Raw genomic sequence first — 144,179 nt, forward strand, 5'->3', positions numbered from 1 at the left:
CAGATAATTATACAAATATGTTTATTTTCCTCAATTAGGTCGATTAGGCGACGATGTTTCGGGTACGAGTGCTACGTCCAGACTCTCATAAGGGCAGGCGGACCGAATTGCCCGTGCCATAATGCAAGCGAGAGAAAGATAGATGAAGAGAGCGATAGCGAAGGCAAAATAACGAAGAAAGCTATATACATATATAAACCGCGACTCGTGTTTATTTATGCGACGAAAGAAAAGTGCGAGAGATTGCAAAGGCATGAAGAGTTAGACCAGATCATGACCATTGCGAAGGCATGTTAGGGCAGATGGACCGAATTGCCCGTGCCCTACGCGCTACGAAACAGAGAGCGAGAGAGTGTTCGAGAGAACGAGAGAGCTAAAATGATCGATAGAACGAAAGAGCGACAGAGCGAGAATGATAGAAAGGAGAAAGGCGCGAGACGAAGAGACGAAAGAACGGTTGAAACGGCTATTACAGTGTGGGCGCGGGTGTAGATACATGTCGATTACAATTAGGTACAGTGGGCAGTGCAAATAACGAACAAATAAAAGCATTTACATTAAGGCTGCACCACTGACTAAAAATACTAAATAATAATCGGCTAGGAGACCAACAAAATTGTTTTGATATGATAAAGTCAATAAAACTGCAAAATGAACCCTATTCGAATTGAATCTTAAAAGGTGTCAACCCTAGCATTAGTTCGAATTTGGTTAGTGACAATGCTAAAATGAAATCGCTCGGAATTCGGTGGCACGGCGGAAATTTTTAAGCGGAAATCCTCTGCGCTGTTTCCCATTTCACTAGTGATTTCTGTGGCACCCCTGAATGACTCCATTTTCGCCTTCCTACAGGTGTTCTTATCGGTATTTAAGTTGCGGCGATACTCGTCCCAGCTTTCCTGTGTGTTTGTCACTTTTGCTTTGTTAAAGAGTTTCCTGGATTCGTTTCTGACTTCGGTCAGCTCCCGTGTCCACAACGGGTTGTGATTGGACTTTGGGGGTCGGATGATCGGGAAGGATTTGATAAACGCCTTCTGTTAAGCATTATTAACGTTCTGCGTAGCTTCCTCTAGTGCTCCGGTGGGAAGGTGAGGGTGAACAGCGACTCTCCTCTAGAATTTGTGCCCGTACTTCCGCAGAGGGAGTGATGGGCATTCGCGTCACAGCCTAACACAATGCCGAGTTCCTCCCTCCGTGCTTGGTGGATCATGGCCCGGACATTTTTCGAGTGTGTGTCTTCTCCACCGTTCTTCCTCTCACATAGTGCCACCGTTAGGTCCGGAGTGCTGTACCTGGACGAAAACAGAACATTAAGCTCGTTCCTTACAATAATACAAGTTCTTAGCTAACCCGCGGGGTGTGGCGTGAGAAGGCTGTATCCGCAACCTTTAAGTCCCCAAACCCTTTCATTTACGATCCAGGGCTCTTGGATGAGGGCCACGTCCACCGCCTTCTCCTCCATAAACCGCAGCAGGTCCACCGATGGTACCCAACTCTGCCTCCGACACTGAGAGACCAGTGAAGACGAAGCTTCCGTCAGTGTTTCCAGATCTTCTAACGTCCTTTTCTCCCTGTGGATCCTTCTGTTGCTTGTGGCATTACGTGATTTGGCAGCCAAGCACTCCAGTGCCATTTCGGATTTCCTGCAGCCACAGGATATCGACGCCGGGGGGGCCTGCGCTCGCACACCAGTCACCGCCGGTAGTGGGTCTCCGACTCCCTTCACCTTAACTGTATGTTCGTTATCGGACATTCCCCACAACGGATGCGTTTAATGGGCTACCGTCAGGGTGAACTACTTTTGGCTTCGACGCTCCCCCATGATCTGACCGGCTTGGGTGGCCCTTCTGGCAGCTCTTGGGCTCCTTACGCTTACTAAGCCCCCTCATCACGGCAAGATGGTAGTTCTTCCAGGGGGTACTTTGGGATAAAAAAACCATAATTCGACAGAAACCACATCACAGTTGGAAGAAAGTTCACCTTAAAAATCCACATTTAGACGACCAAATTGCAGGAAGAACACCTCAAAGATCATTCCCTATACCCCAATATGGATATTGAGTTGCCAACGCCCAAGGAAGTGGATTCATTCAACGACAAGGTAACAATGCTAACAAAGATTGACATTGCAAAGTTAAGCTTACGCTCAGACGCTGTTAAAACTCTCCCAGTATGTTCGATCGGCTCCCTTCTGGAGTGGGGCGAATGTTGGCAACGCTGGCTGCGACAAGTGGAATAAATGAATTAGAATCGAGAGGCTGTGTTTTCCCTGCGTACGGAATATTTTCGCTCAAGTCAAAACCAAACGGAGCTGCTTAATCGGAGTGCCATAACCACTTTCGTTACGGGAAAAAACTTCTGGGAAAAAACAAGTGCGCCAGAGCAGGGACATCGGTTTTCAGCATTTTCGTAAAAATTCGCAAGACAAAACAGTTAACAGTGCATTTTCGTCCTATCGGCACAAGTTACTCATTTTTAGTCTTGGTACGAATAAAGCTTCAACTGGATAGTCTGCGACATCTGGTTTCATCAGCTTAATAATGAAAGTTCTTCGGAAAATGCCGAATTTAAAATGAGTTCAATCAAGCCACCATTTTTGCGTTGATTGTGTGCCTCTTATAGCATCATAGCTGGTAGCCTCATTTTCTGGAACTGCATGAATTGGAATACCAATTCAATAAAACATAACCCAAATAAAATCAACCGAAGTGAACAGCAGGAAATACTAAATAATTATTTTTATGTGGAAACTAGGTGGAAAAGGGAAAAATTAACTTACACTATAAAGTGAAGGGCATATTTCGACTGCGCCTTAAGAATACATGTGCGCACATACAGTCGTCGCGACGACTCGGCATGGTCGCCGCAGCGGCAGAGAACCAACTTCGTGTGCCTTCGTAGGCTGTATGCATACAAGAAAGCGGCTGGCTCTAGAGCGCTCTCTCTGGCTTTTGAACAAAATTTCAAGAGAGCCTGGAGCCAGCTCTAGAGCCAAAAAATTTGCTGCATATCTTTGCAACCAGATATAAGATACTAATAGGCCGTTTACACTGGGGCTGCGTCATGCTTCTTTGCGTCTTGGCGAAGACGCAGTTTTTTTTACATAGGTTAAGCATAGGGCCCTAGTGGTGGCAAAAAGTTGCGTCAGTGTCTGATTCATGTGCGTCTATTCGGTATATTCAATTGATTTTGCTCATTTTTGGTATTTTCTGCCTATCAGCGCAACTATCACCACTAATAACAACAAAAAATTGTAGATCAAAAATCAAATTTTGGCGCTAAAAATGTATGATTGTGCAAAAAGGTGAAAATATACATAAAGTCATTAAATAAAATACTTGAAACTGATTGTATTATTATCATATGAAATTTTTCTGACCCCCTGATGCCATTAAGACACTGCTGGAGACGAACTTCGGTGGTTTTCATAATTTGAAGAAGAACTCCCACAAACTCTACAATGAAATGTCTGAAAATAATATTTAAATATGAGAATCAATTCTTTTTCGTCCATTTTCCTGACGTCTTGCTTAATTCTGTTGATTTTCAAAAATTTGTGTATCTTTCCTTGTCATCAAACACCCAAATCCAAATTCAAGACGCACGTCTTCCAATGTAAACGCCTTTTCTGCTTCATTGCGTCTATGCCGATATCGATAGCAGACGCGCCCAGTGTAAAAAGGCTATTAGGGTATGTGAAAAATAGAAGCGCTGCTTCTGAAAAAAAACATGAAAAAAATACCAGATTTTTTAAAATTCTTAAAAAAAAAATAAACTGTAATGTTCACTATTAATTGGAAAGACATCCGTCTTTGATGGTTTGCATTTAATGAATAATTTCCAAGTCACATTCTTAGAGTCTACTTAGCTTAGGACCTGTAACGCCGACAGCGGAGCGGTGGCATTTATATATAAGTTTTATATATGCCCAGCGTTGATAGCGGGGGGTGCGAGGGGGATCGTATGCGCGTGGACTGTATGTGTCGTCAAGCTATGGGAATATGCTGACGATACATTTATGTCGCTCGAGGCACAACTTGGGTGAACATATTATGTTTCACTAAACTGTGTCTGGGACTTTGTTTAAGTAACTCCAACAAAGTGTTACAGTGTATATTCTTTAAGTACCGTTGGTACAGTGGGTACTAACTATATGAGTATCTACAAAACCATAAAAAAACGAGAAGGAACGTGCGAGTCGCTTCTGGGGACGCGACTCTACTTATACCCGTACTGAGTCAGTATATACATTTTTGAGCTTATGATTTTTTAGAATTTTAGAATTTAAAAAAAAATTTACATTTTACATTTTTTTGCTACATCTGTTATCTACATCTACATATATTATGTATATTCTACATCTAAAATGTAGATTATACATGTACCATTTAGATTCTACATCTCCTCCGCTAGGGGTTGCTCGCGCACTGAACGCGGCAGAGTGTGCGAGCGAGAAGGAAAATGAGTTGCGTTGTGCCGGTCAGGAGGGGGCAGGGGAAGCGACTGAAAAGTAATTTCTTCATTCTGGCTATAATTATGATCCGATCTGATTCAGATTCGGCAGTCTGGTAGATATGGGCATTCTCTACGGTAATGCGTTTTTAGTTTTATCGTATCTTTAAAAATGTGCCTGCCACAGATTTTCGTTCTTTGTGTGGGCGGAAGGGGGCGGGGCGAAATTTTGAAATACACTTGTAGCAGTGGAATATCACATGAGTCTGGAAACCAAATTTGGTTGCCCTAGCTTTTATAGTCTCTGAGATCTAGGCGCTCAACAAGACGGACAGACAGACAGACAGACGGACAGACAGACAGACGGACAGACAGACATGGCTATATCGACTCGGCTATTGATGCTGATCAAGAATATATATACTTTATGGGGTCGGAAACGTTTCCTTCTCTGCGTTACACAAATCCACTTTTACCACAAATCTAATATACCCCTTAACTATTTTTTGAGTACGGGTATAAAAAAACCATAATTCGGTAAAAAATTTTAAATCCCCAAATCTATCAGAAAAAGTCATTTTGGGCCACAGCGGAAATGTCGTGTCGACTATTGTTATTGGTGTTCTTTTGGCTTCGGTAACGATATCGTTGCGCCAAATTGTTTTTTTATTACACAAGGGAACAAGGGTTTTGTTGATAAAGAACTGAATGTTGTTTTTAATGTAATCGGGGACGCTGAATCCAACCCTGTACTTGGTTTTTTTTTCTATCAGATCGAGTTTTATCGATATACCGTTATATCCAAAATTAAGGAACTTCCCTTACATATATGTAGTGGACTAATTTAAAAACGGTTAACCGTATTCAGCTAAAAATCCAAAACGCTCCAACAAATCTGTCTTTAGGCCGTGCCTAGATTGGTTTTGAATTTGCCCAACAGATTTAGTGTAAAGTTTTGGAAAAACAAATCAAAAAACGAGAAGGAACGTGCGAGTCGCTTCTAAAGACCCAACTCTACTTATACCCGTCCTCAGTAAGTATTTACATTTTTGAGCATATAATTTTTTAGAATTTTAGAATAAAAAAAATTTAACATTTTACATTTTTTTGCTACATCTGCTATCTACATCTACATCTACATATATTATGTATATTCTACATCTAACATGTAGATTCTACATGTACCATTTAGATTTTACATCAACTCTGCTAGGGGTGGCTCGCGCACTGAACGCGGCAGAGTGTGCGAGCGAGAAGGAAAATGAATTGCGATGTCGTTGGCAGCAGAGGCCAGGGGAAGCAACTGAAAATTAATTTCTTCATTCTGGCTATAATTATGATCCGAGCTGATTCAGATTCGGCAGTCTGGTAGACATGGTCATTCTCTACGATACTGCGTTTTTAGTTTTGTCGTATCTTTAAAAATGTGCCTGCCACAGATTTTTCGTCTTTTGTGTGGGTGGAAGGGGGCGGGGCGAAATTTTGAAATACACTTGTAGCAGTGTGATATCACATGAGTCTGGAAACCAAATTTGATTTCTCTAGCTCTTATAGTCTCTCAGATCTAGGCGCTCATCAAGACGGACAGTCGGACAGACGGACAGACGGACGGACGGACGGACAGACGGACATGGCTATATCGACTCGGCTATTGATGCTGATATATATACTTTATGGGGTCGGAAACGTTTCCTTCTCTGTGTTACACACATCCACTTTTACCACAAATCTAATATACCCCTTAACTCTTTTTTGAGTACGGGTATCAAAAGGGGTCTAAATCGGATGTTTCAAATTACCGGGCAATTTCGAAACTATCTGCTATTCCTAAACTCTTTGAAAAAATTATTACTTCCCAGCTCCAACACAGTTGTAGTGCTGATTCTCAGCACGGATTTTTTAGGCGTGATCTTCCTCAAGTGTTTGTAGGAGGGTGGGTGTGGTCGGGTTGGCTTCGGTTCCCCATAAAGTTTATATATTATTGATCAGCATCAATAGCCGAGTCGATATAGCCATGTCTGTCTGTCTGTCTGTCTATCTCGATGAGCGCCTAGATCTCAAAGACTTTAAGAGCTAGGGCAACCAAATTTGGTTTCCAGACTCATGTGATATCCCACTGCTATAAGTGTATTTTAAAATTTCGCCCCGCCCCCTTTCGCCACCACAAAGGACGAAAATCTGTGGCAGGTACATTTTGAAAGATACGAATAAATTAAAAACGCAGTATCGTAGAGAATGCCCATATCTACCAGACTGCTGAATCTGAATCAGATTGGATCATAATTATAGCCAGAATGACGAAATTAATTTTCAGTTGCTTCCCCTGCCCCCTCCTGCCAACGACAACACATCTCATTTTCCATCTCGCCCGCACACTCTGCCGCGTTCAGTGCGCGAGCAACCCCTAGCGGAGGAGATGTAGAATCTAAATGGTACATGTACAATCTACATGTTAGATGTATAGTATACATATAATTTTTTTCGAATTTTAGAATTAAAAAAAAAAATTTTACATTTTATATTTTTTTTCTACATCTGTTATCTACATCTGATGTAGATGACGTTCTTTCTCGTTTCGGATGGAAACGATATACGATTCCTTCCAGACCGAGGGAAAATCACCTAGCTCGAGAGACAAGTTAAGCAGTTTTAAGAAAGGCAAACAAAGAAAATCAGCACAAAGTTTAAGGACAGCACTGGGAACCAAGTCTGGGCCAGTAGTAAGCGAAGATTAAGAGGATTTTAAACTAGTTAAAAGGCCGTAATAATCGATGAAGGGGGATAAATACAATTGGAGCTATTAAGAAAATCAGCACAAAGTTTAAGGACAGCACTGGGAACCAAGTCTGGGCCAGTAGCCAGCGAAGATTAAGAGGATTTTAAACTAGTTAAAAGGCCATAATAATCGCTGAAGGGGGATAGATACAATTGGAGCTATTAAGGGGGATAGTAGGAACCGAGTAGCAAAGGAAAAATGAAGCAAATCGTTTAAAAATCTCGCAATCATTATCAGCGTACCTGGCATCATAGGAAAAAGAAGAAAGAAGTTTGGAGGAGCTACGTTTAGAGTTGACAAACCTAAAGAATTGCTTAGGTTGAGCTTGCTTGAGCAAAGTAAATATTATAGCTGTTGAGAAATTAGTTGCTTAGCTTAAGTCAATATTCCTACATATAATAGTTGCCCTAATCATATGCTCGTTATTGTTTCGCCCGCTGTGCTTATTGCTTATGTCAAAAAACTTAACTGTAACGTTCTCACACGTATAGCTAAAACGCGCAGCTGCACGCGAATACATCGATGAGCATCGATGTAATTCCTTTTTGGGCTCGACTACATTTGTGGAGTTGAGTCAGTACAAAAATATATGTGAGACTAACCGCACGCGTATTCATTACCACCGCTATTGTCACACCCGCTATTTTGTCACCCCCGCTTTGTCTATAACACGCTGTACAAATAACCTATAAACCACCAATATTATATATAAATAAAATCAAAATACATAAAAGATTAATACAGTCCACTCATCGCAACTACAACAAATTTTTGGTCCTTCGAGCCGGATCTTCGTCATGAAGACTCACATACATCGCACAATTCAGCTGCGTGGTGCTTGCAAATCGCAACTAACTCGCGCATCTACGGAGGCTCAGGTGTTTGTACAGTCGTGGAGCTCTCTGAGGACCTAGTTCAATATAATGACGACGGATTTGTGGATCCGAATTTGGATGTCGCCGAATATAAGGGACAGTTTTATAGTGCCCATGCCGTTCTCACTGGAGCCATAAGTGAGCTGAGCAGTCACGATAATGGACACGACTCTTCAAATCTACTGCTATCTAAAACTGTGGAACGCCTATTTGAGGACAAACACAACTTCTGGAGAAAATTCGGGATTCAGCGCGACCCGCTGAGCTGCAGTTTGAGAAAATACGCCTTCCTACATTTTCTGGAAGATACGATGATGGGTGTCAGTTTAGTGATCTGTTCTAAGGCTCAGTTGACAAGAAGAGTAGTCTGTCCAAATGTCAAAAGTTCCATTATTTAAAGTCCTATCTAGATGGTGAAGCGGTGGTGAACATATTCCCATTACTGACGATAATTACCAGGACGCATGGGAGAGGCTCCAAAATCGTTATAATAAAAAATCACTCATTGCTCGTTCATTCAAAACTTTCTTTCGCTGCCAACTGCTAAAGGTTCAAAGGTTGCATAAAATAGTCGACACCGCGGGAGTATACGTGGTCTACACGCGCTGAAATGCGACAGCAGCGATGTATGGCTTATCCATATCTTGCTCTCAAAACTAGACCTTGAATGCAAGGAAGCTTGGGCTACTTTTAGTGAATCGTGCAAAGAAAATGTGACCATAAATGACCTGTTCGCTTTTCTTTTCTCCCGGTTTGATGCGCTTGAGTCCTGTCAAGATCCAACAGTAATTCATGATTCTCCCAAACGTTGTGCAGTTTCTCATCATGTGGATGTGCCAACTACGTCTGTTCGGGGTTGTGTATATTGTCACGGGCCACACAGTCTTTATGTGTGCACTCACTTTAAAGCTATGAACGTTGTGGATCGTCGCACGTTTGCAATGGAGGGTAACTTGTGCTTCAACTGCCAAAGTCGATCTAATCAATTAAAAGAATTGCAATTCCACAAATACGTTCCGTCTGTGCAAGGCGAGGCACCACGCTCTTGTCCATCCAGAAGAGATCCGCACCACCCCGAGTGTTGCTGTCAATACATCTGCTGACCCAAACTTGCGCTCACCCATGCATTCTGCTGAGGTTGATCCTGAAGTATTGGCCTCTAGTCAAGCCGTATTGCCAACAATTTTAGCCACTATAGTCGACTCCTGGGCCAACGAGACAACCTGCAGGATATTGATGGATACTGGTTCGACGATAACGATGGTCGCCGAGTCGTTTATTCAACGGACAGGATTGTCGCGCACGCATGCTCGTATTCCAGTGGTTGGTTTATGTGCAAACCCTGCTGGGGTTAATCGAGGTCGCGCCACGTTCACGCTGCTCTCGTGCACAGGCACATCCTCATAGGCGGTAACAGGAGTAAACCGCGATACTTTCGAGAGCGGACGTGCCACAAAGCTGCTCTGCAAAGCCGGTTCCGAATCACGGAAGATACCTTCGAAAAACAACACAAATTAGCGCAGGAGTACCTAAACACTGCAAGATCACCCGGGATAGCAAGGTCACACACAGGAAACGGCCCCAGATCCAGACTGCTCCTCAAACATCCAAAGGGCAAGGGAAGGCAGGGGACCACCCTGACTGCGCTCAGGCTTTTCCACTCAGCGCCTTGCAGCTCCCGCCGTTTTTATTTTTTCTATTTTCCTTCGGCAAGTTCTTTCTTGTTTTTCCACTCGCGGCAGCACAGCTGATCGACTGGTGTACCAGGGCTGGACAGTGCAGGCCACAAACCAGCTGATGGACGGAAGTGTTGCAAAGGGTTTCCAGGTCGCAGAGCAGCTAGCTTTTGACAGCGACCGACTACCGATCGATAAAAAGATTCAAATTAATTCAAATTTTTGTCCACAAGCACCTGCAAAGCAGAAAGACCGGCTATCTATCTGGTTACCGAATCGGAGCGGTATAATTCCCACCGGGGATCGCCGCAGGGATCCCAGAGGCCGCTCCTTCTCTGAAGGTACAATGCAAGGTCTTCCTCTGGAGTTGCACCCGCGAGTGCCCCGATGATGGACGGCGATACGCCGAAAAGAGGCAGAGAGCTAAGTAGCCCTGCCAGCTTAGAAAAAGAGACGGATTGGTATCCTTAACGCTCGAGAAGAGGCCGGGTAACCGTCACGGCAACCAGCTAAAAGAAGGAGTTGAAGGAGTTACACTCGGACATCTGCGTGAGAATTCAGGAGGAGAAACTAGAGGACCACAAACCGGAGACGATGGACCAGCAGACATCCCCGATCCCATGCAGGCTGACGGAGTCATCGTCACAAACCACGGAAGCCCCGCATGGAGAGGCTTAGTCCACCGCGAACCAAAGGCCCAGACGCCGACCATTAAACGCGTTGGAAGGTCCAGAAAGGAGACCCATTGCGACAACGACCCACCCACCCAGGCGAAAAAGGCATGACGCAATCATAATTGCCACAAAAGGTCACCTCTCCTACTCCGACATCCTGAGGATGGTGACGAGGAGAGACGACGGGATGCTTAAGGATGTTGGTAAAAATGTTGACAGAGTCCGTCGCACAGCAAAGGGATACCTCCTGCTTGAGCTAAACGGCGCGCAGAAGGAGAATACTGCCCAGCTGAAGGAGGAGATAGGCCAAGTGGCAGGAGTCAGGGCGCTTGTAAGCGAGTTTTACATCGAGATCCGCGGAATGTTATTTTTATTTGAACGTTGTGTCGAACGAGTCTATGAGACATGGTGTGGTCCTTGGCAGAAATTTTATGAATGCATGCGAGTTAAACTTGGACTTTAGTACTTTAAACATGGTTACATTAGACGCTGTGAATTCGAAAGCCAGTGATCATTTAAGTACAAATTCAACAACGCCGATCGAAAATGATAAAATACAAATTAAAACGGTTGGAAAACATACTAGTATAATACTCTCTGCACACTGGTCCATCCTGGGGGACGGTGGGAAGAAGATGTGAACACCGTTCCTTGACCCATCCACCATCCACCATCCATGGAAACAGCTGTTGCTCACAATTGCGTGAGGTGAAAATTTGTTTACAATAAAATGATATAAATAACTTTCAATGGTCGTGGTGTGTTCAGCAGCAAAACATATCGCACAAGCTAATCATGTTGTTGGACATGGACGATGTGATGGGATAACTTTGACGGGGGAGATAATAGAATGGATATCTGTTTGAAACACTGAGCCCGGAAGGTTGTGGTCATTTGTGAGTGCTTCAATAATGCAACCAATGTTTAAAGTACAAATTATTGTTATGTTAGAGCGGCTCGGTACATTTGGGGAGGGTACCCGAAACAACGGGCGTTTTTTAAGGAAAGTTTTAGGATGGGAGTCCTCTTCGTTGGTTACTCGCTTGGGTGCTACGAAGAGGACACAAACTGCCGGCTGCAATTCCTCTGGAGAGCGTCGCCATATCATATACTTTGGGTCTTCTCGAAGGTGGGGTGTCAGCCAACGCGTCCAATTCCTGCTGGTTGAGGCATTCATCAACGCTCAGGGAATACTGTCCAAAAACTATCTCACTTCAGGAAATGACGGTGTGTCCAAGCATTTGAAGATTGGGTTTCCCAGTGCCTGGTGCATTGGTAATAATGCAATAAATCTCCATAAATAGTATATACTATATGTAAATAATCATCACACTTATGTAGTGGTGCCTCGAATAAACCCCTCAGCTTATATATTTGTATTTTTTATTTTTGCGTGCTTTGTGGTCTGTGGGGTTATTTGTTTTATTTTATATTTTCCTGTCTGTCATTGTTTACTTTTCGTAGTGTTCCGTTTTTGTTGTGATTGGTTGCATTTGACATTATCGAAAAATACCGCCTGAAACGTGAGATTAGGAACATCCCAGTGGTGGTGGAATAACTGGGATTTTCGGACGCCGGCCACCCAGATGGTGGTGGTGGTGGTGGTCCCCAGTGTGAAAAGGCTATAATGAGTAATGCAAACAATAGAGAAAATTTCGATAAAATAGTTAGAGATGAGGTAATTAAAATAGACAATAATAATGAAATTGTTAGTGATACCGTTAGTGAAGAAGTTAATGAAATTGTTAGTGATACCGTTAGTGAGGAAGTTAATGAAATTGTTATTAACACTGTTAGTGAGGAAGCTAGTGAAATTGTTAGTGATAATATTAGTAAAGAGGTAAACAAAATTGTTAATGAAACCATGAGTAAAGTTGTAGGAGTAACTAATGAAGTAATTGATGAAGATTTAAGCGATTCTACCAGACCAAAAATTTTTAAAAAGAAAACAGTTAGTTCGATAAATAACGATGCGATGGTTATGAATGAAATCCTTAGCAGCAAAGCTGATGACACATACAATGCAATTATCGTTCCAGACATCTTTAATATTAATTATATGGAAGATGAAAAAGTCGATTACATCTGCGGGGAGAATATAAGTCATAGGCTTAAGTATCAACTAAGGCAAACAATCGATGACTATTACGTAAAGACGGTTAAACCAAAAGAACCATTTGTCAAATGCGAGATAAAACTTAACTTAGAGAAATCAAAACCTTTTAGTTGTGCTCCAAGGCGACTGTCATACACCGAGAAAGATAAATTGCAGCAATTACTAGATGAATATTTAAGAAAAGGAATAATACGACCCAGCGATTCTGAATACGCTTCACCTATCGTACTAGTTAAAAAGAAAACGGGGGATTTAAGGTTATGTATAGATTTTAGAAAACTCAACAAGACTTTGATTAAGGACAACTATCCCATATCGATGATCTGCTGGACAAATTATCCAACAAAAAGGTCTTTACGAAACTCGATCTCAAAAATGGTTATTTTCTGTATTCGTTAATGAGGAATCGATTAGGTATACATCGTTCGTGACACCTTTAGGACAATTTGAATTCCTTAGAATGCCACAGGGCCTGAAAACAGCATCAGCAGTGTTTCAAAGGTTTGTTAATAAAATATTCGATGATTTAATTAGGGATGAAAAAGTTATTGTATATATGGACGACATCATGGTAGCCAGCAAAGATACACAGGAACACTTAGTAATGTGAGTTTTTACAATCTAATATCAAATATCTGGGGCAGATGAAAAAGGATTAGAAGCAATCAAAAACTTTCCAATCCCAGATAAGGTACAGGTTGTACAAAGTTTTCTTGGCTTATGCTCCTATTTCAGGAGATTTATAAAAGATTTCTCAACCGTTGCCAAACCTCTCTACGATCTTCTGAGAAAGATACAGAGTTTAAATTTGGTGAAAACTAATTAAATATATATAATATATATATATATATAATATATATATGTATATACATATGTATGTATAAGCTATAGGTATGACAAAAAAAACTACGAAATTCCAATCAAAACGTAAAAGAAATGACGCAAAATGCAAACACTGCTTAAAAGAATACCTTAGATAAACTAACGGGTCAGAAAATTCGAAAACGACCGATCGCAGGCTCTTTTCTAGTCTTCCTTGGTCTCATTCTTGCTAAAAATTTCTTTGGTTTATGTCGTTTTTTTTATTGATGATTTTTGCAATGCCTGGCAAAAGCACTGAAGATAATCTGCCCATTCCTCATTTATGTTGCGGCAGATCAACTCAGGTCGCTACATCAGCCCTCGAAACAAAACGAAAAAGCAATTCAAGCGGCCAAAAATTGTAGAACCCACACAAACAGTATGGGAGAATAAATGGCACACACACAAATATTATTCTATGCATACAATTATATATTTTGGTGTGTTACACGTACACACATATATGCTTACTGTCCGTCGGCTCGTGTCACGTCATGAGCCGAACGCGGTCATTCCCAGAGCCGAACGCAATCGGCCCCACAGCCGAATACCTGGGAACGTACGCTTAAAACTCAGCTGCACCACTTTCGTTGTATAAACTGGCACATCTATATACTGTATGGACTATTGCAGTTGGAGTTAGAATGGTATGAGAGAATGAGTTGCTAAAGGCTCATGCAATAAGTTGAAGAACAGTCACCACTCGTGTGAAACAGTGGTAATAGCAAGGCTAAAATGATTTGATGATGAAAATAGAAAATAAGTCTGCGATCACTACTTTGGAACTTGAAATGCGCCGTTTGAGAGGATCAAGTCCACCGATTTTGACCTATCAAGTTATTTTAGTATCTGTGAAAGATAAGTTTAATTTCGCAGCAAAACGATTACCCGAAAATGCTGCTACCTCTTATGTAGCAGAAGTGTCGGCCCTCCGGCTAAGTCACGTCTGGTCTGCATGGCGTCGAAGATCAAACTAATATTTAGTTTTTTGGTGTTAGAAGAGGAGAGAGAGAGAGAGACAGAAGTAACGAATAAATGGAAACAAAAAATATTTTAAAACTCTAATCAAATAGGTAACTTTATGGAAAGAGGATAAGCGAACTGCAAGAACTGTCTTGCAAAATTTAGAGAGATCGTAGAGAGACCCCCTCCCCGCATTAACCAACAAATCAAATTATCACTTTTGCGAACAGCTAGAGAGAACTAGGTGCCAAAAGACAGTGAGAGAGAGAGCATGTGGCGGTCATCGGCTCCGATACCAATTCCGGCGCTTCCGTAAAGCGCTGTATAAGACATAAGACACTCATTTCTAAGTAAAGCATAGTATCCAGCACTGCTGGACAGGAATGTTTCGTTTACGTATTCCTGGTGTGTGTATCCAGCAACACGAGCGGAATCCACAGATTTATATCGATAGTTGCCTATCGGGAACGTGTGTGGACTGAGAGAACAGCTGATACCCAGCTCAGGAATATATACTTTACAATTCTTCCTGAAGTGAATGGTGCAAGATGTAGGCAAAAACTGTGCGCAAAACCAAAAAGAGAGATGAAAATTATTCTTTTTTGTTTTGCAACAATATATGCCGCCACCAACAGAATCACTTCATCACCAGAGCGCATTTTTTTACTTTTTTAATTTTAGCAGAATTTTACAGTTGCCTCTGTTTACAAAACACAGCTGTTTCATCAACCCTGCTTTAGCTATGTTCCACACCCTCACGGAATAACTAGCAAATTCCTTGCCGCAATTTTCCGCGGTCCTGAAGGCAGGCCTTAAACCGAAAAAGGCAGAATCATGAAGAATATCTGCCATAATGCGGAATGTGGATGATATCGGATCATTATTATAGCCATAAGAAATAAGAAATCAATCAAAGATAGGAATATTTAGCGCACGGTGCATTATAGAAAATGTGATGCGTTATGTGGGAGTAATAGGAGCGTTCTATTACTTACGTAGGTCAACTGCAAATAAGCGAATCATGTGACCCATTTCACGCACCGTATCCACGCGGTATGAATCCTCTAATAAGCAGTCCGGACCAGCCAGGACTTGATCTAACCTATGGACTATCTATGACATAATCAAGAATTACAAAATATTTTTATTTTAATACAACACTGTTATACACATCTAAGAACACAAGCACGTATTTTCTAAGTTAGATTTAATCCATGGAATAAATTTGCTGACTCGTGTATAAACACCGGGATATCCGTCGCGACCACATCCGACACCCCAGGAAACTATTCCGACAATAAAAAACTTAACTCCATTAGACAACAGCAGTGGTCCTCCACTATCGCCTTGACAGGAGTCCATGCTTGGTCTTCCGGCGCACAACATTGTTGAGGTAATTCGGGTACTTTTATATTTTTGATTTCTGCATTCTGTAACAGACATTATCGGAACTTTTACTTGATTAACAATGGAAGGCAATTCTCCTCCTTCGGAAGTTCGTCCCCAACCAACAACAGTACCAATACGACCTAAAAGTAAAGAATAAATCCAATATTAATACGAGAAATGCTAGCTTCTGCGGGAAAATAATGATATGAGATAGTGAGTAAGCTGTTATTTTTGGCTTAGCTATACAAAAATAAAAGGGAGCCTCATTAACTTGCCTTAATTATATTTACTAAGGATTTATTTATCCACAAACCTCTATACAAAAAATCACAAAATTTATTATTTAAAAATTGTTTTGCATAAATACGCATATGCAAGTCTTCTGATATTCCAGGTAATCATTTCGTTGAGAATATTGAGAATGACCCATTTATTAAAGAAAAAAAACTGAGCAAATGGATTTAAATTCAAGTCTAGTAGCAACGATATAGGGTGGGTGGCTATCTCCATCACATCGGTTGGTTATTTCTGTGACGACAATTATCATGCGATCGGTTCTCGTACTTATTTGATTTGAATATTGGTCAATTTGAAGGACGCATATTTTGTTGTTGTGTTCTTTTACAAGTGAAGTGCGCACCAGACCATCTATCAAATTCTATATTGACCTGTTGATTTTTTTTTGCACCAAGATTGTGCAGCAGCATTCCTAACGGCACTCAACCGATTAATCGCCGGTATCATTCACGCACGACCGTTGCTTCAATTTTTAAAGCAACCTGACGACTTAGATAGATTTTAACCCCTGCCCGTTTTTTGGGTACTGCCAAAATCAGCAGGTTCGAATCAATCATTTTATTTATCTCTATTGCTGGCAGCGGGTCAACTTTCTTCAGCAGACTTTTGGTCCCGCTGAAGAGATTTAACTTGCCATTTTTCAGAAGATGGCGATATGGAGAAGAGAGCAACACAATGTTAGAGTCGGCGACTTTAACTTGTCTCTAATTAAATGGGTACGGGAAGAGAATGATGTACCCAAAATAATTCGTGGCTGAAGTGGAGTGGACAGTGTATCGAATCAAGTATATTTAAAATATTCGTGTCATCCCTAATTTTTTAAATACAAGAAAATCGTTGCAGCTCGCCAATATAAACTCTTTATGAGTGTCAATTCTTATAGTTCCTTCAATGCTCTGATTATATTATACGGTTAAATACGATCAAATGTTTAATATCGTAATTGAGTAAATGAGTAATAAATACCTGCAGGATCGTAATTGTATCGAGGAAGACAAACTGGCTTTATTATTTTTGAAAATGAAATTGGTTTCCTTAATCTTAATAGTGCAATATCATTATTGTACGTATCGGGATCAAAGCTCTTATGTTTTATTACAGATGTTACAGCACGTTGAATGGCCTGAGACTCAGAAGTAATTTCTTGATCGTGATCTCCAAATATTATTCTGATTTTTGATCTTTTCAATTTTTTAACGCAGTGAGCTGCTGATAAAACGTAATCCTTAGTTAATAACGATCCACCGCAATGAAATTTTCCATCGTAAATAATTCGTGCCATCCATGGATATTGGTTTACACCTGTTGGTTTTCCGCCAACAATTCTTATTTCTTCATTTGAAAAGCCACAATCTAAAACGGTAACATGTTTAGTTAAAAAAAAATATTTTGAAATTTTAATCTCGGGAGACTTAACAATATTTAATACTTAATGACGTTTAAATGGAATTCTAATGAAGATCATGTGGTTTTTACAAGTTTTAATACTTATACTTTTATTTTACATTTAAATCTGGAAAAAAACATTGACTTATTAAAAGTAAATTACTTCAAATCAGCTGAGAATTCCTTGTTACCATTGCGACAACGCACTGCATTACGTGTGCTCGGGTTTTAAGCATAAATAAGTACCGTGCGTTTAAAAATAAAATGAAATCATGTATGAGATAGACGAGAAGTGGGTTAACGATCTGCTCATGCATTCTGGAAGCAATACTCTTAGTTTAAACCACTAATTGAATCACCGAAGGAACGTCACTCATCTACTTAAGATATTTTTTTTTTCACGTATAGGCTTCTCAGGAATGAAATATTCAAGATCAACTCGAACAGGCGATCGGAGTAAACTATCACATTTAGAACGGCACGATTAATGCAGTCTTGGCTACCTTCAGAGCTTTAGAGACAAATTTCCGACCTGTCCGAAACCAGACCAGTGTTTTGGCCGAAGCACATCCAAGCCACTGCACGGGACGGCCTGGAACAAGTTGCACGGGGCTTCAAGTTCAAGAGGTAGCACAATGGCCTTTTAACAGGCCAAAGTCAGTTGGCCGAAAATTGCTCTCTCTTTCCAACGACCGCCAGGTTAAGTGAGATAAAGGCGGCTGTCAGGCTCTTTGGAAATCCGACACAACCTTTTCTTTAAACTTTTTAAACTTTTCTCAATGGATTAAAAAACGCAACCTTTTCAATAGAAAGGTATTCCAAGACAAACATTTACAAAATGATCGAAACAATATCTTCTAAATTTTTGTCACGGAACTATGTACATAATTTAACCAATTAATATATAATTTCATGAACTCTGATGTGAAAATCTATTAAAATCAGCAGAAATCCCATTTTTGGTATTTTTATACGATGTTTTATTTTATTATTACCTGCTATAACCTCCTCTATTCTTAAAAATACAAGTAGTTGTTTTGTTCCCATTATGATATTTTTCATACAGTTACTGAAGACTACTTACCACAGTCGCAATTTTTAAGGCTTGAATTTTCAGTATACTCAACATCATCTTCTGTGTCAAGTCCAAAAGCGTTTGATACCCCAGAACTTATTCGAAAAATAGTATCAAATAGAAATTTACTGGTTCTTTTATGAATTATGCTTTTAGTTGAAGATTCATTGAAAGCATTATACTTTTCCGAACAAATGATGTTGGCATAACTTAACATAGTCAACATCCAAAATAATAAAATATACTTTAAATTCATGTTCACGAATCAGTTGTCATTTTTATAAAGGGGTTTATATGGTTTTATAGTGATCTACATTTATACATAAAAAATCAATATTTACATATATATGTACCACTATATATGTACATATGTATACGTTATTATATGTATGTCTAGATGGACATGTGTATACATTAATTTTTTTCGTGTATACATATATGATTGTGTAATAACAATATATAGCTTATAAATATGTGTGTAACTAGTTCATGTAAAATAAAATATATACTAATTTTGTTCACCTACATATGCATATGTGTAAATGCTATTTGTATGTAGCGTACAAATTGTTTAGCTTCAATACAAAACTTGAGATTTATTAGAGAACTACATATATTAACATTTTTTGCGAATGTTACTTAAAATCAATTTAAAAATTGGTATAGATAGTAAAAGGTCAAATACTTGGTCATAATAATCCTAGAAAAGAAAAAGAACTTTCATAGTTGGCTACAGTATTTTCTAGTGAGACAACTTTTGTACACGCAATCTTCGGTTCCTGTCATACTTAAGATTCCATCCCGTCTTCCATTCCCACAGTTGCCGAATTCCCGTTCATGTTCAGTTTATCGCCTCCCGCTACGCCTCTATATTCTTACTATGTTCATCTCTCGTACGGATTACTGCCCTTTCATTATTGCCCACTGGATGAAAAAGAAAAAATAAATATTCACAAAAAAAAAGGTTATTTACTTTTCAAAACGATGAGCCTGGCGCTCCCGCATTCGTAAACCGCAAGACTTTTCCGTTTTCAAAACGTCGAAAAATTCCTCGCCGAAATGAAATGTTAACGGCTTTTTATACAACTAAACTAATCTTAATTGCAAAATCCATTGACATGGATTTTACACTATTTCTTTGGTAATTTAGCTTGTGACCTTCTTAGAAATAATTTATTTTTAAACCAACCTCAAATTTGTATCTGAAAAAATTGGTCAGGGCAACAACAAATAGTGAATTGCTCCTAAAAACTGTGGCAGCCCGATTTGGCTATCGATAAATCTCTATTAAACATAACAGAGACCTTGTTGTATGAGCTGTCACTAATGCGTGGGTGTAACAGATCTAAAATTTGCGCTTAACAGTACAGGGAGTAAACAAAATGACGTTTGTGGATTCCAGAGCGCCTTGAAATGAAAATTATGACTTTTTGCTGAAAAGTAAAACGCAAAGTGAATGTGAAAACCGGAGCCTGCCTGATTATAACGAATGGGAGACCAATTATGTCGATGAATAAGGTTGTCACGGCGTATTGACGTAAGTTTCCTGACATACGGTTTTGCCAGCTATAAAAACAGAGATAGACTTGTGGGACAAGCATGCAGTAAGAGCGAGAGAAATATAGACGTCATAGATATGTACAGACTAGTTTTGCATTTTGTCTCTCAAGCTGTCTCTGTCTATGCAGTCAAGTTAGCACTCTAATGCCATAACACCATTGGAATTGGCTCAGAGTTCATTTAGAAAAACACAAATTTGTATCTAAACTAAAGTCTCCTATACTAAATACTCAGTAGAAACGTAACAATTAGTGTCCAGAGGTTGGTTTGTCCGCAAAAAAACTGGACATAATGGACAGTTAATGCAACGATCGACAAAACGGTACCAGATTCTTGGAGCAGAAGTCATCCCCAGAGAAACTCGTGTCGTAATGGATGGAAGCGAATGTTGACTTTGAATCAGAGGTCGGCAGTGTCATATGCACTATGAATAGCAACAAATCTCGGGAAGCGCAGTCGGCACACGTACAGCGTACAAGCTCCGTGTAGATCGGCTCGGCTGCCGCAGCGGCAGAGAACCAACTTCGTGTTCCCTATGCACAATTGCTCAGCTGCCGCAGCAGCAGAGAAATAAGTGCAGTATTTGCCTTCGTTTCTGTTGTCTTCGCACACAAACGCACTAAAACATGAGAGTGTCTGCGAGCCGACCCCTGCTTTGGATACATGTGTTTCTCATTTGATAATTAGAAAGGGCTCAGTTACATGAAATATGTAATTGGTTAGAGGCTCCAACCAAAATTCACAGTTGTTTCCCCGCCTAGTCATTTTGGAAAGAAGGAAGCCGTCCAGCCTAAGAAGGCAGAAGAATCCGATGTCAGTCTTACCGATAAAAGGATCTGTAAGGTAATATTTAGGTTAGGTTGGGTTAAGGCTGGTTATATGTAAGTCCACTGTGATGCCGCATGCGATTAAGACCCTTCTCTCTGTCTAGACCGTGGTGGTCCACCGTCCGGTGTCTTGGATTAAATTATATTATTATTATTATAGATTGTCATTATTATAGCCAGAATAAAGAAATAAATTGTCAGTAGCTTCCCCCATTCCCCCAATCGATATTGTAGATGTAGATACATAAGTAGCAAAAAATTTAAAATATTTTAAAATTGTACACAAATCATAAGCTCACATGTTAATATACTGAATGAGTACGGGTATAAAAGTAGTCCAAAGAAGCGACTCACACGTTCCTTTGGTTTTTTTTTCGGATAGTTCCAAAATATCAGTGTGGAATAGGGCCCTGAGCAACCGAAGTGTACTGTTTACAAGGGCCTGGCAGTGGCAGGAGAAATGGCGAACCGACAGAAATCAAGATGCCTAAGGGGCCATACGTGGATAGTTGGGTTTCTATCAGTTGGAGAGCGAAAAGTGTTGCCACCATTTTTCCCATGAAGTCTACGGGAAGGTGCAGCATGGTGCTCAATGCGTCACCTGGGCTAGTAATACAGGCAATAGAAGGAGGCACTTTGTAGTTTGATCTGATTACATAGATTACCTGAGAAGTGAGTGTTGAGAAGAAGGTTTAGTGACTCATTACTGGTCGTAGTTTTTTTTATAGGTTGACATTTATAGCTTTAGTTCTGTTGAATAGCATCCCCGAGGTTTTTCTGAGCGCCTAACTGCAGGTGTCAGTAAATATCTTCACAAGACGGCTCCTGGCCTCCAATGAAATCTTTTCATTAGGTGGGGACTCAGGGAGGATACCACCGACGGTACGTCTGACACCGCGAGATTGCTATCTGGCTTCGGGACCTTCTGTAGCTTCAGTTCTGATTCGACCTCTGCTTTGTTTCCCTTGGAGTGGGACTTTTAAGGAGCTATGGTGGCCTTTTTGTAACCGTAGTCCACTACACCGTCTGCTCTGACGAAAAGTTATAGCGACTTCTCAGTTAGGACGAGGATTACCTCTTCCCTGTGAAATCCCCCCCCCTTGGCCACCTCGGTCCTACAGCCGAGGTAGGGTTAAGATTGCACACCTGATACCAATGTTCTGTCCCTCCCCAGTTTGCCTCTTTTTTTGAATTTTTTTAATTGTCTCTATTAGAGACTGACGACAAGTATGCAAATCTTAACCTAATACATTTATTTAATTAATTACACTTAATTATTTTGAGTCCCTAACTAATTATTATTGTTGGGTACGGTGGTCTCTTCTACTCCATCTCCACCCTCATCTTCCCGCTCTACTTCCACCCACCCAAAAAACCAACTTTCTCTCTTTTAGTTACCTACCAATTAGAGGCTTGTGTAGTATGCTCAGCACACTCTTTCTGGAGAGTCTCACATTTTCGTCCCACGTTTTTGTATTAACCAAGACACGGTTAACGCCGGACAGAAGACCAGAAGTTTTGGCAGGTCAGTCACAATCTGTATAAATGACCGTTCGTCTCGACGTGGAGGTCCTCAATGGACTCAAACTTCACGTCGCTACATTTCATAGTACAGGTTCAACAGGATCTAAAATTCCTGTGCGTAAAACTGATTCTTCCAGGCTTTTCCATTTTTATTACTTGCTTCCACTTTCTTCGGTTATGTACGCTCTGAACACTGTTTCTTTCTCGCTATCAGATAATGATCATATGATAGTTCTTGGCGATTTCAATTTGCCAAGTGCCGTCTTCGGTCTTCGGTAAACAAGTCGAATTCCCTAATTTCCATGCCACGACATGACTTTATTGACGGTTTGCTGTCCTTGTTCTAAGTCAACCATCTGGAAAATTCCTTGGGTCGATTGCTTGATCCGTGCTTTGTCTCGGATCCGACCATAGCGTTGCTAATCCGAGCCCTTTCGCTCACTATACCTAAAGACTCCTACCATCCTAAATTCGAAGTGTTGGTCGATATTGGGCCTACTGTATTGTCCGTTGATTTCGTAAAGCCGAGTTTATTAAGCTTAACAACCTTATTAGGGATTTTGATTGGTCCGCTTTATACTTGTGCACTGACGTTATGAAAGGCACAAACATTTCTTACAATGTACTTGACACACTTTTTGATTCTTGTGTCCCTCTTTCTTTTCCGGTTAGATCTGGGAAGCTTCCTTGGTTTACCAAAGAGTTATCCAGTATAAAAAACATAAAATCAAGACTTTATACAAAATTTCGAAAAGTTGGTTCTCCTTCTTTTTCCTCTCGCAATGTGATAGCTCGGTCAAATTTCTCCGTTCCTAATGCTCAATGCTATACAATTTACCTATCTCGATGCAGGATAAGATTTTCACAGGATCCTAAACAGTTTTGTAGCTTCGTAAATAGTAAGCGTAGAACGTCCGCACATCCATTCTCGCTATCATTTTTCAATATGTCAATAAGCAATGATCAGGCAATTGCCGATCTTTTTGCCAACAACCTATTCTTTTGAAAGCTGCTCTGGTCAGCCGTATCCATACAGTTTACCAAGGTCGAACGGCATTTTGAGCCCCTTGTTAAATGAAAGCTCACTGCTTCATGATCATCGACTAGTTAAGCCGGTGTTTTCACCAGGTCCTGACAAAGCTCCCGGCAGGTTTTCTCGTAAGCCCGTTTTATTCTAGATAAGAAAAGATGGTCACATAACCTCTTAGAAGTCCCACAATATTCTTACCGCAGTATTTCCTTCTGCTGTAACCACGCGACAATACAAAAGTGCAGCTTAAAATATGGCGGCAATTCATCGTGGCCGAAAATATGCCCGTTCATTCCAGGGCTCAAAATCCATACATTTCAATATACTAGATGTACTAAAAATACCTATCGATACAAATTATCGTCCCGCGACATCCCCGACCCCATGAAGAACCGCTTCACTCAAATCCAAAACCGCCAGTTTGAAGACGGGACGCATCATAATCCTGGATAGGCCGCAGTCGTTCACGCGCACACTAGCGCGTCTAATGACTCCATCAACTCCTTTGTAGACCTCCTCCACGATGCCCTTACGCCACTCTCTTCGCGGCAAGGCTGGATCGCAGATGAAGACCACGTCACCCTGGCGAATCGGCTCCGTCCTTTGGCACCTTTTCTTTCGGCGCACGAGTGTAGGCAGGTACTCCAAGACCCACCTCTTCCAGAAACGTTCCCTCATTAGTCGCGCTATACGCCACTGCTTGCGTGTAGCGCACTCCTTGGGCAGCTCCACATCTTCGCCAGGCGTGTCCGGCAAGTTAGCTACTCCTCTGAGCAGATCATTTGGCGTTAGCGGGGCTTCCTGGTCCGCCTCCACCGGCAAGTGGGTAAGCGGACGCGAATTCACGATGTTCTCCGCCTCGATCAGGAAACTCACCAGTACATGATCCCTCGGTGCCACCTCTTTTAATGTGTGGCGCAGGACCCTCTTGACGCACTGCACCATGCGTTCCCAGACTCCTCCTTCAGATGGATTCATTGGGCAATTGAATACCCATTCGATACCTCTGCTCGACAGCTCATCCTGGACTTTCTCCATTTCGAAAACGTCTCCAAATCGTCTGGCCTCCCTATCAGCTCCCACGAAGTTCTTGCCGTTGTCGCTGCGTAGTCTATGTACTGGCCCTCGATGACAGACGAAATTCCGTATCGCAATTATACAGGAATCCGTCGACAGGTCATACGCCAGTTCCAGATGAATCGCCCTGGTCGTCAATCAAGTGAACAGGGCGACCCATCGCTTCTCCTTGTGACGCGCCACATTCACGAACAGTGGTCCGAAGTAATCCAGTCCTGTATTCTTGAACGGCCAACCATGGGCCTCCAAGCGATCTTCCGGCAGGGGTCCTATTATTGGCGGCGTCGGCCGCGCCCCATGCAACTTGCACACGTTGCATGCTGAGATCACCCTTTGTAGTACACGTCTCAGCTTCGTAATCCAGAACCTCGTCCGGATCTCCGTAATCGTAGCATCCACATTTTGGTGCTTCATCTTGGCGTGGAAATTATGCACAATCATCTCCGTGAGACTGTGCCTGTGTGACAGAATTATCGGCCTCCTCGCACTGTACGGCATGCAAAATGCGGCATCAACTCTGCCATAGGCTCGCAGAACTCCAAGGTCATCTATGTAGGGTGACAGTCCTCGAGTGTCGCTCCCGCCGGCAACCATCTTGCCGTCTTCTGCCGACCGCATCTCGTTTGGAAACGCTTCACGTTGAGCCTGTCTGACCAACAGGTTCTCCGCGGCCTCACACTCTGATGCAGTAAGGCCGTACTTCTCGAGCTCGCTCCTTTGTCCACGGCACCAGCGCGTGAACCTTAAGACCCAGGCTGTAGTCCTGGGTAGACTACTGTAGCTCGAGAATCTCTGAAAGGAAATACAAAAGTCGTTCGCACCAACAAGCGAAAACTCACTTGGCATCTCCTCTTCGTCATTACCATTCGGACCTGGTTCAGTTCCAGATTCAGGCTGTGGCCAGCTACCCGCTTGGAACTCGATGATACTTCACATTGAACCTGAAGTCATCAAGTTCGCTCTCGGTAGCAAAGCTGTCCACATAGTCATCCACATAATGACAATCGATGATGGCCTTGACTGCTCTTGGATCCAAATGACGAAACCGTTCAGCATTTACAGTTTTCTCGTAATGCGCAGCGCTTGGCGAGCAGGCTGCTCCAAAGGTCATTACAATCATCTCGTAGATGTCAGGATCCCTTCTGTCATCTCCATCTCTCCACAGAAAGCGATGGGAGCATCTATGTTCGGGTCGGATCAAAACTTGGTGGAACATCTCCTTGATGTCGCCACAGACTCCGATGGCACCTTCTCTAAAATGAAAGAGCACAGCTGGCTAGGGTTTATAATGTTGCGGCCCTTTGGCCAGTGCCGAATTTAGTGATGTTCCACCAACTCTTGCCGCAGCGTTGAAAAGCAGCCTAATCTTTCCCGGCTTGTTTGGGTTTTCTACTCCAAAGTGTGGCAGATACCATAGCCTGCCACTGCCACTAGTGTATTCCTGCGCGAACTGCCCGTTGCGCTTCATCTTCTTCTCGACGTTGACCAACCGCTTGTACGCCATGTCATAGCTTTGTGGAAGCACAATGTAGTCATCCTTCCATAATAAACCTGTCTGGTAACGTTGCCCCACTCTCACCGTGGTATCTTCCAATGTCTTCTGCGCCCGCACGTCGTCGCTGCCGGCGACTGGTGGCGCAAGCTTCACACCAAAGTTCTCAACATCAAAATAGTCTTCCACCATTCTCTGAATAGTGTCATCCAATGAAACAGCTAGGAAGCAGTACCTCGGCGTAGTTGATTGTCCACTTGTCGGCCCAAAGACAACCCAGCCCAGCTCGGTTGTGGCCGCATATGGTCCCTGTCTGGCAAACCGTCTCGTTCGAAGTGGAAGTCCCAAGTGTCCGTGATCCAGTCCAATGAGCAGTTTCGGCACCACATTGCTGTAGGGCCTCATTGGCAGGCGGGCATCCTTGTGCACGCCCTGGACATCTCGTCGGTGTAGAGTCTTCATCGGCAGGCTCAGGTTCGAAACGGAATACACGTTTCGCAATGCATGGCGAATTGGCTTGCCTGCTCCACTGATTTGCAGACTTACCACGTTGGAAGGCTCCCTGGTGGATCTACCGCCAAACCACTGGATATTAAGATGTCGACGCTCACCTTGCACGCTCAGCTCCTTCCTGAGTTCGTTGTCGATCATCGTGATAGATGAACCTTCATCCAGGAGTGCGTATGTATCCACCCGTCGACCAGCTCCATACAGCGTTACTGGCAGTATACGGAACAGCAGGCGATCCCGTTCTGCGTCGACACAACTTAAAATCCTCTGTACGGTCCCTTCCGCTGCCTGCGGCGCCCCTCTGTCCAGGCTACGTCTAGAAATAGGTAACTGCTGGTTCCGCTCGCTGTAGCTTCTGTCACTGCTTCGTTGCGGCGACCTTCTTCGCTGGTCGTCCACACCATGCAGCAGACGGTGTTGCCTCTTCCGGCATACGTTTAGTTGACACTCACCATGCTTGTTGCAAGCTTGCATGTGCTTGCTTTCATGTTGCATGTGACCACTTCGTAGGCATGAAAAACATAGTCGATGCCTCCTCACATGCCTCCACCTGTCTGGTGGCGAAGCTCCGTTGAAATCACTGCAGCCATTAACTGCATGTTGTCCTCCACATATTGGACAACGTCTGAAGGCGACTGTCTTGATGCTCCCCTCGGTCTTGGTCGATGCTTGCATGCAGCAATCGACGCCTTGGTTCTTTCCCTTCGACATCCATGATAGTACATAACACGTTGGCGTACTCCGTCAACCACGAACTAAAATGGACAATGGTTGGAAAGGGTAATATTAAAGCGGCATGCCTTGCCCACTCCGCTCGTTTGCTTGTAAGGAGCTTGGCTACAAGGTCTTCCATAAGGGTTGGGTTCCCCAAATGCTGATCTGCCTTCGCTGACTGCAAAAAGGCAGTGAGATTGCTCACACGGGTTTCGAAGGGTACAATCCTCGCCAGGTTGTGCTCCGAAATAGAAGGCACGTCTCGAATTCCATTTATCTGGCTGCGTATAAGTTGCTCCGGTCGGCCATACCTAAAGCGCAGCTGCTCGATCACAGCGCTGACGTTACTTGGATGAATCAGGAGCGACTTGACGGTCTCACGAGCTTCATCCTTCAGCGCCTTCAATAAGCGTTGGTTATTCTCCAGATCAGTACAATTATACGCGTGAGTGGTTTCCGTAAACGCACAAAGAAAGATCGGCCAATCTTCTGGCTGACCTCCAAATACTGGCAGATCGGGAAGCTTGCGTGGCATATAGTTTCCACTGCTTCCATTCGGTGCCGTCCAGGCGTAGGACCCCGCTAGTGAAGTCGGCGTTATGACGTTATAAATCCCTATACCCGGCGGCACAACTCCACGCGCTGTCTGGGCGGTGCTGGCTGCACAAAATTGCGTAAAATAGCTGCTACTCATAAGCAGCGATGGTCCGCTACATGATGGTGGTTCCATACATGCTGCACTGCTCGCACCGACTCCGTTATATGGGATCGGATCGCTACCAATCGAAAATGGCGTATCGCTCCAAGATGGCGTCAGCAGTGACACCGCACTACTCACCCCGACATCGCTCGATATTACGGTATCGGTGGCAGTGTTCACGTTGTTTCGGGCTCTTTCCCTTTCCAGCTCCTTCCCCAACGCTGCAATTTTCTCCAAGAGATCTTGGGTTGGAGGTGGCTGGGCCTGTCCTGGCACTGAAGCTCCAGCTGTGGTCGTAATACTTCCAGGTTGGGAAGCTACTACGGTAACAGCAGTGGTCGGGTTAGGAATCAGCTGCGCCGATGTTACTTTCGGCTTTGGCGGCTTATTTCCTGCACCACTACTTATAGGTTGGGAAGCCGCGCTCATTGTTGTTGTAGTCGCTTGCTCCTCGTTCAACCGGCTACTTCGTCTGGGGAATGCTGCATCCTTCTATTCTGCCCAGTACTCCAGCTAATCTGCGCTGTCTGCGTCTACTCTGGGTCGCTGTCTGCGGACCGTCCAATCTACGCTGTCCGCGTCTCTGACAACTCTCTTACTTGAGGTGGCTGAATGCCTGTACTCAAGCGCAAGTTGCCCTTGCAGTCGACTTGCCTAGGACTGCGAATAAAATATCATGTCGGTGGTCCCACGGAGTTGCGTTCAACGGCCGATATACCCCCAGAGAAGCAGGTTTTCTCGTAAGCCCGTTCTATTCTAGATAAGAAAAGATGGTCACATAACCTCTTAGAAGTCCCACAATGTTCTTACCGCAGTATTTCCTCCTGCTCTAACCACGCGACAATACAAAAGTGCAGCTTAAAATATGGCGGCAATTCATCGTGGCCGAATATATGCCCGTGCATTCCAGGGCTCAAAATCCATACATTTCAATATACTAGATGTACTAAAAATACCTATCGATACAAATTATCGTCCCGCCACACCTACTATTCACACTCTTTATTAATGACCTGCCTTCAGTATTAACAAACTCTCGAGTAGTCATGTATGCGGATGATATTAAACTCTGTGTCCAGTATAAGTACATTTCATTTCACTCTCGCATACAATCCGATCTCAATAACTTTCAGTCATGGTGTTGTGCAAATATGTTACACCTAAATGCCTCGAAATGCAAAGTAATGACATTTCATCGCTCTAGCCCTTTGTTTGCTCCTTACACACTCTGCGGTGGTTCTCTTGAGAGAATTACCTTTCTAAAGTTTTCTGAACACATTTCTAGCATGGTAAATGGGGGATGGCTGCGTTTCTGCCTGGGTTCCGCGCGTAACAGGCTTCGGCTTTGTGTCGCAAAGGCCACTTAATGGTACTGTCATGCCATATCAAAATCCAGAACTAAAAAAAAAAACGTTAAGGAACGTATGAGTCGCTTTTGGGGACGCGACTCTACTTTTATACCCGTACTCAATCAGTATATACATTTTTGAGCTTATAATTTATGAAGAATTTTAAAAAATTTTACATATTAAATTTTGTTTCTACATCTGGTAACTACATCTACATCTACAATGTATATTCTACATCTAACATGTTGTTAGTTTTATTTTGCGGGCGGGGCAAAATTTTTAAATACACTTGTAGCAGTGTGATATCACATGAGCCTAGAAACAAAATTTGGTTGCTCTAGCTCTTATAGTCTCTGAGATCTACGCGCTCATCAAAATGGACAGACATCCGTCTGACAGAAGTACAGACGAACAGAGCTATATCGACTCGGCTATTGATGCTGATCAAGAATATATATACTTTATGAGGTCGAAAACGTTTCCTTCTCTGCGTTGCACACATCCACTTTTACCACAAATCTAATATAACCCTTAACTCTTTTTGAGTACGGGAACAAAAATGTCGAAGTTGTTGTTAGGCTGTTTGCCTCTGCCTCTGCCTCTTTGGATCTGTGGGATAATATGTAGACTAACTTGTTTCGTGGCGTTAATATAGCGTTATATAGTTCGGAAAATTCGGAAAATAGATACCCCTAATATAAGGAAATTTTTTTTGTTGAGCCTTGTGGCAACTCTGCACTTTTGGCGGCGTCACAAAGTCAAATAATCTATGGTAACCCTAGGATGTGAGAAATGGCGGCAATTTGTTGGCAATCTTTGCAGTTTTTTTATTCAGAGAAGATTTCATGGAAAATAAATGTTCAGAATGTATAATACACGTTAAAGTATGTAGAATCTATATTAGAAAGAGTTAGTGTCTTCGCTACACAAATTTGTTTCTTCTCCAGCTCAGTGTTCCGGAAAGCGTGTGCCGCGGTACACTGGTGTACCGTGGTCATCGGCTGGTTTGCCGCGGAAAAAAGTCAAAATATTAAATAGGAATACAGAGAATATAGTTAATTTATTATTCAACCAGTCAATCACAACTCTTGTACGAATAGTAACTAACAGTTTATTTTGAATTAAAATTATATTAAGAACATGACTTTAAATAAGAACAATTTTTATTAGGGTATTCATGTCAATAAGTAATGATATTTGAAATACATACGTATCCAAGCATGCATAAGTATGCATGTACAGTATGTCAACTAATTGCTTGCAAAGTGAAATTTGTCAGACAATTTCAACTTTAGCATTAAAAATATAAATACAGGCATTATTTGGGAAAATTTTGTTTATTAATTATATTATATATATGTATAAGTTATAGGTAGGAAAAAAAACGAGAAGGAACGTGTGAGTCGCTTCTGGGGACGCGACTCTACTTATACCCGTACTCAGTCAGTATATACATTTTTGAGCTTATGATTTTTTAGAATTTAAAAAAAATTTTACATTTTACATTTTTTTGCTACATCTGTTATCTACATCTACATCTACAATGTATATTCCACATCTAACAAGTAGATTTTCATGTACCATTTATATTCTACATCTCCTCCGCTAGGGGTTGCTCGCGCACTGAACGCGGCAGAGTGTGCGAGCGAGAAAGAGAATCAGTAGCGTCAGCAGCGCTGGAGAAGGAGAGGGAACCAACAGAAAATTAATTTCTTCATTCTGGCTATAATTATGATCCGATCTAGTTCAGATTCGGCAATCTGGTAGATATGGGCATTCTCTACGATACTGCGTGTTTAGTTTTATCGTATCTTTAAAAATGTGCCTGCCACAGATTTTCGTCCTTTGTGTGGGCGGAAGGGGGTGGGGCGTAATTTTGAAATACACTTGTAGCAGTGTGATATCACATGAGTCTGGAAACCAAATTTGGTTTCTCTAGCTCTTATAGTCTCTCAGATCTAGGCGCTCATCAAGACGGACAGACGGACAGACGGACAGACGGACGGACGGACAGACGGACATGGCTATATCGACTCGGCTATTGATACTGATCAAGAATATATATACTTTATGGGGTCGGAAACGTTTCCTTCTCTGCGTTGCACACATCCACTTTTACCACAAATCTAATATACCCCTTAACTCTTTTTTGAGTACGGGTATAAAAATTACGAAATTCCAAGCAAATCGTAAAAGAAATGAAGAAAACCAAAAAACGGCATTTTTGACGATGTCAATAAATTCTTTGCAAAATGCAAACACTGCTTGAAAGAATACCACAGAAAAACTAACGGGTCAGAAAATTCGAAAACGACCGATCGCGGGCTCTTTTCTAGTCTTCCTTGGTCTCATTCTTGCTAAAAATTTCTTTGGTTTAAGTCACGTTTTTTTTTATTGATGATTTTTGCAATGCCTGGCAAACGCACTGAAGATAATTTGATTTAATTAGTTTATTATAATTTTAGAAGTAAAAAAATAGCAAAAGAGTTAGCTGAAGCTTATAAAATTAGACTTAGAACAATTTATGATATAATTAACCGTCCGGACAAGGTAAAAAGGCTGGAATTACACCGCTCTGACGGCAGACCATCAAAGCCTTCTCGGCGGGATTGTGCAGAAGTTTTAAAAACAATTGAAATTAAACCTCAAAAAAGCCTCAGAAAATTGTCGAATGACATTAAAACAAACTGCAAGAAAACCTTGTTCCATGAGACAGTCAGAAAAATACTCATTTGTCACAAATACTTATCATATGTAGCAAGGAAGAAGCCATTGCTGCCCGATGTCAACATTGAGAAGAGCTTGAACTTCACAATTTTTAATTCTAGTAATTCACCGGAGTATTGGTACGATGTCATTTTTTGTGACGAGACAAAGATAATGATGTATTATAATGAAGGACCAAGAAAAGTTTTGCGGAAGCCAAACACAGCACTCCAGGCCAAAAACATTGTGCCAACCGTCAAATTTGGCAAGCGCTCAGTCATGGTGTGGGGCTGTATATCATCTAAAGGCGTTGAAGAGCTGCGAATTTTGTATGAAATAATGACCAAGGAGTTCTATTTGGACATTTAAAAAAATGAATTGACCAGAAGTGCGCAAAAGTTTGGCCTCGTTGATCCAGGAAACAGCAGCAAACTCAAATACAAGCTCTACCAAAACAATGATCCGAAGCACAAATCGTTGCTGAGTGGCACCTGTGTGCTTCATAATTGCAGTAAAGTTATTGACACGCCCGGCCAGAGTCCGGATCTCAATCCTATCAAAAATTTGTGGGCATTGCTCAAGAAAAGGATGGCCAAACGTCGCCCAAAGTTCAAAAGTTGATTTGATAAATCATAAATAATACATATATATAATATAATTAATAAACAAAATTTTCCCAAATAATGCCTGTATTTATATTTTTAATGCTAAAGTTGAAATTGTCTGACTTATTTCATTTTGCAAACAATTAGTTGACATACTGTATGTATGTGTGCTCAGCAAACGAGCTGCCTGATATTTTGATTACCGAAACTAAGGTTGGGGCACGAAAATACTTTTGGTATTTACACTGTTATTTAATATATAAATAAATACATACTACTAAGAAATTAAATATTAAGATTAATACAGAGAACATAATTATTGTATTATCCAACCAAGCAATCGCAAAAGCTTTTTCTCAAAAGAAAAGGCATTAACATATTATTTTTTCGGCTCGGAAAACTTCTGCTATGCACAAGTACACACACATATGCATGTACTTGCAGGTTCTTTGCGTGCTCAAACATGCAAGCGAATTCTAAATATTTTTCCAGATTTTTACTCAGTTTTGAACTCGTGCGAGCAAAAGGTCTCATATTAATCGTAATAGACTTTTTAATAACAAATAAATTGCCAATAATAATATTTTATAATGGAAAAATGTGTTAAACGTACCGCAAGTTTGTCAAGTGAAACTAATATATTGCCAGAAGAAGCAGAGTCAACGAAAAAAAAACCTAAGATTGTTTATCGCAAATATGATGAGAGCTATGTCAGCTATGGCTTTATTTATTGCGGAGACGATTCATGCCCAGTTCCAAAATGTTTGGGAGGTGGAAAAATGTACATTGTTTTTTGCACAGGTAAGCACTGATGACAAAGTCTTTGCCTGATGAATTGTTGTCTGTCCTACAAGAAGTTGTTAAAATTTTCAATTACATCAAGACGCGACCGCTGAACTCTCGTCTGTTTAATGCAGTCTGTCAGGAAATGGGAGCAGATCATCGGTGACTTCTATTTTATACAGAAGTACGATGGCTTTCTCGGGGAAAAGTTCTATCTCGGATTTACGAGCTTAAAAATGAGACCCAGGCGTTTTTAGAGGCCCAGGGTTCCGATTATGTTTCTGTGTTTAAAAAAGAAGAATGGGTGGCCGAACTTGCATATCTGTCGTTCATATTCACACATTTAAATGAGCTGAACAGAAAAATGCAAGGCAGAAACTCCAATATTTTAACGTCTTCGGACAAAATTGAAAGCTTTCGCGCTAAGTTGGTGCTATGGATCAGCCACGCTGTCAATGGAAATGTTTCCAAATGTCGTGGCTGCCGATTCAGAAAAAAAAAGTGCAGGCTTTGATAGTGAAGCACTTGGAGCTATTAGCTGAAAAAATGAATTGTTACTTTCCAAAGTGTGACCTGCAACCTATGGACTGGGTACGAAATCCATTCTCGGATATCATTAACCTTGGACACTTACCGATAAAGGAGCAGGAAGAATTCATGGAGTTAAAAAATGATCGGACATTAAAATTAAAATTTTCTGAAATTGACTCAGCACATTTCTGGCTGTATATAAAAAATGAATATCCACTGCTTTCAAAACGGGCTGTTGCGACTATGTTACCATTTGCCACAACGTACTTATGCGAACTTGGATTTTCAACTCTCACTACAATCAAATCGAAAAAAAGAGAACGCCTGAGAACGATAAATGAGGAGATGCGAGCAGCCCTATCTACGATTGCTCCAAATTTTGATCGCCTGTGCTCAGTTAAACAGGCTCACATTTCTCACTGAACATGTAAATTATATGTAAATTAAATATGTATTGGTATATTGATTCTAGAAATATATAAAAATTAAATAAACATTTCTTTTTTCTTTGGTGTACCTTCAAAATATCTAGATTTGATAGTTGTACCGTGAACACAAAAAGTTTGCGGAACACTGCTCTAGCGTATATGGCGTATATGTCTATTAAGTTGAAAAATCTAACAAAATTAGTTGTGTTGTCTTCATATGAGTTCCGTCGTAAGGCCCTGTAATAACGAAAATAGATAGATACTTTTCACATAGAGTTGTAGTTGATTTATCGATCTGAAAATTTATGAATTTAGAAAAACGAAAACCTTTGTTTGCAACTCTGCCACGTGCGTAAATAATTGTTTTCTCCCAAAAATTGATAATTCAATTATCTTTAGGAAATTCAATTTTCTTTATTTTCGGACAAAATACAGTTTCTAGGCTGCAGAACATCAGGCAAGGTCCTGAAAACTATACGGTGACAGCTGGGTCGAATATGAGCGGATGAGCTAGGCGTGGTCCGATTTGTCCGAAAATTTGCGTATTTAATATTATTCCTAATGTGACGACCAGCGACCAACACCAAGCGTCAAAAACTAATTATTTTTATATTATAAATTGATATTACTTACATTAATTCCATTACAATACTGCATTTAACCATCTATATTTACATATATAAGCGAACAAAAAAATGAAGAATTAGTTAATTAAAAAAAAACATAAACAAAAAAAATTCACGACTTTTTAAATCCACGCGCCAACGGTGGGCCCAGCGATCACTAAGGAACGGCCACACTCAAAATTTTAAACCCACGCGCCAACAATGTGACTAGCGATCAATAAGTAACGGCCACACTCAAACATTTATATCCACGCGCCAACAGTGTGCCCAGCCATCAGAACCCAACGTCCACACTAGCAGCTGATCATGGCAACGCGCTAGTGCCAAAGAAGGAAGCCAACAGCTGACTTTTTGTAATAAAAGAAGCCACGCCAGAGCCAATAACACCATTCCTGTCTTGGACTGCCAAGGGTGGATTCGCTCCCCGAGGATTTGGTAAGCATTGACTGCTGTGGTTTTTGGAGCGCACGATTCCTCTTGAACAAACAACTTGCCCTGCCAAATACCGTCCATTTGAAATGCATATATTACTGTGTTAGAGCGTACGATTCCTCTGCACTTTATTTTTTGCTGCTTTCCTTCCTACTCGGAGCGCATTTTGTCTGGACTTTGATATGCAATGACTGCACCATCAAGTGGCCCATGCGACACCAAGCCGAAGCCTGATACGCGCGGAACCCAGGCAGAAACCCAGCCCTCCTCCCACCCAACCGACCGAGGGGCGCTGCCGCATGACGCGCGACGCGTGTTACCGAACCGATCGCGAGCATGCAGGAAATATAGGTGTTAGACTAAAATTCGAGCAAAATTAGAGCTAAACACAACTCAAAGAGCTAAACATGCAAAGATAGCTAAGAAATATAACAAATTACGGGAAAGGTATGTTAGTATTAGTGATTTAAGAAGAGGAAGGGAATTAGTAGTTAATATTATGTGGTAGAGGGAATTGAAGTCCGAGCAAAGTACCCTAAATGGTTCGTGCAAGGAATAATTCGATCTACAAAGCGAAAGGAACAAAGGAATGAAGTTTCTAGTAGATCTAATAGGAATCGTAAAGTTTATGCGGCTCAACAAGTCAGGCCTATCTACGTCACCCTTGATCAGGTTGTGCATAAAAATCACACCAAGCATTTTTATACAACTAACTAAGGTTGGAAGGTTTATTAAAAGCAATCTACGAGGATAAGATGACAGTCTCACACCTGCATCCCAGTTAAGGCCACGCAGAGCAAAAAGTAAAAAGTTTTTCTGGACTGATTCTATACGGTCCTGGTGTACTTTGTACTGGGGGCACCATACACAAGAGCCGTACTCTAAAATCGGACGAAAAAAGCGAGATGTGGAGAGTCTTCGTTATATAGGGGTCGTCAAATTCCTTTGACCACCTCTTTATAAACCCAAGCACACCCGAAAACTTTAACTTTGGGTCTAATTTAACACCAAGATCATCAACCAAGGTAATTCTCTCAAGAGAACCACCGCAGAGGCTATAAGGAGCCAAAAGGGGGCTGGAGCGATGAAATGTCATTACTTTACATTTCGAGGCATTTAGGTGTAACATATTTGCACAACACCATGACTGAAAGTTATTGAGATCGGATTGCAAGCGAGAGTGAAATGAAATGTCCTTATACTGGACACAAAGTTTAACATCATCCGCATACATGAGTACTCGAGAGTTTGTTAATACTGAAGGCAGATCATTAATAAAGAGTGTGAATAGTAGGGGGACTAGATGGCTGCCCTTTGGTACTCCAGAAGTAACCTTAACAGGTGAAGAGAAGGAGTTTTTGAAGAGGACTCTTTGAGACCTAGAACGAAGGTAGCTAGTCATCCATCTCAAAAGATTAGGCAGAAACCCTAAAAGGTCAAGTTTTTGTGCTAAAAGGGAATGGTTTACAGAATCGAATGCATCCGTCTGCAAGTTACCTTGAAAGCCTTTAATGATAAAAGAGGTAAACTCTAATAAATTTGTGGTTGTTGATCGTCGCCTTATAAATCCGTGCTGGGACGGAGAGATATAAGTGATTTGCAGAGATGTTGCAAGTGCGGAGTTAAAATTTGTTCAAACATTTTAGGAATAGCGGATATCTTAGATATACCTCTATAATTATTTGCATCAGACTTGCTACCTTTCTTATGGAGCGGAATAATAAAAGATTCCTTCCAGATGGGGGGGAAGCATGAAGAGTTAATGGATAGGGTGAATAGTTTAAGCAAGGGTCCACACAGAGCGTCGACACAGTACTTGAGTACACAGCCGGGAACTCCGTCGGGACCTGGTGAAAACACTGGCTTAACTAGTCGAAGATCATGAAGCAGTGAGCTTTCATTTAACAAGGGGCTGAAGATGCCATTCGACCTTGGTAAACTGTATGGATACGGCTGACCAGAGTAGCTTTCATGAGAATAGGTTGTTTGAAAAAATTTGGCAAAAAGATCGGCAATTGCCTGATCATTGTTTGCTGACATATTGAGAAAAGATAACGAAATATTTACGAAGCTGTAAAACTGTTTAGGGTCCTGCGAAAATCGTATCCTGCATCGAGATAGGTAGTTTTTATAGCATTGAGCGTTAAGAACGGATAAATTTGACCGAGCTATTATATAGTGAGAAAGAGAAGAGGGAGAACCAACTTCTCGAAATTTTTTATAAAGTCTTGATTTTAAATTTTTTAGACTGGATAATTCGTTGGTAAACTAAGGAGGCTTACCAGATCTAACCGGACAAGAAAGTGGGACACAAGAATCAAAAAATGTGTCAAGTACATTGTAAACGAGAAGGAACGTGTGAGTCGCTTCTAAAGACGCGACTCTACTTATACCCGTACTCAGTCAGTATTTACATTTTTGAACATATGATTTTTTAGAATTTTAGAATTAAAAAAAAATTTTACACTTTACATTTTTTTTCTACATCTGTTATCTACATCTACATATACAATGTATATTATACATCTAATATTTAGATTGTACATGTACCATTTAGATTCTACATCTCCTCCGCTAGGGGTTGCTCGCGTACTGAACGCGGCTGAGTGTGCGAGCGAGATGGAAAATTAGATGTGTTGTCGTTGGCAGGAGGGGGCAGGGGCAGGGTTATGAATTTTGTCATTCTGGCTATAATTATGATCCGATCTGATTCAGATTCGGCAATCTGGTAGATATGGGCATTTTCTACGATACTGCGTTTTTAGTTTTATCATATCTTTAAAAATGTGCCTGCCACAGATTTTCGTCCTTTGTGGGGGCGGAAGGGGGCGGGGCGAAATTTTGAAATACACTTGTAGCAGTGGGATATCACATGAGTCTGGAAACCAAATTTGGTTGCCCTAGCTCTTATAGTCTCTGAGATCTAGGCGCTCATCGAGACAGACAGACAGACAGACAGACAGACAGACAGACAGACAGACGGACAGACAGACATGGCTATATCGACTCGGCTATTGATGCTGATCAAGAATATATATACTTTATGTGGTCGGAAACGTTTCCTTCTCTGCGTTACACACATCCACTTTTACCACAAATCTAATATACCCCTTAACTCTTTTTTGAGTACGGGTATAAAAATGTTTGTGCCTTTCATAACGTCAGTGCACAAGTACAGAGCGGACCAATGAAAATCCCTAATAAGGTTATTAAGCTTCGTAAACTCGGCTTTACGAAAGCAGCGGACACGTTCAGATAGCCTACCCATTCGATCCAATACAGTAGTTCCAATATCGACTGACACTTCGAATGTAGGATGGTAGGAGTCTTCAGGTATACTGAGCGGAAGGGCTCGGGTTAACAACGCTATGGTCGGATCCGAGACAAAGCACAGATCAAGCAATCGACCCAAGGAATTGTTCACATGGTTGACTTGAGACAGGGATAGGTCTAGCAAGCCGTCGATAAAGTCATGTCGTGACATGGGCACAAGGTTATTAGACTCGTTAACCGAAGACCAAACAGTACCTGGCAAATTGTAATCACCAAGAACTATCATATGGTCTTTATCTGATAGCGAGGAAGAAACTGTTTTTAAAGCGGACAGGTGATGCTCGTATATTAAGATATCCGAGGAAGGTGAAATATACGAGCAAGTAATGAAAACGGAAAAGCCTGGGAGAATCAGTTTTGCGCACAGGAATTTCAGGTCTTGTTGAACGTGGACCATGAAATGTTCCGACGTGAAGTTTGAGTCCACTGCAATAAGGACCCCACCTCCACGTCGAGACAAACGGTCATTTCTAAAAATTGTGTACCGACCTGCCAAAACTTCGGAACTAAGGATGTCCGGCTTTAACCAGGTCTCGGTGAACACAATAACGTGGGATGAGAATGCGAGACTCTCAAGGAAAAGAGTGCTGAGCTTACTACGCAAGCCTCTAGCATTCTGGTAGGTAACTACAAGAGAGGAAGTTAGTTTTTTGGATGGGTGGAAGTAGAGGTGGAAGATGAGGATGGAGATGGAGATGGAGCACTGGTCTGAATGCTAGGAAGAGTAATGGGGGGTCTATTCTTTTTCTTAGCCTTAAACTCTTTAACCACCAAATGCTCTAACCAAAACTTGGCGGAACAAATGATTTCAAATTGAGTTGGGGAGACGCTTATCTTGAAGAAAGATATCTCCCTGGCGTAAGAAAAGTTAAATTTTTCCACCTTTAAGCCGACGGCTTTTTTTTTGCTTTGTATAAAAGCGGTCACATCATTGGATGTGAGGTCAGGGGCTAGCCGCGAGACAAAAACTTGTCGCTTTGGTGGGAGTCCTACCAGTGGTTTTGGCACCACAGGCCTAGTACCTGTGATGGCAGTATCCGGTGGTCCTGGACATCTATTAGCTGGTGGGAGCGAAACTGAGGGGATAGTTAAGGATGCGGACTCGATGGACACGGACTCTACAGACATTTCTAACTGCATACTCTCCGAAGTGACGCATTCGGCTCCCGAATCTGCATCACCAGCAGCGATCGTTGCCCTTGGAGTAGCAAACGTAAACAACTGCTCCACTGAGGGAGTGGTCGGAGTAAGTTTTTCAGATGCCGGCGGACATGAGGCAGTCGGCACTTGCAAGTCCCGCGGAGTAGACTTCTTGCGCCTCGGAGACTCAGTCAGCAGCTGTAAACTGCTGAGCTGAGTGTTCATGGCCAAGAGCCGATCATATTGCTGTTTAAAGCCTACGATCAGCTCTTTGAAGCCACTCCGCGTCTGCCTCATGAACGAACGCATGTCGTTTTCCACAGCACGGCATTCCTCACAACTATAATGTAGGCCGTTGTTTTGGGAAATGGCGTCTCCTACACGGCCCGAGATCCCTACACATTTTACGTGCACTACGCTTTCGCAAAAATGTTCAAAACAAATAGCAATCAGACCACTGTGCAGAGAAAATGCTTAGAGCAATGCTTAAAGCGAAATCGGTAAAAGATGAGAGAGGAGAGTGGTTGCAGCAACAGCTTATAAGTGAGAGCGTTACTGCACAAAAAGTTACAAGAGCGAGAGCAAAAGAACAGTTATTAAGAGTTAGGTGATAGAGAGAGTGATAGACGGCAATAACTTCGACAAAGAGCGGCTAAATGTAATGAGAGGGCGTACTTACGAAAAGCAACAACACAAACACACGACTAACCGACGCACAAGATTTATTAAATAAGTTGTGTTTTTACACAATTATCAGGCATGCACCCGCGGTAAAAGTATGATTTTAATGTAAGTTAGTTATAGAGTTAAATTATAGATAAAAAACACCGGTTGTTTAAGTTAAGCAAAAGGAAAATGCGGAGCGCCAAACAAAAACACGTCTGGTCACTACGAAAGAGAACGAACGAACGTATGCAAAGTTTCAAGTCTGTATCTACACTTTAGACTTTATGCCAAAAAAATCGACTTTGGGACCATCTTACAATGGGTGTGATTGGCATTGTGGTCACCAGCTGCTATAGATCGGTCACCTTATTAGGTGACCTATTGGTCGAAGAATTTTACAAATTCTGCTTCGGAAATTTGAATCCCTTATCTATTATCTCATTGATTGGAACTGTTGGTTCGATTCCTTTGATAACCACTTGTACTCCTTTGCTACTTTTAAGTTGGTAGGAGTAGTAATTCATTTTTTTATTTTCGAGATATTTCGCCACTGATCGATAGTTTTGTTCGTCATTAACTTGTATTTTTGTTTCATTTATTTTACCCCTTTTTATGGACGTTAAATAGAATGTGTTGCGCCAATTTGATCAGTTATTTTATTTGACCAGCTCAGCACAATTTGCCTGACGAACATAAATAAGTGGTGGCTTGAATTTGCTAGTCTTGGGTGTTTGGGCGATATTTTATTCTTCATTTGGGATCTATTTGGTTGCTAGTGTCTTATGTTGCACAGTATTTCAGTTATTTTTCTTATTTTGGCTGCATTAGTATTCTTTGTAGTTTGTGGGCTAAATTTTCTTTTGATTTGCACATGGCGATTGAGCCCAGTCTGAATTAACGCTCCGTTAGCGTTTTCCGAACTTATTGGTTGGGAGAGGTGGGGCACGCCTTTGTACTCTCCGCACTCGAATGTCTCGAGCCGCTGCAGCGAGCCTCCTTTTATTCCCCCGCTGATGCACTGCCGCGGCTGTCGCTGCTTAGCAACAACGGGACTTTCCTCCACGCGGTGCCCGTACTTTTCCATCGGCTCGTCTGATGCTTTCCACCTGCTTCGCAACGGGACCAAGGTGTTGGCGTGATCGCATGGCCATATATGGTCATGCGCTGGACCACTGGAGCCCGATCCCATTATTACGCCTCTCTTCCGTGCTCCTCCATTCTCCTCTTGATCCTCTGATCGCGGCTCTCACTCCGTTGCGTCCGACAGAAAGAGAGCCCTCGGACAATCGCCGTCGGCCACAATTCACCAACCCCATACCAGCACGCACACCCAAAACCAGTGCCGCATTCATCAATTCGTGATACGGACGCGGGGTTGACTATCCCTTACCTTCTACTCCTTGGTAATCCTCCACCTAAAGTTTGGTCAATAAACTGCAACTGTGATAAAATGAAAATCAGCATCTAATAGAGAATTTCCCAGAGCTTTAAAAAATTTAATTATAAAGATCATTTTATTTTAGGATATGTACGCACTCAAAGTTGAAAATTTGTGAAAAAATTCATTGAAAACTTATTTACTTATTTGAGATGTCAAGCTTTTTTGGCACCTATATTTTTCCAAAATCAATTAAAAGTTAAGTTTAGGTTTTTAGATGCTCTTATACAAATAGGTACTGCTACATTTAATATTATAAAATCGACGCTTAAATAGCCCCTGGCCTGAACATACTCCCTCCCGTTGGAAGTTTCAACTGACATCACGAAATACATGAACCCCTACAGCTGAACTGGAATGATGAACAACGCGATGAAATGAAATGCGAGAGATGCTTGATAAACTGTTTCTCCAAGTTGAGTGTAGCGCTGTCGGTAGGCTTTCATCCCAGTCCAAATTTTCTCTCCAAAGCTGCTGAAGCAAGATCTTGTACCTCACAATAACAGGATTAATCAATCCTAGAGGGTCGTAAAAACGCGCTATCGTTGATAAAACCGACCGCTTGGAGGGCCTGGAATTAGTGTCCAGCGCAGACCAGGCAAACAGCAGCTGATCCGACGCAGGGTCCCAAGCTAAACTATGTTTTGGTTATGTCGCTTCCATCATGAAACCGTAGAAATTTCTCTACGAAGCGTCGTCTTTACCCCCTGGTTCCTGGAGCACCATTTTCTAAGCTTGAAGTTACCGCAAGACAGTAGACTTGAAGTTGCGGCCGAGTTGCCGCCAAAGATGAGATCATCAACATAGAACTCCTGTTGCAGAGCAGCTGAGCAAAGAGGGTAGGAATTACCCTCTTCGATGGCCAGCTGTTGCATTGCGCGGATAGCTAAAAACGATGCAGCCCTCGTACCGTATGTGACGGTGTCTAATGTGTAGACCTGAACCTCGGACTGGATGGAATCTTGCCATAGAATAGACTGGTGATAATTGTCAGCTGAATAACATGACCATTCATCCTTTAAGGAGAATGTTTAGAATGCTCTAAAACATGAAGTGTAATAATAACCAATTTAACGACCGCACTAGTACACCAATGTAAATTGATATTTAGACACAAACTCATAAATTGTCTAGTTCTTAAGTGCACAGCCGAGAAATCTCTTAAAAAGGTCCAACGCTGACAGATGTCTGCGATGCGTTGGTCGCCGATGTCACCCCAATTGTACACACATGGGTTATCTTATTTTGTTACCAGAGCTCCAGTGTGCTCACACACAAACACATACCACTGCGTTGGCACTAGACCTAAGCCTAGTTTTGCTTCACAGTAGAGCTACCTAATCTCATACAATTTTAATAAAGATCCAGTTTTAATATTGAACTCAACAAATGTAGATGTCTTTTCATCTTGCTTTGGTTAAGGCATTTACATTTTGGTCCTTCGACATCTTTGCAGTTGCACCCTTTATGGTAACGCAACTCAGAGAATAAACCAGCACCTTAAAGATTCTGTCAAGTACAAGTACTTACAGCTACAGGTTGCCAAATAAGTAACTCTTGTATCCCCCCTTGTGGGTAAGGTACGGAGTATATAAAAAAAAAAAAAGCAAAAAGATATACAAGATTCTTTTATGTTTTTGTGTAACAAAAAAAAAAAATATAGTAAAATTTTTTTTTTTGTGAAATTAAAAAAGTTAAATAATAATTTTGCCACCGTGAAAATATTGTTAAAGTGGCGTATTCGAGGCCGAAACATCGAAGAAAAATTGTGAAATTTTGATCGAGAAATCGAAAAATTTAAAAATAATATAATTTTGCTACCGTGCAAATATTGTTAAAGTGGCGTATTCGAGGCCGAAACATCGAAGAAAAATTGTGAAATTTTGATCGAGAAATCGACAAATTTAAAAATAATATAATTTTGCTACCGTGCAAATATTGTTCAAGTGGCGTATTCGAGGCCGAAACATCGTATAAAAATTGTGACATTGTGGTCGAGAAATCGGCAATTAAAATAAAAGTGAAGTTACAGAGAACCCCGTCAACAAAAGATTAAAAGAAAAAGTCATCATCATTCGTCTACAAAAATAAAATCATCTGTAACAGAAAAGAAATCAACCAACACCAAAATAACAAAGTTAAAAAGAAAAGAAAACAGTGTAACAATAAATTGCAGCCACAGCTACACCATCTGCAACACCGAAAAAAAAAAAAACTAAGATCTGCAGCCCCACAGCGACGACTTCAATCTGCAGCCACAGAAACTACAGCAACAACTACAAACTGCAGCCCCGTCGATTACAAACTGCAGTCAGCATCGACTTCCGACTACAACCTCAGATTCTTCAGCTAAGTTTCATTTAAGATAAAAAAAAATATATTTATACATATATAAAGTAAAATAAATTTTAGTTAACATTTAAATTTTTCACATATTTATACTTAACATTAAAAAAAAAAACATCATGATGTCCAAAGAGACAATAGCCTTAATAAAAAGGCAGGTAAGGGTATTAGAAGAATTTGAAACTTTAAGTAGTGAGCAGGTTAAAGAAGTTAAATTGTTGACAGCAGAATGTAACAACGATATGCTCTTAAAAATTGGTGTAGTCGATCACGACTATTTTAAGAAAAACCACTATGCAGCTATGATGGGTATAATAGGAAGAATACAAAGTACAGTGGATAGTCAGAATCAGATGAGTGAAAGTGTCGATATGGAACAAGAACAGAAAGCGTCATGTTCTGAGCAGAAGCAAAAGATTTCTGGTTCCGATATCGATGATACGAAAACTGTTAGCAAACTTTCAAAATCAATAGAGCAGTTAAAAAGGTATTTAGATGAAACTTTTAATGCTATAGATGACGGAAAAAAGGAAAATTTCGAATTCAGGATAGAAAAGTTAATGTTTTATTGGAGAAAGGTAGTTGGTATAAAAGAAGACGAAATGATTGAATCTATTGATATGTATGATGATGTTTTAAATGAATTAGAATTTGACGTGTTAACTGTAACTAAAATCATGAAGAAAAAACTTAAGGATAATGTGCCAAAAATGGAAGAAGTTACAAATCAAAAAATTGATGATTTTCCAACACTTCCAAAAATTAAGGTACCCACATTCTTTGGGGACTCCAAAGACTGGGACCTGTTTTATGAGTTATTTACCGAACTTATTCATTTAAGAGAGGATCTAAGTCCTACCTTAAAATTTAATTACCTTAAGATTTCACTTAAGGGAGAAGCGAGAAATGTAGTTTCTCACTTATTGTTAGGTTCAGGGGAAAATTATGTGACCGCTTGGGAATTGTTAACCAAGCGGTATGAAAATAAAAGGAAAATATTTTCCGATCAATTGAACCGCCTTCTTGAGCTACAAAATTTAAGTTTGGACTCAGTTAGGCAGTTAAGAATGTTTATTGACACTATAAATGAGTCAATTCACATGATAAAATTAAAGGCACAATTATCTGATGAGGTTGATGTAATCTTTGCACATATAATTATCAGAAAATTAAATAAAGAGGCTCTGCAATGATATGAGAGCCATGTTAAGAAAAACAAGGAAATTCAAAAATTATCCGACGTCATGGATTTTTGCGAGCAACGATTAAATTCGATAAGCTCGATTCAGGAGGAAAAACCTGCTAAAAAAATTTTTAGCAACAACATAAAAGAGTTGTCTGCTAATAGTTGTCCTATTTGCAAAGGTATGGGACACACAATATTTCAATGTCACAAATTTAAGGCTTTAAATCCATCTGAAAGAATGGATAAAGTTAAAAAAGCGTTTCTGTGTTTTAAATGCCTAAAACACACACATAGTAAAAAATGCACTAGCGAAACATCATGTTCGCTGTGCAAAAGAAATCACCATAGCTTGCTACATATTAATTATGTAAACAATCAAAAAAGTGAAAAAGTTAACACTTGCATGACGTCGGAACAAGCGTTGTTAGTTACAGCGCGTGTTCAAATAAAATCTTCGAATGGAGAATTTGAAACATTGAGGGCTTTGATTGACAGTGGGTCACAAAGTACAATTATTTCAGAAGAATCTGCGCAGATTCTGAAATTAAAAAAAATTCGATCTCAAACAGAGATCAGTGGCGTATCGTCCACGGGGAAGTGCATATCGAAGCACAAAGTAAATCTTCAAGTTAAAAGTGAAGATTTACAAAAAATTTTAAAGGTTGAAGCCATAATATTGCCAAAATTAATGAAGGCTCTTCCAGTCAACACCGTGAATGTTGACAAATCGAAATGGGAAAAATATAATTTAGCTGACCCCGATATTAATAAACCTTGCCGTGTTGACCTTATAATTGAGGCAGATTTATACGCTCATATTCTACAGAATGGAATTGTTAAAATCAATGGGCTCTTGGGTCAAAAAACGGATTTCGGGTGGATTGTCTCTGGGTGTAAAAAGTCGAAAGGAAAAGAGGCAATTGTTGCAACCACTATCGAATTAAAAGATATGGATCGATATTGGGAAATGGAGGAAGAAGACAAAAATGATATCGAATCTGAATTATGTGAAAACAACTTCATAAGAACAACAAAGAAAGATTCAGATGGGCGATACATTGTGTCAATTCCATTTAAAGAAGATGTCACCTTAGGAGATTCAAGGAAACAAGCAATAGCTCGTTTTATGAGTTTGGAGAGTAAGTTAGAAAGGAATCAAAAATTTAAGGTGGACTATACTAAATTCATGAATGAATATATGGATTTAGGACATATGGTGGAAGTAAATAATGAAGGTAAATATTTCTTACCACATCAGGCAGTTATTAGAGATTCAAGCCTAACGACCAAGCTAAGAGTAGTTTTTGACGCTTCAGCCAAAACTACTAATAATAAAAGCTTAAATGATATAATGTGGATTGGTCCACGAGTTCAAAAAGATATTTTTGATATCATTATTAAGTGGAGAAAATGGGAATATGTTGTATCTGCGGACATCGAAAAAATGTACCGTCAGATAAAAATAATTGAAAAAGATCAAAAATATCAATACATTTTATGGAGAAATTCTCCGGTGGAAAAAATTAAAAATTATAAATTGACAACCGTCACTTATGGTACTGCATCTGCTCCATATTTGGCCACCAGAGTTCTAGTGGATATAGCGGACAAATGCCAGAAAAAAAAAACGAGAAGGAACGTGTGAGTCGTTTCTGGGGACACGACTCTATTTATACCCGTACTCAGTCAGTATATACATTATTGAGCTTATGATTTTTTAGAATTTTAGAAAAAAAAAAAAATTTTACATATTACATTTTTTTGCTACATCTGCTATCTACATCTACATATACAATGTCTATTCTACATCTAACATGTAGATTGTACATGTTCCATTCATATTCTACATCTCCTCCGCTAGGGGCTGCTCGCGCACTGAACGCGGCAGAGTGTGCGAGCGAGAAGGAAAATGTTGCGTTGTCGTTCGCGGGAGGGGGAGGGGAAGCAACTGAAAATTAATTTCTTCATTCTGGCTATAATTATGATCCGATCTGATTCAGATTCGGCAGTCTGGTAGATATGCTCATTCTCTACGATACTGCGTTTTTAGTTTTATCGTATCTTTAAAAATGTGCCTGCTACAGATTTTCGTCTTTTGTGGGGGCGGAAGGGGGCGGGGCGAAATTTTGAAATACACTTGTAGCAGTGGGATATCACATAAGTCTGGAAACCAAATTTGGTTGCCCTAGCTCTTATAGTCTCTGAGATCTAGGCGCTCAACAAGACAGACAGACGGACAGACGGACAGACAGACATGGCTATATCGACTCGGCTATTGATGCTGATCAAGAATATATATACTTTATGGGGTCGGAAACGTTTCCTTCTCTGCGTTACACACATCCACTTTTACCACAAATCTAATATACCCCTTAACTCTTTTTGAGTACGGGTATAATTAGTGAAGTAATTAGGAATGATTTCTACATGGATGACCTAATGACTGGCTCGTATTCTATAAAAGACGCAAAAAATTTAATTAAATTAATTTCAAACGAACTACTAAAAGTTGGATTTAATTTAAGAAAATGGATTTCCAACAATTCAGAAATAATAGAAACGGTGGAAGACACTGGTGACAATAAAGTTCTTAGTATTATTGAGAATGAAAGTGTTAAGACCCTGGGGACTTAAATGGGAACCCCAAAAAGATTTATTTAAGTTCAATGTAAGCTGCGGGTCATCTAAAATAACAAATAAAAGGGTTGTGTTATCGACACTATCAAAAATCTATGATCCCTTAGGATGGCTGGCTCCCGTGACTATTATAGGAAAACTTTTCATTCAAAGGCTTTGGATAAATAAAAGTGAATGGGATAAGGAATTATCGAAAGAAGATAGGAAAGACTGGGAAACTTACAAAGAGAATTTAATAAATTTAGAAAATATTCGAATCCCAAGGTGGATAAAGTCCAAAGAATTGTCAATAATTCAACTTCATGGGTTTGCTTAAAGCGAAATCGGTAAAAGATGAGAGAGGAGAGTGGTTGCAGCAACAGCTTATAAGTGAGAGCGTTACTGCACAAAAAGTTACAAGAGCGAGAGCAAAAGAACAGTTATTAAGAGTTAGGTGATAGAGAGAGTGATAGACGGCAATAACTTCGACAAAGAGCGGCTAAATGTAATGAGAGGGCGTACTTACGAAAAGCAACAACACAAACACACGACTAACCGACGCACAAGATTTATTAAATAAGTTGTGTTTTTACACAATTATCAGGCATGCACCTGCGGTAAAAGTATGATTTTAATGTAAGTTAGTTATAGAGTTAAATTATAGATAAAAAACACCGGTTGTTTAAGTTAAGCAAAAGGAAAATGCGGAGCGCCAAACAAAAACACGTCTGGTCACTACGAAAGAGAACGAACGAACGTATGCAAAGTTGCAAGTCTGTATCTACACTTTAGACTTTATGCCAAAAAAATCGACTTTGGGACCATCTTACAATGGGTGTGATTGGCATTGTGGTCACCAGCTGCTATAGATCGGTCACCTTATTAGGTGACCTATTGGTTGAAGAATTTTACAAATTCTGCTTCGGAAATTTGAATCCCTTATCTATTATCTCATTGATTGGAACTGTTGGTTCGATTCCTTCGATAACCACTTGTACTCCTTTGCTACTTTTAAGTTGGTAGGAGTAGTAATTCATTTTTTTATTTTCGAGATATTTCGCCACTGATCGATAGTTTTGTTCGTCATTAACTTGTATTTTTGTTTCATTTATTTACCCCTTTTTATGGACGTTAAATAGAATGTGTTGCGCCAATTTGATCAGTTATTTTATTTGACCAGCTCAGCACAATTTGCCTGACGAACATAAATAAGTGGTGGCTTGAATTTGCTAGTCTTGGGTGTTTGGGCGATATTTTATTCTTCATTTGGGATCTATTTGGTTGCTAGTGTCTTATGTTGCACAGTATTTCAGTTATTTTTCTTATTTTGGCTGCATTAGTATTCTTTGTAGTTTGTGGGCTAAATTTTCTTTTGATTTGCACATGGCGATTGAGCCCAGTCTGAATTAACGCTCCGTTAGCGTTTTCCGAACTTATTGGTTGGGAGAGGTGGGGCACGCCTTTGTACTCTCCGCACTCGAATGTCTCGAGCCGCTGCAGCGAGCCTCCTTTTATACCCCCGCTGATGCACTGCCGCGGCTGTCGCTGCTTAGCAACAATGGGACTTTCCTCCACGCGGTGCCCGTACTTTTCCATCGGCTCGTCTGATGCTTTCCACCTGCTTCGCAACGGGACCAAGGGGTTGGCGTGATCGCATGGCCATATATGGTCATGCGCTGGACCACTGGAGCCCGATCCCATTATTACGCCTCTCTTCCGTGCTCCTCCATTCTCCTCTTGATCCTCTGATCGCGGCTCTCACTCCGTTGCTCCGACAGAAAGAGCGCCCTCGGACAATTCGCCGTCATCCGGATAACGCGGATAGCCCTTAACTCCTTAGGACTCCTCACAATTGTCATAAACTCATCACATCAGAGTCTCGCGTATACTCAATGCACATGCAGTAAGATCCCTTATAAATAGTTATTGCCTAATAATCAAACCAAGGACTATATAATACCAAGATGCTGCATTCTATTCAATTTTCGTTTGACGCTTCATGGTACAGGCACGCGGGGTTTGTACTTCAATTCTCTTTTAAGCTAGCCTTCTACTCGTCTTCGGTAATGCCTCGGCCAGCGCTAGAGAGTTTGGAGCGGCACAATGGGTACTAGCTAAAAAAAGGTGGCAAAAGTCAAACAATTTTATGAGCGCTTTGGATAAAATGAAAATCAGCATCTAATAGAGAATTTCCCAGAGCTTTAAAAAATTTAATTATAAAGATCATTTTATTTTAGGATATGTACGCACTCAAAGTTGAAAATTTGTGAAAAAATTCATTGAACACTTATTTACTTATTTGAGATGTCAAGCTTTTTTGGCACCTATATTTTTCCAAAATCAATTAAAAGTTAAGTTTAGGTTTTTAGATGCTCTTATACAAATAGGTACTGCTACATTTAATATTATAAAATCGACGCTTAAATAGCCCCTGGCCTGAACATACTCCCTCCCGTTGGAAGTTTCAACTGACATGAAATGAAATAGATGAACCCCTACAGCTGAACTGGAATGATGAACAACGCGATGAAATGAAATGCGAGAGATGCTTGATAAACTGTTTCTCCAAGTTGAGTGTAGCGCTGTCGGTAGGCTTTCATCCCAGTCCAAATTTTCTCTCCAAAGCTGCTGAAGCAAGATCTTGTACCTCACAATAACAGGATTAATCAATCCTAGAGGGTCGTAAAAACGCGCTATCGTTGATAAAACCGACCGCTTGGAGGGCCTGGAATTAGTGTCCAGCGCAGACCAGGCAAACAGCAGCTGATCCGACGCAGGGTCCCAAGCTAAACTATGTTTTGGTTATGTCGCTTCCATCATGAAACCGTAGAAATTTCTCTACGAAGCGTCGTCTTTACCCCCTGGTTCCTCGAGCACCATTTTCTAAGCTTGAAGTTACCGCAAGACAGTAGACTTGAAGTTGCGGCCGAGTTGCCGCCAAAGATGAGATCATCAACATAGAACTCCTGTTGCAGAGCAGCTGAGCAAAGAGGGTAGGAATTACCTCTTTTCGATGGCCAGCTGTTGCCTTGCGCGGATAGCTAAAAACGATGCAGCCTCTACCGTATGTGACGGTGTCTAATGTGTAGACCTGAACCTCGGGCTGGATGGAATCTTGCCATAGAATAGACTGGTGATAATTGTCAGCTGAATAACATGACCATTCATCCTTTAAGGAGAATGTTTAGAATGCTCTAAAACATGAAGTGTAATAATAACCAATTTAACGACCGCACTAGTACACCAATGTAAATTGATATTTAGACACAAACTCATAAATTGTCTAGTTCTTAAGTGCACAGCCGAGAAATCTCTTAAAAAGGTCCCACGCTGACAGATGTCTGCGATGCGTTGGTCGCCGATGTCACCCCAATTGTACACACATGGGTTATCTTATTTTGTTACCAGAGCTCCAGTGTGCTCACACACAAACACATACCACTGCGTTGGCACTAGACCTAAGCCTAGTTTTGCTTCACAGTAGAGCTACCTAATCTCATACAATTTTAATAAAGATCCAGTTTTAATATTGAACTCAACAAATGTAGATGTCTTTTCATCTTGCTTTGGTTAAGGCATTTACATTTTGGTCCTTCGACATCTTTGCAGTTGCACCCTTTATGGTAACGCAACTCAGAGAATAAACCAGCACCTTAAAGATTCTGTCAAGTACAAGTACTTACAGCTACAGGTTGCCAAATAAGTAACTCTTGTATCCCCCCCTTGTGGGTAAGGTACGGAGTATATAAAAAAAAAAAAGCAAAAAGATATACAAGATTCTTTTATGTTTTTGTGTAACAAAAAAAAAAAAATATAATAAAATTTTTTTTTTTGTGAAATCAAAAAAGTTAAATAATAATTTTGCCACCGTGAAAATATTGTTAAAGTGGCGTATTCGAGGCCGAAACATCGAAGAAAAATTGTGAAATTTTGATCGAGAAATCGACAAATTTAAAAATAATATAATTTTGCTACCGTGCAAATATTGTTAAAGTGGCGTATTCGAGGCCGAAACATCGAAGAAAAATTGTGAAATTTTGATCGAGAAATCGACAAATTTAAAAATAATATAATTTTGCTACCGTGCAAATATTGTTCAAGTGGCGTATTCGAGGCCGAAACATCGTATAAAAATTGTGACATTGTGGTCGAGAAATCGGCAATTAAAATAAAAGTGAAGTTACAGAGAACCCCGTCAACAAAAGATTAAAAGAAAAAGTCATCATCATTCGTCTACAAAAATAAAATCATCTGTAACAGAAAAGAAATCAACCAACACCAAAATAACAAAGTTAAAAAGAAAAGAAAACAGTGTAACAATAAATTGCAGCCACAGCTACACCATCTGCAACACCGAAAAAAAAAAACTAAGATCTGCAGCCCCACAGCGACGACTTCAATCTGCAGCCACAGAAACTACAGCAACAACTACAAACTGCAGCCCCGTCGATTACAAACTGCAGTCAGCATCGACTTCCGACTACAACCTCAGATTCTTCAGCTAAGTTTCATTTAAGAATAAAAAAAAAAATATATTTATACATATATAAAGTAAAATAAATTTTAGTTAACATTTAAATTTTTCACATATTTATACTTAACATTAAAAAAAAAAAACATCATGATGTCCAAAGAGACAATAGCCTTAATAAAAAGGCAGGTAGAAATAACTTCCATGATAAGGGTATTAGAAGAATTTGAAACTTTAAGTAGTGAGCAGGTTAAAGAAGTTAAATTGTTGACAGCAGAATGTAACAACGATATGCTCTTAAAAATTGGTGTAGTCGATCACGACTATTTTAAGAAAAACCACTATGCAGCTATGATGGGTATAATAGGAAGAATACAAAGTACAGTGGATAGTCAGAATCAGATGAGTGAAAGTGTCGATATGGAACAAGAACAGAAAGCGTCATGTTCTGAGCAGAAGCAAAAGATTTCTGGTTCCGATATGGATGATACGAAAACTGTTAGCAAACTTTCAAAATCAATAGAGCAGTTAAAAAGGTATTTAGATGAAACTTTTAATGCTATAGATGACGGAAAAAAGGAAAATTTCGAATTCAGGATAGAAAAGTTAATGTTTTATTGGAGAAAGGTAGTTGGTATAAAAGAAGACGAAATGATTGAATCTATTGATATGTATGATGATGTTTTAAATGAATTAGAATTTGACGTGTTAACTGTAACTAAAATCATGAAGAAAAAACTTAAGGATAATGTGCCAAAAATGGAAGAAGTTACAAATCAAAAAATTGATGATTTGCCAACACTTCCAAAAATTAAGGTACCCACATTCTTTGGGGACTCCAAAGACTGGGACCTGTTTTATGAGTTATTTACCGAACTTATTCATTTAAGAGAGGATCTAAGTCCTACCTTAAAATTTAATTACCTTAAGATTTCACTTAAGGGAGAAGCGAGAAATGTAGTTTCTCACTTATTGTTAGGTTCAGGGGAAAATTATGTGACCGCTTGGGAATTGTTAACCAAGCGGTATGAAAATAAAAGGAAAATATTTTCCGATCAATTGAACCGCCTTCTTGAGCTACAAAATTTAAGTTTGGACTCAGTTAGGCAGTTAAGAATGTTTATTGACACTATAAATGAGTCAATTCACATGATAAAATTAAAGGCACAATTATCTGATGAGGTTGATGTAATCTTTGCACATATAATTATCAGAAAATTAAATAAAGAGGCTCTGCAATTATATGAGAGCCATGTTAAGAAAAACAAGGAAATTCAAAAATTATCCGACGTCATGGATTTTTGCGAGCAACGATTAAATTCGATAAGCTCGATTCAGGAGGAAAAACCTGCTAAAAAAATTTTTAGCAACAACATAAAAGAGTTGTCTGCTAATAGTTGTCCTATTTGCAAAGGTATGGGACACACAATATTTCAATGTCACAAATTTAAGGCTTTAAATCCATCTGAAAGAATGGATAAAGTTAAAAAAGCGTTTCTGTGTTTTAAATGCCTAAAACACACACATAGTAAAAAATGCACTAGCGAAACATCATGTTCGCTGTGCAAAAGAAATCACCATAGCATGCTACATATTAATTATGTAAACAATCAAAAAAGTGAAAAAGTTAACACTTGCATGACGTCGGAACAAGCGTTGTTAGCTACAGCGCGTGTTCAAATAAAATCTTCTAATGGAGAATTTGAAACATTGAGGGCTTTGATTGACAGTGGGTCACAAAGTACAATTATTTCAGAAGAATCTGCGCAGATTCTGAAATTAAAAAAAATTCGATCTCAAACAGAGATCAGTGGCGTATCGTCCACGGGGAAGTGCATATCGAAGCACAAAGTAAATCTTCAAATTAAAAGTGAAGATTTACAAAAAATTTTAAAGGTTGAAGCCATAATATTGCCAAAATTAATAAAGGCTCTTCCAGTCAACACCGTGAATGTTGACAAATCGAAATGGGAAAAGTATAATTTAGCTGACCCCAATTTTAATAAACCTTGCCGTGTTGACCTTATAATTGGGGCAGATTTATACGCTCATATTCTACAGAATGGAATTGTTAAAATCAATGGGCTCTTGGGTCAAAAAACGGATTTCGGGTGGATTGTCTCTGGGTGTAAAAAGTCGAAAGGAAAAGAGGCAATTGTTGCAACCACTATCGAATTAAAAGATATGGATCGATATTGGGAAATGGAGGAAGAAGACAAAAATGATATCGAATCTGAATTATGTGAAAACAACTTCATAAGAACAACAAAGAAAGATTCAGATGGGCGATACATTGTGTCAATTCCATTTAAAGAAGATGTCACCTTAGGAGATTCAAGGAAACAAGCAATAGCTCGTTTTATGAGTTTGGAGAAAAAGTTAGAAAGGAATCAAAAACTTAAGGTGGACTATACTAAATTCATGAATGAATATATGGATTTAGGACATATGGTGGAAGTAAATAATCAAGGTAAATATTTCTTACCACATCAGGCAGTTATTAGAGATTCAAGCCTAACGACCAAGCTAAGAGTAGTTTTTGACGCTTCAGCCAAAACTACTAATAATAAAAGCTTATACTATACTATACTAGACTATACTAAATTCATGAATGAATATATGGATTTAGGACATATGGTGGAAGTAAATAATGAAGGTAAATATTTCTTACCACATCAGGCAGTTATTAGAGATTCAAGCCTAACGACCAAGCTAAGAGTAGTTTTTGACGCTTCAGCCAAAACGATATAAAAAAGATATTTTTGATATCATTATTAAGTGGAGAAAATGGGAATATGTTGTATCTGCGGACATCGAAAAAATGTACCGTCAGATAAAAATAATTGAAAAAGATCAAAAATATCAATACATTTTATGGAGAAATTCTCCGGTGGAAAAAATTAAAAATTATAAATTGACAACCGTCACTTATGGTACTGCATCTGCTCCATATTTGGCCACCAGAGTTCTAGTGGATATAGCGGACAAATGCCAGAAAACAAAAACGAGAAGGAACGTGTGAGTCGTTTCTGGGGACACGACTCTACTTATACCCGTACTCAGTCAGTATATACATTATTGAGCTTATGATTTTTTAGAATTTTAGAAAAAAAAAAAATTTTACATTTTACATTTTTTTGCTACATCTGCTATCTACATCTACATATACAATGTCTATTCTACATCTAACATGTAGATTGTACATGTTCCATTCATATTCTACAACTCCTCCGCTAGGGGCTGCTCGCGCACTGAACGCGGCAGAGTGTGCGAGCGAGAAGGAAAATGTTGCGTTGTCGTTCGCGGGAGGGGGAGGGGAAGCAACTGAAAATTAATTTCTTCATTCTGGCTATAATTATGATCCGATCTGATTCAGATTCGGCAGTCTGGTAGATATGGTCATTCTCTACGATACTGCGTTTTTAGTTTTATCGTATCTTTAAAAATGTGCCTGCTACAGATTTTCGTTTTTTGTGGGGGCGGAAGGGGGCGGGGCGAAATTTTGAAATACACTTGTAGCAGTGGGATATCACATAAGTCTGGAAACCAAATTTGGTTGCCCTAGCTCTTATAGTCTCTGAGATCTAGGCGCTCAACAAGACAGACAGACGGACAGACGGACAGACAGACATGGCTATATCGACTCGGCTATTGATGCTGATCAAGAATATATATACTTTATGGGGTCGGAAACGTTTCCTTCTCTGCGTTACACACATCCACTTTTACCACAAATCTAATATACCCCTTAACTCTTTTTGAGTACGGGTATAATTAGTGAAATAATTAGGAATGATTTCTACATGGATGACCTAATGACTGGCGCGTATTCAATAAAAGACGCAAAAAATTTAATTAAATTAATTTCAAACGAACTACTAAAAGTTGGATTTAATTTAAGAAAATGGATTTCCAACAATTCAGAAATAATAGAAACGGTGGAAGACACTGGTGACAATAAAGTTCTTAGTATTATTGAGAATGAAAGTGTTAAGACCCTGGGACTTAAATGGGAACCCCAAAAAGATTTATTTAAGTTCAATGTAAGCTGCGGGTCATCTAAAATAACAAATAAAAGGGTTGTGTTATCGACACTATCAAAAATCTATGATCCCTTAGGATGGCTGGCTCCCGTGACTATTATAGGAAAACTTTTCATTCAAAGGCTTTGGATAAATAAAAGTGAATGGGATCAGGAATTATCGAAAAGAAGATAGGAAAGACTGGGAAACTTACAAAGAGAATTTAATAAATTTAGAAAATATTCGAATCCCAAGGTGGATAAAGTCCAAAGAATTGTCAATAATTCAACTTCATGGGTTTGCTGACGCTTCGGAAAAAGCATATGCTGCAGTAGTGTATGCTAAAATAGGAAATGCTGTAACTATAGTAGCTAGTAAAAGTAGAGTCAATCCAATTAAAAATAGAAAAACCATCCCTAAACTTGAGCTGTGTGCAGCTCATTTACTTAGTATATTAATTCAAAGAGTAAAAGAATCCTTTGACAATATGGTAGAAATCTATGCTTGGAGTGATTCAACTATCACTTTAGCATGGATTAAGAGTGGCCAAAGTAAGATCAAATTTATCAGACGAAGAACAGATGACATTCGGAGATTGACGAATACTGAATGGAATCATGTAAGGTCCGAAGATAATCCAGCTGACTTAGCATCTAGGGGAATTAGTTCTAACCAATTGACTAACTGTGATCTTTGGTGGAAAGGTCCTAAATGGACTATAGAGGAAGCTGTGCTGATAAACACATTAATAAATAACGAAATAGACGATCCTATTTACAATTTACTAGAGAGGTATTCCTGCATTAAAAAACTAATACGCATAGTGGCTTACACAATTAGATTTGTTCATATAAAAACCAAGAATAAATCATATCAATCTTTTCTCTCAGTAAGCGAGTTAAAACTAGCTGAAAAGGTTGTTATAAAGAAACAGCAAGAACACCAGTTCCGTTTAGAAATACAGTGCCTAAAAAACAACAAAGAATTAAAGACAAATAACAGAATTTTGTCTTTAAATCCGTTTCTAGACACGGATGGAATACTTCGAGTGGGTGGAAGATTGCAAAACTCCGCCGCCGAATTTGATGTTAAACATCCAATAATTTTAGACAAATGTCACGTATCAGGGTTAATAATTAAAAATGCCCATTAAAAATCTTTACATGGAGGCATAAACTTAATGCGTAATTACATATATCCAAAGAAAGTATTGGATTTTCGGGCTCAGAAATTCGATAAAGAAATATTTAAGAGAATGCGTAAAGTGCGCAAGATACAGACAAAAGACTGCTCAACAAATAATGGGAAATTTGCCTCAATACAGAGTTACAATGACATACCCGTTCTTGAATACTGGAATAGATTATGCAGGCCCTTATTACGTCAAATGTTCCAAAACTCGTGGGCAAAAGACATATAAAGGATATATTGCTGTATTTGTTTGTATGGCTACCAAAGCCATACATTAATAGCCTTTTCACACTGGGGACCATCCACCATCCACCATCCATTTCTGGGATGGTCCGTAAGGTTTTGCCGTTCCGAAAATTTCCCAGTTATTCCACCATCCATCTGGGATGTTCCTAATTCTCACGTTTCAGTGCGGTATTTTTTCGATAATTGTCAAATGCAACCATATTTCACAACAAAAAATCGGAGATCACTACGAAAATGTAAACAATGACAGACAGGAAAATATAAAAATAAAACCAAATAACCCCATCAGATCTCACAAAGCACGCAAAAAATAAAAAATATCAAATATCAGCTGCAGGTGGTTTTATTTCGATGTGACATCCATCTAACATAAAAATTAAGTAATGAAATTAATTTACATATATGTATATACATATATTATGGATGATTTTATTGCATTATTACCAATTGCACCAGGCACTGAGGAAACCCAATTTCTTCAAATGCTTGGACACACTCGTCAATTTTCTCTGAAGTGAGATAGTTTTTGGACATGTATTCCTCTGAGAATTCGTTGATGAAATCTCTGCAAAACTCATGCAGGATATTGCAGACGCTGTTGGCTGACACTCCGAAAAACACTCTTTTCAGAAGAAGATCCCGAAGTATAAAAAGATATGGCGATACGCTTCTCCAGAGGAATTGCAGCTCGGCAGTTTGTGTCCTTCTTCCGTAGCACTTCCAAGCGAGTAACCAACAGAGAAAAGCAGGATCTCTCCATCCTAAAACTTTCCTTAAAAAACGCCTCGTTGTTTTCGGGTACATCCTTCTCCCAAAATGTACCGAACCGCTTCTGAAAAACATAACATATATATTTGTACTTTAAACATTGGTTGCATTTATTAGAAGCACTCACAAATGACCACAACCTTCCGGGCTTCAGTGTTTTCAAAACAGATATCCATTCTATTATCTCCTCCTCGTCAAAGTTATCTTCATCATCATCGTCCATGTCCAACAACATGATTAGCTTGTGCAAGAATATGTTTTGCTGCTGAATCACATTCACGACCATTGAAATGTTATTTATATTCATTTTAATTAAAGTAAACAAATTTTCACCTCACGCAATTGTGAGCAACAGCTGTTTCTCATGGATGGTGGATGGTGGATGGTGTCAATGTGAATCGGTGTTTCACATCTTTCAAAAATTCCCACCGTTCCCCCAGGATGGACTCAGTGTGCAGAGAGTATTAGAAATGGTCAGTGATTTAACTGGGTTACTATCGGATGGACGGAATCACTGGAAGCAGGCACGGACACCTCACAGAAACGGAACAACAATAACTTCTTTGTCAAAACAAAAAAATATTTTTTTGTTTGTGAACAAAAAAGACTTGGAGGTTTTTCTTGGACGTGGTCGGAGTATTTAATTATTTAACTAATTTTTTTTCCTATTCGGATGAACACCGGGTTCGGATGCCGATAGTTTTTGGGCCACCTCTCACTCTCGGAACAAAAAAAATATCAAAACACGCAACACAATTTGCCAATTTGTAAGGTAAATTGCCAAATAATGACGGAAAATGCGCCGTGCCTTGGTCGCGAGTAATTAATTTGGACTCTGGAGAATGTGGGAGAAATGGGAGACCTTGCGAAAAGTGGCTGGAGGGCACGAATTTCACTTAATCGCGGATTTTCAAATATGGCACTTGCGCGGAGTGGTGGAATGCGGTATTTAATTATTTGGTATTTTTGTTGAATGTGTGTATGTATGTATATAGTTGGGAGCCAACTATGCAAGTAAATGTAATAAATAAATAAATAAAATAAATAATAAATTTAATTAAGAAAACACAGGTAGCTGGATGGATGCTTTTATTGCTGCTGTAATGTGTATATGTTGGTATGTGTGTGTGTTCACTTGCACTTGGAGTGTGCCAGTGTATATTGTATTAGGGTAGGGCGCGGATGGAATGCTCTTGGAGACCTATATATCAATGTAGGTGTGTGTGAATGCACTTGCACTTGGAGCGTGCCAATATATATATTATTGAGGTAGGGCGCGGATGGAACACACTAGCAAAATATTAATGTATGTGTGTGTGTATGTACGCAAGCCGCTCTCATGGGCTGGAATGTGCGTACATACATAGGCGCGGAATACACTTTTATTTAATATATGGTATTAAATAATTAATTATTTTGGTAAATAATTTGTCCGCGAGTTATGGACGGACACAAGAAACTGACGAAAAACTACCGTATTACTGGTAACTCGAAGTGAAGTACCGGAGAACGGCCGGAATTGCCGATAATATGGCGGTGGCGAAGTTGGAAGCACTACGGATAACGGAGATGGCGAGAGTACATATAAGCTCGGCGTCGATGCAGCTGACCGGCGTGCAGGGGTCGATCAGCGCACTCATCATCTTGGTGCCTGCGAGGACCACCATTGCCGTCGGGAGGACGTTGATGCTCCGGTGCTGGAGCAAGGAGTTTGCGGTCGGGATTGGAATTCCGACGACAGGGCGGCTGACCGGAAGACGAGGGCGTGGTTTGGCGCGGGAAGACTTAGGTGAAGTCGACGGAGCCGAGGAAGAACCAGCAGGGCGCCGAGACGGAGGTGACGTCGACGGAGCCGAAGAGGAGCCAGCAGGGCGCCGAGACCCGGGTGAAGTCGACGGAGCCGAAGAGGGGCCAGCAGGGCGCCGAGACCCCCCGGGCAGGTGGAGCAGAGTGTGGTGGTTCCGGGAGCACACCTTACAGAGGTCTCCACTGCGGCAGTCCTTGCCCGAGTGCTCGTGAGCCAGGCAGTTCGAGCAGTATTTGTGCAGGAGGACGGCTCGGAGCCTCTGCTCGACGCTCAACCGGATAAACTTCCGGCAGTTCCTTAGTGGGTGAACTCCGGGGCACACTCGACACTGGAAGGAAGTCTTCCCTCGTGCCCTCGTGCGATCCGACCTGCGGCTGGATCGGGAACGTGATCCGGCTCGAAGGACCACAATGTTTGAGCGAAGAGGCATCTCAGGGTGTCCACCAGAGAGTCCCAAGATAAAAGGCGTTAGAGTCCGGGTTCTTCAAATATATATTTCGGGGGTTTGTTCTTATAAGTATATGTATATGTCGCGAGCAAAAGCCGGCCGTTTTGCGTTGGGTGGAAAAGCGAATTGAAGCTCGATCGGCTGTATTCCAGCTGCCGAGGCCTGTCGGCGACGAGAGCGGGAGCGTGAGCGTGGGCGGGAGCGCCAGCGTGGTGAATAAGCGCGCGAGAGCGCGTCGCCGGGGGGAAAAATGCTCTTAAGTACGAGGGCGAGAGCGAGGGCGACCGCTTGGGTAGCTGGAACGCTAACAGCGATGTGTGGCTGGAATGCCCACAAGCGGTTGCCCCGCCAGCGCCATCCTCACTCTGAACATTCTCCCCCCCTTGCAGGAATGCAAAGATTTTTTACGTCTGCATGCACGCACCAGACAGGATCCATCCAAACACCGTGCTTTGAGCCACGGGAAGGCCGTCTGCGCGGGCGAGGAACCCCGGTTGAATGACCCTTGGATACAAATCTGCACCCAAGACGAGCGAGATGGTGGTCGGCTTGTGGAACTCCTCGTTGGCCAACTTCAAGTCGCCGAAGCGAGCACGGACGGTGTCGCTCAGTGGACGGATAGGCGTACGGATGCGCAGACGGGGCTCGATCTTGAAGACTGCCTCCACCTTAAAATCTCCTATCTTCGCCCGGATCATGGCGGTGCACACCCACTCGTCCCCGATGCAGGTAGTGGGCAATTTCAGTTCCCTAGCCACCTCGGCGTCGATGCAGCTGACCGGCGTGCAGGGGTCGATCAGCGCACTCATCATCTTGGTGCCTGCGAGGACCACCATTGCCGTCGGGAGGACGTTGATGCTCCGGTGCTGGAGCAAGGAGTTTGCGGTCGGGATTGGAATTCCGACGACAGGGCGGCTGACCGGAAGACGAGGGCGTGGTTTGGCGCGGGAAGACTTAGGTGAAGTCGACCGAGCCGAGGAAGAACCAGCAGGGCGCCGAGACCCCCCGGGCAGGTGGAGCAGAGTGTGGTGGTTCCGGGAGCACACCTTACAGAGGTCTCCACTGCGGCAGTCCTTGCCCGAGTGCTCGTGAGCCAGGCAGTTCGAGCAGTATTTGTGCAGGAGGACGGCTCGGAGCCTCTGCTCGACGCTCAACCGGATAAACTTCCGGCAGTTCCTTAGTGGGTGAACTCCGGGGCACACTCGACACTGGAAGGAAGTCTTCCCTCGTGCCCTCGTGCGATCCGACCTGCGGCTGGATCGGGAACGTGATGCGGTCTGAGGGGCCATATCTACTTTCTGGAAAAAACTATGATGAAAGAAAGGAATCACCGGAGCATTAGTAAAAAACTGGCATGGGTTGGCATACGGATACGGATACGGGTACGGATAACTACGTTGGATTTACGCAGAACAAAAGGACGGAGGCTTATGAATCGGAGCCTCCGCGCGAGTAGGTGGACAGGACATCCGATTCCATAGGCAGCAGAACCACCTTCGTGATCGGTCTCTTGATAAGGCCGCGGGCCGTGAGTAGGTCTACCACACGGACCTTATCATCGGCTCCAGGATACGCGTTCTGCACACGGCCGAGACGCCATTCCTGAGCGGGGATGTTCTCCTCCTTGATCACCACGAGGTCTCCAACCTCGAGGTCTCTTGTCGGATGCTGCCATTTGTTGCGCTTGTGCAACTCTCGCAGGTACTCTGTCTTCCAGCGCGAACAGAATTGCTGGTTGAGAGCCTTGAGATGTTGCCAGCGGTTTAGGATGGAGGAGGCGCTCGCTTGTATTTCTGGCTCGGCCACGGATAGTAGCGGACCACCAATCAGGAAATGGCCTGGGCTCAAGGCCAACGGATCAGTTGGATCCTCAGACATAGGAGAGATTGGTCGCGAGTTAAGGCATGCCTCAATCTTGGAGAGAAAGGTCGCGAACTCCTCTAATGTGTATTTGGAAGTACACACATACCGTTGGAAAAGAGCCTTGAAGCTCTTCACACCCGCTTCCCATAAGCCCCCCATATGTGGGGCCCCTGGAGGGATGAATCGCCACGTGAGCCCCTGCTGGCTGTACACCGCGGAGGTCCGAGTGCGGAGGGCCTCGAGAAGGTCCACAGCCAGAGAGCGGGATGCGCCGACAAAATTCCTCCCGTTGTCGGAGTGGACTTCGTGGGGACAGCCTCGTCTCGCGACGAACCGGGCGAAGGCGGCTAGGAAAGTGTCGGTGGACAAGTCGGACGTAGCCTCCAAATGGATGGCCTTCGTGGTAAAACAAACGAAAACGCACACATACCCCTTGGAGATGCGACAGGCGCGTCCTGTGAAACTTTTCACGTCGAACGGCCCGGCGAAGTCGACTCCGGTGTATGTGAACGGCCGCGAAAATGTAACTCGTGAGGAAGGAAGGTCGCCCATTAATTGGGTTTGGAGTCGCTTGCGATGGATGACGCAGACCTTACAGGAGTGGATTACTGCCCTCACGACGTGACGTAGTCGAGGGATCCAGTATGTTGCCCGGAGAAGGCGGATGACCAGCTGGTTCCCACCATGTAGGGATACGTGATGGGTGAATCGAACCAGCAGGCGAACCAGGAGGCATGCGGGTGGCAACAGGATTGGATGCCGCTCGTTGTAGGTCATGGATGCCGAGGCTCGGACCCGGCCACATGCCCGCATGACCCCGTTCTGGTCCAGGAACGGATTGAGGTTCTGAAGAGAGCTCGTAGTCGGAAGTGGCTGCTTGTTTACAAGACAGCGATGCTCCGCCGTATAATGGAAGCGTTGGGTCGTGATGGTGACAGCTTGGAGAGCTGCAGCGACCTCTTTATTGTCTAGCTCTGTGGATACGTGGACTGGCGTTGCTTGCCCTCTGACGCGCAGGCCGAACCGCCGAACGTAGGCGATCACGCGCAGAGCGCGTCCGAATTCGGAAAATCGGCTGAGAATGTCCGAGGCGGTGTCAGTGGCGTGGTGAACCTTGACGGCTCGTTTCTCCAAGTCGGTCTCAAGGATTGAGCCTCGTGGACAAGGCCACTCCGACTGCGGACCACGCAGCCACGCAGGGCCATGCCACCACATGTCATTGCCGACCAGTTCAGTGGGTCCGAGCCCTCGACTGGCGAGGTCGGCCGGGTTGTCCTCGGATCGGACGTGGCTCCATCGTTCGCGGGGCCAACAGCGAGTGATTTTGGCGACTCGATTCCCTACAAACGTGGTCCAATCACATGCCGGCCTGTTCAACCAGGCCAACACAATAGTGGAATCGGTCCAAAAGTACACCTGGCTGGCGTCGAGCGGCATTTGAGGAAGGATGGCCACGGAGAGTTCTGTCAGAAGGACAGCTCCGCACAGCTCGAGTCTAGGCAACGAGACTGTTTTCACGGGGGCAACGCGGGTTTAGGCTGTGAGAAGGGTACACACAATGCCCTGCGGACGCTCAACTCGGACGTAGATCGCTGCCCCATAGGCACGTTGAGACGCGTCGCAGAACCCATGAATCTGTACCTTGGCCATCGGACAGACGTGTAACCACCGCGGAATGCGGATCCCTTGGATGGCCGGAAAGCTGTTCAGGAATGTCTCCCAGGCTTGAGACAGATCGTTAGGAAGGACGTCATCCCATCCTAACTCTCTCAACCAAATCTCCTGCATAAATATTTTCGCTTGGACGACGAAAGGGGGCAAGCCATCCCGCTGGATCAAAGAGCTGCGCGATCTGGGACAGCACATTGCGCTTCGTGCAGGATTGTCGCTCGTTTAAAGCGGGAGGCGAAAAGAAGAACTCGTCGGCACTGGCTTGCCATCGGATTCCCAACGTCTTAGCGATGCTACTCTCTTCCAGCTCTAGGAAGTCAGCGCGGAGTAAGTGGTCGACTGGAATGTCGCGCAGGACGCCCTTATGGTTAGCTGTCCACTTTCGGAGCGGAAACCCTGCAGAGTCGAGTGCTTCGCGTAGTTCAGCAATGGCGGAAATTGCCTGAGACTGAGAGTGAGCACCAGCGAGCACGTCGTCCACGTACATGTCGCTCTCCAGGATGACGCTTGCCATCGGCAGCTGTGGACGCACCTCTTGTGCGAGTTGCTTGAGGACGCGGAGGGCGAGGTACGGTGCGCAGTTGACTCCGAAAGTGACAGTGGTGAGCTCGTAGTCACACACGTCCCCGTTACGGTCGCGAAACAGTATTCGCTGATAGGGCGTGTGTTGGGAAGCCACTTGGATTTGCCGATACATCTTGTTGATGTCGGCATTGAAAACGTAGCGAAAGACGCGCCACCTCAGGATTTGCATGGTCAAGTCAGACTGAAGGACTGGCCCAGCATGCAACGTGTCGTTGAGGCTTTTCCCGTTGGAAGACGGGCTGGAGGCGTTGAAGACTACGCGCAATTTGGTTGTGGTGCTGTCGGGTTTAAACACGCCATGATCCGGCTCGAAGGACCAATGTTTGAGCGAAGAGGCGTCTCAGGGTGTCCACCAGAGAGTCCCAAGATAAAAGGCGTTAGAGTCCGGATTCTTCAAATATATATTTCGGGGGTTTGTTCTTTATAAGTATATGTATATGTCGCGAGCAAAAGCCGGCCGTTTTGCGTTGGGTGGAAAAGCGAATTGAAGCTCGATCGGTTGTACTCCAGCTGCCGAGGCCTGTCGGCGACGAGAGCGGGAGCGTGAGCGTGGGCGGGAGCGCCAGCGTGGTGAATAAGCGCGCGAGAGCGCGTCGCCGGGGGGAAAAATGCTCTTAAGTACGAGGGCGAGAGCGAGGGCGACCGCTTGGGTAGCTGGAACGCTAACAGCGATGTGTGGCTGGAATGCCCACAAGCGGTTGCCCCGCCAGCGCCATCCTCACTCTGAACATAAAGGATATATTGCTGTATTTGTTTGTATGGCTACCAAAGCCATACATTTAGAAATGGTCAGTGATTTAACTTCTGATGCATTTTTAGCAGCACTTAGAAGATTTATCGCTAGACGAGGTAAATGTGAAAACATCTATTCCGACAACGGAACAAATTTCGTAGGAGCTTCAAGAAAGTTAGATCAAGATGTGGTTACAGCAATCCATGAAAATACTATGATTGCTGCGCAACTTGAAAAAGATAGAATTGATTGGCATTTTATCCCCACGGCAGGACCTCACTTCGGAGGTATCTGGGAGGCTGGAGTAAAATCCATGAAGTATCATCTTAAAAGGGTTATCGGGGACAACAGCCTAACATACGAAGAGATGTCAACGCTCTTGTGTCAAATAGAGGCATGTTTGAACTCAAGACCTTTATATTCTGCAGAAAATGGAGTTGATCAACAAGAGGTTCTTACCCCAGGTAATTTTTTGATTGTAAGACCACCATTAGATATAGTAGAGCCAATGACAGATGAAAAAATTGGAAATCTAGATAGGTGGAAACTAATCCAAAAGATAAAAAGAGATTTCTGGGTGAAGTGGAAAGAGGAGTATTTGCATACTCTTCAGCAGAGGCACAAATTGAAGAGGGAAAGTCCTAATATAGAAGAAGGACAAATTGTCCTCTTAAAAGATGAGAATTGTCATCCAGCCAGATGGCCAATAGGAAAGGTGGAAAAAATCCATAAAGGCAAAGATGAAAAGGTCAGAGTGGTAGAGGTAAAATTGCAAGATGGATTTATCACTAGACCCATCAGTAAAATTTGTCCCTTAGACGGAATTAAGTCTGTCGCCAAGGTTGAGGCTGACACTGAAGAGCTCCAGCAAAAAAGGCAGACTAGAAATGCATCGAGAATGTCAAAACTCGGGTTTATAATGGCCATGTTGTTATTTATATTAAGTTGTCAATTTTCTAACGCATCACCCAAGGTTGATAAACCAAAATATGCAATAGAAAAAATAAATAAGACTTCGGCAATATATTTAGATCCAATGGGGGATGTTGAAATAGTAGCCTCCTCTTGGAATCTAATAGTTTTCTATAATATGGACACCTATTTTGAGATGCTAAAAAAGGGTAAAGATTTGGTTCCGAAAATGAAATTGATTTGCGAAAGGCTTCATACTTTCGAAGACCAATGCCTTTTAGTTTTGGAAAATACAGAAAAGAAAATGTTAGACTTGGAAGAAAATAACAAACTGTTCATGGCTCAAAGTAGGGTACGAAATAAGCGAGCTCCATTTGGATTTATGGGATCCCTATATCATATTTTATTTGGGATAATGGATGAAGACGATAGGGTTCAAATGGAAGATAATATGAAAAACTTATTAAGCAATAAGCACAATCTGAATGAGCTAAGTAAGAAACAAACTTCTTTAATCGATTCTACAACAAACATTTTAAAAACAACCACTGATGAGGTAAATAGGAATTTTAAGGGAATGAATACGCGAATTGGGAAAATGACTGCTACACTACAAGAATCATATTATGTGTACAGAGAATCTATCAAATTCTTCATGATAACCAAACAATTAAGTAACATAATAGATGAATGCGAGAAAATACAATCTGGAATCATAAGCTTATTAATAGATATTAATCATGGTCGACTTAATACTAACATTTTAAAAACAATTAAAGGGTGAGATTTCAAAAATAAAAGATAATTTATCAGAAAATTACGTTTTGCCAAGGAAAAGAACTGGCACAGAGCTAAAAGAAGTTTATTCTCTGCTAACAGCTAGGGGCTTATTTGTTGACAAAAGACTTATAATATACGCGAAGATACCTTTGTTTGGTCGACATGCGTTAGCGTTATTTAAAGTTGTTCCAATACCAATCAGAATCGAAGAACGCATGATTATGGTGCACGTCGATGTTCAGTATTTAGTTTATAACTTCGAGATAGATGCATATCACCTTATGAAAGAATCTACCATCAATAAGTGCCAAAGGTGGCAATCTAATAAAAGAGTTTGTGAAGGAAGTTGGCCTTGGAGTAGTGCCAGCGATGGCAGTTGTGAATTGAAGCCTCTCAAACCAAATAGAGCATCAAATTGCATATATAAGTCAATAGTGGAGAGCAAGTCGTATTGGATAGAGTTGGAAAGAAAAAGTAGTTGGTTTTTTAAGGTTGAGAATAATGCAAGGGCTAGGATACAATGCGGCACCACAAGCTTAGAGATAGTAGAATTGCCGGAACAGGGGATTTTAACAATTAGGTCGGATTGTACTGCTCGAGTTAATGATAAGATTCTGATTCCTCATCATAGTATGGAAACAGAAGATCAGGGAACATTGTCTTTGTCATATATAGGAGACATCAGCGAAATACCCAAGATTGTTTGGAACCAATTAGACTCACCAATTATTAATCATACAGACGAAATAAACCGCATACAAAATGAATTAAATTATTTGAAAACGCACAAGCTAGAATTAAAAGAACAAAAATTTGACCATCTTTCCGGGCACACATCTTTAATTTTAGTAATAATAATAACTGTAATTTTATTTGTATATTTTGTAAGAAAAATAAATGTAAGGCGGCAATTGCAAGGCATTGTCATACCGGAAAGCATGGTTAGTTAAAACAAACAATAAAAAAAGCATATTTTAAGGTATTACACCTATGTATGTATGTGTGAATACAAAAATAGACATTAAGAAAATTAAAATTGTAAAGTAATACATCTCGGCACCTTTCTTGGCCTTTTGCAGAATGTTTAGAATGCTCTAAAACATGAAGTGTAATAATAACCAATTTAACGACCGCACTTGTACACCAATGTAAATTGATATTTAGACACAAACTCATAAATTGTCTAGTTCTTAAGTGCACAGCCGAGAAATCTCTTACAGATGTCTGCGATGCGTTGGTCGCCGATGTCACCCCAATTGTACACACATGGGTTATCTTATTTTGTTACCAGAGCTCCAGTGTGCTCACACACAAACACATACCACTGCGTTGGCACTAGACCTAAGCCTAGTTTTGCTTCACAGTAGAGCTACCTAATCTCATACAATTTTAATAAAGATCCAGTTTTAATATTGAACTCAACAAATGTAGATGTCTTTTCATCTTGCTTTGGTTAAGGCATTTACAGAGAATCAAGTTGATGTAGCTGCAGAGCTATCGAAAACGACACGGATTTTTGTAGTGGTACTGTTCTCCTTTAAAACGCAGTGATGAAAATACTTGCAGAGGCTACGGGAGTCAGGATGGACTTCGTACATATGCTTCAAATCAGTATACTCTTTCATAAAAGCTGAGTAACGCTCCTTAAGCGTGGGATTACGATCCAGTTTTCGCTACAAACTGAGAAATCATCGAAACGCCTGAGTATAAGACTCTCCCAAGCGATATGGCAAACGTGAAAGGTGGCTTACGAAATGCGCCTCACAATCTACTTCTTCATTTACACTTAACGAGCCTCCACACAATTCTCGACTTCCCAAAACCTACGAAGAGTTCGATCCAAAATTGCATTGATGCTAGCCTCCGAATCCGGAGAATTTTGAGTTGTCAAAAGCGAGAAGCTATCTCTGTCCACCACCAGATACCATCCACCCAAGTTGGGTCTTCTGCAGAAGAGGCACCCCATCTATGAGCTTGCTTTGCCGTACGCAGAGAAGGTCATAGAATATGCTCGCGCCAATGAGGAGATCTACTCGCTGAGGATTAAAGAGTGCAGAAAGCTGAATATTGGAGGGAATGTTTCAATCGGCTACATTAACTGCCAGACTTGGTTGGCTATCTGTGATAGCCTCATCTTGCGATGAGAGCAGTGAGTGTGGTCGAATAGTCCAAAGTGCGAGACTACATGCAAATGCTCACGGTGGATCCCTCAGTGGACAAGCTGGGATCACCAAGACCAGAAACAAGGGCAGACGATTGAGTTTTTGTAAGCTGAAGTTGCTGGGCGAACCTGGATGTGACGAGATGAAGCTGGGATCCTTAATCTAGAATGACGAGACATAGAACCAAATCGCCAGATCGATTACACTAGTCAACACTAGAATTAGGCTGTGACCCAAAATATAGATTCTTAAGTTCAGAGTGAGGACGGCGCTGGCGGTCAACCGCTCTGTGAGCATTCTAGCCACACATCGCTGTTAGCGTTCCAATTACACAAGCGGTCGCCCTCGCTCTCGCCCTCATACTTAAGAGCATTTTTCCCCCTGGCGACGCGCTCTCGAGCGCATTCTCACCACGCTTGCGCTCCTGCCTACTCTCACGCTCCCGAGATGATTTTAATGCGCTTCTTCACCCCAAGCAAAACGGCCGGTCTATTTGCACGCGATCTTTGAACCTTATATATAAGTGAATTAAAACCTACGAATCTATACTGAAGAACTTGGACCTTTTTTGCGATTTTGGGAATTCTGACCTGTGGGACTTCCAGACGCCTCTACGCTCAACCATTGGTCCTTCGAGCCGGATTTACTTCGCCTTCCCCAACCATATCCAGTATTCGAGCACGGCATCGCCTTCACCACCAGGATACTAAGAAAAGTACGATTTTCGTGTGCCTCAAATCCCTTCCATTCGCGATTTGTGTTCCCAATTTCCGAAAAGTCCGAGTTCCGCAATAAAGTACATATATATATTCATATATATGTACTTATTTCTTCATTCTGTGCCATCCGTTATCCGTGTCACTTCTTTTTTCGACACCGCTATACTATCGGCGATTCCGGCCGTTCTCCCGTCATTCACCTCCAACTACCAGTGATACGGTAATTTTTTCGATTCCTTGTGTCCATGATTTGCGGACAAATTAAATAAATAAAAATTAATTTAAAAAAAAAAGTGCATTCCGAGCATATGTATGTACGCACATTCCAGCCCATGAGAGCGGCTTGCGTACATACACACACATCTACATCCGTGTCTCTACAAGTGCATTCCATGCACGACCCACCCCAATAAAAATATACACTGGCACACTCCGAGTGCAACTACAATTAAAATTAAGTGTTTTATTCCTGTACCTGTACACATACCTACATTTATTCATACATTCATACATTTATTTCCATAGTTGGCCGCAATATTCCATATTGCCAACTATACATGTACATACAATTATTACACCCCGCATAAATATACCACATTCCGTATTTAAATACTGCACACACATACACTACATACATATTCCGCGCGAGTGCCATATTTAATATCAATTTCGCGATTTCGTGCAATTCGTGCACTCCAATAACTTTTCTCGATCGCTACCACAACTCCAACATTCTCCACTTTCCAAATAAATTACTCGCGACCAAGGCACGGCGCACTAATAGTAATTATTTGGCAATTTCCACTGCCAATTGGCAAATTGGTGTTTCGGTTTTTTTTTGTTTTTTTTGTTCCGTACATAAGAGGTGGCCCAATCCAAGGCCCAACTATCGGCGAGTGGGACAATAAATAAAGCACATTGATTGGTTGATTTGATTGAATTGGTTGATTGATGGAGTGATTATTTTTTCCACAATCAGAAAATTTATTTTTGATAAAAAAAATCATGTGGGAATGGGGCATATGAGGGAATGGCAGAGCCCAGCTGATGGCAAGGTATGGGCACGGATGGGTGAGGGACATAGGCCAAAGAGCAGGTTCGCATTCTCGAAATCACTCTCTCTCTCGCACGTTTTGCCTCGAGGTTATAAAAAAGAAGGAGTTGCTGCGGATCGTCGAACGAGAAGAGTCAAGTTTTGTGCCGTGAATGCAAACCGTATAATATTAATTACGAAACTATGTACTATATACTATGTAACCTATCTGTTAAACAAACTTGCGACATTACCCAAAAATAAAAACACATAATTTGTAACCCCTACAAATTATTGGGGGCTCGTCCAGGAATGTCCAAGAAAGAACAGTGCATAGTTGTGCGTTAACACTAACAAAGGCTAATACTTTGCCAAAAATTTTCTTGGGACATCTGCAATAGACGCCACACAGAAACGCTAATTCCTGTATGTGTGTCTGTGTGTAAAGAAGTCGGCAAGCAAAAAATGCGACGAATTGAAGGAGCACAAAGTACGAAGAAATAGAAAGATCGACGTAACAAGAAAAAAATAAAAGAAAGACACGAGAGACCGCAGAACCATACAGAAACTCCAATTCCCGTATGTGAGTGTCTGTGTGAAGAAGTCTGCGAGCAAAAAATGAGACGAATTGAACGACCGCAGATCTTTTGTACGAAGCCATAGAAGGAAGAGGAGACCATCACCATACAGAAACAACAATTCCTGTGTGTGTGTGCAGCAACGAGGAAAAGCAGACAAGAGAGACGACAACCAAGTACACGCAAATTGACGGCGACTACGAACGTTGGTTGTTGTTCCTAATTGAAGAAGAGAGCTTCAACCTTGCAAAAAGACGACCACATTTGCAAAAGGGACTCCAAAACATCGAAGCAACGAGGAAGAGAGAGAAGGAAGACACCAGAGACTTTACAGCACCACACAGAAACGCTAATTCCTGTGTGTGACTGTGTCGAAAAGTCTGCAAGCTGAAAGTGCGGCGAATTGGTCGTAGGCAAAATACGATGAGAAAGATCGACGCAACGAAGAAGAGAAGGAAGACACGAACAGGCAAGCAATTGTATGACGACGTGATACAACAAGAGCTTGCTGTGGTTCTGCATCACGACGAGAGAGGTTCAAATTTGCAATAGACGAAGAAATATTGTAAATAGAACTGCACAGAGGCGACGATTGACGAGAGCGGCTACGAAGACGAGAATAGCGGGACGGCGAGAGGCAAGTCAATTGGTTTGGGTGAGAACATTGGTATGAAAGATATTTAAATTTCGCGGGTTTTTTTTCAAATATTTTATCTTTAATTCAAAATTTTGTGGTTACTTTAAAATTTCAAATCATTTATTAATCCAAACCGAAAATTGTAATTAGGTGTATAAGTATTTTTAAGATTCCATTTCACATTCCAAAGCATTATTGTAAACGGTTAAAAGCATTATAATGGAGGCCAGAGCAATTTTAGAAATGACGGTGACCCTCTTGAAGGCAAAGTTGATTGAACTGGGCTTGGAAACGACGGGGAGAAAGAGTGTTTTTTGCAGGATCGGCTCCTCGATCATTATGGCTTGAATGTGAGTGAGTGCGCGGATGACGATGATGTGAGTGAGGCTGGTGAGTCCAGTATTTACGCCGACGCAAGCACTAATGTTACATCAAGATTTACATTACGAGATGTCCAGGACAGTGTTTCATAATTTTCGGGGTCAGCTCAGGAAGACGTTAATCACTGGTTGTCAGAGTTTGAGGATGTCGCAATGACTGTTGGCTGGGATAAGCTTCAGAGATTCATATACGCCAAGCAACTTTTGATTGGGGCCGCCAAGCTATATATCAAAAGTGTGACAGGTGTTCGAGGATGGATAGAACTTAAAAATGCATTAAAGGAAGAGTTTGATAAAAAATTATGTTCAGCGGAGATTCACAACATCCTGCGACGAAAGCAAAAATTAGGGAAAGAAACTTGTATTGAATATTTATATAGTTTGATGGAAATAAGTAAGCCAATCCGACTTGACGAGGAAAGTATTGTAGCATATTTTATCGAAGGAATACCAGATAGCAAGGTAAATAAGGCTGGAATGTATCGCGCGAGAACAATCAAAGAGCTAAAAGATGAAATTACCATATACGAGAAGATGAAAAGAAAAGGAAATAGCAAAGTAGGTTATAGCAAGGAAGATTTAGGTAAAAAGAATCAAAATGACGGCCTGAAGAAATGCTTTAAGTGCAACACGGAAGGTCATTTTGCAAGAGATTGCAAGGGGGAAGTAGTTTGCTATTTCTGCAATAAAAAAGGTCACATTTCAATGAACTGTGATCAGAAGAATGCAACTTATTCCGTGAAGAAAGAGGCTGCAAATGTTCTGGAAATGAAAGCTAACAAAGGATTGATTTACAAGAAACTAGTAGCTGCAGGAGTATCATTTATCGCCATGATTGACTCAGGATGTGATTTGTGCTTGATGAGGGCAGATATTATTCAGAGTTTTAGCGGACTGAAACTTAGATACGAAGTAAAGCACTTGAGAGGTATTGGAAAGGGCGAGCTAGTGACTGTAGGATGCTTTGATGTCGATATTGTAGCAGATGAAGTCAGTTTTAGCGCAACCTTTCACGTAGTTAAACAGAAAGAGTTTGAGTATGCTGCTATCATAGGAAACGATGTACTTCAATCTGTCGATTTTATATTTAGCTTAAAGAGCGTACAGTTTAGAGCTAAAGAGTGCGACTTTGCTCCGATCTTTAAAGGAATGGTTATTAAGGATGATTTAGAAACAAAATCGGTTGTGGACAAAGTCGATCTGTCTCATTTGGGAATAGATCAGAAGCGTCAGGTTGAAGTGTTGATAAAAGAATACAATCCGATGACGTCGATTGTGTCTCCCGTCAGCATGAAGATTGTATTGAATGACGACATTCCTGTATATCAACGCCCACGACGCACTTCCTACGAGAATAAGTGTTTTATAGAGACAACAGTACAAGAATGGCTAGCAGAACGAAATATAGTACCAAGCTGCTCAGAGTACGCGTCCCCAGTAGTACTAGTTTCGAAGAAGAACGGATCGATTTTTCCATGTGCCGATTGAGGAAGAGTCTAGAAAGTTCACAGCCTTTGTAACGCATAACGGGCAATACGAGTTCACACGCATACCGTATTACAAACTTACCTGCTCTGTTTTGTCGATATGTCAGTGCAGTTTTGAGGGATCTTATGCGAACTCAGACGATTGTGGTTTATATGGACGATATAATCATACCAACTAAGAATGTGAAGGAAGGACTGGTGGCGTTAGGAAGAGTGTTGAGTGTGGCATCCAAAGCACAATTGTTGAAAAGCAGGATTACTTTTCTAGGGTATAATATTGAGAATGGAACAATAGCACCAACAGACGAAAAGATCAAAGCGGTCGTTAATTTCCCAGTCCCTAAAAGCCGACAAGCTTTACAAAGATTCTTAGGATTAACTTCGTATATGAGGCGCTTTTTGAAAGACTACGCTTTAGCAGCAAAACCTTTGAGTGACTTACTACGCCAAAATAGTAATAAAATTGAGGATAGACACGTACTAAAATTGTTCGATCCGATAGCTGTAACCGAAGTACACACAGATGCGAGCAAGTATGGCTTTGGAGGCATTCTAATGCAGAAAGATTCGGAAGATCAAAACTTTCATCCGATTGAGTTCATGAGCAGAAAAATAAACCCTTTTCGAGGAAAAGTATAGCTCCTACGAACTCGAGGTATTAGCCATCGTCAACGCGATAAAGAAATGGAGAATTTATTTGCTGGGAAAGCAGTTTACAGTCGTCACAGATTGCAACGCTTTTGCAATGACCATCAAAAAAGATGATTTACCGCCCGAGTGGCAAGATGGGCCATGGCTTTACAAGAGTTTGATTTTAAAGTATAACACAGAGCTGGAACTAAGATGAAGCATGTTAATCCACTTAGCCGTTTGTCGTGTTTCCTAATCGAAGACTCCACAAAGTATCGGTTGGTAGAAGCACAAGATATTATTTTATACCAAACATTCAGAAGAAGGTAGAAAGAGTTGTCAAAGGATGCGTTGAATGCCTGATCACAGACTCCAAACGAGGCAAAAAGGAGGGGCTGCTAACACCTATTGACAAAGCATAAGAACCCCTGGGAATCTATCACATCGATCAAGTAGGCCCACTCACTGACACAAAAAAGAAATACAACCACATATTGGCAATCGTAGATGGATTTTCAAAAATTTGTGTGGCTTTATCCGACCAAGTCAACGGGTTCAGACGAAGTTATAGATAAGCTCGAAAAGCAAGCAGCAGTTTTTGGTAATCCTCGTCGGACCATATAAAATTATAAAGAAAATGAATCATGGTCGCTACGAGGTTCAGAAAGCAGGCAACCAAGAAGGGCCAAAAGTTACAACTACTGCTGCCGAATATATGAAAAAGTGGAGTTCATTCAGGGGCGAAAGAAAATTCAGGATGGCCGATTGTGGGAATGGGGCAAATGAGGGAATGGCAGAGCCCAGCTGATGGCAAGGTATGGGCACATTCTCGAAATCACTCTCTCTCTCGCACGTTTTGCCTCGAGGTTATAAAAAAGAAGGAGTTGCTGCGGATCGTCCAACGAAAAGAGTCAAATTTTGTGCCGTGAATGCAAACCTCCTCAGCTCGGCTCAATATAAGGTCATTGTTTGGGACCTCTCACCTACAGGTGATCTCAAACAATCCGAGTCGATCTGATTATTGCATTCCTGCTAGCTTGAGGCCTTTTTCTCTGCCAGCCGTCCGTAACTGGGTTATCTTTCCGAAACGATTTTGGTTGCCTGACGGTTTTCTCGGGTCGATTCGACTTAGACCAGTCCCCTGTCCCTCCAAGACTTCTTAATCCGATTTTCTGTGCGTGTGTGAGTTCGTAATATATCAACAGGTCTCAAGGACGTTAACCAGCTTTTGCCTGTGACCTCTTCCAACCGGTTACGCACCTCGTCCGCCTCCGGAACTACGCCGACTCAGAAAATCAAGGCACCCCTCACTCCGAGAGCAGCCAGTAGCAGCCCTGCGGCAAGGACCAAATCGGTTCTATTTCCGTCTCCTGTCACTCTTAAGGTTCCAGCTGTGACCAAACAAGATCAAAAAGGCTCCTTCGTCAGCAGCCCCGTCAGCTCTCGCCACTGCATCACAATGGCTCAATCCGCCACCTCAGTCGCTCGGACCAAATTGGTCGCCGCTATTGGCCGCTATTGTCGCACCTGGCAGAGCGCATCACCGCCGCACCATCCGCCTCTTTGTCCGAGGTCCGTCGAGGCCAAATCCTCAGCATGTGGACGGACGTCGAGGCCGAATATAAGGCCTGCTCCGCGGTGATGACTGACGAGGATCCAGAAATCCAAGCGGACATCCGTGACACATACGACGAATGCTATGGGGTATTTGAGCAGAGCCTCAGTGACCTCAATGACCAACTGGCCACATCCACAGTTCTTCCTCCATCACAGCCAGTCCAACAGGGCGGCTGTCGACTGCCTCCCGTCAACATTGAGGTGTTCTCAGGGGACTACGTCCGCTGGCCCACATTCCGGGATCTGTTCACTGCGGTCGTGATCAACAATCCTAGATTGTCTCCGGTAGAGGAGCTGTACTACCTCACCGAGAAGACCCGGGGCTTTCCGAAGGCCATCGTAGAGAGATCCCCCTCACTAATGACGGTTTCGAGTCCGCATGGTTGGCTCTCAGCAGCCGATATGAAAATAATCGGCTTCTGGTGACCAACCAAATTAACATCCTCTTCTTTTTGCCCCGCGTAACTTCCGAATGCAGTCGGGCCTTGAAGGATCTTCAAAGTACGATGCAAGGAGTACTAAATGCGCTAGCGGTCTCCAACGTCTGCACGGACAACTGGGATAGTCTGCTTGTGACCATCTGCGCTTCCAAATCGCCGAAGTTAAGCCGGGCGTTGTGGGAATCGTCCGTAACGGACAAAAAAGAGGTCCCGCCCTAGAAGGAAAGCGCTCACTCAGCGCTATCTGACGCTCGAGGCTATTGAGAGCGACCCTTCCACCTCACGAGGGGCTACGAATTCGCCACCCTCCAAAGGCGGCCAAAACCCACCCACCTCTCGAAACCACTCCAATCCATTCCGTTCGTAAGGCAGTCCGATGCCAAACAAGGTTCACTCTTTCAATACCCAAGTGAGTCCGAAGAAGCGAACGTGTGACCTCTGTTCCAAAGAGAATCACCCGATCCGAGTTTGTTAACGCTTTCTCAACATGTCCGCTGATGCACGTTCTAGCTGTATTAAGAAAAAGCATCTGTGCCTAAATTGCTTCGCAAGAGGTCATCAGCTTCGCGACTGCTCCAACAGCCACAATTGTTTCACTTGTGGGGCCAGGCATCACACGCTTCTGCATCGTGCCGCTCCTTCATCCGGCGTGACGGCTTCGTCATCCGCCCAAACCCCCAGCTCATCCGAATCTCAGCCCAACGTACAGAGCTATTTCGTCTCCAGCACAAGTACCGTTCTTACCGTTCTTACCGTTCTCCGTACCGCACGGCACTCATTAATATTTGCCACCTGGGGACCAATTTCTGTGCCCGCGCTCTGATTAACTCAGGCTCCGAGGCGACGTTCATCACTGAACGTCTCTTTAACATTATTAACCCGCCGCCTACAGGCCTGGCCTCAAGATCGAGACCATGGCACTCTTGGACGAGCTTCCAAACCTCCCGCTGGCAGACCCCTCCTTCCACCGAAGCTCGCAGATTGACGTGCTTTTAGGCGCTGACATCCTTCCTTCTATCCTGTTGAGCGGCTTCCGGTCTGACATTGGCTCGCTGCTGGGACAAGAGACCATCTTCGGCTGGGTCCTATCCGGTCCGGTATCAGCTGACTCGACTCGGACGGTTTCCGCCTTCACCACGAAGATCTCGTTAGATTCGGATGTCCGACTCGAGAAGCTTCTCACCAAATTCTGGGAGGTGGAGGACCTTCCGGGGAGACCGACGAGTGAGTCAGATTCTGTGTGCGAGGGAAACTTCCGCCAGACCACTAAACGAGCCCCCGATGGGAGATACATTGTTACTCTCCCTTTCAAATGTCCAGAAAATGTCTATCTAGTACATTCCAGATGCACGGCACAGACCCAGTTCCTTAGAAACGAGCAGCGTCTGCAGCGGAATTTGCCGTTCAAAGAGCAGTACGACGCCGTTATCCAAGAATATTTAGAGCTAGGCCACATAACAGCGGTTACACCCAGTCATGACTCCGGCCATTATCACCTTCCACATCACGCCGAGCTTAAACCCGACAGCCCCACAACCAAACTGCGCGTGGTCTTCAACATCCTGGAGAGCTACATGTACGTGGACGACGTGCTGGCTGGTGCTCACACTCAGTCGCAGGCAATTTCCGCCATTTCCGAATTACGCAAAGCACTCGACTCCGCAGGGTTTCCACTCCGAAAGTGGACAGCGAACCATAAGGGCGTACTGCGCGACATTCCGGTCGACCACCTACTCCGAGCTGACTTCCTAGAGCTTGAAGAAAGTATCATCGCTAAGACGTTGGGGATCCGATGGCAAGCCAGTGCCGATAAGTTCTTTTTTGCTCCTCCCGTATTAATTCAGCGGGAGACCTGTACGAAGCGCAATGTTCTATCTCAGATTGCGCAGCTGTTCGATCCAGCGGGATGGCTTGCCCCCTATGTCATCCAAACAAAAATGTTCATGCAGGAAAGAGAGTTGGTTAAGATAGTTAGGGTGGGATGACGTCCTACCTAGCGATCTATCGCAAACCTGGGAGACGTTCCTGAAGAGTTTTCCGGCCATCCAGGATATCCGCATTCCGTGGTGGTTGCACGTTTGTCCAATGGCCAAGGTGCAGAAACATGGCTTCTGTGACGCGTCTCAACGTGCCTATAGGGCAGCGATTTACATCCGAGATGAGCGACCGCAGGGCATTGTCTGTGCTCTTCTCACAGCTAAAACCCGCGTGGCCCCCGTGAAAACGGTTTCCTTGCCTCGACTCGAACTGTGCGGAGCCGTCCTTCTGACAGAGCTTTCCGAGGCCATCCTTCCTCAACTGCCACTAGACACCAGCTAAGTGTCCTTCTGGACCGATTCCACGATTGTGTTGGCCTGCCTGAACAGACCTGCATGCGATTGGACCACTTTCGTGGGCAATCGAGTAGCCAAAATCAGTCGAGTGGCCATGTCCGCGGGACTCAGTCCTTGAGACTGACCTGGAGAAGCGAGTCGTGCACGCGTGATCGCCTACGTTCGACGGTTCACCCAGCGAGTTAAAGGGCAGACGACTCATGTCTCCGAGGAGCTGAACGGAAAGGAGGTTGCTGCCGCTCTCCAAGCGGTCACCCTAACAACCCAACGCTTCCATTATGCTGGGGAGCATCGGGTCTTGGTAAACAAGCAGCCACTCCCGACTACGAGTTCTCTTCAGAATCTTAATCCGTTCCTTAACCAGAACGGAGTCATGCGGGCATGTGGCCGAATACAAGCCTCGGCGTCCATGTCCTACAACGAACGGCATCCAATCCTGTTGCCTGTTGGATGTCTCCTGGTTCGATTCACCCATCATATATCCCTACATGGTGGGAACCAGCTGGTCATCCGCCTTATACGGGCAAAATACTGGATCCCTAGACTACGTCACGTAGTGACGGCAGTGATCCATTCTTGTAAGGTTTGCGTCCTCCATCGTAAGCGACTCCAAACCCAACTAATAGGCGACCTTCCTGCCTCACGAGTCACATTCTCCAGGCCGTTCACATACACCGGAGTCGACTTCGCCGGCCCCTTCGACGTCAAAAGTTTCACAGGTCGCGCATGTCGCATCTCAAAGGGGTATGTGGGCGTGTTCGTCTGCTTTGCCACGAAGGCCATCCACTTAGAAGCCACGTCCGATTTATCCATCGACACCTTTCTAGCCGCCTTCGCTCGCTTCGTCGCGAGACAAGGTTGTCCTCATGAAGTTCAATCCGACAACGGCAGGAATTTGGTCGGCGCGTCCCGCTCTCTGGCTGTGGATCTTCTCGAGGCCATTCGCACTCGGACTTCTGCGGTGTACAGCCAGCAGGGGCTATCGTGGCGGTTTATCCTTCCCGGAGCCCCACATATCGGGGGCTTGTGGCAAGCGGGTGTGAAGAGTTTCAAGGCTCTGTTCCAACGGTCGATGTGTACAAATACACATTAGAGGAGTTCGCGACCTTACTTTCGAAAATTGAGGCATGTCTTAACTCGCGACCAATCTCTCCTATGTCTGAGGATCCAACGGATCCGTTCGCTTTGAGCCCAGGCCATTTCCTTATTGGTGGTCCGCTACTATCCGTGGCCGAGCCAGAAATACAAGCGAGCGCCTCCTCCATCCTAAACCGCTGGCAACATCTCAAGGCTCTCAACCAGCAATTCTGTTCGCGCTGGAAGACAGAGTACCTGCGAGAGTTGCATAAGCGTAACAAATGGCAGCATCCGACAAGAGACCTCGAGGTTGGAAACCTCGTGGTGATCAAGGAGGAGAACATCCCCGCTCAGGAATGGTATCTCGGCCGTGTACAGAACGCGTATCCTGGAGCCGATGATAAGGTCCGTGTGGTAGACCTACTCACGGCCCGCGGCCTTATCAAGAGACCGATCACGAAGGTGGTTCTGCTGCCTATGGAATTGGAGGTCGTTTCCACCTACTCTCACGTAGGCTACGATTCATAAGCCTCCGTCCTTTTGTTATGCTTAAATGCTTCCTTGACTCCTTTCTTTCATCCTAGTTTTTTCCGGAAGGCAGATATGGCCCCCAAAACTTCCTCACGGTCCAGATGCAGCCGCAGGTCGGATCGTACGCGGGCACGAGGTAATACATCCTTCCAATGCCGAGTGTGTCCAGGAGTACACCCATTGAGGAACTGCCAGAAATTTATCCGCTTCAGCGTCGAGAAGAGACTCCGAGAAGTCCTCCTACACAAATATTGTTCAAATTTCTTGGCCTGGGGGACTTCCGCTCCCGCCCACGCTCCCGCTCTCGCTGCCGACAGCCCTCGGCAACTTGAGCGCCACCGAGATGATTTTAATGCGCTTCTTCACCCCATGGTTTTCATGGTTTTTTTTTGGACAAAACACATAAAATCGACACAAATATTAGTAAGCTACATTTTTAAATACCTGGACAATCGTTTTCCATAACAATCCTTTTCACTTTTGTGGAAAATTTCGCCACAACAAGCAATCAAAGTTTTACAATTTTACACGCCAATTTCATACATAACATGTGGTACAATATCAGCTGACTTTAACAGCGCGCTAACAGAGTTGGGTTGCTCCACATATTAAAGTTAAATATTATTTTATCTAAATAGGGTGTGTAGAAATTGAAAATCAAAAAGATGTTAAGTTAAGTTAAAAAAACGGAGAAAAAAACCACTATGCACTGGCCACCTGTACATGGACGATGACCGATGAGCCGATTTTAAGCAATTCGAACAGAGTGACAGGTTTTTAACTTCCTTGGGACACAGAAATTAAGATAAATTTGTGAAGATGCTGCACGGCAAGCGGCTCGCGTATGACTGCGTCCGAGAACTCCCGAAGCCTTTTAGCAGAAGACGAATCAACCTTCTTGAGCCCAAGAATCTCCTTCATGTGTGCCTGGAAAACAAGTCGTTTATTATTAAAACGTTTGCTAAGTATGTCCAGAGCCACACGATAATTGGCACTGGAGAGCTCCAACGATCGAACCGAATCCCGGGCCGCATCCGAGAGACATGACCGAAGATGTTGGAGCTTCTCGATTTCACTGGGATCTGCATCCCCTTCGATGACCGAATTGAACATGGCAATAAAATCCGCATATTCCACATAGCCACCGGAGGAGCTAGGTAGCTTCAGCTCAGGAAGCCGCTGCTTGTGAGCCAAATTGATGGTATGACCTGCAGAGTTGTTTGGTAGGCTAGTGGAATGAGCAGCTACGCGTAAGTGACCTAATTTGAGAGCAGACAGCAGCTCGGCTTTCAAAGAAATGAAGGTTTCACGCAGCTCACTTCCAATATCATCTTCATCCAGTGATTCCAACTCATGATGGGACTTGTTGAACTCCTCACGCATTTCCGCCAACATATCACTTAGTCTGTCGAGTTTATTACACGAGCCCCAGCCGATCATGCAGAGACTGAACTTTACTCTTGTAAAGCCTCAGCCTTTTTTCCTCCATTGTTTTTGGCTCGTTTTTCATGCCAACCGGTGTAATGCAACGAAACAACGGAAAATGTGAGACCGCTTAAGCGACGGCGAACAGAACGGGAGCGAGAATAGAACACACGGAAAGTCAAGAACCGCGGTTGAAGCACTAAACTTGCACATCAACTGTTCTTATTTGCACATAATGTATTTGTTGGTAGTTAAGCAGCACAGCAACGAATATATTGTTCGCTTTTTATAGGATTTATAGGTTTAATAAAAATTTTAGTTAAATCACTTCGAGGTCACCAATGTTTGAGATGCCAAGCTTTTTTGGCACTTTTTGGCAACTCGATTCAAAACGTTATAACAATGATTAATTATACAGTCGGCTAGCCGTAGCCGATTGCTCGGCAGATGAAAGTACACAAGAGGGTTCGGTATGAAACGGTATGCGGCGAGAGATTAGCCTAGAAAGAACTTAGGCAGGTTCAGAGCGCCCTTTAACAGGGAGAGCGTAGCAGCACTACCGAACTCTGGAGACTACATAAGTTTAGGTTTTTAGATGCTCTTATACAAATAGGTACTGCTTCATTTAATATTATAAAATCGACGCTCAAATAGCCGCTGGCCCGAACATCACTTATTAATTTAGCGGATTGAAATGGGTGAAGGCCCCACTGTGCGGCGGTGTCTCGTCGCTGACGAACAGTCAAAGCCGTCGGGCAGCGAGGTCGCGTTTAGAGACGAGACTCTGTCTATGGGGCGTAGCAATAAACCTCGCCATAGAACAGATTTTTGGTCGCTCATAATCTTGTATAGTCTTTGCTCAAACGCAACCATTGACTTGTCATTTGCACGAATGATCTTGCATTTCTTCGCTAATCGGTTTGAATTCGGTTATTGTCACACCCCCCCATCGTTAAATGATAATGAGGAAAACAATCCTTGCTCAGAGCGTCTGTGCAACGACCACACTGTCTTAGGCGGGTACGCCCTATCATTTTATATTTATATATATTTTTTTTTATATATCTCTTTATGTTTCCCACTTCTCATATGAAAAATGCAGGGAAATTGGGCGATATGCGCAATCTTCTTTGCCAGTCCTACCGAAATCGCCCCCTTCCCGCATTAACCAACATATCCATCTTTTACGAATAGAGATACCAAAGGACAAAGAGAGAGAGCATCCGGCCGTCATCGGTTCCCATACCGATTCCGGCACTCACGTATAATTATGCAAAAAATATATTGTATGGGATAAATATCATACGATTACATACATATGCATGTGTGTATAATGTACAGTATACATATATGTACTGTGACTGAGGACCGGGTATTGTACCAACTCGTTTATTATATTTCCCACTAGTATTCTTAACAACATACATTTTCTTGAACATATATATTTATATTGATATACATGTACGAAATTAAAATCTATGTACTTTTTAATGCAAGTTTTTAGTTCTCCAGTTGTACAAGTCATCCACACGGCATTCTTCGTCACTTGAACTTGAATCCGAATGTACTGCCACGTTTTTGTTAAATTTGCGCTCTTTGTTAATTAGACTATTTTTCTGATCATTTATTTTTATAAATCGTTTCCAGTTGTCAATCTGTTCATCTATTTCTTTTAGTTGTCTTTTAATATTAATATTTTCTTGTTCTTCAGCTACTATAGTACTAGAAACGGTAGCAGCTATTTTAATTTCTCGCTGAAAGCGTATCCACTCTTCATCTTCGTTTTGATCAGCTTGGTGAAATTTATTCGACTTCTCTGAATCAAAAAATTTACCGGGTAATGTTTCAGCTATCCTAGAATCAGAATTTTCATTTTTTCGTACAGTCTTATCTTGGTAAGTGCTAAAATTTGTGCTGGAAAGTGACTGCTGAGATAATTTGTTAGCGGTAACATCCAATATTTTAGTCTTATTTTTCTTCGCTAAATCCAAATTTAATTTATGTTGTTTTGAGTTAACATGCACCTTCCAGACACTTGGTTTGATAACAATCCGGCATATTATGCAAGTTAAGATTCCTGATGCATCGTATGTATTAGTTTTTAGTTAAGAAAACCAAAAATGTATATCTTGAGAATTGAAATCAGTCTACCATAATATTGAAAAGTTCACCCAGTTCTCCGCTCAACTGACAAACTTTTTTTTTTTTGTTTTTTGTGATTTCAACGCCTGATGGCGTTAGCTGCAATAGCTGCACTACTTGTGTTGCCCTGAACAATTTTTTCAGGTCCAAATTTGAGGTTGGTTTAAATAAAAATTATTTATAAAAAGGGCACAAGCTCAATTGCACTGGTAATGGTGTCAAATTCATGTCAATGAATCATTAAGATTTGTTAAGTTGTATAAAAAGCCGTTTACTTTTTATTTCGGCGAGGAATGTGTTGCCGTTTTGAAAACGGAAAAGTCTTGCGTTTCACAAGTGCGGGAGCGCCTGACTTTTCGTTTTGAAAAGTAAATCACATTTTTTTTTTGTTAAGTTAAGTTGTGTTGTTGTCTGTTAAGAGATAGAGCACGTCTGGTTCATTTTTCTGTCTTTTCCGCGAGCAGACAGCATACAAAAAATCGTTGAGCACATTTTTCGAGCTCTGCTTATTACTGATCCGTGTGCCGAAACTAAAATAAATCACTATATGCCAGTCTGAACCAACGAGAAAAACAAACATTTTTTTTTAATTGTTAGTATAATTCTCTAATATATTATGGAAATCTCTCCGACCATAGTCTGCCATAGACCAACTGTCCAAAAATCAAGCCATCAAACCAGTCGTTCCAATAGAACGGAGTCCGTACTAGGGAATATGTACATATATGTACATGCATTTGTGTATTTTGGTAAAGGATATTTTGCCAGGGGGGAATCCACTTTGCCAAGTGGTTTTAATGAAACGCCTAGTTTTTTCTTGCTCCTGTTACTAATCATGTTACTCATGTTCGTTAAATTTTTGGTTATATTAATTAAAAAATAACTATTAATCAATTGAATTCATTTAGATGGTCTACGCCAACAGATATTAAAAATATCGATCACACTATCGATGCCACTTTGGATAGTCATATTCCATACAACACTTCAATTCGTTTTTATAACATACTGATCGTAAAGTGTCGTGGAACACAATTTATGTACATATATATGTATTTATGTTATTTCACAATAGCCTTTTCCCACACAGCACATCCATGAAGAACGTTGAGAATTTTTGAGAGATGTGAAACTCCGATTCCCACTGGCACCATCCACCATCCATGAAATATAGCTGATGCACACAATTTGGTGCGGACGAAAATTGTTTTCTTTTATAATTTAAATGAATATTAATTATATTGCAATGGTTGTGAATTTGATTCAGCACCAAAATATATTCTTGCACAATCTAATCATGCTGGACATGGATGATTATAATAATGTGGTCAACATTGACGAGGAGAATTTATTGAAATGGAAACACTGAAGCGTGGTCATTTGTGACTGCTTCTACTAAATCCAATCAATGTTTTAAATACAAACATATTTTCAAGAAGCAGTTTGGGACATTTTGGGAGAAAGATGTACCCGAAAACAACGAGGCGTTTTTTAAGGAAAGTTTTGTGTAGCCATAGTATGGTATACTTTGGGTTCTTTTTTTGAGTACAGAACAGTCGGAAGGCTGTCAGCAAACAGCGTGTGCAATATTTTGCTTGAGTTTTGCAGAGCATTCATAAAAGAATTCCCAGTCCACAAACCGAGTTTTTCTGCCTAAGAAAATTCTGACATTACAGATGTTTTGTTGTTGTTTTTACCATTTTCCTGTCTGTCATTCTTTACATTTTCGTAGTGAATTCCGAATTTTGTTGTGAATTATCAAAAAAATACCGCACAGAAACGTGCGAATTAGGAACATCCTTTGTTCGCACCGGCCCGGGGGGCCCCCCCCCCCCCCCCCTGCGCGCAAATGGTCGTGGGCAACCAGCCGGGGCGGGGTGGAGTACCGGGTTGGGGAACCTGCCGGGGTGTGGCGGGGCCACCATAGGGGTTGGGGGGACGGGCGTGGGGGCGGTTGGACCGCGGGGCTCGGGGCCAAACGCCGGCTGCCCCGGGACCCTCACGGGCCAAAGGTGTTTTTCGGAGTGTCGCAATATCCGGGCCGGCACCCGGCGTGGGGCCTCCGGTTGGATCCCGTATAGTATAAACCCCGGGGTTTTGTTTCCGTCTGTTCTTCGTGGCGGAACCCGCCCGGTGGTGGCTGGGATTTCGGAACGGCAACCCCCGGGGGGGGGCCCCAGTGTGAAAAGGCTATTACTGACCATCCCCGAAATGGATGGTGGATGGTGGCATGTGGGAATAGGCTATAAGGGAAATTTGTCCAGGGCACTATGGGAAAAAGTCGAAGATTTTTTTATTAATATCATTTTTTTTGTGATATCTCTTTTAATGCTGTTTTTATTTTTCGATTCCTTATAGCCTTTTTACACTGGCGACTAACCAACACCCACCATCTATTTCTGTGATGGTCCGTACGGGTCTTACGTTCTGAAGAGTTCCCAGTTATTCCACCATCCATTTGGGATATTCTAAACTCGCACGTATCTCTGCGTAATTTTTTGATTATTTTTAAATGCAAACATAAATATTTGACATATACAACGAAAAACGGAATTCACTACGAAAATGTAAACAATGACAGACAGGAAAATGAGAAAAGCCACAAAAGACAGTCCATCAGATGTTACCCTTTTTTTCTTTTAGAATAAATAAAACTTGAAAAAAAAATCTTTATATGTAATATGATTAATGGATATTTGCATTGGCTTCTTATTCCTATGCATTATAATTTAACAGCCATTAAAAAAACATCAAGCGGGACGTTGAAGTGATCTGCTGAATTGTAAAATATTTTGATTAATATTTGGCAGGTGAGTATTTTGGGTTTGCAGGGACCTCGGAAGATTTAAGTCAACTATCGATAGGACACTCATATCAGTGTTATTAGGCTTTAATAAAAACAATAAATTATAATATCTATATAATTGTCCTTCATATAGCTGTCTTAATTAGATTCATTTGATTTCTTGTTCTTATTTTGAGACGTTTACGTTTGTGTTTGTTAGAGCACCTGACTGAATTCACCCATCAACTTGTTTGGTTTTGATTTTTTGCTCTTAAGCCTAGTACTCAGATGGAAAAGAACACCTAGTGAATCAGGGTTGATATTCGTATGAAACCGATAAGAAATTTTTTACGGCATAAACTGTTTTCTAGGCTCTGTTTGGAAGGCAGTACTCAGATCAAAAAACAAAAAGGTATATACTGGAAAAGTATCCGAAGTATATGCTTGTTTTTTTGGTATGTTTCGACCCACCTCGAAAAAGATATCAATTTGATATAAATTGCCAGCAAACACCATTCAAACACGAGGCAAACATTGCAATAAGAGAACAAAAAACCAAATGAAATATTTTAATAATGAAGAAAAATAGAGTCTAGTTAATGCAGTATTATATGAATGACCATTATATGGATATTATAATTTATTAGTTATATAAATTTTCATAAATATAAAACAAATATAGTTTTCAAAACATTTTTTCTTCACGGTGTCCGGCACGGGAGGCGTCGCCATCTGCTGCTGCTGATAGTCAGACACATTACCTTGCCAATAAAATATTGGGGAGCCCAGGATATGGCTGGGGAAGAGCAACCCCAGCCGAAGAAGTGCATTTTATTAACTTTAAACAAAACCAAGCAGCTGTCTGAGCAGTGTAACCGTTCGGAATGCAGTGCACACCTCTGGTCACACTGGCTGCTCGAAGAATATATGACATGTGTTTGCTGGCAAACAGTTTTTCGATCTGAGTACTAGGCTTTCCGTACAGACCCTAGAAAACAGTTTGTGCCCGAAAAAATTTCTGATCGGTTTCATACGAATATCAACCCTGATTCCGTTTGCGAGCTGTTTTTTCGGATCTGAATACTAGTCTTAAAGTAATAGTCTGCTTACACTGCCGCAACATTGTGGAAGGTGCGCAAAAATGATGCGAGGCGTTTACACCAAATCCGCACCTTTTTTCTCATACTGAGCCTTTAGTGTATTGTTTGACCTTTTTGCGACAAAACAGCTTTTTAGCCCAAAATTCGATACTTTCGATCCCGAATAATTTTTGTTGTAAGTTAGTGGTGATAGTTGCCAGGGATGCGCCGGACGATTTAATATGACCGCAAAATTGAGCAAAATCTATCCACAGGGCTATTATGGGCATCATTGTCACATGCCATTAACGGAAAATTACGCAATATTTTGCCACCACTAGGGCTATTAGGTTTTTAACCTATAGTAAGAATCAATGGTAAATGCTTTCGCCCGTCATGCCCCCGGAAATTTAAATGCAGATGCATGAGCCTAACCAGCGCTGCTAAGGGGCCAAGACGCTTTAAAAAGTTATATTTTAGAAAATATTGATGAAAACTATCTCACTGAAAGCCAATCGATTGCCATTTCAAAGAGAGTGACCACTTTATTGCCTATGTAAACAACCACTTACCGAAATGCAATCGCATTTTTGAGCGATTCAAATAAAATAACAATAAATCAATAAATTATATTTTTTTAAGCTCAAGCTTTTGTTTAAGTATTTTTATCATAATTAATGATGTAAACCAATTTTGTATAATAAATACGAAAAAAATTAGTTTTTGTTAGAATGAGGGCTCCGATGATCCTATTGGGCTTTGTGGTGGTTCAGAGGGGGCCTAGCTGAGGCCACCGGACGGGTCGCAGGTTGCCGACGGCCTACCCCGGTGGTTAGGTCAGCTGTGAATAAGCGGGCATACCTAAGAGAAGCAACTAAGTTGGCTCTGAGGGAGAGTACCGAAACAAGCAGTCCCGGACAGCCAGCGGGTGTTCGCGAAGTAGCAACACTGACTCAGCGCTTGTGGTGCCGCATCTCATTAAGTAGCTCATACACTTCCATCCCTACACAATACCTACCCACATCCCAACCCCAACATTCACCTCACATCGGGACGGTCTAAGGTGTCATTCGACCCGTGCCAAGAGTCAGCCTGGCTGGGGGCCCGGTATAAAAACTAGCGAACGAAGAGCTCAGGGACTTGGCAGCCCCCTGTTCTAATGAAGCCTTACCCGGGCAACGTGGATCTCTGCCCGGGCTGACCCTTCTCTGCATCTCGTGGGAAAATTATGGATAACACCACAAAAAACCACAAAAAACTTTAAAAAAATCAAATGAGACTGGCAAAATGCTAGCACGGAAACCAGCCCATCAGCCGACTGGCTGAAGAAGGTGGAGTGGGCCTCGGCGGAGCTACCCAATTTTAGTGTGGAGCCACAGAAGGTGTCCCTACAACCAAAGAGGCAGCGCACGCAATAGACGCCTGGACCGGCTGCAAAACGTTTCAGAGAATGCTGCAGACTGCCAAGGAAAGGACGCTGATAGGCCGTCTTGAAAACAGCAGCGCGGAGGGAAAAATACCTAGAAGCCAATGGAAGTGGGTGGAAGCGGCACTGGCCGACCGCTGTCTCGAGCTTCTCGAAAAGGAACCCGGGCCACCTCCAGTCTGCAAAGACATGGGGGTGCCAGCTACCTCTAAGGAGCCCGAACGGATCCTCAAAATATTGCAGAGATGTAACCCAGCACTGGAAGGTAGTCAAAGTTGAGGCAACGAAAGGCCCCACAAACCAGGCGGTGCTTGTCCTCAATAAGGAATCGCTAGCCCCGATCGAGGCAGCCAAGGGAGAGCTCAACTTTGGGTTCAGCTTGGTGACCAAGAAGGTCTACAAGTCCGATGCAGTGGCCAAGGAGCGTCCTGTCGACAACCCAGTTTAGCAGGACGTTGCCTCGGAGATCGAGGCACCCGACGTAGAACTGGAGCTGACCCAGGAGAGCTACTTCTCGGAGACGGAGCTGAATCTCGACTTTGAGGCGCTATGTCGTGACGAGATTCTCGACGACTCCGACGCCGACATTGCAGTGGTGGAGAATAGCCCTAATGAAGTCTCTGAGGATTCTGCAGATAAATTTCCACCACTGTAAGGCAGCATCTAATACTTCGCTTGGACGTGAGCGGAGTGGAGATAGTCCCAATTCAGGAGCCTTGGGCGGCGGCTAGCCTAGCGCTGCAGGGGACACACCTAAACCTGGTATCGTCCTACATGGCTCACGAGGAGAGTGATCTTCCCAGTGACCTCGTTCGCAAGATAGCCAGCGACACCGAGTGGTCGGACACAGGCCTCATAATAGGCTGCGATGCCAACGCTCACCACACCCAATGGGGGAGATCGGATACAAATGTTAGGGGTGAGTCACTTTTCGGGTTCATCATAAACTCCAACCTAGTTATTGGTAATCGGGGTAATGACCCCACATTCATTATAAAAAACCGTCAAGAGGTTATTGACCTCACTCTTTTGTCTCACAAACTGTCAGACATTATGCAGAGTTGGAGAGTCTTAGAGGACCACTCCTTCTCCGACCACAGGTACATCGAGACAGTCCTATCGCTCGAAAGCGCCAAACCTACTAACTATATTAACCCCAGGAAAGCCAACTGGGATATATATAGTGCAAAAATGGAGGACCGGGGGGTGGATCGTCACATGGTGATGCTCATTGATCAATTGCTTACATGCAGGACGGTGACTTCATCAATGGGATCGTCCACTCAGTCAACGTATTTCAACAGAGGCACTCCGCAATGTGCTGTCCTGTCACCTTTTCTGTGCGACCTGGATTGGGGGGGCTGTAAAGTGGTGGCATTCGTGGATGACGTTGGCATAATCTTCTCCGGAAATATTCTTCAAACACTTTGCCTTCTAATGACCGCAAAGCCGCGTGGCTGTCGGAATGGACAAAGTCACGCGGACTAGGGTTAATAATTCTTAAACGGAACCTGTGTTGTTCATAACCAAATACAAAATCCCGCCTCTAAACCCCCCAATACTAAACGGATGCATGCTCTCCTTCAGTGACAATGCCAGTTACTTAGGGTTGGTAATTGACAAGAAGCTTAGGTGGAACCTGAACATCAAAGATAGAGTTAAGAAGGCCACGATAGCCCTCTACACTTGCAAAAAAGGCCATTGGATTGAAATGGGGCATGGTCCAATGGATATATCTAGTAATAATTACACCAATATTACTATACGCAGTTGCAGTGTGGTGGCCTGTCCTATCAAAAAGAACCATCACTAAACAACTGGGCAGGGTACAACGAACTGCCATGGAGCTCAGTGGAGCTCTACGCACCACACCAAATGACCCGCTAAATGCTATCTTATGCCTCCAGAGCCTTGACCTTGTAGGCACGGAGCAGGCAGAAATGGCAGCAATACGTCTGAGGGACTCCGACCAATGGATGTCACAGCACACCGGTCACGCATTTATCCTAAACGGAAACAATATCGTCCCCACAAAAACGGACTACTGCGTTCCGAGGGAGTAAATAGATACTCCTTTTCAAATAATTATCACTCACAGAGACGACTGGCTCGAGGGAGCACTTGGCCCAGACGGGGCCATACAAATCTTCACAGATGGCTCGAAACTGGACAACAAGGTCGGAGGGGGAATCTACTCCGAACAGCTAAATATAAAGCACTGTTTCAGGCTCCCAGATCACTGCAGTGTCTTCCAAGCGGAAGTCATGGCGATTAAGGAAGCTTTGAGTTGCCTCCATGAAATTTCCACTACGGCAACTAGTTTAAACATCTACAGTGAGAGCCAAGCTGCGGTCAAATCGCTAAATGCGATAGCATCGAGCTCGGCTACCGTGGCAAACTGTCGCAAATCTCTCCACGAGATGGCTCATCAGTTTGTTATTAGCCTAATATGGGTCCCAGGCCACCAGGACATTGAAGTCAACTGCATAGCAGATGAGCTGGCCAGAACTGGTACAACAATCCTCCTTCTCCACGATAAGGAGGATATTCGTATGCCAATGTCCACTTGTAAGCACATAATAAAAGAGCACTTTTAGCTACTAATAGACAATAGATGGCAAACTGTTCCACAATATCGCATAACTCGGCAAACATGGCCTAGTATCACAAGAAAGGGTACCGCTGTCATACGTTCCCTCACGGGACATTGGCTAATAGGCACCTATGCAAACAGTCTGGGTGCCCGCTACAACGACTTCTGTCGTAGTTGCAGAGATGAGGACGAGGAGAAAACGGTGGAACGTCTGTCCGTCTCTCAGTAGAAGGAGACTTCAATACTTGGACTCACCATTCATAAATGACATTTCGGATATGTCTATAATGAGTCCCAGAAGGATCGCAAACTTCCTAAGGGCATCTGGATGGGACAATTGCTGACATAGTGTCTCATAAGGGAAGAGGACATGATCTATGCGGTATCACAATGGGCCGAAACCAGCCTAAGTGTGTCGGGTTCCTGGCGATCCTGACAGCCGCCTCAACCTAACCTAACCTAGTATGAGGGCAGAAAGAAGGCGTGATCCATTCTAGTCTATTTGAACGAGCATTTGTGCAAATTTGTAGAGGTCTAGCTTATTTTTAGAATAAATGCCAAAACTTGTTTACCATAGTGCAGGGGTGAATTCAAATGTGTTATACATGTAAAAACATATAGAATACAAGCGATTCGGAAGAACTTCAGTTTTCCTAATATTGATTACACTAGTCAACACTAGAATTAGGCTGTGGCCCAAAATTTAGATTCTTATAGATTTCGGGGTTTAAAAATTTTTAACGAATTTTTTTTCAGAGGTAGTGCTTCTATTTTTCACATAACTTGAGTATCTTATATTTGGTTACAAAGAACTTTGCAGTTCTGAAAAGCTGACAAACGCAGCTATAAATCCGACCCAGATTCTTTGTATCTACAGCTTAGCGCCTGGAAGATATTAAGCTTTCAAATTCAAATATCATCATTTTTTGCGGTATTTTTTTTTTGAAATTTTGACTTTAAACTCTCGGGAAAAGTCGAAAAAAAATATTTCTTGGCATGCAATTTTAGTTTTAGATAGACGTATTAATTAGTCATAATTTAAGGTAATGTTTAATGATGAAATTTGAATTTGAAAGCTTAATATCTTCCCGGCGTTAAGCTGCAGATACAAAGAGTTTGGGTTGGATTTATAGCTGCATTTGTCAGCTTTTCAGAACTGCAAAGTTCTATATAACCAGATATAAGACAATAAGTTATGTGAAAAATAGAAACAAGACCTCTGAAAAAAACCATGAAAAAAGATACCAGATTTTGGCCTGGTCGACCTCAACGGAATTCGTCCAGGACCCCCCAAGAGTCAGAAATATTTTTCTGCCAAACATAGCAAAATCACCGAAGTGTCGCTTGAGGAGAACAAAGAGCGAAGATACACTGATATAAATTCAATCAGAATGTTTTTTATCTTCATATTAATTAATATAAAGCGTAATGGTTTGATATATTAATGAATATGTGTTGGATTAATATTTTCCTGGTCGCGTCTTTCCTTGCTTGGATAGCCATTTTGACATGGGTACAATGTCAGTCTTGTGAGTCTTTGGTGCTTTTTTTTATCGCAGATTTTGGAACCGAATAATCCGCAAAAATATTGTAAAACTAGTTTTGTGGTATCTAATATATATTTTAGTTAAATATTAGACAACCAGGCAGGGACCGGTTTTCACATTCACTTTATTTTTCAGCAAAAAGTACTTTACTGCTGTTATACCAACGCGTTAGTGCCAGCTCATACAAAAAGGCTTCCGTTATGTTTAACAGACATTTATCGATAATAAAATCGGGCTCCCACAGCTGTTCGGAGGACATCAAAATTTATTGTTGTCCAGACCAATTTTTTCAGAACTTTTTTTTGAAGAATTTTTGATGGGTTTATTATCTTTTCAAAATAACAAAGTTCTTTACAACCAGACGTAAGATACTAGAATTATGTGAAAAAAAGAAGCGCTACCTTTGAAAAAAGCTTTACAAAAAAATATCACAAATCAAAAATTCTTCAAAAATAAGAAAAAAATAGAAAAAAAACATAATTCTTAAAAAAAATTTAAAGTAAATTTAAGAAAAAATTGGTTTTGTTCCTTGAGGATAAATCGTGTCGACTAGTGTAATCGGAGTGTCTCTATTAATGTAAGGCAAGAGGAACGTGCAGAAGTAAATTAATTATATGCCCGTTTTGCACAATAAGCAGAATCGCTCTGCTTTTGCAATAGCTTAGTAACCTACCAAGATCTTAGCTGCTTGTTGATATCGTTTCATTGTCTTTCGTATGCCAGCATTGGAATGCATTGAAGTTTCAGTCGGAAACCCCCGGCACGTGCTGTGCTGGTGGAAAGGTAAAATTGCCGTTTTGACTCATCCGCCAGAGCCATTGTATTGGGTTCTCTATGGAAATAGAATCCAATCAAAACATTTTCTGACGAATACACAAAAATGTAACGGATGCTTTCAAATTACGTCACTTAGAGCCGAAGTTGTTGATCAACCAGATACAATCCGAGTTATAAGGTAATGGCGTAAATTCTCATTTTTATTTTTTTCAGAATGGCTTTAAGCATTCAGATTCAAGGACAAATTCACCATCGAGCGATCGCTTTGTTACCACCTCCAAACGAAGATCATAAGTTCCTTCAGATCTATTTCGTTGAAGATTAAACAATAGAACTAGAAAGGCGTTGTGCAATTTTTACTGCGACTAACCGTGAAATGATACACCAATTGGTCAGATTGTTCAAAACCGCATTGCATACAATGCATTCTGACGACCACAAAATAATTATCAGAGCAGACAAAAGACCAGCTGGAGGCCAAGCAAGACAATTCAATGCTCCAACTATCAATAAAGTTGTAATTGTTGGAGAAAATGTAGAATCACGCGATATTGGAACGAGTATACGAGACTCATCGATCATATGATTCACTTCAATACCCATTGATGTTCTGTCGTGGAGAGGATGACTATCACTTAAATAAAAAGTAATTACTTCTTGTTGTAAACCAGGCCCGATATAAATAAATACGCAATTGTGGTTTGGTTATATTTTATGCGATTGTTTTCATTCTTGGCGTTCAGTATTTCAGGCACAGCACATTACAGTGTAATGCAGAGATGGGCACGCCGAGGCTCTTTCAGCTCCCGCGGCTCTTTCCAAAATGTTTTTCGGGAGGCGCCAGCAAGTCGGCTCAGACGGTCGTCGCTCGCGTTCAGAGATCCGTGAATTTTTACAAAAACAATGGCACAGAAATTTGACGTCAAAGAGACGGCAAAAATGCTTCGAAGGCGCGATCTCGAGATTGCAACAACACATCATGTGTCTTGGGCTACGCACATGAAAATCAGAGCAACAACAAATTTAAAGGGAATTGCTCGCCCATTCTGTCTGGATCATGACTGCGACGCGGCGCGACGGGGGTTGTTTTTTTCTGTCTGGCTCTTTCGATATCGATAGCCGATAGGATGTTGCTTTTCCCTGTACTTATTAAATCTTCATATACACGCTAGCGATGGCATATATATATCGTACATTTTAATACTTATTTTTTTCATTCTACAACTAATAGCCTATTCCCACAGGCCACCATCCATTAATTTCCGCTATGGAATCCGTTCCGAAAATTTCCCAGTTATTCCACCATCCATCTGGGATGTTCCTAGTAGATTTCTCTTCGCTTCGATGTGCTTACGCCAAGTAAGCCTTCTATCCAGATGAACACCAAGGTATGTTACTTCGGTGGTTTGTGGAATGTTGATATTGTTCAGACATAATGGAGGGCAAGTTTGTCTGTTTAACGTGAAGGTGACATGCTTGCACTTTTGCTCATTTACATGTATCCGCCAGTCTGCTAGCCATTTTTCTAAGGCCACGAGATGAGATGATAAGTGATCCGTGGCCCTTCTTGGGCACTTGGAGCGACTTAATATGGCAGTATCATCAGCAAATGTCGAAGTTGTTGTTAGGCTGTTTGTCGGTAGATCTGCTGTGAATATGATATACAGTGTCCTTGCGGTACACCAGCTTCAATTGGATGATATTCAGAGAGAAATTCTTTGCATCGTACTGCGAAACTTTTTTGTTGTAGGTATGACTCCAATATTCCATGGATGTTCTGTGGAAGTAATATTTTGATTTTGTGGATTAAGCCATCTAACCAAACGCGGTCGAAAGCCTGGGCGACATCCAGAAAAACAGCGGAGCAATATTCCCGTCTTTCAAATGCATTTCGTATCTCAGAGGTTATACGGTTTACTTGTTCAATGGTTCCGTGTTTTTCGCGAAATCCAAATTGGTGAGTCGGGATGGCACCGTTGATGTGTAGGTGTTGTTTGATACGATTCAGGAGCAGCTTTTCAAATATCTTTGATAGGCAAGGCAGTAGGCTGATAGGTCTATACGATGATGACTTGGACTTGTCTTTTCCGGCTTTATGGATCATTGTGATGACTGATTTCCTCCATTCTTGAGGATAAAAGCCCCATTTCATCATGCTGTTGAATATCACAGTAAGGAAATACACTGCACAGCTCGGCAATTCTATGATCATTTTAGGAGAGATGAAATCGTGGCCCGGAGCTTTCTTTTGCTTTGAGATTTGGTCTTTAATGACCCTTGTGACTTCTCCTGATTGGAATATGATAGGCGGAGTAGCTTCGGGATTGTTGGTTGGTGGGAGCACAAAGCTATTCGTTGCTGGGTGTGGTTTGAAGACGTTTTCTAGATGGACGGCAAATGTATTTGCCTTCTCTTTGTTGCTGCGAGCCCACTCTCCTGTTTGTGTACGCAAAGGTGATTCACTCTCGATTGGTGGGCATACGCCTGATTTTGCTTTCCACAGTGGGAATCGTTTGCTAGTTGGGGAGATTTGCTCCATATAGGATATTTGAGCTCGGTTTTTTTCATCTTCTAGGGCTCTGCGTAGTAGGTGGTTGGCTATTTTTAGCCGCTCTTTCGATGCAGGTGATCTGTGTGCTTGCCACTCTCGGCGAAGCCTTCTTTTATAGCGTAGCAGCACTTCAATGTGCCTAGAAATACGACTGCTGTTGAAAAGTTTATTAGATGCTAATATTGGTGTTGAGTGTTTTGCCGCCAGTGACATTGAGGAAACCAATGCTTCGACTGACCTATCAATGTCATCTTTACAATTAATGTTTGGGCAGCTATCAATATGAGAGCTTATGTACTTCCTGTATTTGAGCCAATCTGTTTTGCTAGAAGTTAGAAAGTGTGGGCGTTCCGAAAGCTGTGGATGGTCGTAAAGGTGAAGTAGAATGGGCGAGTGATCCGATGATAGATCTGTTAAGTGATCTACATTAATCTGAGCTTGCAGCACCCTTCGTGTAACTGCAAAATCAATCAAGTCGGGTTGCTTGTTTGGATCTGTGGGCCAATATGTGGGCTTGCCCGGAGAGATAAAGTCTAGCTTGTTTCGTTGGGTTATTATAGCGTTATATAGTTGTCTTCCTTTCGGGTTGGTAAGTCTAGATCCCCAATGGGTGTGCTTGGCATTGTAGTCACCAGCAGCCATCGAGGTGAAAATAGTTTTTATTTGTTAGGTGAGTCTCTGATATGAGCATGACGTCAATGTCGTGTTGAGCGTTGAGTCACCAGCAGCCATCGAGGTGAAAATAGTTTTTATTTGTTAGGTGAGTCTCTGATATGAGCATGGCGTCAATGTCGTGTTGAGCGAGGAACTGTAAGAGCTCGCATTTGTGCTGAGAAATGCCATTTGCATTCCAGAAACATATATTTAGACAGGACATTTAAACAGATTTCTGTTTGATTAGGAGCTCCAGGAGGAGATTTTGGTTGCGCATAAGCTCCTGCATCGTTTGTTGTATTGCTACCATTGTATTTGTTATAGTTACCAGCATTGACTCAATTCCACTAGGCAATTGGGATGGATTAGCAGGGGTATGTTGGGCAGAGATTTCTGGGATCTGATTTTATGCCTGATTCTGCATTATTCCAGCTGTGGTTGGTTGAAGTGTCGGCTTAGAGACTGAGGCGTACGACCCGTTGTTGTAACTTAACGCCTGAGCAAAAGAAACTCCTGGAGTCGTAGTTGATGGTATATATGTTAAGTTTTGTCGGACGACCGGGTTTCGAGCTGCAGTTATTTGTTGGTTTAGGCGATTTTTCAATTATTTATAGCCAGGACAACCTCTATAGTTGGCAGTATGGTTTCCCCCACAGTTGCTACATTTTTTGGCAGATGGGTCCTCCTTATTTACGGGGCAGGCCTCAGTGAGATGAACATCACCACAGGCAACGCAGACTGCCCATAGAGTGCAATAGGTTTTCGTGTGTCCATATTCCTGGCAATTTTTGCATTGGACGGGTCCATTTCGTTTGTGTGGTTCCTCAACGGTGATCTACTGCACCGTAGAGTAGATATTGAAGCTTGTATATTGGGTGAACTTCATTTTTACTTATATGCATACTTTCAGGTGTCAGTTCTACTTTGAACATTGGCTGGGGAATTTTATTTCTATTTATTATGTTCATTGCCATTTTGACTTCGAAGCCCTTATCGTTAAGTCCATCTATTATCTCATTGATTGGGACTGTTGGTTCGATTCCTTTGATAACCACTTGTAATCCTTTGCTACTTTTAAGTTGGTAGGTGTAGTAATTCATTTTTTCATTTTCGAGGTATTTCGCAACTGATCGATAGTTTTGTTCGTCACTGATTTGTATTTTTGTTTCATTTATATTACCCCTTTTTATGTACGTGACATAGAATGTGTTTGCGCCAATTGTATCAGTTATTTTTTTGACCAGTTCAGCACAATTTGCCTGTCGAACATTAATAGGTGGCGGTCTTAATTTTTTGGCCTTGGGTGTTTGGGTGATCTCATCTTCATTTGGGACACTTAGTATCGCAAATCTATTGTTTGCTAGTGCCTTATGTGGCACAGTGTTCTCGGTTATTTTAGTTATTTTAGCTGCATTGTTGTTCTTCACATTTTGTGGGCTCAATTTTCTTTTGATTTTCACATAGCGATCGAGCCCAGTCTGAATTAACGCTCCGTTAGCATTTTTTGAACTTATTGGTTGGGAGAGTTGGGGCTTGTCGCAGTGGGTCGACAGTATCGGGCGCTGAGCAATTGCAGTGGTTGTTGTCGTTGTTGTGGTCGAAGACACAGTTTTGAGCGGGGGCATTGTACTAGTTGTTGTTGATATTAGCAAATCGCTGGTTAGGCAGTACGAGTCGGGGGATGGGCACTGAGCACTCCATGACCCACTTTGCAATGCAGGGGAGAGAGAGCGTGCTCTCTCCTTGTTCACTTGCAGTGATGCAGTTTTTGTTGGTACTGCTGCCTTTGGCGAGCGTATAGAGAAGTACGCGTTGTTTTTTGCTTGCGAGAGCCGACGCTCGTCTTGTTGTTGTTGCCGGGCTTGGCTCATTTTGGCTTTGGTTACAGTGCTTGTGCTCTTTACCGAGCTGGTGCTCTTAAACGTTGACATTTGTTCTTTTCTATTATTTCTATTAGTCTTTATTACTCGATTGGATGGTATTCATGGGCAGCACGATCACTAGTACCCATGCCTACCCCGAGCGCTTTTTCGCGAATTAATTTATGATTAATCGCGATTAATTGATTTAATTGATTTACACCGCGGAGCGATACAAAAATACGTCTGTAGTAAACATGTAAACAATGGCAGACAGAAAAATGGTAAAAACAACAACAAAATTGACTCAGGCAGAAAAACTCGGTTTGTGGACTGGGAATTCTTTTATGAATGCTCTGCAAAACTCATGCGGTATATTACACACGCTGTTTGCTGACAGCCTTCCGACTGTTCTGTACTCAGAAAAAGAACCCAAAGTATACAATGCTATGGCTACACAAAACTTTCCTTAAAAAACGCCTCGTTCTTTTCGGGTACATCTTTCTCCCAAAATGTCGCAAGCTGAAAATAGGTTTGTATTTAAAACATTGATTGGATTTAATAGAAGCAGTCAATATTGGCCACATTATTATCATCATCCATGTCCAGCAACATGATTAGATTGTTGTTGCATTTCAGGGTAATCGATGAAATAATTTGCATGGTAGAGAGGAAGAGGAAAGACTTCCAGACATGGTGGCAAGGCCGAGGTTGAAGGGGTAGTGGTGAGCGGATAGTGGCGCCCCCTAGTCGGGCGATCTTAAAACTATAAGAGATCCGCGCGCTCTTGAATTCCCTTGTGGAGAGAGGAGAGCCTCGTCTCTCACATACCGGTATCCCGGAGCCAACTCACACACACACCCTTAAGGGGAGAGAGCGGTTACCAGGAAGAGTAGGTCATGCCCTTGAACCTGGTTCAAGGGCAATAGAAGAGATCGAAGGGGCTTGGCGACCCACGATATAGGTATGGGAAGCTTAGGCAGTAAGGGACAGATCAAAAAAATCGTTGGCGGAAGACAGAACAAAAACGAGAAGGAACGTGTGAGTCGCTTCTGGGGACGCGACTCTACTTATACCCGTACCCAGTCAGTATATACATTTTTGAGCATATGATTTTTTAGAATTATAGAAAAAAAAAAATTTTACATTTTAAATTTTTTTGCTACATCTGTTATCTACATCTACATATATTATGTATATTCTAACATGTAGATTATACATGTACCATTTAGATTCTACATCTCCTCCGTTAGGGGTTGCTCGCGCACTGAACGCGGCTGAGTGTGCGAGCGAGAAAGAGAATCAGAAGCGTCAGCAGCGCTGGAGAAGGAGAGGGAACCAACAGAAAATTAATTTCTTCATTCTGGCTATATTTATGATCCGATCTGATTCAGATTAGGCAATCTGGTAGATATGGGCATTTTCTACGATACTGCGTTTTTAGTTTTATCGTATCTTTGAAAATGTGCCTGCCACAGATTTTCGTTCTTTGTGGTGGCTGAATGGGGCGGGGCGAAATTTTGAAATACACTTGTAGCAGTGTGATATCACATGAGTCTGGAAACCAAATTTGGTTTCTCTAGCTCTTATAGTCTCTGAGATCTAGGCGCTCAACAAGACGGACAGACAGACAGACAGACAGACGGACAGACGGACAGACAGACATGTCTATATCGACTCGGCTATTGATGCTGATCAAGAATATATATACTTTATGGGGTCGGAAACGTTTCCTTCTCTGCGTTACACACATCCACTTTTACCACAAATCGAATATACCCCTTAACTCTTTTTTGAGTACGGGTATAAAAAATCGTTTTACGGATCGGGCTCTCAAAAAAAAAAAAAATAATAATTATTAAGTGAGTGAAATGAGGATGGGTAGTGGTCATCACTCAAAGTGAATTTTTTTGTTTTGCGTTTTCCTCGAATAGCAAGGAGGAAGTAGAGCTGCCTAGCGAGACGGATCGGAGGCAGATAGACGAGCAAAGCTGGAAAAAAAACAGGAACAAAGTGAGTCCGCTCCAATGGGGGAGAAAAATCCCAATTTACTCTCCACTTTTTTTTTTTAATTCACTAAGAACTGTGCCCAGTTCCGCCGTCCTGTCCACAGCGGCATGGTCCTTCGCCCGGCCTGGAAGTGGACCCCAGAATATCGTCCCCGTCTTCCAGCAAAGATTTGATTAAATCCCATTTAAATATATACACATACTTTAGAACCCACTAGGCCGTCACATATCTGTTTATACATTTATTTATTTATTTACCTTTAATTATATTTATTTATTTATTTATTTGTTATTATATATGTAATTGTCACTATTTATAATTATTTATTTATTTAATCATATTTAATATAATACGCCCATGCCCATAATTTAGGCCGCAGGAGGGAAGAGATTATAATGGGGATTAGGAGGTCGACCTAAACCAGATAGGAGCTATTAGAATATAAAAAGAATGTGTGTAAAAATTTGATTTAAGGTGAAAATATACGAAAAGATGAAGTGCTAAAGTTTTAAAATGGGGGGAAAGCGAACCGAGACTACGGGAGGATGAAGAAGATGCTGCACATGGCAGGGAGACCCGAGATAGTCGGATCCGGATCTCTGGTAGGGTGGGTACGTCGGAGGTACAAGACCAACACCTCAACCTGGTCCACGTAGCGGTAGGAGATTGTTTGTCGAGTAGCGTCTGTATGGTTTATTTTTGATGTGTCGTTACGTTAGTTTCCGTTTTTGTTGTAGCCGTTTCAAATATTGTCCGAGATGCTCGATTTGTTTGGTTTGTTGTGCGAACTGAGGGCTTGGGAAGTATCCAGCCCTGGGATGACTGGCTAGCCGGCCTTGCTCCACCACCAAGAAGTTCGTAGCAATAATGGCACCCAATCTTAGAGTAAAGTATAAATGTCCAGCGGAGAGAAGCTATCTCGGGTGGTAATTTACAATCTAGGTCCGTCGGTGTTCCGGTAACCTGTGAGGGGCTGAATTGTTGGCTCACAGATGCACGGCGCTGGGGGACCTGGAAATGTAAAGGATCCACAAAGTAAATTTGTTTTTTTTGTTTTGTTCAGTTTGCACTTATCTGAAAACGGGAAGCAGGAGCTCTAGATGGGGACTTAGGTTGGCACTGGCAGGGGAGAATCCTCAAGCCAGTTAGCAACCGTCTCGATGCCTGGTGTGCGAAAAAAGAGTACCTGGAAAAGAAAGAGTACCGGTAGTTAGATGAAGGCAAAATAGGGATATGTTGCTTCCCCTACTTACCACTGGATGGGATCGGGAGGGTAGTATCTCGAAGAGATGTTTGTTCCGAGTGGCCCGTGGGGACATGAGTCGGCCACGCGTAGCACTCGGAGCAGCTACAATATCCCGTGCAGAACGTCCAGTAGGGTAGTGGGCATGAAGCAGCGAGGTAGGAAAGTGAGCGCCCTTGACTCTCAATCTTCTGTAGAAGATGGGACGTCAACAGCGCTCGCGAAACGTATAGAAAGTGGACGAGGAAAGACGTAGAAAGTCCGGTGCAGAGTATTTCTTGTAGTTATGTGGTTCCTTTCCCCCTTTAGTGTTTTTTTTTCGTATTTTGAATTGTGTAGAAGAACAGCGCGTAAAAGGTTGCCTGTAAAAATTTGCTAGAAATAAAAATATTGATTAATAATTACATAGGATAGGTCGTTAGAGTTAGCTAGGGATAGGTTGATGAGCAGTTACAACTTGCGGTCTAAGCGGAAAATGACTCGTAGGACTCCGCCGCCAGGTACCGTCAGCGAACAAATGCAAAACGACGATAGCCGAGGTGCCGAGGGCGGTGAGGACAGCTGGAACTTGCCAGGAAATCCGATCGCGCTGCCCTCAGAAATAGTGTCCGGCATAAATGTCGCTATCGCGCAAGCTCAGGAGACACAAAGAGGAGCCATGGCAGAAACCATCAGTAGGACGCTGCAAGAGGAGATACGGCGCGGCTTTATGGACCTGATGGGTGCCATAACGGAGGCGATGACACCCCTACGGCAGAACGTGGAGATGATCCAGGATATGGGAACAGGAAGAGGCCAGACCGGAGGTGTTGGCAACATACAAGATGCCGACTATCATAAAGGTCCAGAGGAGTACACTCAGAGGGCTAGCACCGGCACCAGGCCCAAAGTGTCCAGGGATGAGGGGGTACAAAATCCTCCGCAGCCTCCAAGGAAGCCGGAGCGGTTAAGCCAAGGCTGGTTCCGGAGAATGGACATCGAGGATCCTGTTCCAAGCGCTGGAAGGCAGAACCGCGAGCAAGCAAATCAGAGGTTTGCATCGCCAGAGGAAAGGAGAGATGACTGGAGAGGCTCCAGATGGGGACGTGTGGACAAGTGGGACATCCACTTCGACGGTGATCCAGATCCCAACAAGATGACGGTAGAAGATTTTGTGTTCCGGGTCGAGTTCCTACCCAGGCAGAACCGACGCTCGTGGGATGAAGTCCTGGATAATTTCCATCACCTTGTCAAAGGCCAGGCAGCCGAATGGTATTGGCAATTCATCCGAGAGCGCCCTCCGGAGATCTGGGAAGATTTGAAGGACGAGTTAGTGTCCCGGTTCAGAGCCGTAGGTGGCGAATTTGAGCGGTTACGCGCCTTGCACGAGCGGCGACAGCAATCTGGAGAATCCGTGGAGGACTATTTTAGAACAATGCGCAGACTGGCAGCAAGACTCACCACGCCCATGGCCGAGTCCGATATGGTGCAAGTCGTGAAGAAGGGACTTGATGATGAGATCGCCAGATATGTCTACGCAATCCGGGTCCGTAATCTGGAGCAGCTAAGAGAAGAGTGCGTGGAGGTGGAGCATCACTTTCGCAGGCGGGAGCAGAGGCCAGTTTATCGCTCGGGGCCGAAGTTCCAGTCATCCGGAAAGCGAGTGGAGGAGATAGAGCCAGAGTTGGAACTGTTGGAGGAGGAGGAAGAGGTTATGGTTGAGGGAACCCACCTGACGATCAAGCCCAAGCTGTGCAGCTGGAACTGTGGCCAAGGTGACCACGGATTTCGGGATTGTGTGGCGAAAGAGCGGAAAATATTTTGCTACCGTTGTGGGGAGCCAGATATGTTCACGCCAACATGTCCCAAGGGTTCGGGAAACGCTCGAGTGGGCGTGATGAAGGCGGGAGATCATCGCCCAGGAACGAAGCCCGCGAGGAGATGAACAATCCTCTTTCTAATAAAATTACACAAAATATTAATAATAATAATCAAAATAATATAGTAAATAAAAATAGTTTAAAACTCTTACCGGCCGAAGAGAAGATGAGGAGGTACATGGAAGTCCGAAACCGGATCTTTGACGATCGGCAGCTGGAAGGGATGCGCAGAGTCAGTCGTAGACTCCAAAAGGCTCGATCACGGTTCCGGAAAAGGCGACAGACTCGCAAGGAGGTAGCCGAAGCAGTCAGGCGTGGAACAGGACGCGATCCCAGAGTTTTTGCCGAGGTACAGATCCGAGGAAAGCTGATTGCTGGACTCCTGGACACGGGGGCATCCGTAAGCGTACTAGGTAAGGGCAGTCGAGAGCTCCTGATCGACCTCGGAGTGGATATGGAGAAGTATGTCTCAATTGTAAAAACAGCTTCCGGGGAAGACAAGTTTATTATCGGGAGGATAAAGATTTCTGTGGAGTATAATGGAGAGAGCAAAGAGATCTTGTTTTATGTCTGCCCGTACCTTGAGCAGGCTATGTATTTGGGAGTTGACTTCTGGAGGTCCTTCGCTTTAGCTCCAACAGTCTTGGTAGAAAAGCCAAGCACATCCAGCGAGGCACAAGTATCCGAAGTGCAGATGTCGCAAATTAGCCAATATGCCGAAGATAGCCAGGAAGACGTGGATGTGGATGAATGGGATCTGGAAAAAGGGGAATCGGAAGAGCTGGAAAAGGTTAAGAAGGAGTTCCTGACGTACGAAGAAGCCGGATTGGGAATAACGACGGTGGAGGAGCATCGGATCCAGTTGGTGTAGGGCGCTGAACCCTTTAAGGATCGGCATTATCCTCAATCTGCAGCGATGCAGGAAGTAGTCTGGGCCGAGGTGGACAAAATGCTGGAATTAGGAGTTATAGAGGTCAGCGATAGTCCATGGAGCAATCGGGCGACGGTGGTGCGGAAACCAAACAAAAACCGATTCTGTTTGGACGCCCGAACGCTAAATCAGCTTACCGTTAAAGATGCTTACCCTCTTCCGAGCATTGAAGGCATACTGTCCAGGATTGACCAGACGTATTACATATCAAGTGTCGACCTCAAATTCGCGTTCTGGCAAATCAAGCTGGATCAAGAAAGCCGGAAGTGCACAGCATTCACCGTGGCGGGGCGTCCGCTGTATCAGTTTGTGATGATGCCTTTCGGTCTGTGCAACGCGGCCCAGGGGTTGTGTCGGGTCATGGACAAGGTGATCCCGACTCAGCTCAGATCCAACGTATTTGTGTATCTGGATGACCTCCTAGTGATAGCCCCGGATTTCCAAACGCATCTCCGTTATTTGAGATTGGTAGCACAATGCCTGAAAAGAGCCAATCTAACAATAGGAGTAAAAAGTCGAAATTCTGCTTCAGGTCATTGAAATACCTGGGGTTTATCATTGGAGGCGGCACGCTGCATATGGATCCGGAGACGATTTTGGCCATCCAGAGAATTCCCAATCCAAATTCCGTGAAGGAGCTACGAAGTTTCCTAGGAACCGCAGGATGGTATAGGCGCTTTATCTAGGATTTCGCGTCCACTTTCGCAGTACCACTAACAGATGCACTGAAGAAGCATCCGCGTGGTAAGTTTTCATTGTCAAAGGAGGCAGAGACGGCGATAGAATCCCTTAAGAAGGCACTAACCACGGCCCCGGTACTGGTTCATGCTGATTTCAGACGTCCCTTTTTCATCCAATGCGACGCCTCGAATTATGGAGTGGGAGCTGTACTGTTTCAGCTGAATGACGATAAAGCGGAGCGTCCAGTGGCATTCTTCTCGTCCAAGCTGAACAAGCACCAGCTGAACTATTCCATATCGGAGAAGGAGTGCCTAGCTGCGGTGTTAGCGATCGAGAAATTCAGGCCGTATGTGGAATTAATGGCGTTTACCGTGATGACTGATCACGCAAGCTTGAAATGGCTAATGTCGCTAAAGGACTTGAACGGGCGTTTGGCGAGATGGTCCTTGCGGCTTCAGAGGTTCGACTTTGAGATCCAACACAGAAAAGGAGTCGACAACATCGTGGCGGATACACTATCACGATGCATTGAAGAGTTTGCTCTAGATCCCACGGAGATCCTCGGATTCGAGACCACGGAATTCGAAGCGGACGAGTATAAGGAGATGCGAGAAGAAATCTGCAAAAACAAAGAATTATTACCAGATTTTCGAGAAGAAAGAAACCTTATATTCAAGCGAACGGCCTTTGAGCAAATGGACGACCAAGTGGAAGGTTCCATTTGGAAGTTATGGATTCCCGCGTTGGTGACAGCAACTTTCGTCGCCAAGGCCAATGAAGACCACAAAGCTGGACACGGTGGCACTATTACTGGCCAGCGATGACGACACAAGTGCGGGAATATGTCCGAAACTGCGACACCTGTAAGGAGTCCAAAGCACCGAATTATCGCAGCCAAGTAGAAATCGGTCAGGAAGTAGTTACGGAGAAGCCATTTCAGAAGATATATATAGATTTCCTGGGGTGGTATCCCAGGTCGAAAAGGGGACAGGCCTGGATTTTCGTCGTCGTGGACCATTTCTCAAAGTTCACCTTTCTGAAAGCGATGAGAGAGGCCACCGCGGCAAATGTGGTAGAATTGCTTGTGCAGGAGGTATTCTACAAGTTCGGAGTGCCAGAGGTGATCCACTCCGACAACGGAAAGCAGTTCGTCTCAAAGGTGTTCTAGGACATGATAGGCACCTTCGGAATACGACACATGCGTACAGCCGTATACTCGCCGCAAAGTAATGCAGCCGAGAGGGTGAACCGGACGATATTGGCTGCAACAAGGACGTTGTGAAGGAGCAGGCTCCTGCACAACAACAGGGCAGTGGACACCGTCCTACCACAAGAGTGGTAAAACCCACACGGGCCCATCGAGGCGGGCCGGCAAACAGGACTGCCAGTATTTTGATTTAATTATTTCTTATTTTCTATTACTATTATTCATTTTTCATTAATATTCATTTACTCCATATTATTACTCATATTAGACGTAAGCAGTTAACAAAAATGTATATAATAAGAAGTTAAACTAAGCATTGATTAGTGGGAACGATGGTCACTGGGAGCAGTCAGGTACCATCACTAGGAACCAGGAACCAGCACCAAGAACCAGCACCCAGAGCCAGGAACCAGCAGCAAGAACGAAGAACCAGCACCCAGAGCCAGGAACCAGCAGCAAGAACAAAGAACCAGTACCAAGAACACAAAAGAGAAAAACCGAGCGAACGAAAAGGGAGCATACGCTTAAGAGAGCGATAGGCGGGCCTAAGCAAAGAGAACATAGCTGACCGTCGGGAGAAGAGAGCCCTTCCCAAGCATAACTGGCACGCGTCAGAAAAATGAGCAGCAGAGCCAACGACGCAATGCTAGCACAAAGCCGAAAACCACCCCAAGCCAGCCCACAGCAGCCGAGAGAGGAGCAGCGCCGCGACGCGAGAGATAATCGACGATCGGCTCAGCGTTCGGCAGCTAAGCTACAAAGTAGCCGAGGGCCGGGCAGAATTACCGGCAGAGGCCGGATCAAGCGGCTTGGCACGCGTCAAAAAAGATGCGGGCCGGGAGTCGAAAAATGGTGCTAGAAGGAAACGGTCCAGTTTTAGAGCAGAGTCCAGCGCGAGTGCGAGCGCCGTGACCCCCGCCCCCCACGACTAAGAATCCTGACCACAGCCCGGAACCCAACTGACGACCCCGACGGAAGCCTGCCCGCGGAAGATTTACCCCACACGGAGGCCCCCGAACACCAAACACCAAACCAGGCGGAAGAGGACGGGTAAGCCGGCTCACTTACGTGGGTGGATAGGGGAAAGAAAGAGACGGTGCGATAGGTAGGGACCCAACCACCAGATATAATAAAGAATATAGAAAAAACGCTCTTGGTTATTGTATCGGCTGCCACCAAACTGTACCCTTCCACCTCTACACCACTATCCTTGGGGAGACGGGCCATAGCATCGTTACGCGGTCAACGCACGGTGACTGTGGTCCGCCCCTCCCCCTTCCCGTAGCACCTTCCCCGTAGAAAACCTCGCCTTTTTCCCCCCGGAGGACCAGTTGAAAGGTGTGTACGCGGGCCCGCACGGCACGCACGGCACCCCGAAGCTGGATTCCCCATTCCCCCCGAGCATTTGCTTCCCGTGCCTGGCTGTAAGGGCCCCGGTCCGATCCCACGCGCGGAGCGCCGCACTTTTCCCTCGCCACGCATTCCAATCTCTAGGTCCCAAAAATACAAATAGGCTGTATTAGGATCGGGCCCTGGGCAGACTGAGAGGCTGTACCCCGGCCTGAGAAAACATCCTTACAGATGGCGCCCGAGCAGGGACTTTTAGAGAAGAAATTTGCGAAAAATAGGGCAAGGAATTGTAGGAGCAACCAGCGATAAGTGGTATGAACACCAGTACAGCGTAGATCAGCCTCAGAGAATCACCCACACCCAAAGCCAAGACCACAGACCCAGCCCCTTATACCTCGTGGGACGACGACAGGGACACCACAGAATCATCCAAGAACAAGGAGCCGAGCAACAACACACACAGGCAGCAGAAATCAGCACCATACATCTTTTTTTTCGACCCTCCAACCCATGTACAGCTGAGGCTGGTTTTTCTTAGCTCCTCGCAGCCACGCGCCAAGAGAAGTTTGGCAACAGCGCAGCCACGCGGTCGCAGCATCGCCACGCGCAGATCACGCGACGTGAAAATCGGCAACCGCGCGACCACGTTTCGCGGTCGGCCGTAGCGGCAGCGACGCCCGAAAACACATTGGCGCACGTGTGGGAAAGAGACAGCAAGTGACGCCGAGAAGTGCGGCAACAGCGCGACCACGTTTTGCGGTCGGCCGTAGCAGCAGCGACGCCCGAAAACACATTGGCGCACAGGCGAGAAAGAGACAGCAGGTGACGCCGAGGAGTTCGGCAACAACGCAACCACGCGGTCGCAGCATCGCTACGCGCGGATCACGCGACGTGAAAATCGGCAACAGCGCTTCGACGCCCAGAAGGGCAGCAGCGACAAAACTACACGGCGACGGTAACTACGCAAGAACAATATAAGGCAGCGCCCAAGCCCAGGAAGAGAGAGTGGAGTTCTAGCCCTCGACGTGAACAGTGAACAAAATAAAAGCTCTAGCTTCCAACGAAAAAGACTCTAACAAACAAAAGCCCTGTTCATAGATCCTTTAGTGCAAAACCAAATATCCTGCCGCAGGATCGATCGCCTAGTACCGCGCCGCGAATCCTGACAAAGGATCAAAAGTCTTAGGTGCCAAACCAAGCATCCGTCCGCAGGATCACCCGCCTTGTACCAACCGTTTGGTAACGCGCCGCGTCTCGTGCCAAAGTGCACCGATCCCTAGTGCTGTGCATAGCCCTTGCCAAGGACCACCGATTCCTAGCACTGTGCCGTGCACCAGTGTCCAGAAGGAGTACTTATTCCCCCGCACCAAGCCCCCTAGCCCTGCACGCCACGACCTCAAAGGGGAAACATGGGCTCACGCTGGATATCCTACCGTCGGAAGGACGAGCTACAAGGATTGGCCCAAGAGTTTGGACTCGAGACTGCCGGAACGGTGGATGAGCTCCGAAGCCGGATCGCCGGGTTTATTTCACGCGGCGGCCACTCGGAGGAAATTCAGGCAAGGATAGCTGAGTTGGACACCCACTTCGGCAGTATCCCCAGTCCCAGGGACCCACGAAGCCCCGCAACGTCTCCAGGACCAGAGACGCGAGCAAAGGAGGAAGGAGGCAGAGATAGGAAGCAGCTCTTATTGGTGATCCCTGAACCAGCCACTCATCCCAAATCTCCAGGTCGCCCCATGACCCTCAGGACACCTCCAGGACAAGGAACGGAGGCCTCCGAGCCACCGCCCACCGACGGAAACCTCCAGCAAGGCCCAATTCTGGAACTGCCACAATGGGTACTCCCCGAGTTGCCCAGCACGAGCCAAGGATTGGGAATCAGTGCCACTGGACCCCGTGACACGACCGCTGAGCCACAGGCTGGCCAGAGTAACCACCAGCAGCCCAACAGACAGGAGCCACCCCAAATGGCCGTGGCTGAACCATGCAGTATGCCTCGAGGGCCAGGACCAGCACCATCGGGCCACGCCCCACCCGGAGTCAGCCATCAATCGTCGACAGCCACTACCAACCGGGTATGTCTCAGGGACAACGGGCCCCACACTCAGGAGGCGAGATCTCGTCTTCCCTGCTGGCAGACAAGCTCAGGAAATGGGGGCTCACGTTCAATGGCCATACGGACCCTCTGGCATTCATCGAACGACTAGAGGAGCGGGTCGGGTCGTACGGAGGAAGCCCGGAGCAACTGCCACGAGCCGTATCCGGTCTCTTGACAGGTAAGGCCGAGGGGTGGTTTCGAACCTTTCAGATGCAAGGTCAGAACTGGACAGATTTCCGGAAGGAATTCTTGGAGTTTTTCTTGCCGCCCCGATACTTCCAACGCTTAGAGGACACCATCCGGAGCCGGGAACAGAAGCCCAAGGAGTCCTTCCGGGACTACCTGATCGAGCTACGACTGATGATGCAGCGGGCTCAGTACACTCGAGAACAGGAATTGGACCGGATTTACGAGAATCTTCGACCAGAGTATCAAATGTATACTCGCAGGCAAGACTTCCGCTCGCTGACGGAATTAACTCAGCTCATCTCGGCATATGAGACCGCCAGGGACCGCGGCCCATCACGCACCAACGTATCTACACCGACGTACCTACAGCGGGCCTCACACGGAGGCCAAGGGGCCACAAACCAACGGGGTGCCAACCACGAGGCATCCAGAAGGTCGGAGGCCGCCCATCTCGGGAAACGGCCGGATGAGGATGAACCGGTCGACGTGCGACGGGCCTGCCGGAAGTGCGGAGAAGATGGACATTTCCGTAGCGACTGCATCAATCAACAGAAGCTATTCTGTTGGGAGTGCGGCCGCCGAGGAATCAGGACTATCAATTGCTGCCGAAAGCTCGAGTCGGGAAACGAGTCGGGTCTCCGCCCCACTGGGACACGGGCGGAGACGCACACCCAAGATCCGGGGACATCCACCCACTAAGTATGGCCGGAGGGAGGATCGTGGCTCTGGTGACCATCAATGGAAGGGCTTGCTCAGCCACCCTTGACACAGGGGCCACCCGGTCTTTCATTAGCCGGCGGATAGCGGACGAGATAGGAACGGCAGAAAACCAACGAGCAGTGAGAACCAGGATCAGCCTAGCCGACCACTCAAAGAAGGAGATCACACAGGCAGTAGCAGCGACGGTGCGCCTCGACCAGCAGGAAACACAGGTATCTCTCTTAGTTTTACCCACGGTACTGGATGACATCATTCTGGGGCTGGACTTTCTGTGTGGTATCCGTGCAAGGATCCACTGTGGACGAGCGTATCTGCAACTCAAGCGGCGCCAACCCTCTCCTGAAAACACACCAGAAATCACGGCGTCACTGGGTCCAAGAACGGTGACGTTTGCCGACCCGATAGTCAGGAACGACGGCCTGACCCCCACTCAAACGCCCTTGCTCACAACACTGGGCACCAACCAAATGAACAGCCATAGCCAAGCAGGACACGACGACCAAAGCAGGACAACAGATTCGACGCCCAAACCGGACCCAAGCCCGATTACCAGATATAATAAAGAATATAGAAAAAACGCTCTTGGTTATTGTATCGGCTGCCACCAAACTGTACCCTTCCACCTCTACACCACTATCCTTGGGGAGACGGGCCATAGCATTGTTACGCGGTCAACGCACGGTGACTGTGGTCCGCCCCTCCCCCTTCCCGTAGCACCTTCCCCGTAGAAAACCTCGCCTTTTCCCCCGGAGGACCAGTTGAAAGGTGTGTACGCGGGCCCGCACGGCACGCACGGCACCCCGAAGCTGGATTCCCCATTCCCCCCGAGCATTTGCTTCCCGTGCCTGGCTGTAAGGGCCCCGGTCCGATCCCACGCGCGGAGCGCCGCACTTTTCCCTCGCCACGCATTCCAATCTCTAGGTCCCAAAAATACAAATAGGCTGTATTAGGATCGGGCCCTGGGCAGACTGAGAGGCTGTACCCCGGCCTGAGAAAACATCCTTACAGATGGCGCCCGAGCAGGGACTTTTAGAGAAGAAATTTGCGAAAAATAGGGCAAGGAATTGTAGGAGCAACCAGCGATAAGTGGTATGAACACCAGTACAGCGTAGATCAGCCTCAGAGAATCACCCACACCCAAAGCCAAGACCACAGACCCAGCCCCTTATACCTCGTGGGACGACGACAGGGACACCACAGAATCATCCAAGAACAAGGAGCCGAGCAACAACACACACAGGCAGCAGAAATCAGCACCATACATCTTTTTTTTCGACCCTCCAACCCATGTACAGCTGAGGCTGGTTTTTCTTAGCTCCTCGCAGCCACGCGCCAAGAGAAGTTTGGCAACAGCGCAGCCACGCGGTTGCAGCATCGCCACGCGCAGATCACGCGACGTGAAAATCGGCAACCGCGCGACCACGTTTCGCGGTCGGCCGTAGCGGCAGCGACGCCCGAAAACACATTGGCGCACGTGTGGGAAAGAGACAGCAAGTGACGCCGAGAAGTGCGGCAACAGCGCGACCACGTTTTGCGGGCGGCCGTAGCAGCAGCGACGCCCGAAAACACATTGGCGCACAGGCGAGAAAGAGACAGCAGGTGACGCCGAGAAGTTCGGCAACAACGCAACCACGCGGTCGCAGCATCGCCACGCGCAGATCACGCGACGTGAAAATCGGCAACCGCGCGACCACGTTTCGCGGTCGGCCGTAGCGGCAGCGACGCCCGAAAACACATTGGCGCACGTGTGGGAAAGAGACAGCAAGTGACGCCGAGAAGTGCGGCAACAGCGCGACCACGTTTTGCGGTCGGCCGTAGCAGCAGCGACGCCCGAAAACACATTGGCGCACAGGCGAGAAAGAGACAGCAGGTGACGCCGAGGAGTTCGGCAACAACGCAACCACGCGGTCGCAGCATCGCTACGCGCAGATCACGCGACGTGAAAATCGGCAACAGCGCTTCGACGCCCAGAAGGGCAGCAGCGACAAAACTACACGGCGACGGTAACTACGCAAGAACAATATAAGGCAGCGCCCAAGCCCAGGAAGAGAGAGTGGAGTTCTAGCCCTCGACGTGAACAGTGAACAAAATAAAAGCTCTAGCTTCCAACGAAAAAGACTCTAACAAACAAAAGCCCTGTTCATAGATCCTTTAGTGCAAAACCAAATATCCTGCCGCAGGATCGATCGCCTAGTACCGCGCCGCGAATCCTGACAAAGGATCAAAAGTCTTAGGTGCCAAACCAAGCATCCGTCCGCAGGATCACCCGCCTTGTACCAACCGTTTGGTAACGCGCCGCGTCTCGTGCCAAAGTGCACCGATCCCTAGTGCTGTGCATAGCCCTTGCCAAGGACCACCGATTCCTAGCACTGTGCCGTGCACCAGTGTCCAGAAGGAGTACTTATTCCCCCGCACCAAGCCCCCTAGCCCTGCACGCCACGACCTCAAAGGGGAAACATGGGCTCACGCTGGATATCCTACCGTCGGAAGGACGAGCTACAAGGATTGGCCCAAGAGTTTGGACTCGAGACTGCCGGAACGGTGGATGAGCTCCGAAGCCGGATCGCCGGGTTTATTTCACGCGGCGGCCACTCGGAGGAAATTCAGGCAAGGATAGCTGAGTTGGACACCCACTTCGGCAGTATCCCCAGTCCCAGGGACCCACGAAGCCCCGCAACGTCTCCAGGACCAGAGACGCGAGCAAAGGAGGAAGGAGGCAGAGATAGGAAGCAGCTCTTATTGGTGATCCCTGAACCAGCCACTCATCCCAAATCTCCAGGTCGCCCCATGACCCTCAGGACACCTCCAGGACAAGGAACGGAGGCCTCCGAGCCACCGCCCACCGACGGAAACCTCCAGCAAGGCCCAATTCTGGAACTGCCACAATGGGTACTCCCCGAGTTGCCCAGCACGAGCCAAGGATTGGGAATCAGTGCCGCTGGACCCCGTGACACGACCGCTGAGCCACAGGCTGGCCAGAGTAACCACCAGCAGCCCAACAGACAGGAGCCACCCCAAATGGCCGTGGCTGAACCATGCAGTATGCCTCGAGGGCCAGGACCAGCACCATCGGGCCACGCCCCACCCGGAGTCAGCCATCAATCGTCGACAGCCACTACCAACCGGGTATGTCTCAGGGACAACGGGCCCCACACTCAGGAGGCGAGATCTCGTCTTCCCTGCTGGCAGACAAGCTCAGGAAATGGGGGCTCACGTTCAATGGCCATACGGACCCTCTGGCATTCATCGAACGACTAGAGGAGCGGGTCGGGTCGTACGGAGGAAGCCCGGAGCAACTGCCACGAGCCGTATCCGGTCTCTTGACAGGTAAGGCCGAGGGGTGGTTTCGAACCTTTCAGATGCAAGGTCAGAACTGGACAGATTTCCGGAAGGAATTCTTGGAGTTTTTCTTGCCGCCCCGATACTTCCAACGCTTAGAGGACACCATCCGGAGCCGGGAACAGAAGCCCAAGGAGTCCTTCCGGGACTACCTGATCGAGCTACGACTGATGATGCAGCGGGCTCAGTACACTCGAGAACAGGAATTGGACCGGATTTACGAGAATCTTCGACCAGAGTATCAAATGTATACTCGCAGGCAAGACTTCCGCTCGCTGACGGAATTAACTCAGCTCATCTCGGCATATGAGACCGCCAGGGACCGCGGCCCATCACGCACCAACGTATCTACACCGACGTACCTACAGCGGGCCTCACACGGAGGCCAAGGGGCCACAAACCAACGGGGTGCCAACCACGAGGCATCCAGAAGGTCGGAGGCCGCCCATCTCGGGGAAACGGCCGGATGAGGATGAACCGGTCGACGTGCGACGGGCCTGCCGGAAGTGCGGAGAAGATGGACATTTCCGTAGCGACTGCATCAATCAACAGAAGCTATTCTGTTGGGAGTGCGGCCGCCGAGGAATCAGGACTATCAATTGCTGCCGAAAGCTCGAGTCGGGAAACGAGTCGGGTCTCCGCCCACTGGGACACGGGCGGAGACGCACACCCAAGATCCGGGGGACATCCACCCACTAAGTATGGCCGGAGGAGGATCGTGGCTCTGGTGACCATCAATGGAAGGGCTTGCTCAGCCACCCTTGACACAGGGGCCACCCCGGTCTTTCATTAGCCGGCGGATAGCGGACGAGATAGGAACGGCAGAAAACCAACGAGCAGTGAGAACCAGGATCAGCCTAGCCGACCACTCAAAGAAGGAGATCACACAGGCAGTAGCAGCGACGGTGCGCCTCGACCAGCAGGAAACACAGGTATCTCTCTTAGTTTTACCCACGGTACTGGATGACATCATTCTGGGGCTGGACTTTCTGTGTGGTATCCGTGCAAGGATCCACTGTGGACGAGCGTATCTGCAACTCAAGCGGCGCCAACCCTCTCCTGAAAACACACCAGAAATCACGGCGTCACTGGGTCCAAGAACGGTGACGTTTGCCGACCCGATAGTCAGGAACGACGGCCTGACCCCCACTCAAACGCCCTTGCTCACAACACTGGGCACCAACCAAATGAACAGCCATAGCCAAGCAGGACACGACGACCAAAGCAGGACAACAGATTCGACGCCCAAACCGGACCCAAGCCCGATTACGACAAGGAAAGCTGCGACACCGATGAATCCAACCATGGCCAGTTCCCTCATTCGTAGCACGCCTTCAAAGCATCGCCAGGACCAAGGGACTTCGGCTCAGATGGCTGTGGCTCCGCTGGATCAATCCAGGGCCAGTCAGACGAACCGAAGCACGCCTTCAAAGCATCGCCAGGACCAAGGGACTTCGGCTCAGATGGCTGTGGCTCCGCTGGATCAATCCAGGGCCAGTCAGACGAATCGAAGCACGCCTTCAAAGCATCGCCAGGACCAAGGGACTTCGGCTCAGATGGCTGTGGCTCCGCTGGATCAATCCAGGGCCAGTCTGACGAACCGAAGCACGCCTTCAAAGCATCGCCAGGACCAAGGGACTTCGGTACAGATGGCTGTGGCTCCGCTGGATCAATCCAGGGCCAGCCAGATGAACCGAGAGTCGCCTTCAAAGCATCGCCAGGACCAAGAGACTTCGGCACAGATGGCTGTGGGTCCGCTGGATCAATCCAGGGCCAGCCAGATGAACCGAGAGTCGCCTTCAAATCACCGCCAGGACCAAGGGACTTCGGCTCAGATGGCTGTGGCTCCGCTGGATCAATCCAGGGCCAGTCTGACGAACCGAAGCACGCCTTCAAAGCATCGCCAGGACCAAGGGACTTCGGCTCAGATGGCTGTGGCTCCGCTGGATCAATCCAGGGCCAGCCAGACGAACCGAAGCACGCCTTCAAAGCATCGCCAGGACCAAGGGACTTCGGCTCAGATGGCTGTGGCTCCGCTGGATCAATCCAGGGCCAGTCTGACGAACCGAAGCACGCCTTCAAAGCATCGCCAGGACCAAGGGACTTCGGCTCAGATGGCTGTGGCTCCGCTGGATCAATCCAGGGCCAGTCTGACGAACCGAAGCACGCCTTCAAAGCATCGCCAGGACCAAGGGACTTCGGCTCAGATGGCTGTGGCTCCGCTGGATCAATCCAGGGCCAGCCAGACGAACCGAAGCACGCCTTCAAAGCATCGCCAGGACCAAGGGACTTCGGCTCAGATGGCTGTGGCTCCGCTGGATCAATCCAGGGCCAGTCTGACGAACCGAAGCACGCCTTCAAAGCATCGCCAGGACCAAGGGACTTCGGCTCAGATGGCTGTGGCTCCGCTGGATCAATCCAGGGCCAGCCAGACGAACCGAAGCACGCCTTCAAAGCATCGCCAGGACCAAGGGACTTCGGCTCAGATGGCTGTGGCTCCGCTGGATCAATCCAGGGCCAGTCTGACGAACCGAAGCACGCCTTCAAAGCATCGCCAGGACCAAGGGACTTCGGCTCAGATGGCTGTGGCTCCGCTGGATCAATCCAGGGCCAGTCTGGCGAACCGAAGCACGCCTTCAAGTACGACGGGAACAACAGCTACAACTCACCTGCAACGAAAGAACGCGTCCCCATGTCTGAAAGCCGCAACTAACAAGCGAGAGGTCATCAGACCAAGCAACCCAAGAAGTGAAAACAGCACCCCGACACCACGGGACGACCCCAGCCAGAAAAGGACGACAGACTACCAGCTGGAACCACGGGCCGACTCTAGAACAGCTCGAGAACGAAACCCGTTTCGTACAGCTGAGAAGGACTACGACAGAGCGGTATTAGCGGCCGCCACCGCCATGGAATTGGAGGACCTCTCTCCTTGGCAACCAGCCCAAGACCCGGAACCACCTGCTACGCCCTGGGCAGCCAAATTTCTGGAGGAAGAATTGGCCAAAGATGAGGAACTTCCCACACTCGACGCGGTTCAAGCGGAGCAGGATTGGCCGGTGGCACCAGAGGGGTGGCGAGTGGAGACCCCAGGGCGTCGATTGCCACAAAGCTTCACTGGCAGCGTAAGCCAACGACACGACCGGGTCGGGCCACGGTCCCGAACGCTGGAAAACTTTGGCGGGGAACGTTTCCGCATCTCCATCAACCAGCGGAAGGAGATTTTTATTTCGTCCCGCCCCCGAAATAAGAAGGGGAGTGTGAAGGAGCAGGCTCCTGCACAACAACAGGGCAGTGGACACCGTCCTACCACAAGAGTGGTAAAACCCACACGGGCCCATCGAGGCGGGCCGGCAACCAGGACTGCCAGTATTTGGATTTAATTATTTCTTATTTTTCTATTACTATTAGTCATTTTTCATCACTACTCATTATCATTATTACTCATACTACTCCATATTATTACTCATATTAGACGTAAGCAGTTAACCAAAATATATATAATAAGAAGTTAAACTAAGCATTGATTAGTGGGAACGATGGTCACTGGGAGCAGTCAGGTACCATCACTAGGAACCAGGAACCAGCAGAACCAAGAAGCCAGAAGAACCAGCACCCAGAGCCAGGAACCAGCAGCAAGAACAAAGAACAGTACCAAGAACACAAAAGAGAAAAACCGAGCGAACGAAAAGGGAGCATACGCTTAAGAGAGCGATAGGCGGGCCTAAGCAAAGAGAACATAGCTGACCGTCGGGAGAAGAGAGCCCTTCCCAAGCATAACTGGCACGCGTCAGAAAAATGAGCAGCAGAGCCAACGACGCAATGCTAGCACAAAGCCGAAAACCACCCCAAGCCAGCCCACAGCAGCCGAGAGAGGAGCAGCGCCGCAACGCGAGAGATAATCGACGATCGGCTCAGCGTTCGGCAGCTAAGCTACAAAGTAGCCGAGGGCCGGGCAGAATTACCGGCAGAGGCCGGATCAAGCGGCTTGGCACGCGTCAAAAAAGATGCGGGCCGGGAGTCGAAAAATGGTGCTAGAAGGAAACGGTCCAGTTTTAGAGCAGAGTCCAGCGCGAGTGCGAGCGCCGTGACCCCCGCCCCCACGACTAAGAATCCTGACCACAGCCCGGAACCCAACTGACGACCCCGACGGAAGCCTGCCCGCGGAAGATTTACCCCACACGGAGGCCCCCGAACACCAAACACCAAACCAGGCGGAAGAGGACGGGTAAGCCGGCTCACTTACGTGGGTGGATAAGGGAAAGAAAGAGACGGTGCGATAGGTAGGGACCCAACCACCAGATATAATAAAGAATATAGAAAAACGCTCTTGGTTATTGTATCGGCTGCCACCAAACTGTACCCTTCCACCTCTACACCACTATCCTTGGGGAGACGGGCCATAGCATCGTTACGCGGTCAACGCACGGTGACTGTGGTCCGCCCCTCCCCCTTCCCGTAGCACCTCCCCGTAGAAAACCTCGCCTTTTCCCCCCGGAGGACCAGTTGAAAGGTGTGTACGCGGGCCCGCACGGCACGCACGGCACCCCGAAGCTGGATTCCCCATTCCCCCGGACATTTCCTTCCCGTGCCTGGCTGTAAGGGCCCCGGTCCGATCCCACGCGCGGACCGGCACTTTTCCCTCGCCACGCATTCCAATTCTAAGGTCCCAAAAATACAAATAGGCTGTATTAGGATCGGGCCCTGGGCAGACTGAGAGGCTGTACCCCGGCCTGAGAAAACATCCTTACATTATAATAGTACGTATATTTTTTTTCAAGTTTAAAATTGGTATAAAGAGTGTCAATTATTTTGATTTATTCTATTTCATTTCTTCATGGCCATGAAATGGTGAAAACAAACCAAGTTTTTTTGTTTTTTTTTTTTTTTGTATTTTTTTTTGTTTTTTCTGTGGTACTTTTATTTCTATATTTTAATATGTAGTAATTCCTCTCATCTATTTCCTATGATCTTATATGGTAAGGGACCATTGGTTATCTAGTTTATGTCCCGTATCATTTTAATAATAATCCTAAATCGCCTATATTTATTTGTATGCTATTTAGATACCTGTCATAATATATTTTTTGTCTAGTTTTTGCATTTTCTAATAATAACACTACCCGACACGATTTTTTCTCAAGGAACAAAACCAACTTTTTCTTAAAGATTTGGGGCTTAGAAATGGTTTGATGATATATTTTTTTTTTCTATGGCAGAACTTTTTTTTTAAGAATTTGGTTGTAAAGAACTTTATTAGTTTGAAAAGATAATTTAAACAGCTAGAAGTTAAGCCCAAACACTTTGTGATTTCAGCTTACCGTCTGGGAAATATAAAGCATTGAAATGCAAAAATGATGGTTTTTGTGCGGTATTTTTTACGAAATTTTGACTTTAAAAACTCAGAAAAGTCGAAAAAACTACAAAATATGGAAAAAATGAACAAAAAATACCTTTTAGAAGGTTGGAGCCCAACTGCCCATTGGGAACACAGGAACGCGATCACGTAACAAATGTACAACCCTTTTTCGTTTGCTTTGTCCCAATTGGCAGTTGGGCTCGCAACCTTCCAAAAGGTATTTTTTGTTAATTTTTTCCATATTTTAGGTTTGGTTAGCGAATTTTAGCTCCAAATTCTCTCCATAGATTTTAATGAGCGATACCTTAAACGACGCCAAATTAATGCATCTATACAGAAAAAAACGAGAAGGAACGTGTGAGTCGCTTCTGGGACGCCGACTACTTATACCCGTACTCAGTCAGTTATACATTTTTGAGCTTATGATTTTTTAGAATTTTAGAAAAAAAAAAAATTTTTTTGCTACATCTGTTATCTACACCTACATCTACAATGTATATTTTACATCTAACATGTAGATTCTAGATGTACCATTCATATTCTACATCTCCTCCGCTAGGGGTTGCTCGCGCACTGAACGCAGCAGAGTGTGCGAGCGAGAAGGAGAATGAGTTGCGTTGTCGTTTGCCGGAGGGGGAAGGGGAAGCAACTGAAAATGAATTTCTTCATTCTGGCTATAATTATGATCCGATCTGATTCAGATTCGGCAATCTGGTAGATATGCTCATTCTCTACGGTACTGTGTTTTTAGTTTTATCATATCTTTAAAATTGTGGCTGCCACAGATTTTCGTCCTTTGTGGGGGCGGAAGGGGGCGGGGCGAAATTTTGAAATACACTTGTAGCAGTGTGATATCACATGAGTCAAGAAACAAAATTTGGTTCCTCTAGCTTTTATAGTCTCTGAGATCCAGGCGTCAAACAAGACGGACAGACGGACAGACAGACATGGCTCTATCGACTCGGCTATTGATGCTGATCAAGAATATATATACTTTATGGGGTCGGAAAATTTTCCTTCTCTGCGTTACACACATCCACTTTTACCACAAATCTAATATACCCCTTAACTCTTTTTTGAGTACGGGTATAAAAATAGAGAACACAGGATACGACTTTTCCTGAGTTTTTAAAGTCAAAATTTCGTAAAAAATACCGCACAAAAATCATCATTTTTGCATTTCATATGCTTTATATTTCCCAGCCGGTAAGCTGTAATAACAAAGTGTTTGGGCTTAACTTCTAGCTGTTTTAATTATCTTTTCAAAATATCAAAGTTCTTTACAACCAGACGTAAGATACTAGAGTAATGTGAAAAAAACAAGCGCTACCTCTGAAAAAAGCAAAAAAAAAATAACAGACTTCAAAAATTCTTCAAAAAAAAGTTCTGCCATAGAAAAAAACCATAATTCTTTAAAAAATTGTAAATCCCCATATCTATCAAAAAAAGTCCGTTTGGATCCTTGAGGAGAAAAAAAGTTCGATTTTGTCGAGTAGTTTAATTTGGATCTACTATTAGCTATCTATAATCTGTATTTTACTTCTTTATCGTATGCTTCATGGTTTTATACTGGACTGACCTTAGTTTCTTTTAAAAACTCATAAATTTGTGGTTTATAACCAAAAACCAGTTGAAAAGGGCAATACCCATGTACTGTGGATGGTGTTGTATTGTAGCAATATGTAAAGTACTTTAGCCATTTGTCCCAATCATTCTTTTCACTCGAGATGTACGAGCGAACATACTCGTTGAATGTTCGGTGAGTGCGTTCTACTGCGCCGAGTGTCTGATGGTGATGGGCTGTCGATGTTTTATGGTCAATTTTTAATAGCTTGCATAATTCGAAAAAAAATGCTGTTCTTATACTCTGTACCCATATCCGTTATGAGCGTCCTCATAGGGCCATAGATAAGAATAAATTTATTAAAGATACTATTGGCTACGACCTTAGCATGCTTGTCAGGGATCGGTATTTTAATAAGATATTTAGTCAAATCGCATAGGATTGCGACGGCATATTCATTATTATTTTCCGACCTTGGCAGGGGGCCGATTGTGTCAATCTAAACCGTATCAAATGCTTTTGCTGGCGTTGTAGTTAATTGCATTTCTTCTTTGTTGTGCTTGAGAGTTTTGTTCTTCAAACATTTGTCGCAGTGTTTTATATACTGTTTTATATCCCTTGTCATGTTTTTCCAGTTGTATTTTTGTCTAATTTTGTTGATTGTACGATTGACTCCCTGGTGGCCACCATTAATAGTGTTAACGCAATTGATATGTCTATAAGGTTTTTATTTCCAATTTCTTTAAATTCCAAGGACAGTTACAATTTGGTGACGCCTAGATTACCGGCTTCTAAAGTAAGCCTCTTGAAGGATTGTCCTAAGTCAATTTTCTCGTTAATAATCAGGTCATTCACTACAAATTGGCTACTAATTTTTTTCCCTTTTTATACCCGTACTCAAAAAAGAGTTAAGGGGTATATTAGATTTGTGGTAAAAGTGGATGTGTGTAACGCAGTGAAGGAAACGTTTCCGACCCCATAAAGTATATATATTCTTGATCAGAATGAATAGCCGAGTCGATATAGCCATGTCTGTCTGTCCGTCCGTCCGTCCGTCCGTCTTATTGAGCGCCTGGATCTCAGAGACTATAATAGTTAGGGTAACCAAATTTGGTTCCAAACTCATGTGATATCACACTGCTACAAGTGTATTTCAAAATTTCGCCCCGCCCTCTTCCGCCCCCACAAAGGACGAAAATCTGTGGCAGGCACATTTTTAAAGATACGATAAATCTGAAAACGCAGTATCCTAGAGAATGACCATATCTACCAGATTGCCGAATCAGATCGGATCATAATTATAGCCAGAATGAAGAAATTAATTTTCTGTTGCTTCCCCTGCCCCCTCCTGCCGAGCCAACGACAACGCAACTCATTTTCCTTCTCGCTTGCACACTCTGCCGCGTTCAGTGCGCGAGCAACCCCTAGCGGAGGAGATGTAGAATATGAATGGTACATGTAGAATATACATGTTAGATGTATAATATACATAGTATATGTAGATGTAGATATCAGATGTAGCAAAAAATGTAAAATGTAAAATCATATGCTCAAAAATGTATATGCTGACTTAGTACGGGTATAAGTAGAGTCGCGGCCCCAGAAGCGACTCACACGTTCCTTCTCGTTTAAATAGTAAATTCGGAAGGGTCAGAATGAGCTCGACATGTCGTTTTACTTCTTTTTTATATGGCGCTTCGTATATTTTTGAAACTTTAAGACTTTCTTTGATACTCTTATTAGGAGTGTTTTTTACTTTTCATTTTTCGGCTTCCGACCGTGATGTTACTTTGAGTATTTGGACTGCCTTGGCAGTTAAACTTTTCAAATCTGATATTTCTATGCAGGATAGCGCATCCGCTACATAGTTTTCCTTCCCTGCTATGTACTCCACCACAAAATCATATTCATATAAATCCAATCGCATTCGTGTTAATTTAGACTAGGGGCTTTTCATTAAAAATTAGTATGTTAATGGACGATGATCGGTTTTTACCAAAAATTTGGTACCGTATAGGTATGGTCTGAAATATGTGATTGCCCAGTGAATGGCTGCTAATTCTTTTTCTATTGTTGATTTATTGGATTCGCCTTTTGTGAATGCGTTAGATGCATATGCAACTGATAGTTGTTTACCATCGTACTCTTGACTTAGTACTGCTCCACATGTGAGCCCGCTAGCGTCTGTGGTTAAGCGAAATGATTTTTGAAATCTGGGAATTGTAAGATTTGAGGGCTTTAAGAGCCTGTTTAAGATAGTTGAAAGCTGTACTTGACTCTTCAGTCCATATAAAAGGTGTATTTTTCTATTTTGTATTTTTTTGTTCCGCAAAATTTGGAATGAATCTTCTATAGTAGTAGTTCCGACGATCCTATTGGGCTTTGAGGTGGCTCAGAGGGGGCCTAGCTGAGGCCACCGGACGGGTCGCAGGTTGCGGATAGCGAACGGCCTACCCTAGTGGGTGGGTCAGCTGCGAATAAGCGGGCATCCTAAAGAGTATCAACTAAGTTGGCTCTGAGGGAGAGTACCGAAATAAGCAGTCCCGGACAGCCAGCGGGTGTTCGCGACGCAGCAACACTGACGATGCGCTTGTGGTGCCGCCTCTCATTAAGTAGCTCACACAATCCCATCCCTACACAACACCTACCCACATCCCAGCCCCAACACTCACCTCACACCGGGCCGGACTAAGGTGTCACTCGACCCGTGCCAAGAGTCAGCCTGGCTGGGGGCCCGGTATAAAAACTAGCCCTGTCGTGAACGGAGAGCTCAGGGACTTGGCAGCCCCCTGTTCTAATTATGCCTTACCCGGGTAACGCAGAGCTCTGCCGGGGTGGACCGTTCCCCTTCTCTGCAGCTCGTGGGAACTATATGGACAAAAACGAAAATATAAACAACAACAAAAACAAAAACGAGAGAGGCACTCCCCAAATGCCTGCAGGGAGAAATCCCAAGCGGGAGAAGGCAGCGGCCCAAAGGCCTGGCCCGATCCGCTCAGACGCAGGAAAGACCTGCACGGTGAAGGACGCGGGTATGAATCCGGGTGGGTCCCATCCCAAACCTGGGATGGGTGGAAAGACAACACCCAAAACTGATACCATGGTAGGGCAGCTAAGCAATATTGCGGCTGCTCAACCTTCTGGTGAAGCGGCGGGTGATGGCTTGCCATCAACCAGCGTCCAAACCAAAAGATTTAGCTATGCCGAAAAGAGGAGTGCTGGGCACATACTCCGTCGGCAGAACGCAAGCCAAGAAGTCAGTCCAACAGCAGACTGGCTGAAGAAAGTGGAATGGGCCTCGGTGGTGTTGCCCAACTTCAGTATGGAGCCACAGAAGGTGGCCGCCCAACCGAAGAGGCAGCGCTCTCAAGAGACGCCCGGACCTGTCGCGAAGCGATCCAGGGTTGCACCAAATGTATCCTTCGCGCAGATTGCCAAGGAGAGGACGCTGATAGGCGTTCTCGACAAAGGCAGCGCGGAGGGGAAAATACCCAGAAGCCAGTGGAAGTGGGTGGAAGCGGCACTGGCCGACCGCTGCTTCGAGCTTCTTGAGAAGGATCCCGGGCCACCCCCAGTCTGCAAAGACATGGGATGGTTCCAGGGGAGCATCAAGGTAGTAGCCTGCGAGGATGAGCGCTCCGTAAAGCTTTACAAAGCTGCGGTGGCGCAAATCGGTGAGGTCTACGCCGGGGCAAAGCTCGTCGCTGTGGACTGGAGCGAGGTGCCCAGTAGGCCAAGGGCCCGTATATGGGTACCGGCCACTTTCAAGGAGCCCGAGCGGATCCTCACGATGTTGCAGAGATGCAACCCCACACTGCCAACCTCAGACTGGAGGGTGGTCAAAGTGGAGGCATCAAAGGGCCCCACAAATCAGGCAGTGGTAGTCCTGAATAAGGAATCGCTAGCCCCGATCGAGGCAGCCAGAGGAGAGCTTAACTTCGGGTTCAGCTCGGTGACCATGAAGGTCTACAAGTCGGACGCAGCGACCGAGGCGCGTTCTGTCAACAACCCAGTTGAGCAGGACGTTGCCTTGGAGATCGAGGCACCCGAAGTAGACCCGGAGCCGGAGCCGGCCCTGGAGAGCTACTCCTCGGAGACGGAGCTGATGCTCGATTTTGAGGCGTTGTGTCGGGACGAGATACTCGACGACTCTGACGCCGACATAACAGTGGTGGAGAGCGTTTCTAATGAAGTCTCTGAGGCTTTTGCAGATAAATCTCCACCACTGTAAAGGCAGCATCCGCTGCCCTGATACTCCGCTTGGTCGCAAGCGGAGGGGGATATAGTCCTAATCCAAGAGCCCTGGGTGGTAGGAGGCAGGGTCTGTGGATTAGCGACGAAGGACTACAAGCTGATTGTAGCCCAAACTGAAGGTAAAATTAGAACCTGCATATTAGCAAGGAAGCACCTAAATATCTTTCTGCTCCACAATTTTAGCAATGGCGACAATACGGCAGCTAGCCTAGAGCTACAAGGGACACGCCTAAACCTGGTGTCGTCCTACATGGCTCACGAGGAAAGCGATCCTCCCAGTGACCTCGTTCGCAAGATTGCCAGAGACAGCGAGAGGTCGGATACAAGCCTACTAATAGGCTGCGATGCCAACGCTCATCACACCCAATGGGGGAGCTCGGATACAAATGCAAGGGGTGAGTCACTTTTCAGCTTCATCCTGAACTCCAACCTAATTATCGGTAATCGGGGTAATGACCCCACTTTTATCATAAAAAACCGTCAAGAGGTTATTGACCTCACTCTACTGTCTCACAAACTGTCAGACATATTGAAAAGTTGGAGAGTCCTAGAGGACCACTCCTTCTCCGACCACAGGTACATCGAGACAATCCTATCGCTCGAAAGCACCATACCCACTAGCTATACTAACCCAAGGAAAGCCAACTGGGATATGTATAGTGCAAAAATGGAGGAATTTCTCCCCCCCCTAGCCCCAAAATGCCCTGACACTCAAGACGATCTCAATCGTCTTGTGGACAATTTCACGGAAGCTTGCAACAAGGCCTTCATGGCAGCTTGCTCCCCAACCAAACCAAGAGGGAAAAAGAAACCCCCCTGGTGGTCTAAACATATAGATACCCTCCGGAAAGACTGCAGGACTCTCTTTAACAGAGCCAAAAGCAGCAGCGAGGAAGCGCACTGGGAAAATTACAAAAGTAAGCTAACCCTATACAAAAAAGAAACAAGGAGAGCAAAAAGGGCCTCTTGGCACAAATTTTGCTCCGAAATTGAGGACACGTCAGAAGCCTCAAGGCTACGCAAGATCCTGTCAAAAACATCCCCCTCGGTGGGATACCTCAAGAGAACGGATGGTACGTGGACTAACTCTAGTGAGGACTCCCTACACATTCTACTCGATACTCATTTTCCTGGGTGTACGACCATCGAGCCGGCAGACACCCCAAGTGAAGGCCCGGAAACCTCGATGGGGCACATCCTCACAAAACGGAATATTAGCTGGGCAGTAAACAGCTTCAAATCCTACAAATCGCCTGGCCCGGACCAAGTCATTCCGGCTCAGTTGCAAAAAGCCGGGGATATGGCCATCAACTGGCTGCAAAGTATCTTCAGGAAGATACTGACAGTGGGAAAAATCCCCCGAGCTTGGTTAAAGGCTAAAATAGTCTTTATCCCCAAGGCAGGGAAACCCTCACACACAACCCCAAAAGACTTCAGACCAATAAGTCTATCGTCCTTTCTTCTCAAAACCTTTGAGAGACTAGTAGGGCTGCAGCTGAGGACAACTATAAATCCTCAGTGGCTGTCAGGCGCTCAACATGCCTACCGAAAAGGAAAATCCACGGAAACGGCACTCCATGAAGTAATCTCGGCGGTAGAGAAATCTCTACAAGTCAACGAATACTCCTTAATCGCTTTCCTAGACATTGAGGGAGCTTTTAACAACGTCATACCGGGAGCCATCACAGAGGCCCTGACTGACCTGGGAGTGGATCGTCACTTGATGATGCTCATAGATCAATTGCTCACATGCAGGACAGTGACATCATCAATGGGATCGTCCACTCAGTCTAGGTATGTCAACAGAGGCACCCCGCAAGGTGGTGTCCTGTCTCCCCTTCTATGGAACATAGCAGTCAATAAGATACTGTGTGACCTGGAAGGGGGGGGCTGCAAGGTGGTAGCATACGCGGACGACGTTGCCATTATTTTCTCGGGAAAATTCCCTCAAACACTCTGCGATCTAATGACCGCAAAGCTCGCGCGACTCTCAGAATGGACAAAGTCGCGTGGACTGGGAATCAATCCCTCTAAAACGGAACTTGTATTGTTTACAACCAAATACAAAATCCCGTCCCTCAACCCCCCAATACTAAACGGATGTAGGCTCTCATTCAGCGACAGTGCCAGTTACTTAGGGTTGGTAATTGACAAAAAACTTAGCTGGAACCTGAGCATCAAAGACAGAGTGAAGAAGGCTACGATAGCACTCTACACTTGCAAGAAAGCCATTGGGCTAAGATGGGGCATGAACCCAAGAATAGTCCAATGGATTTACCTGGCAATAGTCAGACCAATACTACTCTACGGAGTCGCAGTGTGGTGGCCAGCCCTATCGAAGGGGACCATCACTAAACAACTGGGCAAGGTGCAGCGCACTGCAGCCCTATGCATCAGTGGAGCTCTCAGCACAACACCAACGGATGCGCTAAATGCTATCCTATGCTTGCAGAGCCTTGACCTTGCAGGTAAGGAGCAGGCAGAAATGGCAGCAATCCGTCTTAGAGACTCTGACCAATGGGTGTCACATCACACCGGTCATGCGTCCATCCTAAATGGAAACAAAATCGTCCCTACAAAAACGGACTACTGCGTTCCGAGGGAGTATACAGATACCCCCTTCGAGACAATCATCCCTCACAGAAACATCTGGCTTGAGGGACCACCTGGTCCAAAGGGAGCCATTCGAATCTTTACTGATGGCTCAAAGCTGGACAACAAGGTCGGAGGAGGAATCTACTCCGAACAGCTGAACATAAGACAGTCCTTCAGGCTCCCGGATCACTGCAGTGTCTTCCAAGCAGAAGTCATAGCGATCAAGGAGGCTTTGAGCTGTCTTCAGGAAATAGCCCTGCGGCAACTCATATAAACATCTATAGTGATAGCCAAGCTGCGATCAAATCGCTGAATGCGATAACATCAAGCTCGGCCACCGTGGCAAACTGTCGCAAATCTCTTCATGAGATGGCTTATCAGTTCGTCATCAGCCTAATATGGGTCCCGGGTCATCAGGACATTGAAGGCAACTGCATAGCGGACGAGCTGGCCAGAGCTGGCACAACAATCCCCCTTCTCCATGATAAGGAGGATATTCGTATGCCAATGGCCACCTGCAAGCTCAAAATAAAAGAACACTTTAAGCGATTAATAAATGACAGATGGCAAACCGTGTCACTATGTCGCATAACTCGGCAAACATGGCCTAATATTAATAAGAAGCGCACCGATGAGCTTTGCAAACTCAGTAGGAGTAGGTGCAGCTCAGTCATACGCTCTCTCACGGGACACTGGCTAATAGGCACACATGCAAGCAGGCTGGGCGCCCCATATAACGACTTCTGTCGAAGCTGTAGAGATGAGGACGAGGAGGAGACTGTGGAACACCTGTTCTGCTCCTGTCCGGCTCTCAGTAGAAGGAGACTGCAATACTTGGGCGCTCCTTTTCTAACTGACATTTCGGACATGTCTACAATCAGTCCCAGACGGATCGCAGGCTTCATAAGGGCATCCGGATGGGATAATGGATAACATAGGGTCTCACGAGGGAGAAGGGAACGTAATATGCGGTATCACAACGGGCCGAAACCGGCCTAGGTGTGTCGGGTCTCTGACAATCCCGACAGCCGCTTCAACCTAACCTAACCTAACTTTAAACAAAACCAAGCAGCTGTCTGAGCAGAGTAACCGTTCAGAATGCAGTGCACACCTCTGGTCACACACTGGCTGCTCGAAGAATATATGACATTCGTTTGCTGGCAAACAGTTTTTCGATCGAGATACTAGGCTTTACGGATACTCACCCAAAAGCATACTAAACAAATTAAAAACTCCATTTAACACTGCAATACGTCTAGCTCTTGGAGCCTACCGCTTCACCCCCAATAGTAACTTGCTTTACGAGGCTAACATTACCCCCTTTGAACTAAAACGAGATTTACAAACAGCAAAACTCTGAAAACATCTTATTAATTAAAAAAACACACCATTACACAAATTTATTAAACAACGCAAACTGGAAAAGAAAACTCCACCCATCATAGATCGCACAATAGCAATATGCAAGGGGCTTAATTTGCCCTATAAACCACAAAAGCTAATTAAATACAAAACTCCCTGGGACCTCCCCAAACTTGTCGACAAAACGCTACGTACTCATAAGAAACAAATCACACTTCCAAAAACATATCGAAAACTGTACAAAGGCAAAAAAGACAAATTAAAAACATACACAGACGGGTCAAAAACAAAATACACTATATCATACGCCATCACAACAGAAACGCACATAATAAAATATGGTATTCTGCCCCCCTACTCATCAGTACTTTCTGCCGAAACTATAGCAATCCTAGAAGCGATCGAACACTTAAAAAACAAACGAGCCAAATTTGTCATTTGTTCTGACTCCTAGCAGCAAAAGATTCCATAAAAAACACAATCACTAATAACCCACTTAGCTCCTAAAATAAAAATAATGTGGATTCCTGGCCATGCAGGAAAAACAGGAAATGAGTAAGCCGATGAAACAGCAAAATCAACAAAAAAAAATGCTCTTATTTTTACACCAAACATATGTTCGACAGACGTAAATAAATACCTAAAAGCAGAGTTCACGACAAGACAGAAACAGAAGCTTATACTCTGTAGTCAATGATACCAAAATATAAATTCGAATCAGTCACACATTGGCGATTATTTAGGTTCCTGCCAACAAATGCTTAGCAGGCTCGACCAAACAAAATGAATTAGGCTTCGGTTAGGCCACACAAATATATCTCAGAGTGTGATATCACATGAGTATGTTAACAAAATTTGGTTGCTTTAGCTGTTATAGTCTCTGAGATCTAGGCGGACGGACAGACAGATATGGCTATATCGACTCGGCTATTGATGCTGATCAAGAATATATATACTTTATGGGGTCGGAGAACGTTTCCTTCTTTGCGATGCACACATCTACTTTTACCACATATCTGATATACCCATTAACTCTTCGAGTACGGTTATATATAAAAATAGCAGCAATATTTCATATTTTTGCTTTAAAAATGCATTATGTGGCTTATATATAAAAAATCCATTCGTTCTTTGGTCAAAATTTTGAATGTCGGCATGCTTTGCATCTAAAGCCTTGCGTTTCTCACTTTTACCAGTATCGAACTATCGGAAACAAAAACCTCGATAGGCGAATCAGTGATTTTGCCATCGATACTATCGATAGTCTCTCGATGTTTTTGCAGGTCTACTGTGGATAGAAGAAGCACTAACCATACTGTATACAGATGTGCCAGTTCATACAACGAAAGTGGCGCAGCTGGGGTTTCAGCTTAAGGTCCCATTTTTGTAAATTTACAAGGGCAGCAAGTGTTGAATGGAAGGTGCTATAATGCCACCAAAAAAGAATAAAGACGCGGAAGCCCCGCATCTTGTGCTGTGTTAGTGAATTTCTTTAGCCGAAATAAAAGTTATGTCGAGGAAAATAGACACTGCATGGCAGCTGGGCAGCTAGAATACAGGTTAAGTCTAATTGGGACAAACTTTAATCAGTTCTTTAATATTCAAGATAAAATTAAGCACGACAGCGAGGACGAATTAAAGGTCAAGTTATTGAGCTGTCTTGGAAGCAGGCGACAGTCTAATGCAGGTGATCTTCTAAATAGTACACAGGTGACTCGCTCATCAAAACATTCCAAGCTCAAGCTTCCTCAATTTTCTGGAATGTTTACGGAATGGACTAGCTGGTACAATGCTTTAATTACGCTAATAGACTCCGATTCGGAACTGGATGATTTGTCAATATTGATTAATTTGATATCATCGTTGGGAGCTGCGCCTTTGAGTACGATTGAGTGTTTGGAATTATCAGGTCCCAACTATTGCAAGGCAATATGATTATTGAAAGATCGTCATGAAAATAAGTCAATTATTGTGCAATCATATATAAACGAGCTAATTAATGTGAAGCGTCTGAAGAATCCAGATTCAGAAGGGTTGACAATGGTAGACAATGTGAACTCCCAATAGCGCTCAAGTCGTTAAGCGAAGACAAGGAGATTCTGGGTGCAATAATTTTTAATTTAATTCGTACAAAGCTTGATGAAGTGACGATGGACCGTCATGGTCATTGTTATCGCAGTTTTTGATAAACAGAGAAACCAATTTAGCAAATAAGGAGATTCGACGAGTCAATGTAGCCAGACCCAGTGGTAGAACTAAGGTTAAGAAGGCAAGTTTAGCTGCATCAATGGACAGCAGCAATGGCAACGTTTGTCGTGGGACTCATGGCTTAAAAGGGTGTCCAAAGTAGAAAGAATTATCACTGGTACAAGGGTACCAGAAAGTAAAAAAGCACTCTCTGTGCCTGATTTGCTTTAGTAAGAGCCTTTTCACACTGGCGACCATCCACCATCCATTTCGGGGATGGTCCGTAAGGTTTTGCCGTTTCGAAAATTTCACAGTTATTCCACCATCCATCTGGGATGTTCCTTATTCGCACGGAATTGTTTCTATCATTTTCAAATGCAACCTTAAATATTTCAAATTAACAACAAAAAAGTGCAAGTCACTACGAAAATGTAAACAATGACAGACATGAAAATGGTAAAAACAAGAACAGAAAATCTGATATGTCAGAATTGTCTCAGGCACAAAAACTCGGTTTGTGGACTCTGGGAATTCTTTTATGAATGCTCTGCAAAACTCATGCAGGATATTGCACTCGCTTTTGGCTGACAGCCTTCCGACTATTCTGTACTGAGAAAAAGACCCAAAGTATACAATGCTATGGCTATAGAAAAAATTCCTTAAAAAACGCCTCGTTGTTTTCGGGTACATCTTTCTCCCAAAATGTCCCAAACCGCTTCTCAGAAAACATAGAGAATAGAGAACTACCATCTTGCCGCGATAAGGGGCCTAGTAAGCGTAAGGAACCCTATACCGGCGGTAGCGTATGCTGCCAGAAGGGCCACCCAAGCCGGGCAGGTCATGGGGGAGCGCCGAAGACAAAAGTAGTTCACTGTGGCGGTAGGGATAAGACGCATCCGTTATGGGGGAAATGTCAGTTAACGATTTAACAGTTAAGGTGCAGGGAGTCGGAGACCCATTACCGGCGTTGATTGGGGGTGCGAGCGCAGGTCCCCCGGCGTCGATATCCTGTAACTGCAGGAAACCCGATATGGCAGTGGAGTGCTTGGCTACCAAATCGTTTAATGCCACAAGCAACAGAAAGATCCACAGACAGAAAGGGACGATAGGAGATCTGGAACCGGGAACCACAGATGGAAGCTTCGTCTTTACTTGTCCCTCAGTGTCGGAGGCAGAGTTGGCTACGGCTTTCTCTCGACTCGGATATAACGAGGAACCGCAGGAGGCGGAGCCACAATTCACGGCTCCCAACATCCAGGTCGACTCGGGTCCACTACCCGTGACGGACGAGAAGACGCAGGCTGAGACCCTACGCAAGCGGCTGTCGTTATAAAGGGCATCGGCAAAATACCTTCGTGGTATTAGCCAACGACCCACCGATATGCTGACCGCGAGGGAAAGGAGCCTCAAAAAGAAGCACGAGCAAAAGGAGCGAAGGTACGAGCGGTTTAGCGGAGTCGCTCCTACCAGCAGAGACCAAGCCCTCTCAAGGGCAGACGCGGCGACTGGGGACCCCAAACCATCGACTTCAGCGTCAGCATCAGCTGGCACGAAGGCGAAGGTGGACCAACCCTCAACGGCATCGTCTGCGAACACGCGAGGGAGAAAGGGGAAAAAGGTGTCCGGGAAGCAGAGGGGGAGGACCACACCTCCGACGAAGAGGGCACCGGTGGAACCGACTGGTCGAGAGCCAAGGTTCCAGCGGCAGGGGACGGACGACTCCACAAAAGCTTCCAAGCCGAAGAAGGCGAAAGCAGAAGACATTGTGGCAAGCCTTGGATCGCCGGCCGAGCTGCAGGTAGCCATCATCGACAGAAGTCACCCAGAGGCGAAGATATCGGACGCCAGTTGGCTGAAGGAAGAATCGGAGATCTTGACCGCCATGAAGGATGCCATTGTGCGCGCAGATAAACCGTTTGTTTGCGAGTTCAAGGATATCAAGTGTCATAATGGAGCCAAAGGCAGTGGCCTGTTGCAATGCAGAAACTGTTGAGTTTCTCAAAGCCCCAGTCCAAGGTTTTGGTGAACTTTGGCCAGGAGCGGCACTCTGCGTGGTCCCCACGGATCAGATTCCCGGGAGAACGATCATGAAGGTGTTACTCCCCAGATCAAGGCGGATGAGGACAAATTCGTTCTGATCAAGGCACAGAACCGGATCCTGGAGACATCTGACTGGACCATCACAAGGGCGATAGCGCGAGATAAGGCAAACGGCGAGGAACTCTGGATCAGTATTGGTCAGGAAAGCCTTGCCAAACTCCTTGCAACGGACTGCCGCATATCTTTCGGTATGGGCACCCTGGCGGTAGAAGTACCGCGACACCCCAGGTCCGCTGAATAGCATGAAGGTGGTGCAGATTAATCTGCATCACTCAAGTGTACCATCGGCGGACCTGCTGCGGTTTATGGAGGAGAAGGCGGTGGACGTGGCCCTCATCCAAGAGCCCTGGATCGTAAGTGAAATGGTTCGAGGACTAAACGGTCGCGGATACCGCCTTCTCACGCCACAACCCGCGAGTAAGCCAAGAACCTGTATCGTGGTAAGGGACGAGCTTAATGTTCTGTTTTCTTCCAGGTACAGCACTCCGGACCTAGCACTATGTGGCATTATGTGAGAGGGAGGACGGGAAAAACCTATACCTGGCCTCTGCATACCTGCCGTACGAAGAAGAAGACCCACCCTCGGAGGATGTCAGGGCCCTGATATACCAAGCGCGGAGTGAGGGCCTCGACATTGTCTTAGGCTGAGACGCGAATACCCATCACTCCCTCTGGGGAAGTACGGGAACAAATTCTAAAAGAGAGTCGCTGTTCGAGTACATTCTGTCCACAAATCTGCTGCCCGACCCACCGGAAGGGGACATACTTCAAACGGGAGCACTAGAGGAAGCTACGCAGAACGTTACTAATGCTCTACAGATGGCGTTTCTCAAATCCTGCCCGACGAGATTATCTGGGCCATTAAATCATTCAGTCCCTAGAAGTCACCGGGACCGATTGATATCCGACCAGCCATGCTACAAGTAGCATGCCGGCAGCTACTACCATGGCTGAAGAAAATTTTCGAAGGATGCCTCCTCACTGGGTACGTCCCCCATGGGTGGAGGGAGGTGAGAGTGGTCTTCATCCCCAAGGCAGGGAAGATAAACCACATCTCCCCAAAGGACTACAGACCCATCAGTCTGTCCGCAAATTTTACTAAAAACGATGGAGCGACTAATGGATCTATATATTAGAACCAAGCTAGGCAAACAAGTGTTCAGTGGAGCTCAGCACGCCTACCTCAAAGGTAGATCAGTTGAGACCGCACTTCACGAAGTTGTTGGGCATATCGAAAAATCTCTAAGCCATAAGGAATATGCTTTGGCGGACTTCCTAGATATGGAGGGGGTCTTCAACAACTTCAGGATCGAGTCAATAACGGCCGCACTGGCCAAGACTGGCACACACCCGACTGTAACCAGATGGCTAGACAGCGTTCTCAGGAGCAGAACGATAAGCGTCAACCTTGGCACCTCCTCGTCAAGAAAGACGGTTACACGAGGCACTCCGCAGGAAGGAGTTATATCCCCTCTCCTGTGGAACCTGGTCCTCAACGACCTTCTTCTTCAGCTGGGGAGGAGCGGGTATAAGGTCACGGCCTATGCGGATGTTCTAGTAGTACTGGTAACGGGTAAATTTCTGCCCACAATCAGTGACCTTCTGGAATCTGCACTGGGCACCACCGCCAGCTGGGCACGCCAGAACGGTTTGGGAGTCAATCCTCAAAAAACAGAACTGGTGCTGTTCTCACGAAGATATAAAATACCGAGATTCAAACTGCTAGCAATTGGTGGAACGACACTCGAGCTATTAATCAAAGCCAAATATCTTGGTGTCATCTTTGACTCCAAACTGTCCTGTAAGGAAACACGGAGGAAAGGAAGAAAAAGGCAATGGCAGCTTTCTACACTTGTAGGAAGACCTTTGGACGAACATGGGGCTTACAGCCGCGCATCATCCACTGGATGTATACAGCGGTAATAAGACCCATCCTGACATACGGAGGCGTGGTATGGTGGGAGGCGGTTAACACCAAATCCCACATGGAGAAACTCAGTAGAGTCCAACGGACGGCATGCCTTGGGGTCACCGGATCTCTCAAATCCACCCCACAGGCAGCTCTAGACACCATGCTAGGCCTGGAACCGATAGACATCTTAAGTGCAAGTGCCACTATACTCCGTGAGGAGGAAGGTGGAACGGCCGGGCGGAGTGACTACTGTGTTTCAGAGTTCTCATGGAAAAGAAAATTTAAAGGACACATACCGGACAGGGAGAAATGGAAGAGTAACACGGCCCTGGGGCAGAATGAGCTCTCCATTTTCACCGACGGGTCAAAGACGGCCGAAGGAACAGGAGCTGGAATCTTCTCTGAGGACGAAGTCAGCGACATACGGAGGCCACTACGAGACATCATCTCGCAGATGATGGGCCGAGTAGGAACGAGATCGGACAGGAGGTGGAACACCACACCCAACTGTGAGATCTCTCGCTCGCTTTGGACCCACTATGATCCTAAACGCACCAATACTCTTCTAAGCTTCAGGCAGAGTCGGGTGCGAACACTGACGGGAGCTTTAACGGGGCGCTGTGTCATCGGCCGGATGGCCACAAGGTACAGACTACCCCACCATGACTTCTATAGCAGCTGCAGGGACTAGGAGGAAATGATGCATATCCCAGCCTGAAATAAGCTATCTTACAATATTTTGGTGCTGAATCATATTCATAACCATTAAAATATTATTAATATTCATTTTTATTATAAAAATGAATAACTTTTCCGCCGCACAATATTGTGTGCATCGGCTGTTTTTCATGGATGGTGGATGGTAGATGGTGGATGGTGCCAGTGTGCCACATCTTTCCAAAATTTCCACCATTCCCCCGGGATGGACTCAGTGTGCAGAGGGAATAAGCGACATTAAACTACATGCTGTAAGGGTCCGCGGGGTAAGATTTGCAAGAGCCTCATCATGAGCTTCTTTATCGGGAAATACCTATTGTTGCAGATGATTGTTGCAAGGCTGAAAACGGAAGCGTTGCAAGAACCGAGCTCACTACATAGCTCTTTACTGTCTAGATTGTAGTAGCCAGCAGAAATTTGGGGGAAATTATTTTATGTTTATTCACGTCTTGTGGCACCCCAATAGTTTTAATGCAAAGCTTTAGCCGCTCTTAAACGATATTCACAGCTCTAGCCGATATTCACAGCTTTAGCGCTCTTATCTTTACTACACTCACGCACACTTTGGAGCTACGAACAGTGGGGAGTGTAAACGACAATCGTACGATTGCACAGTTAAGAACTGCCTAATGCTGCTGCTAAGTCCGAGAACATACGATTGCACAGTTAATGCAGAACTGAAAGCTCTGATGAAATCGCGCTTAGACGATCGTCTCTTGATGCTACGAGCATTAGAACAAATTTAATGAGCAAGTGCAGACGTGCAGATATTTACCGTGCCCAGAGTGTTCGAATAAACGTGCATTATATTTGTACTTGCTTTTACGCGCAGAGAATTTTTAGAAGAATAAGCGAACTACAATTTCCATTTATGTATAATTGTTGCGATAGTATATTGAAGTGGTTGCTGTGTATCTCTTGCTAAAGGTATGTGCGCGCAGTGCCCATGAGCTTACATAAGCTATGTTGCAGGTCATATCATCTCAAGCTGCCCTACCGCGGTGAAGTCTGTCTAAGAATAACCTGGGAGCAGACTGAGGTAAACAGTTGTCGAGTTTAGTCCAACTGCAACCGGCGGATTGGCGGATTTTCATCCCCCTTCGTGGATCATGGTCCAAATACCTGTGTACCGTCTTACTGAAGGTGCTGTCCCTTCCACTTGGAGCAGATAGGCTGGCCGCGGCTATAGAATTGGCTCTCCTCTCTAATCAAGTCTACATCGTGAACCGGAGTCGTATATATCGCCAAGTGACACCTACATATCCTCGAGACGATTTCTGAAGCGCGGCAGACTAACCCGGACTAAACGATTCATCATTGGATTCCCACGCAGTCTAAGTTTATATAAATACCAAGAAATTCATAGTTCCATTAACATCTGCCAACGCATATATGTCAGCATTGTGATTCAGTGAATGTGAAACTTTAAAAGCACTCCTTGCTAATGGCTAGGAATCGTGCAATGTAAATGCACCATGAAGTTCACTTTTGATTTGATTTTCTTTTCGCAATTGTAACGAACCATGGATACCATGGTTCGTCACAAGCAGACGACGCAGCCAACGCTACTCCCAGGTGAAGCGATCAACACCCAGCAAAAATGCAAACTCAGCACACGCCAAAAGACAGGAGACCAGCACAAGGGGCTTACGCAATAAGTACCTAAAATAATATTAAATAAATAAATATTCCTAACAATATATATTCCCGAAGTGCCAACGAAATTCCTTTCCCACGGTACCGGTACACACCGATCACCTTACCTGGGACATTGGACACTTGTTGACAGGCGATTGCTTAGGTAACCCTCGATTACCGGGCAAACCCCCTACATGCGTGAGCCAGTCAGCAGTCTCCGACTTTCCTTACCGGGAATATTGGACACTGACTGCAGGGCTAATGATTAGGTAACCTTCTGTTACCGATCAGCCCGTCTGCACGCGCAGACTATAATTCGGCAATATATATTTATGTAAGAACCCTTCCCACATTCTGAAGTAGAAATAAGATATCTGTAAGACATTCATGGGAAAATCGAAGGCCGGCCGATCTATAAAAGGCACTGCCTTGCACGAAGAAAAGGGCAGTCAATCCGCCATCGCAGGCAGCGAGTCCACCGTAGCAGTCAATCCACCATACGCGTCGTCAAACAATGAAACATAACATAACCGGGTAGAATAATAATACGGAAGAATAAAGAAACCCAATAAAATTAAAAGAACCAAAAAGTGTTGTGATTTCTATTTCAATTGCTGGCAAAGTTCCTGGTTTTCCCGATAAAGTCCTCGTGAATTAGAAATATCTTGTAATTCAGGACCCTGGACAGACTGATGCATACCTCAGCCTGAGATGGGACATTACACAATAATGCTTTTCAAATAACACTACTCGACAAAATCGAACTTTTTTTTCCTCAAGGATCCAAACCGACTTTTTCTGATAGATATGGGGCTTTAAATTTTTTGAAAGAATTATGGTTTTTTTTTCTATGGCAGAACTTTTTTTTGAAGAATTTTTGAAGTCTGGTATTTTTTTTAAGCTTTTTTCAGAGGTAGCGCTTGTTTTTTTTACATAACTCTAGTATCTTACGTCTGGTTGTAAAGAACTTTGCTATTTTGAAAAGATAATTAAAACAGCTAGAAGTTAAGCCTAAACACTTTGTGATTTCACTTACCGTCTGGGAAATTGTCTGTCGGGTAGTGTAATTGGTAAAATCGTTCTTTCGACCGTAGAATTTAATCATACAATAATCATACAATTAACGTAAATTAATAATCATGCAAGCTGAGACAACTGGCTGATAGATATGAACGGATTTTTTTCGAATCAGTTATTGTTGGTGTTCAGAGTGAGGACGGCGCTGGCGGGGCAACCGCTCTGTGGGCATTCCAGCCACAAATCGCTGTTAGCGTTCCAGCTACACAAGCGGTCGCCCTCGCTCTCGCCCTCGTACTTAAGAGCATATTTTCCCCGGCGACGCGCTCTCGCGCGCATACTCACCACGCTGGCGCTCCCGCCCACGCTCACGCTCCCGCCGACAGCCCTCGGCAGCTTGAGTGCCACCGATCTATTTTAATTCGCTTTTCCACCCTAAGCAAGACGGCCGGCTTTTGCACGCGACTACCTATTTACGAATAAATATATATAAATATATAATAAATATATATATATATAATATATATAAATATATAAATATATAAATATATATATATATATATATAATATATATATATATCTACTGAAGAAATTGGAACTGCCTTGTATTTATCTGTGGGAAATCATCCGTGGGACTTCGCAACGCCTCTACGCTCAAACAGTTGGTATGTATTTAATGAATTTGAATATCTTAAACAGACAACACCAACACATACGTCTTCATTGGGCCCAACAATACGCAATATAAAGTTTATGGCGAAGTGAGTAAAAACAAAAGAATGTCGTCATTTTATTACAATTTGTGTTCATGCTGGACAGTATGAATACGTTTATACATATTTATGGTTAACTATATTTGATCCCGTTCTCAGAGCCTAAAATGCACTTTTGTCTTAGTTTCCATACAATTTAACAGAACTCTAAAATCTGAGTGCAAATGAATACCGTTTTATAATACAAATTAATTAAGTCTACCCTTACCTTGCCTTGCGCATGTACATATTTATATCTATATCAATAGTTTCCCTTTCTTTACAATGATTTAATAAATTTTATTTGAATAATACCTAGTAGTTAAGAAATTATTACCCTTTTTCAAATATCTATATTAATTTGTTGCCTTCATTTGTTTGTTACATTATGGTTACCCGAACTGAAAATATCTTTTTTATTAAAATATGAAGTTTTATGAAGTTAAAATGAAAAGGTTTATCAAGGGACAATGCAGCAGTTCTCGCGCATTGTCATGGTAGGGTGGGTAGAGAAGAGAGGGACAATCAACATCTAGGTTCGCTCCACATAGAAATGGGCTCAGTAAGGCTTTTATTTGGCGTGTCGGCGCTTTTTGAACCTAATTTTTATTGTTTTATCTTACGGAATAGCCACATATAGTTTTCCGTACAAGTGCACTCATTAAATGTAGTGGAGTACAAAAGTACAGTTTGGTGAGGAAGGGGTTCTCTCGGCGAGCTAAGTCTAAACTACAAGATCATCTACAAGATTTCTTGCGATCGACTACAATGTTTGCACATGATGAAACAAACAACAATGAAACTGAAGATGAAGAGGACTATGGAGATGAGAGAGGAGAAGGCATACAAGAAGGCACATGCAATAAACTACGAAAGGACAGTACAAAGCACAACTGCATGACGAAATTCTACAAGAAACTACGAAATAATGGAGAGAGACACGATGATGGCACCTCGGTTCGCGATCAGCTTTCGCGATATGGAAAAGAGCATTAGAAGTTTCGACGGCACCAATACTATTCCAGTCAAAGTGTGGATAAGAGAATACGAGAACGAGAAGGAACGTGTGAGTCGCTTCTAAAGACGCGACTCTACTTATACCCGTACTCAGTCAGTATTTATATTTTTGAGCATGATTTTTTAGAATTTTAGAATTAAAAAAAAAAAATTGTACATTTTACATTTTTTTGCTACATCTGTTATCTACATCTACATATATTATGTATCTTCTACATCTAACATGTAGATGGTAAATGTACCATTTAGATTCTACATCTCCTCCGCTAGGGGTTGCTCGCGCACTGAACGCGGCAGAGTGTGCGAGCGAGAAGGAAAATGAGTTGCACGGTCGTTGTCAGGAGGGGGCAGAGGAAGCAACTGAAAATTAATTTCGTCATTCTGGCTATAGTTATGATCCGATCTAATTCAGATTCAGCAGTCTGGTAGATATGGGCATTCTCTACGATAATGCGTTTTTAGTTTTATCGTATCTTTAAAAATGTGCCTGCCACAGATTTTCGTCCTTTGTGTGGGCGGAAGGGGGCGGGGCGAAATTTTGAAATACACTTGTAGCAGTGGGATATCACATGAGTCTGGAAACCAAATTTGGTTGCCCTAGCTCTTATAGTCTCTGAGATCTAGGCGCTCATCGAGACAGACAGACAGACAGACAGACGGACAGACAGACATAGCTATATCGACTCGGCTATTGATGCTGATCAAGAATATATATACTTTATGGTGTCGGAAACGTTTCCTTCTCTGCGTTACACACATCCACTTTTACCACAAATCTAACTCTTTTTTGAGTACGGGTATAAAAAGGCGACACTAATGCAATGGAATGATTTCCAAAGGTTTTGTTCGCCAAAAAGGCACTAAAAGGAACCGCAAAACTATTCGTATCGAGTGAAAAAGGTTTAACTTCATGGAATTCGCTCAAGCAGGCATCATTAAGTTAATTTAAATCGAGTGTAACCAGTAAGCAAATCCATGAAAAACTGGCGCAAACAAAACGAGAAAACAATGAGTACGTGTTTGAATATTTTTACCGAATTAAAGACATTGCATCTCACGGAAATATTGCATATGACACATTTATCCAATATTTAATAGACGGCATAGATGGTAAAAGTGTGAATAAACAATTTTGTACAGCACAACAGATATAAATCAATTTTAGAAAAAACTTAAGTGCTATAAAAGAATTATAATTAATTATAATGATCAGGCAATTGCCGATCTTTTTGCGCAATTTTTTTCAAACACCCTATTCTGGTCGGCCGTATCCATACAGTTTTCCAAGGTCGAATGGCATTTTCTGCCCTTTCTTAAATGAAAACTCACTGCTTCATGGTCTTAGACTAGTTAGTCCGGTAATTTCACCAGGTCCTAACGGAGTTCCCGGCTGTGTACTCAGGTACTGTGCCGACGATCTGTGTGGACCCCTGCTTAAACTATTCACCCTATCCCTATCCCTTCATGTTTCCCCCAAACTGGAAGGATGCTTTAACTATTCCGCTCCATAAGAAAGGTAGCAAGTCTGATGCAAATAATAATAGAGGTATATCTAAGTTATCCGATATTCCCAAAATTTTTGAAAAAATTTTAACTCCGCATTTGCAACATCTCTGCAAATCACTTATATCTCCGTCTCAGCACGGATTTATAAGGCGACGATCAACAATCACAAATTTATTAGAGTTTATCTCTTTTATCATTAAAGGCTTCCAAGGTAACTTTCAGACGGATGTCATTTACACTGATTTCAGTAAAGCATTCGATTCTGTAAACCATTCCCTTCTAGCACAAAAACTTGACCTTTTAGGGTTTCCGTTTAATCTTTTGAGATGGATTTCTAGCTACCTTCGATCTAGGTCGCAAAGATTCCTCTTCAAAAACTCCTTCTCTTCACCTATTAACGTTACTTCTGGAGTACCACAGGGCAGCCCCTACTTTTTTTCTCGAGTACTCA

General features: G+C 44.0%; 6 protein-coding genes and 1 long non-coding RNA gene across 9 annotated transcripts; 2 read left to right on the forward strand and 5 right to left on the reverse strand.

The window, feature by feature from the left end:
* Positions 1 to 15,517: 15,517 nt before the first annotated feature.
* Positions 15,518 to 58,077, reverse strand: LOC111075281 (trypsin-1). 3 transcript variants are annotated; one of them, XM_041595343.1, is made up of 3 exons: positions 57,993 to 58,077; positions 17,046 to 17,432; positions 15,518 to 15,922 (listed from the first exon to the last, which is right to left on the reverse strand). In XM_041595343.1, the coding sequence occupies exons 2-3, from the start codon at positions 17,359 to 17,361 to the stop codon at positions 15,567 to 15,569; spliced, it is 672 nt and encodes a 223-aa protein (XP_041451277.1). In that variant the 5' UTR covers positions 17,362 to 17,432; positions 57,993 to 58,077; the 3' UTR covers positions 15,518 to 15,566. The 3 variants fall into 3 exon arrangements, with proteins under 3 accessions (XP_041451277.1, XP_022224142.1, XP_022224140.1); XM_022368450.2 differs by lacking the exon at positions 57,993 to 58,077 and adding an exon at positions 34,466 to 34,575; XM_022368448.2 differs by lacking the exon at positions 57,993 to 58,077 and adding an exon at positions 18,550 to 18,934.
* On the reverse strand, positions 25,827 to 29,013 carry LOC111075280. Its single transcript, XM_022368447.2, has 2 exons — positions 28,785 to 29,013; positions 25,827 to 28,730 (listed from the first exon to the last, which is right to left on the reverse strand). Exon 2 carries the CDS (start codon positions 27,269 to 27,271, stop codon positions 25,835 to 25,837), a length of 1,437 nt encoding a protein of 478 aa, XP_022224139.2. The 5' UTR covers positions 27,272 to 28,730; positions 28,785 to 29,013; the 3' UTR covers positions 25,827 to 25,834.
* Positions 58,078 to 62,540: 4,463 nt separating the features above from the next.
* On the reverse strand, positions 62,541 to 65,400 carry LOC121404916. The gene is made up of 4 exons (XM_041595340.1): positions 64,741 to 65,400; positions 64,617 to 64,677; positions 63,082 to 64,483; positions 62,541 to 62,769 (listed from the first exon to the last, which is right to left on the reverse strand). The coding sequence occupies exons 1-4, from the start codon at positions 65,398 to 65,400 to the stop codon at positions 62,541 to 62,543; spliced, it is 2,352 nt and encodes a 783-aa protein (XP_041451274.1).
* A 16,657-nt stretch (positions 65,401 to 82,057) lies between these two features.
* LOC121404917 lies at positions 82,058 to 82,675 on the reverse strand. The gene has a single exon (XM_041595341.1). It carries the CDS (start codon positions 82,673 to 82,675, stop codon positions 82,058 to 82,060), a length of 618 nt encoding a protein of 205 aa, XP_041451275.1.
* Positions 82,676 to 84,131: 1,456 nt separating this feature from the next.
* LOC111075282 (zinc finger protein 830) lies at positions 84,132 to 85,827 on the reverse strand. Its single transcript, XM_022368451.2, has 2 exons — positions 85,608 to 85,827; positions 84,132 to 84,796 (listed from the first exon to the last, which is right to left on the reverse strand). The coding sequence occupies exons 1-2, from the start codon at positions 85,691 to 85,693 to the stop codon at positions 84,193 to 84,195; spliced, it is 690 nt and encodes a 229-aa protein (XP_022224143.1). The 5' UTR covers positions 85,694 to 85,827; the 3' UTR covers positions 84,132 to 84,192.
* Positions 85,828 to 94,739: 8,912 nt separating this feature from the next.
* LOC111075278 lies at positions 94,740 to 95,767 on the forward strand. The gene is made up of 2 exons (XR_002607908.2): positions 94,740 to 95,060; positions 95,268 to 95,767. It is a non-coding gene; the product is annotated as an uncharacterized LOC111075278 (long non-coding RNA).
* Positions 95,768 to 128,453: 32,686 nt separating this feature from the next.
* LOC121404915 lies at positions 128,454 to 130,453 on the forward strand (the record flags this gene model as incomplete). The annotated part of the gene is given in 2 exon segments (XM_041595339.1): positions 128,454 to 129,771; positions 129,774 to 130,453. Coding segments are annotated over 2 exon segments (1,998 nt in total), but the record flags the coding sequence as incomplete, so codon positions are not given.
* Positions 130,454 to 144,179: the final 13,726 nt, after the last annotated feature.

The sequence above is a fragment of the Drosophila obscura genome, unplaced genomic scaffold, assembly GCF_018151105.1.
Source record: "Drosophila obscura isolate BZ-5 IFL unplaced genomic scaffold, ASM1815110v1 contig_51, whole genome shotgun sequence".
NCBI classification, from domain to species: domain Eukaryota; kingdom Metazoa; phylum Arthropoda; class Insecta; order Diptera; family Drosophilidae; genus Drosophila; species Drosophila obscura.

What these genes read in the sequence shown, in the direction of transcription:
- LOC121404917 (XM_041595341.1), bottom strand. Translation starts at nt 82,675, where the DNA reads ATGTTGGCGGAAATGCGTGAGGAGTTCAACAAGTCCCATCATGAGTTG.
- LOC111075281 (XM_022368448.2), bottom strand. Translation starts at nt 18,796, where the DNA reads ATGAATTTAAAGTATATTTTATTATTTTGGATGTTGACTATGTTAAGT. An exon ending in CCTTAAAAATTGCGACTGTG is followed by an intron (nt 17,433 to 18,549) that starts GTAAGTAGTCTT and finishes TTACCGTTTTAG; the next exon opens with ATTGTGGCTTTTCAAATGAA. An exon ending in ATACAATTACGATCCTGCAG is followed by an intron (nt 15,923 to 17,045) that starts GTATTTATTACT and finishes CTTTACTTTTAG; the next exon opens with GTCGTATTGGTACTGTTGTT.
- LOC111075280 (XM_022368447.2), bottom strand. Translation starts at nt 27,271, where the DNA reads ATGTCGAAGGGAAAGAACCAAGGCGTCGATTGCTGCATGCAAGCATCG.
- LOC121404916 (XM_041595340.1), bottom strand. Translation starts at nt 65,400, where the DNA reads ATGCAAATCCTGAGGTGGCGCGTCTTTCGCTACGTTTTCAATGCCGAC. An exon ending in ACGTCTGTCCGATGGCCAAG is followed by an intron (nt 64,484 to 64,616) that starts GTACAGATTCAT and finishes CCGTGAAAACAG; the next exon opens with TCTCGTTGCCTAGACTCGAG. An exon ending in TTCAAGGCTCTTTTCCAACG is followed by an intron (nt 62,770 to 63,081) that starts GTATGTGTGTAC and finishes GCATCCGACAAG; the next exon opens with AGACCTCGAGGTTGGAGACC.
- LOC111075282 (XM_022368451.2), bottom strand. Translation starts at nt 85,693, where the DNA reads ATGAGTAACATGATTAGTAACAGGAGCAAGAAAAAACTAGGCGTTTCA. An exon ending in GTGGATTCCCCCCTGGCAAA is followed by an intron (nt 84,797 to 85,607) that starts ATATCCTTTACC and finishes AAAAACTAATAC; the next exon opens with ATACGATGCATCAGGAATCT.